The sequence below is a fragment of the Ischnura elegans genome, chromosome 9 (genome assembly GCF_921293095.1).
Source record: "Ischnura elegans chromosome 9, ioIscEleg1.1, whole genome shotgun sequence".
NCBI lineage: Eukaryota > Metazoa > Arthropoda > Insecta > Odonata > Coenagrionidae > Ischnura > Ischnura elegans.
The window spans coordinates 97,189,511-97,333,689 of record NC_060254.1 but is presented as its reverse complement, the minus strand read 5'-3'; the positions used below and the strand labels follow the sequence as shown (position 1 = coordinate 97,333,689).

The 144,179-nt window shown below is 39.9% G+C and overlaps 1 protein-coding gene and 1 long non-coding RNA gene across 2 annotated transcripts; one reads left to right on the top strand and one right to left on the bottom strand.

The window, feature by feature from the left end:
- Nucleotides 1-39,199: 39,199 nt before the first annotated feature.
- LOC124165002 (actin cytoskeleton-regulatory complex protein pan-1-like) lies at nucleotides 39,200-125,013 on the top strand. Its single transcript, XM_046542240.1, has 5 exons — nucleotides 39,200-39,379; nucleotides 57,100-57,153; nucleotides 112,894-114,087; nucleotides 121,092-121,556; nucleotides 122,547-125,013. The coding sequence occupies exons 1-5, from the start codon at nucleotides 39,200-39,202 to the stop codon at nucleotides 122,964-122,966; spliced, it is 2,313 nt and encodes a 770-aa protein (XP_046398196.1). The 3' UTR covers nucleotides 122,967-125,013.
- Nucleotides 125,014-126,266: 1,253 nt separating this feature from the next.
- LOC124165787 lies at nucleotides 126,267-130,182 on the bottom strand. The gene is made up of 3 exons (XR_006866320.1): nucleotides 130,095-130,182; nucleotides 128,088-128,341; nucleotides 126,267-127,253 (listed from the first exon to the last, which is right to left on the bottom strand). It is a non-coding gene; the product is annotated as an uncharacterized LOC124165787 (long non-coding RNA).
- Nucleotides 130,183-144,179: the final 13,997 nt, after the last annotated feature.

The window sequence follows — 144,179 nt, the reverse complement described above, 5'->3', positions numbered from 1 at the left end:
CGCTCGTATGATTAAACATGCAAATATTTGGAATATATAATTGGATGCAAAGGCGCGCAGCGAGCAACTTTTGAGCATGAGTAGCATCGAACTTTCTACCTCTTCCTCAGAGAATTCGTTGCATCAATTTAGATGCTCGTTGTGAAACTCGTGGTTAACATTGGTTCGTTTCGGTCCGTGTTATAATGACCTCCTCGCGGGTGGTAAGGAGGCACGCTGAGTTTTCCTCATTATGTGTATATCTTCCCTTCTTTGTACTAATGGGCTTCTATTGTACCAAATTAAAATCCCTTCTTTCTTCATCTCTTACAGCACATCCGGATAGACAAAAGGAGCCTTTTCTCTTGGATGGAGAGTCAGCTGGGAGTGTGAGGAAACATCGCTTAGCACAGAAGAGGGAATAGTGACGAAGCAGTGACATCTAGCCTTTCGAGGATATCGCTCTGAAAGTCCGGGATAAGGAACGGATTCTTCCTATCCCTTCCCTTTCATCTCATCTTTGCACCCTGGTAACGGCGCGAGTGAATTGTGCCGTGGTGGCGAGGTGTGGTTGTGGCACGGTGTGGTGGACTGGGCGTGCCAGAGAGGCGAACCAAGGTTCCGTGAGGAACCACGTGGCATATTGAGAGGAAGAGAATTCGCCCTCGACCCAGCTGTCACCTTGGAGGTGCCTGCCGGACGCGATATCGCTCAGTTACCTTGTCTTTCCGCGGCGGGGGAGAGAGAGCATATCCTTGATTTCCTCGTGCCCACATCTCCACAGAGGTTGCGAACTCTCGCCGGAACTGGTCGCGAGCACTCCGCTTTGATCGCGCTTGTATGCTTTCCACCAGACAACAGACTCACCACACCCAACCACTTTTCACCGGGAGTGAGAGTTTTTAAGTCGCTTCCAGATCTTCTTTTTTTTCTTCTTCCCGTCGCCTCTCTGCAGACGTTTGCAGAGGCGTGAGCAGCGCCGCTTCGTCGCCTGGCAACCGTCACCGCTCCCGCGGGAGTGGGTGGAGGCAGAGCAGAGGTGGAGGGGGTGAAAAAGTTTAAACCAAGAGTCGCGCCGGATTGGCATGAGGAGGCGATGAAGTTCTGTCCCGCGCGGAGGACGCTCACCATATTCACGGAGCCAAGGTTGTCGGGCGAGGACCAAGGGATGAAGGTGAGTGCAAATACAGGGTACCTATCCATGAAAGTGCTTGTCAAAATATGTTTAGCCTATTTCCGCCCACCTTAGTAATATGGCTGAATACTACCATTCTGATCTTAAAGAAAACCCGCCCTCCTTTATGGTGTCGAGTTGTCACAAATATGTTGTTGAAGCTTGCAATAACATAATTCACTTATTAGTCTATTTTTTAAGCCGGTCTAAATAAAACCACTGACGGAAAGAGACGGGTAAAAACGGAAATTCAATATGATCGCCTAATGTGTGTGTATTACATGCAAGTATCTTAAAAGTAAATGGGAAATGGCATTTTATAGACCACATTAACTTTCCATCATCCAAAAATGTCCCTGCCACGAGGATCCATCCTTTCTATCAAGATAACTCTTAGAAATTGTACTACTTTAGATTCTGGTCTCGTTACCACCCAGTGTGCCAATAATGCTATGGGCCATTCTGAAGAAAAAAGTTGATATATCACCAGAATATTTCATCGAATTACTTAAGAGGAACACAGGAGCAACGTACCTAAATATCTTCTCAATCGCAAGAAAAAATTACCAGGAAGAAAATGGGTTAAGGGGGCTCAACACCAGGGGTAAATTAAGGCGAAGGGGCAGTTATTGACGTAATTGTTACTATAGATCGTAGTTTGGGGTTCTTTAGGGCGTCATGCGAAATTGACTTAAAGGAAAGTAAATAAGATAATGTTTGCTATGACTGGTGAGAAGAATATACCGTTTGATGACTGGAGGTGCAGGTGCAATGTGCATACTCCTCGTGGGATGCTGATTCAGCGTTTAAGAGGGGAAGATGTTGCGGGACCATCCACGTAATTCCTGGCAAAATAAAAAAGTATCTATTATGTACGTGGCTCTCCAATGCAAGTTATGTCACAGCTTAACAAACAAAGCTTAAAGTTAATTGGAGACCATCTAATATACCTCGAGTTTTTTTAGCAGTTGCATTGACGTGTAGAGGGATCACATATCACGAAGGCAACGGGAAAAATAGTTAACTCCCCCCAAACGACGACCTTGATTGATTAAAACGGAGTTGGGGAGGGGGGGAACTAGGCCCCCAAGGCACCTCAGGGAAACAACGACTTAAATCTGCCCGTGCCCAATACCCGGGCAATAAGTGTCTCTGCCGACCATCACGATCCTAACTTTAGCTTTGGACATGGTATACTTGAAATTTTCTGTACATTCTAAGGTTGTACTTTTGGCAATGTGTACAAAATATTGTTGATGTATGCGTTGGCAAAGCGGAACTATAGAATTAAAACTTATGTTTTCCTTCACTTTTTCAACACAATTTCATGCGGGTTCAATTCGAAAAAGGAAGCTATCACAAATGACAGCTCTTATTTGCCTTTTATATTCGAATGTAAATACTATGTTTGTCCTGTTTTATGAATAAGTAGCTTCAATGTAGAAAATTCTATCAGTTTTCTTTCTTCTCAGTGTTTACGCGGCGTTAACGTAAAAACTCACAATATGCGTTTTTTATATCTGTCCCTTGTATTTTCTTTGTAAATGAATCATTGAATAAAAAGTTAACTTGCTAAAATGATGGATCAATTTCTATTACTTATGGAGCGTGAAGCCTTCCGTCGAGGTAGTGCGTCCCCCTGGGAAGTGATCTCACTTTTGGGAGTTTTTATTTTATTGGACGTTTGTAAATATTTCGACCTCATGTTTTGATCCTTCGTTTTACTTTTAAGCGTCACTATAGGTTTTTAGGGAATTTGAAGCCACGAATATTAATATACTCTAAGAATTAAATACTCCACGAAAAAAATCATTGAGCTTAGCTGGAATTCGAAACTAGCTCTCCCGATTGCCGGTTAGGTTTGCCTAATGCACCTTAGAAGATGGTTTTGGTGGAGTAACTGATAGCGCAACTGACCGTAAGTCGGGAGATCCGGGTTTGAATTTCGGCTTAGCGAAATGATTTCATCATATCGAATGATTTTATCAAGTCATTGCGTATTTCATCGTTGCTGTATATTATTAATATTCGTAGATTAAATCCCTTTATAAATATTCGCCCGTGCGCGTGACTGCGTACAAAGTTACTTGTTTCATTCAGTATTCTTAAGACTAAGAATTTTTCCTCCGCGGCTCTATCCATGCGATTCGCGCCCCTCATTTGTTTTCCTTTTGTTCCGCATAGCTCGGAAGGACCGAAGTCCCTCGTCCCTCTCAACTTTTCCCTCCCTGCAATCCTGCACGAACACTGTCGAGTACTTTTTTGGACTCGATGCCCACTCCACGCGCGTCTTTCTGGGTGTTCCCCCGGAGACGTTGACATTCCCTCCCGAGCTGCGAGGCTCCCCCTCTCCGGCTCTCAGCGGCGACCACTGAGCGCAGGGAAGAAGAGGTCCGTCCTTATCCCTCGAGGGGTTTGCTAACGGTAGTCTGCTTGCAGGAGGAGGCGCATGCATTGCGGGTCACTCGTCCCATTTTGGTCAGGGGCGGAACTCTTATCGTCACATCACTGCCCTTGTTGAACACACGTCTTGTTCCGCTAGCAACGGGGAAGCACCTGTTGTGATCCCCTAAATCTTTGAACGGTCGTTTTTTTCTCCACCCAATTCGAAACTGAATTTATGTCCCTTCAGTTTTTATTGGGCGAGCCGTTGAAGGCTTAAAAAAATAATTTATGCTAATTCCTTTTTCGTATTTTATGTAATTGAGTGGATGTGAAGTTACGCCGTCCAATCTACCCAATAAGGTTTCATGCCCTGCCGACCTGAATCATGGAAGCAATTATTTTCTGATCTTCATACATGGGTGAATTTATGAATCTTTCCTTGTTTTATGTGGAAGCAACTTGCAGTGCAAGAGTGAGTTACTTGTTTTACGCATCCAAATGAATCCAGTTTTATTTGGTCTCGAAAAATGGTGAAGAAATTGGTAGCCTTCACATTCTTAAAATTATCTTCTCTTCTGAGTCATGCTTATCGTGTGTTGAATGCTTCATTGTTTCAAACGGAGATGTTTTCAACTTCACTATCTTTTTTCTTATCCATTTTCAACTTTAATTTGATATAAAATCTTTATATTGGGATAATAAATAATTGCTACTCATAATTTATTTAAGTACTTTAACACCTACTTTGATTTTTAATAAAATTACATTTTAAAATTTAATATAAGTTAACTAATAATTTATGGATAAAATGATTCCTATTTTAGGAAAAAACACAATATTAATAGTCATAATATCTGATGGTGACTTCAGTGCTGGAAAAATATCCATGTTGTTTCAAGGATGGGCAACTTTTATATAAATCGCCGCATGATTGAGGTGATGGTGGAACTGAACTAACTTTTCCATGCCATACCACGTTGAATTCTTTTACATATGATATATGAAATTAATTCCATTTATTTCACTTCTTCTTGAATATGTGTAATGGAATATTAGCGTGTTAGAGTGTTTCCTTAAAAAATATCTATAGCTATAAGTAAGGTTTTAAACATTTGAATACTATTTCAGTATTTACTATTTGTTAGTTTTTAAATTAATTTGATAAATAGTTTCCCATTACAATGCATTTCATTCATACCATGGTTTCCATTTTTCACTGATATTTTTCGTGCCTATGGCGTTTTATGCGTATTTTAATTATTTTTATTTCAATCAGGTTTGTTAACCATTATAACAGAATTAATCGTATAATTATTTACCTGCTTGCTTCTACTCCTCGTATCGCGGTAGTTACGAAACGATCACTGTTTTTGCAGAAAATCAGCCACCATAAGGCAGTCGACCAAAAGTAAACTGTCGTATTGTGCCTTCTTAAATCCCTCTAAAAGTCTAAGACTTATAGCAATTTATATTTTTATAGACTTTATAGCAATATTATAGCAATTTTTACAGCTGTCGCTAATGGTCTTCGGAAAAACTAAATAGCCAATATTTTAAACCTTAATTCCCCTTCCATAATCCCTTGTCAACTTACAGAAGTCTATCATAACTTTCACGGAGGTTACCTTCCGTATGAAATACAATGTTAATAATGTTGTACCGTTTGTTATGTAACCCAGTTTTTTAATATATCTGGGTAGCCTTTGTGTAAATATTACGTTAGCCAAGTTGATTCAAATCAATAAAAGTACCTATTTTGTGTCTCCTCTTGGCGAGTTCTGCGTGCTCCTTCCTTTACGTGAATAGATATCCACTGACCTACCTGTTACGAAAATCGCACACTTGTGATTTTACAGTAGAAACGCACGGATGCGTAAAACTCGGTCGCGTTTGCTCTCTGCCCTCTGGCATAACGGGCGATGCCAAGTTAGGGCTCCCGGCGAGGGACCAGCCCGGAGTCCGGACATGCGCGCGTTGAAGTCTCCGTTAACGGCCAAACCGTTGCTGCTGTCCCGCCATTCGGGCGCATTTCCGTTTAAAGAATAAGAGGGTATTCTGCGGAATCCGGCGATGAATCTCAGTACTGACTCTATGTAACCTCTTGTTGGATTTTCCGTGTTTTATTGGTGCCGTTAATACTCTTTCCGGTGTCGAAGGTGGGAGGATGGAATACCTGGGAAGTCATATACGCAGTGGTTTTAAGCATCCTTATTCCCTTGATGATATTGTGGAATACCGGATAGCATGGAATATTCTAAAGCTCTTTGTGAAAAATCTAGGATAATACAGTATTTTCCAGTTCATTATCATTGAAGTTGAAGAAACCATCTTGATGGCACATTGTTTGAAACTGAAAAGTTCGGAAACTTGTTTTTTTCTTAAAATTCGAGAAAATGAAAGTGATCAGATTATTTTAGGAGCCCTCGATTCTTGACTGTAATGTTACAAATGTTCTAATTATCCTTTAATTTTAGTGTTCTGGGAGCGGTTAGAGCAGCCCATGCCTTTATTAATGCCCCAAAGCCGTATGTTGATGAAAATTCTCTAACTTTTCATGCAAGGATCAGACTAAATACCCTACAAAAATAAAAAACACTCAATTTTACTGTGGCGTTGATAGCCTGGATTTTTCACCTTTTCATATGTTGTGGACGTGTTTAGCGAGCTGTAATCGAATATCATATCCGTATGGCTTTTTTATCCTTCCACAAGCTGTTCTTTTTGCTGCTAGGACATTTCGATAATTATTTTTGTCGACGTTTTTACGAAGGACATGGGCCAGTAGTGTATCCCAGAACGCTAAATTTCTATACTTCTGTCGGAAAACATGTTTTCTTCTTTGGAAATCAGATATGCCCCTTGATTTTTAAAAGGAACCCATTGACGCCTCACTCGACTGGTTTTTCGTTCATCCGTGGGATGTGCCCGTGCGAAAACATTTGAAACAAGTGGGACATCGCCCGTTCGTGGATTCCCTGGTGAATGTGAGGCCCTCATCAAAAATTGGAAAATCTTGAAATCCTCCGAATTTTCGGGATTCCTCTCTTCTGATGCTGAGAGAGAAATAGATGTTCCGCTCCCAAAAGAAATTTTCCGCATGGATCTGGAGAGCTGTGGGACTGGAAGCCCTTTGAAAATTTAGGTTTGGAAGGTTCTAACCGTGGGCCTGGTTATAATTCAAGTTTAAATTTCGAGCCAAAATAATTATCATTCCAGTGAATACCTCCTTTCAAATCACCAAGTTAGCTGAAACTTGAAATAGTCCATTCTCTGGAGCTACATTTTTGTTTTCGAATTTCCACACTAGTTTTTTTTAGCTCATTTCCGCGGAACCTTGAGCACTAATACGCAAATGGTTTAAAATATGACGCTAAGACATAAGAGCGCATTGTAAAAAAAAACTCCTGAATGGGAAGTAGAAATCCATATTTTTATATTCCAAAAATTACTCTTACTTAATTCACAGATCTTCCTACGACGCACTTGACGAATCCTACCGGGCTTTGCCACAAATATTCATAATGTTCGATTTACCATACGTATCCGTTCGGCAAATATCTCTCTTAATTTATATTTTATATCGGACGTGGAAATATAGGTGGGATCTGACATGATGTTCTCTCTGTCGGTCAGAAAAATGTCACGTGTTCGGGGACCATCGGCGAAGAAGCAAGGAAATCGTAATCTTTGTTGTTTCCTATCCTTTCTGTTGAAACAAACAGTACCCTTTTTTGGGTGTGGCCTCGTGTGTCCAAGAGAGTAGACATGAGTGAAATCCTCGTCCCTCGCCTCCGATCCATCATTAAAGTTCAGAGACGAGAGCGTCCCCTTGATATGAGACGGTGATTGTGATAAGTGCCAGGGTATCTTCTCGGGAGAGGTTTGAATTGCAAATTGCCTCTCAATGGAACAAAGCCATGAATATCTTTTAGATTTTCTATGCTCGACGATTCGAGTGCTATTCTTGGACGTAACGGAAGCCTGCCACTCGCTCCGCCTTTCTTCTCGATCGCATCTCTTGCGTGATGCTCCCCATCCCATTTCTTTCGGCGCGAGGAAGATTTTTCCTTGAGGCCCATCGCAACCGGAGAGGGTATCGTTCTCAAGCCATGCATGTACTCAATTTTGTCGTATACAGTATTAACTTTTATGTGAGATGCAAATTGAGATTTGGAGCATAGTTTTTTCTTCTAAATTAAATCTCTGTTACTTTCGGAGAAGGCTGGTCGATGGATTTCCAGTCAAGAGTGCTAAGGAATGCTCAGAACTTATCAGTAGGAAAATTACTTAATTTCTAATTATAATTGTTATTTAATTATGTTCGTCCGATTCAAATGTCCTAATTTAATCGTTACGCGAGAGCTACCCAGAAAAAATCCAAAATCGTGCGCAACTGCAAATTTTAGCAGCATACATCATTACGCGTTTAATAAAGGTATGGGTAGCCTACTTTATTTTTGCCAATTTTATCTTTTAAAATTAATTTTGATAGGATTATCTCGATTTACCAAAGGATTTTCCCGAACGGAATAAGTGATACTTGTAAATATTAACTTAAATTTCGACTACTGAATGAATGAAATTTATGCAGGATTAGGAAATGGCAAATGATAAGCATAACGCTATTTAGATTTGCTTTTGGAACTTCAATATTTTATGAAGAAATTTCTTGAGTGATCCTTCATAACGTAGCCTCTTGATGGGTGATACTATACAGAAATGCAATGACAAAGTGACTCTTGAGAAACATTTAAATAACATCCATTTGAGATTACTGTGCTGCTCATTATCCACATGTCGGCATATAAATGCAATGACAACTATTTTCTTCAACGACGACTATTAGCTCTCGTAATACAAACTGAGATTGAAAGAAGCAGACTGAGACAGAAATACGACGCTGAGTTAACATTTGAATCCTAACGTAACTGGCCAGGATTTTTTAAAATTTAATTTTATTCTCAAATCACCGGATACAGCTCTTATTGGCCATTTTACACCGGGGTGTTTAACAATTGTAACAGGTAAACGTACACAAACGACCATGCCCTGGACCGGGGAAACCTACCCGGCCGGGGAAACCTACCTACCCTTCCCCTACCGGGGAAACCTACCTACCCTACTAGGCGGGACTCGAACCCGCGACCTCTTGTTTGGCAGGCGAGAACGTTACCCCGCCGCCACCGAGGCCGGCAAGCCGGAGATAGTTTTAACAGTGTATCTTTTACATCGACTCTTAAATGTAATACAAACGCACCTTAGCATTAAGTTCGCTTTAAAAAATATTTGACTTAGCCGAGATTCGTACCCGGATCTCCCGATTACCGGTCAGGAGTTGCACCCGTGCGCGTGACTGCGTACAAAGTTACTTGTTTCAGGCGGTGCTTTATTACAAGCACGTCAGGGAGAGGGATCATTGAAGTTGAAAATAATAATAATAATAATAATAATAAAACGTCTTTATTGGGCGAGATTGGGACTAGAAAGTCCAATCTTCCATCTAACCCCTCGTCAAACATGAAACATATGCAGTTAAATATATAATGAAGTTGCTCATGAAATTACATGCAGAGGAATTACATAAAGAGACATAGAAGTTCAGACATTTTCAATCAACAAATAAAATTATAAGTTAAAAAAGTTACCATTCAGCAAGTGTAAAAAGATGTTAGCAAACGTGGGAAAAACCTAAGTATATTGACTGTCGTCCATATTGGAAAAAAACCCACTGCAGGAAAACGCCCACACAAGAAGGGGGGGCGTAAAAAACCTGCGAAAACTGAGAGAGCTAATGTAAACCTATCTACAAAAACAATAAATTACCAGAAAATGTCACCCAGTACTTGTAAAGAAAAAGAAAATTAGATGATGCCGGAGGGGATAAGTGATGAATCTTTCCTACTGTTCTCTGTTTAAAATGGTGGATCTAAAAAAATATGAGGTACTTACTCGCAAAATATAGCAGCTTTTTATAATTATCTCATAATGATCTTCCTCAAGGTTACGTCGGAAAATATTGAAGTAATGAATTCATTATTCCGTTTATTTTTACCATGAACTCCATGCTCTACCAAGCAAACTCTGGAATAATGGAACATGTGCGCGTGCATACTTACGCACGGAAAATGACTGGCGGAATCATCTCTTATGGATCTCCTTTCAAGCGTATTCCGAGGATGACGTGATGGTGATGAGTGGGGAATATCATTCTTCCCCGCGCGACTTACTTTCCCTCCGTGTTTCAACACGCGCGTAATAATAATGGAGATCGGCCTACTTCACGGATCACGAAACTAATCTTCCCATTGATCGCCCTCCATCCGTGACGGGCGTTGTTGTGTTTTTCCAAGTCGCGGGGACCCCCTGCGGCCGGCTGCCGACCATCCATTAGGGCGCCTCCCGGTGGAAACAAATGGCGCAGGTTGTCTTTGAAGCTGCTCATCAACTACTCAGGATTTGGAGCTCATAACTGTGAGCTGGTATAATCGAGAGCGTTAGACTTGGCTGCTAAGTAACCGCTTGATGAATTTGCTAAAATTACGGTTCTATATTGGAAACTAGAGGAAATTTATCCGCAGTGAATAACACACTTTTTTGTTTCAGCAAAAAACCATCTTATCTATGTTTTTTTACTCCCTGTGGACAATCACAAGCACATGCCACAGAGTGTCAAAATGTTTTCGTCGTCATCATCTAGGTTTATTATGCAAAATCAAATGTTTTGTCGTAAATATTTAATGTTTTTACTCGTGTAAGCCGCACCCTCGTTTGTCCTTCGCACCCGCATTTTTTGGGATGGCTCGTGAGGGGAAAAAAACCCTTCCTAGCGCTTTTTTTGAGAGCGGTCTAATACAGGAACTCGTGATTCGTTACTAAATCAATAAATTTACGTTACCGTGATTAATAAGGTTAAATAATGTTAGAAATGTAATTCCTGTAAACGTTTCCTACGTAGTTTCAATGCTACACTCTGTAGAAATAAACGAAAAGAATTTGAGGGAAAATGGTACGTGGCTTGCATTAAAATTTGGAGGATTCATGTGAGCCGCGCGCCCCTTTATTTTCACCGGTATTTCTGGAAAAGGGTTGCGCGGCTTCTAAGGGTAAATACAGTAGTTTTCTCTTTATTATGGATACGCCTCCATCCAGTATGACATGATTCCGTTAATTTTATTGGTAAAGCGAGTCAATCCTTCAAAACTATCTTTCAACTTATAAAGTCTCATCCTTATTCTGAAATTCTGGCGAAGGTTTCCGCGGCGTTGCGCATGGTCAGTGCTGATTTTCGGATTCCTCAGCCGCGTTGGTTGTTTTTGGATGACAACAGTTTCGGGAGCCATCCTGCTCCCGTCTTCAGGTCGAAGGTGAGAAGTTCTCGTTTTTGGCCGCCTTTTATGGCTCTGTCCCGCTGCCTGCCGGACGCTGATTGGTCAGTACCCTCTTTCAAACGTTGCTGATTGGGTAGCCTTGGTCTCGGTTGAAATTATTGTTTTTGAAAGCTTACATAGGAGAGACATGCCGAGGAATGGCGACCAGGATAAAAGAACATGCAAGAGCCACAAAACAGAAGCAGCTCCACCTGTCGTCCATTGCAGAACACGCGTGGAGTGAGGCAGGTCACAGGACTTCGAAGGAACGAAGATGGTGGCCAAGGAGAATCGCTACTATCCAAGACTGATCAGGGAAGCCTTGGAAATACACAAAAACAATAATCTCAACCGAGACCTAGGCTACCCAATCAGCAACGTTTGGAAGAGGGTATTGACCAATCAGCGTCCGGCAGGCAGCGGGACAGAGCCATATAAGGCGGCCAAAAACGAGAACTTCTCACGGGTAGCTCCATTGCTTATTTACTGATTATTCTCCTCTGCTTGGTCACGGCTTGGGCTCTTGGACGCGGCACGCCGCCAACGAGGGAGCATCAGCGAGGGACAACGTCGAGGGAGCCGCGTCAACCGGCGCCGAGTCGCTCGGGCCGCCGAGACCGCGCCCGGCGGCTTCCAGTCATCGGCCGACACCATCTGCGCGTCGTCTTCCCATCGCCGGCGTCCGTCATCACCGTAGAAGGCGGCAAGAGGAAAGGCCGTAGGACCTAAAGAGGGCCATTTTCGCACTTCAATCAAAATCATCGGAGAACTCTTCAGTCCCTTCCCGTTGCCATAAGGGATCAACCGGGGGGCCGCGGCTGGCCGAGTTTGTACCTAATTTCGAGCTCGGCCACTGCGGTTCTCACCCTCGGGTGTCGCCCCCTCTGCACGGCAACCATCCCCGGTCGCTCTCGGCCGCTACCCCGGACACCCTTCTGAGCCGGTAGCATCGCTCATTGCACAGTCCGGGGGAAACGGCCGGGTCCCCACGTTAGGGAATTAGGCCCCTCCCCTGCCCTCCCCCGCCAAAGAGGCCGCAATGGCGGCCAAAACCGACGTCGCCGACTCCCCCACGGAATCGGCGGCGCCGGAAGACGATGATACAGCGGCAATCCTCGCCGAAATCACGCGCCTAACAGCCAGACTAGGGCAAAAGTCATCGAAAGCGGCCGCGGTCCTAAAGAGGACCATTCCTGAACTCCGCCTGGCAGTATCCTCCGCGGGACCAGAAGCCGCTCCACAGCGCGTCTCTTCCAAGACGCCAGCGCCATGCCCGGTTATAACAGAGAAAAACTCCAATAAGTTTAGCCCCAGAACTACACGGAATAAAACAAAAGTAAAATCTACTCTTCAGCCTGCTGCCTCACAACCCGGCCCCTCAGGCCTATCAAAAGCCATCAAGCAGTCTCCTGCTCTCGAGCAAACAGAAAGCCGTGCTACTCCTGCCAGCCAGTTCAGTCATGCGCACTCCCAATGTAAGAGCCTGGACGAAAATATCTCTACCAGACGTAAAGTCACTTCAGTTACTCCTATCATTGCTGTCAGCAATAAGTATTCCATTCTGGCAACGACTTGCGAAACGGAAACTGATCAGATAATCCAGCCTGCACTCAATAGTACCGAACCTAATGAAAATACTGTTATTCCATCTGCACCTTCAACCAATTCCATTCCCGCTGCCATCCCGTCAACCTCTACTCCATCTGTAAACATCCCCTCTCCTCCTACCAAAGCCAAAATTCCTCCAATCATTATCTCTGATACCACTAATTGGTCCGCCCTTCACGCAAAATTGCTTAAATTCTGTAAATCTCCACCAATATCTCATGCTACCTCAAAATCTGCTGCCGTCATTAAATGCAGCTCTGTCCCTGATTTTAATGAAGCCAAGAGGATTCTAAAAGAAATGAACATTCCATACAATACCTACTGCCTGCCAGAGAACAGACGCCGAGAATTCGCTCTGCGCGGTACCCTCACCTCCGTGGCGGACGAGCAAATCAAATCAGATCTTTTGAACCTAGGCTTCCCCATAATATCCTGCAAACGTATCTATTCAACCCGGCCCTCTGCCACACAGCGCGACAGGGGAGTGCCGTCAGTCCCGAAATACCCTACACAAGTAGTCCACGTAATCACAGACTCCTCCATCGACGCTGCCAAATTCATTCAAACCAGATATGTAGCCGGACTGAAAATCAGCATTGATAATTTTAAAAAGGCAATTGAACCTGTGCAATGCCATCGATGCCAGGCCCTCGGCCATACAAAAAACTTCTGCAATCAGCCGCCCAAATGCGTACGATGCGCCCAAGGACACTTCTCCTACGAATGTCCAAAGACAGACACACAAACTCCGGCTACTTGTGCTCTCTGTGGCAGTGATCACACCGCCAGCTACCGCGGCTGTGAAAAATTTCGTGCGGCAAAAGCAGCCATGGCTGCCCGCCGCAAAAACTTAGAAACTGCTCCGCAACCCGCTCCACTAACCCGCTCGTTCGCTGCTGTCACCAATCCAAATGAATTCCCTTCACTATCATCCACCGACCAACCCGAAACCAATGACCTATTCTCATGGTTCAACAGCATCAATTCCCACCTGTCTTCTCTCCAAACTATTGAGGAGAGAAAAACCTACATTCTCTCCCAAATGCTTCTCCTCCAGCCCTCGCCATGAACCAACACCATACCACCAAACACTCTTTACAGGTCATCTCTTGGAACTGCAACGGCGTACTGACTAGAAAACACGAACTCCTTCAGTACGCCGTAGACAACAACATAGATATCATACTCTTGCAGGAAACACACCTAAACCCGACTCGTTCTTTCTTCTCTCCACACTTTAACATATACAGACTGGACCGCAACACACGCCGAGGCGGAGGAGTTGCAATCCTAATCAGAAGTAACATTCCCCATTCCCTCCTGAACTCCCCCACTCCAGAAGTGTTCGAAGCTCTTGGTGTATCGGTACACACTCAAGCCGGTCCCTTAAACATTTACACAGTATACCACATGCCAAATAAACTTATCACCAAAGACCACCTTGATAACCTGTTCTCCGCTTCAAACGGAATATACTTCGGCGATTGGAATGCCAAACATCCGTACTGGAACAGCAATAGAATCGACAAAAATGGAAAAATCCTGTACTCTTACGTCAAAAACAGAAACCTCCTTCCTCTCTCTCCACTCCAACCCACACACTATGCTCCCCGTTCCAGCGATGTTATCGATTTCGGCTTCTCCTCCAATCTTCCCATCCAATTCACTCCCTCTCTAATCTATTCTTTCACTTCCGATCATCTACCTCTTTCATTTTCCATTCCCTTAACGAATACTACGCTACTGCCCTCCGAATTTACTGTCACAGACTGGGACAAATTTGTCACGTTTCTAAATGACTCTCTCTCTACTCTCCCCCCAATATCCAATCCCACGCCGGAATTGATAGAAAAACAAACAGAAGCCATCACCACTGCACTTCATTCGGCCAAAACTTCCGCCTCCCGTACATTTATTCCCCGCGCCAAAAGGCCAGACAGATTTCCACAGTACTTAGTCAACCTCATCAAACGCCGTAACACCGCTCGTCGTGTATGGCAGCAGTTCAGGATCCCTTCCGACAAAACCATCTATAATAACCTCGCAAACTCTGTGAAAAAAGAAATTAAAAAATATAGCATAAGACTCTGGGAGAACCACATCTCAACACTTACCCTAGAAAATCCGACTGATCCCCAAAAGAAACCAATCTGGAATACCATCCGCGCTCTCAAACGCACGGACAAACAGTTATTCCATCCAATCTCCTCCAACTCAACCTTGATATTCGATCCCGCCCAGAAGGTCGAAATCCAAGCTGATCATCTTCAACAAACAACATCCCTTGATTCCTCACTTTCTCCAATAGAACCCCAAATAAACTCATTCTACAATAACCTTCCCCCCTCCTCCACTTTCACTACCATCGCCAATCCCTCTCAAGTCCGCAATATTCTTAACACTCTTCCTGTCAAGAAAGCTCCCGGGCTGGATAACATTTCCAACTCCCAGTTGAAATATGCCAGCCGTTCCCCAAATTTTCTCTCTGCAATCACTGATCTTTTTAACCACTGTTACTCTGCCCCATATATTCCCGCTGCTTGGAAACAAGCCAAAGTCATCCTCATCCCAAAGCCAGGCAAAGATCCAAAAATCCCCGGAAACTCTCGTCCCATTTCCTTACTCTCTAATCTTTCAAAAATTCTCGAAATTCTTATTCTGTCCCGCCTCGAATCTTTCTCTTCCGCAAACAGCCTCATCCGACCTGATCAGCTTGGTTTTCGGCGCAAAATGTCTGCGCCCCACCAAATCCTCAGACTAGTGGAAAAAATCAGCCACGGTTTCAACCGCCGCTACACAACTGACGCGGTCTTCCTCGACGTTGCAAGAGCGTTTGACAGAGTTTGGCATAAAGGCCTCCTGTACAAACTTCACCTCCTGAAATTCCCTCCCTCAGATATTCTTTTCATCAATTCCTATCTGCACAACCGTCAATTCCGAGTCGCCGAAGCCAAAACGTTATCATCTCTGCGACCCATGGAAGCTGGAGTACCTCAAGGCTCCATCCTCAGCCCGTTCCTTTTTACAATTTATGTAAACGACATGCCCTCCACACGCAAAACATCGCTCCACATGTACGCCGATGATACAGCAATTGCCGCTACATCATGGAAGGGAGATACAAACATAGGCAAACTCAACACTCACCTTAGACTAATCCATAAATGGACGAATCTCTGGAAGATTCGCATCAACGCCTCCAAAAGCACACACATACACTTTTCACGCAGAAAAAAATTCGGCCCACAAACACAACCACACATCAACAAAATCCGTATACCAAGAGCCCGATCACACAAATTCCTCGGCGTCTATCTGGACAGCAAACTCACCTTCCTACCCCACTTAAAATACAGTACTGCTAAAGCCATCAAGGCACGGCAAGCGGTTTATTCCCTTTGCTCCTCATCCTCCCCGCTACCGCATTCTTCTAGAATCCGGCTTTATACTGCAATAGTCCGTCCTTCATTACTCTACGGCTGCGAGATTTTCGCTAACAATAAATCCATCAGAGATAAACTGGAATCCTTCCAAAATAAATCCCTCCGCCTTCTACTTAACCTCTCCCGACTCACAAGGACCAAAGATATTCGCTGCGCTCACGGTGTTCCGTCCATTGGAGAATTTATCAACAAACTAGTAAAAAACTTTAAGTCCAGGCTCAGGGAAACAAACAACACCCTCCTTACAGACATCTGGAATTACGATCCTACAATCCCAACAACATACAGACTGCCTCAACAAGCTACTCTTCTATGAGTCTATCCTATATCTTTCCTTCTTCTAGATATTAGTATTGCTAGGTTAGCATTGTTTTGTGTGTCCACAGTAAAAAAAGAAAGAAAAAAATATATATATAAAAAAGAACAAAAAGAAAAAAAATAAAATAAATAATAATAATTAACAAAGCAACAAAACCAATATGAAAAAAAAACTAACTAAAAAGAAAAAAAAAAGGGGCCAATAAAAAAAAAAAATATATATAAAAACTATTAAAAACAATGAAAAAATAAAACGTATTCAACAGAGGAGGAAAAAAAAATCAAAAGAGCCCATTACAAATGTGGACGTTCTTTCCAACTCCGTTTTAATTACCTTGTACTCATCATTCTTCTGTAAAAGAAATTGCAAGATGTATGTAGCTTAGTGTATTTTGATGTTTAATATGTAAGTTTCTGCTAACACAAACAACACACTACCCCGACAACATATACAACTGCGCCCAAAATTATTGTATTGTAAACTGGCTGGTAGGGGTAAACATCGCTTTACCGGAACGGCTTTAAACGCGCCTTCGGCGCGCAATCTAGTGAAAAGAGAGAACTTCTCACCTTCGACCTGAAGACGGGAGCAGAATGGCTCCCGAAACTGTTGTCATCCAAAAACAACCAACGCGGCTGAGGAACCCGAAAATCAGCACTGATCATCCTTATTCTGTTTCTTAATGTGTGCTAAATTAAATGATAATTAGGTATCAAACGAAATTTATTCACCGTTAGGATTCAACCCATTATTTCTTAGAATTATATTCTTCATTGTTCTCCATCGTAGAAAGTCTGATGCACTCCAACTGAAAACCAATGGCGGAGGTTGTCTTTGAAGCTCATCAGGATTTCGCGTTTATGACTGTGTCCAGTTATAATGGAGAGTATTCGAAGTAAATAACTCTTGAGGCCTACATCGAAGCCTGTTGAATTTTCAAAAATTTTGATGCTGTATTGGAAACTGATGGACACTTATGAAGGAGGATGGACAGGGGAGGGACGAGGAAGTGCTGGAATTGGTAGTGGTGATGAGAGGCAGATTCTAGTTGATACGGAGGAGACAATATTTGAATGGAGCGAGTGCTGAACGGGAAGGGGATGCGAAAACACTGTTAGAAGGTAGGACGTTAGGTAAACCAGGGAAAGGAAGGAAGAGAATAAGATTTTTAGGTTCGATGAAAGCAAGTAGGTCATGTTTTTAATGGAAGAGTGGAGTCCATGAAGGGTTTTGCCAGAATTATTCGTAAATACTCCCATATAAACCTACCCTAATCGGTAGAATACTTAAATAATAATTTTATTGGAGGTCCAATTGCTTGGGTAGTCTACGTGGTGTCGTGTTTTCGGTACCTTTTTGCCGCATCGAAAGAAGCCAAGCGTCGCATTTTCCTATCCTTACTTGAGGCCTATCAAATGCACCTCCATTTCTAGCGCGAGGGAAAACCAAAGGAGGGGGAGACTTTCGACACTTTGTTGAGGCCGTAATGGCTTGGGAACGAGAACGCTCTGTCGCAAGAAGCCAGCCGACTCCACTTAATTCATCCATAGAACGCTCCGAAATAGGCTAACAAAGGCAAACTAATATAACTTTTAGGCAGCACCCGTGCTCTGTTTGAAGTTTAGCTCATTATTCTTTCTCTCTAACATTCGTTTCTGTAACGCAAGGGTGTCATGCTAACCTTAAGCATGAGGATCGTGCATTGACGTTACGAAATTTTGAGCGTGATGCCGAGTTAATTGGTTTGAGTTTGTCTTGCGCTAATGTACGTCACAAGGAGAGTGCGAAAAATTACTCAAATGCCATAGTACCGTTGACGTCTTTATGAATGTGTATTTGTAGTCATATGGTGAGGGCTCTCTTAAACATACTACTTAAAACGGCGAAGGCTGGAACTAGTGATAATAATGAAGATAATTGTATCGCACATATAAACTCATTAACAAATTATTATATTGCTATAAAAAACTGTGAATTACCAGACTTTGCAACATTTACCTACTGCGGGTAAAGAATTAGAAAAAGCCAAATTTTCCGTTTATTAAGATAAGTCCAGAAGAGATAGTCCCTCAGGAGGGATGGTCTAGTTCGAGCGGGGATAGATTGATCACACTTTTTACTCTAAAAGTAAAAGCTGAAAATCTATATTTGCCTAATGAAAGGGTTGAATAAAAGTAAAACATAGTCAAACCAATAATTAAGGATATTCTTGTGATAAAGGTAGTGAGTGATTCTGAGTTTATTTAAGAAAGCATTAAAAAAACATACTGACTTATTACAACATTCATACGTTAACTCTTTTAAATTGAATTTAAAATTACTGCCACTTTGCAATATTACTGTGTGAAATATAAATCAGGGTGGGGGACTCAGCTAAATTTTCAGTCGCAAAAATTGGGATTTTAGTTTTTTTCCGTTGTACTATTCTCCTTTTTACATCATAGTACGAAATAGCCTAATGCATGATTTTGTTTCCCAAGAAATGGTGGCTAATGAGATCAGATCGGTCGTGAAATATTTTATTTAAATATGATATTCTCGATTCATTTAATCCGCTTGCTATTATAGGGTGGGAGTTTTTTTAGCGAATCCATGAATTAGGGTTGCACCCAAATTCATTGCCGTCCTTGGTAGTTGGTTTCCCGTTTCTTCTATTCATCTTTCGTGAGTAATTTTTTTTCTGTGAACGCACGCCTAGCCCTCTATTTCCTTGGTTCATTTCACTATAGGAAAGGAAATGAAGGGGTATCTTCGCATTCATTCGCGTGTTTTCCGTGAAGAAAATTTTCTTTCCCACGTTAAGTCGCCTACACCCTGGGAGCGAAGTTTGAAGGCATTGGAGATTTCAACGAGCGAAAGTCTATCGAGCTATATGCGTCATGAATAAATGAGCTCAAACCAACGGTAGCGTAGTGTAGTTCTGATGCATTTACTCCGAAATGGTTTTGGGCTACTACCTTGACTTCGAAAACGACAACACGTTGCCGTCAAAAATCTTGCGACACTTAGAAAATGATATTTCACTGTCTACGTTCCTCTGCAATGCTTTATTCCCGGTCGTGGTTTCGATTATATTATTGTCATTTTCTTGGTATTCAATTACAATTATTAGTATCTTTTCGTATATTTATTTCCAACTTTACAGTGAACTGCGTATAACAGCGGGAAATCTTATATTTACAATGCACAACATAAAAATTCATGCACTGGAGAGAGAGACCACCTACCAGACGGGACTCGAACTCATGTCCTTCGGTTTGGCAGGTGAGGACTTAAACCCCACCGCCTGCGAGGCCAGCGAATGCAATGTAGAATATGGAATATCCAATGCTATAATATGGAATTAATGATAATAATATGGAATATTCATGGTAAATTTTCATTTCCTCCTTCGTGTTTCCAAAAGAATAAGACGAATGATTTCTTTCGCTGCATCTCGGTTTCAATAGCTAAGTGCATGGGATGCGTGGGGCAAGAAGAGTGAGAAGAAATGAAAAGACGGAGAAACTGGAAAAAGGGCTGGCTGTCTTTCCCATGAGATCGACGTCCAGTGAGAGTGGGATGGAAAATTAGAGGTGCTTCTTTTTTTCCTCGCGAAAGGGGAAGCGATTGTTGGGATTATTCGCGTCACGCGTGGCACGGCTCTTCCTAACGGTCACGCTGTGTGTACTGTGGGAGAGTTGTGCTGAGGGACGAGGTCGAGGAATCACTCGGAAATCATCCGACGGGGGAGTGAAGCGATGAGAGCGAGGTGATGCAGTGGCCAGGGTTCAGTGGACTCGTCCCAAGAGTGTGGGCACTTAATCCCGACGGCGATACTCTTAGTAGTGATGGACATGGAGTCGAGTGAAGTGAAACCATATGGATCAGTACCATTTGTTGTTGGTTATGACAAAACTGTGGCTAGCCCTATTTTCATTCCCTTTTGTTAAAAATAAATTACGTCATGTCCTCGCAAATTGATTTTTAAAACAAATGTATGCTTTGTTTCGTCTTATTAACAATTTATATATTTAAAATTGTAGTAATTCATGTTCCTTAGGAAATAGTGATGTTTTTTGTGTGCAGATTTTCCCTTTATAACTGCGTCAACGTTCAAAAAATGCTTAAAGCAAGAATTTACAGAATATGGATGAAGATTGCATTGAATTGATCACATTCCGTTCTTATTTAACACTCTACAGGTTCACACGTTTTTCATTTATTTGCATGCTTTAAAATTTGAACACTTTAGCCGTATAGCACCAATGAATGAGCATTGGCATTTCAATAAATTGTACGCATTTCGTTTACTACTTCAGATTTCACAAGAGATATCGTATTTTTTTCATATAGAACACTGAAGCCAAAATCACCACATTGAAAACCACTTACTACTAGGTGATTTTTAAGGATATATAATATTTAGAGGGTCTTCTCATGCGCATATTTTATCCCAATTATTTCTAAGTAATTGAAATTATTTTTCCCGTCATAATGCATCAGTATGCTCTTCTATGTGCACCGTTCATTTTTCGTGGAATGATACTGACGTATGGTCAACTTTCCTTTTCTTTTAAGCCTGAATCACACGATCATTTTCGCTGTCCTTTGCAAGCGACAGCTCCAATGATGGCGGAAAAATGACCGCTTTACGCAATCATATCCCGCGACGGCTCCAGGGCTCTTGTTCCATCACTCGGCATCGCTCCTCTTTCCGTCGCTGAAACCATCGCTGGTACCATCTTTCAGCCAATCAGAGCGCGTGCCTGCTAACAGCGATGGTAACGCCACGCTTTTTATTGAAAAACAGTTGTAAATATGGAAGGTGATGGAATAAGCGATGGAAAAAGGGACGGTGGGAATGACCGTTTGATGTAGAAAATGATGGGTCGGGCGATCACTCTTTTGGTCCCTGAAAACCTATCGCTGAAAGCCAATCATGGCGTTACAATCGTTGTTTGTGGCCGTGCGTTCTGATTCGCTGAAAGAAGAAATGGTACCATCGCTGATTTTAGCTACGGAAAGAAAGGACTTGCCGCGTGATGGAAAAAAGGGATGGCATTTCCATCCCTGTAGCTATCGCGGAAAATGATTGTGTGACGCGGTCATATTTCCGCCGTCATTTGAGCGATCGCTGAAGCTATCGTTCGGAAGGGACGGAATGAGTGGTCGTGAGATTCAGACTTTACACTCCCAATATATTCCTCCCTTCTCATTAAAAGTCTGCCTAATCATCCTTAAATCCGTGATTGCCGTTGGTTATCGGTTGCCATCCCGAAACAATCAACCGCAGGGCACTTGGGGAAATGGATGAGAGCCCAGCTGGGATTGGGGTCGTTGAAAGATGTCCATTTCCGGTTATGCAAGTCACGTTCACGCTCAACCACTCTCCTGCCCTGATGTGCGATATTAAGATTGAGATAAATCTTGACCTTAAATCGTAGACCTCCATAATACATATAGCTGCGACATACCAGTGTTATATCCGTGGTTATTTTAATGAAACTTCTTTTTATGTTCGGTACCAAATCCACATGCGCATACTACCCGGAAAAGCGTTTAATAATAGGCGTTTGGCGGGGGTTGCGAGGACACCAGCCGTCAACAAATATAAAGATTGGTGTGACGAAGTTCCGCCTAGCATTTATTCAAGTCCATTATTGTTCGAGGGAAAACGAATTCCCATTCCTGCCCGTTCACCAAAAAATCTCTCTGTAAATATCGTCTCTGTCGGACCAGGAAATTAAGTGTTGTTATTATATGATGTTCTCGGCGCCGCTTTGAAAAATATCTGTTCTCAATTGCTCAAGTAATCTAAGCGTAGTGCGTAGCCTCCGAGTCTCAAGCGGCTCCCAGCCTAATTCGTTAAACATATGTGAAGGTAACTGTTTCTGTTCGCCGCAAGCTTTCTATACTTGGAGTAATTGGGCGCATTACTTCGATTGTCGTCTCTTCAGATCCTAAGTAGGAGTACAGTTTTGCATAAGTTCTTTATCTCTCAATTATGGAGAGTAACAGAAAGGGGATCAGTTTTATTATTTTTTCTAATATATCTCTTTTATAATTAAATATTTTGTTGTAAATGATTTTAATTTGGGGCATGCCTTTTGAAGACGTCAGATGGAGAATAAAATATTTTAGTCATCCATTGTTGAGAAGGCATAATTACTTGCAATGTAATGTACTTGTTTACCTTCGAACGATATATACTGAGTGAGATAACTTCTTTTGTAGGAAATATTTTTTTACAATTTGTTTAAATTTTTTGCGCTACTTTTGAAGTCGTCATTGCGTCTTTTTATTCAGAGTTGTGTACGCCCTGACTAATGGTGCAGTGCCTTCTCCCAGCTAACTTTATTGAAATCCTCAGAACGTAAATCGTCAGACCTGTCATTCATATTTATTACAATCCCCGCGTCTGTGTTTAGGCCCCTTCATGATTCACTCCTCTGGTTCCCGAGTGGATGTCATAATTTGAATTGATGGAGTAGAGAATGATAGTTGTTTTACGGGTCCAAAGTGAGAAAGAACTATTGAGAATTCCTTAAAAAATTGATGTCATATTCCGTCAATTCAATATTGATCGAGGGGTTGAAGTTATTATGGAGACTGGCTCTCTCTAGCCTGGAGTGATGGACAGCCTTATAGATCCTGAGATCGATTGAGTATTGTGGTGCAGAGCAAGTGAAAGTGAAGGAGGTTTCGTTATGAAGTGAGTGCTTCGATGGAATCAAGACTGTAACTCTCTCCCTCTTTTATGTGGGTGTCCAGTCCGAAAGGAGGCAATAAACAAGGAATTACCTTCTTTTTTCTTTACGTAAGGCTTGAGTCACGATTATTTTTTAAACGGATGGCAAAAGTGGAGATTTTGAAGTTTTAATGTACCCGTTGATTTTAGCGTGCAGTGTTTTATCTATCAATTTCCGGCGATATCTTTCATAGAATTTCACATGTATTAACAGTTTTTTTTTATAATTTGTACTTTTTTGTTTCGTTTTTCATAACCAAAATATTTTACTATGCTGCTCAATGAAGCGTAAAATCCGAAGCTCAGCAATTTGTAAGCAATAATCGAAAGATTTTGGGATAAGAAAAGAGTGAAACACTAAATAGGCTGAGTTGTATCAGTAAAATGTTATATACTTATTAACATTTTTTTTCCTTTTCTTGACCTTATTTAATATATAATATGGTATTTCCTGGAGTAAATGACCTATACTCCAGGAAATGCCATATTATATACTTATTAACTCTATTTAAAACATTCTTCAGGAGATATGCGTTGCCTTAGTTGAAAAAACTGTAGTTTGTGTAGTAATGTAAATCTTCATGTGTACAGCAATCGTTGACATTGTTTTATAATTATGCCAATAAGACAATCGTTAACTTTTCTGAATATTTCCTCTTTTATTTTATTCACGCTGTTTTTTTTATTTGTTTTTGTCTTCCATTCAATAATTATTTTTTTATTGTATAGATACCTTAATAATTGACGTAAGTCTCTGACTTCACATTTCATGCAACAGAATTTCTCGAGAGGTCTTCGCAATTTTTTCGTTCCGTTACCCTCTATGGGGGCCTTATCTTCAGGTGGTGTGTTCGCACATGCATTGTGTAAAGCGTGTATTATCATCATATCTAGGGAGCGTTGTGTTTATGGTTCAGCAGAGATAATAGGAGTTACAGGTGATGTCTGCTCCCTCCATGCATATTAAAAGCCTGTCATCAGGTCATATTTCCGCGTATTGTCTAACTGTTGCGCATTGTCTTATGCAACGGGAAATCTACTTTTTTGCATAATTTTTTTTCTTAGTTATCATAAAACATTTTTACTCGTAGCATGTTATTTTAATCTATTTCCAAGTTATTCATATTTTAGTCCATTTATAATTCTAATATTAGAACCGCACTATATTTGCAGGTCCGGCAGAAACGATAGATTAAGAGAGAGATTTTGCCGAGCGGTTAAATTTGGGAATTCGTTTTTTCCCCGAGAAATAATGGACTTTACTACAATTAATGCCAGGCGTTATTTCGTTAGAGCCTTTCCTTTTTATTTGTAAACGCCTGTTGTCCTAACACCCCTGCCATTCGCTTATTGAGGCTGCTTGCGGATGTAGTATGTAGATGTATTTAATTTTGACAAATATCGCCCGCAAGTCTCCCTCATTTCATCTCCATGGTTATCGAAAGTTTTACTACATATATTTTCCTGAATCGTACATTTTTGGATCCCTTCAGCCGCATTTCCCTCGCTGGTCTCCCTTTTAACGGCAGTTCCGAAACCCATGTTGGCGATTTTTTGTTCCGTTATAATCCCAGGAAGGGGGGGGGGGGCTCGCATAAGGACCTTGTTGGTGTGGATCTGTTGCGGAAAGCGGAAGACGTAGATCACGAGGAGCGCGGGGGAGTTACTTTGTGTGGGAGGGAAGAAATGGAGAAGGGAAGATTGAGAGGGGGGTGGGGATTTATGGCATTGCCTCCTTCAAGACCCCCATCCCCTCCTCGTGTTGATTACGTTCCCTTGACCCGGGTGACCTTTATTCCGAGGAGGTTTTTTTTCGATCGCAAGGGGGCCGCCGACTTCAATCCTCAGGTCGGTGAAAACCAAGGGCACCGCTGGGGTCAGAGGCCGATCGCAGTGGGAAAAAGGTGCCCGTCGTCGTCTCGACCTCTTTCTAGCGTGAGATGGCGAAAATTAGGATACGTTCAGCTATGCAGGATTCGTGACGCCCTCCCTTGAACAAAAATACTGAGCCTTACAAAAATCACGAACTAATTTGTTTTAATTATTTGTCATTTTATTTGAGAACTATTTGCTATGTTCAGATTTAAAAAAAAAAATTAAAGTCATGGAAGGATATGGTTGCCAAGCGATAGTTCATGGAATATATGGTGGAGGATAAATAGATTTTAAGTGAAGAGTAGGCTAGGAATTGAAGTGAAATAAAATGATGTATGAAAATATCTTTTATTAAAGAAATGCATGACGTTATCAGAAACTGGTTCATATACGATGCAATGTGCCATCGAGAGATGGAATACGAACTCTGCCCCGAATACGAAGGAGTTATAGCGGAACTTGTAATGTATAACTTTGAAGCGCTGATGAGCACGCTATTTGTTAAATCAAATTTTCTGAAGAATTTCGGTTATCAAAAGTGATTTTTACGGTACCAGATAGAGAAATTAATAATGATGGAGATTCATTAATATTATCTTTTTCGGCATCCAAAGATGCAGGAGCTAACTTTTCCTTTATTCCATGTGGTTAACTGTGTTTTCTAATATTGAATTTTGTTTCACTCGCGGATCGGATATTCGTATGTTGTTATGGGGCTGTGGTGGTCGAGTATCCTTTTGGATCGAGAGAAATTTTCAAATATGTTTTCCTCGAGAAACATTTCCAAGCTCTAGACTGCCATTCGTTTTATGGATGTCTTAATCTTTCCCATGTTTTCGCTGTGTTATCTCCGTTCGGGCTGGGAAGCTGCTGAGACCATCTATTCCGTAACGCCAGAGTGCACTTCATGATGCTGTTAAGAGTGAACTTGCCATCGGTATCCTTTGTACGTCATAATGAACGAAGGCTTCCGCCCGTTCGCTTGAGATGTTCTCCGTAACTTCGAACCGCCTCGCGCCGGATGCGGATTTGTAACCGTACCGAGTGATGCGAGGTGCATAGACGTGTTTTGCTGAGAAAGATATATCTCAGACGTGTTTGAGCTAAATTGGACAAGTTACTCCTTTTCGCCTTTTTATGAAAACTAATGCCGCTTGCAGTTATTGCTTTAGCTTCCAGGAAAATAATCTCTAAGTAAGGATTTACCCTATTAGTGAACTCGGTTGTGTGTGACGTTTATGCCCATGAATACCGTTGCAGTGCAAGAACCCAGTGCAGGCAGTTGTTCAAATGATTTCCTATAATCCTCGCGGTCCTATTTTATGAGTCCATTGTCGCTGCAATGTCCTTTATCTTTACACTCTTTTTGTGGCTTCAGTGTATTTTACAATTTGTGATAAGTGTCAGCGGAGTTTTGGATTTTTTAAAGATGTAATTTGCATTAACGGTTATTTCATTAATAACTCGAGTATTTAGGGTAGCTCAATTTATAAAATAATTAAGGGAAAATCACTCTCAATCAAATCGAAATACTGATAATGTAATAAACTATACTGCTAATATATCGGGGAGCGTGGTAGGCCAAGTGGATAGAGCGCTTGGCTTCTGACTAAGGGGTCCCGGATTCAAGTCTCGGGTAAGGGCCTCGGACATGCTTGAGCATAAATAGTCGAAGTGCACCGTGGTCAGCTGAAATGAACTGGTCAAAATGTGAGGTAATCATATGCCTGTATCTTAGTCTAGTGTGAGCTGTACCCTCACTTATTCAAACCAACCTTCGGGTTTTGAATCACTGTGAGAGAGTTTGATAATATATCTCGATCATTCCATAAAAATTTTAAAATATTTATAAAAAATATCGATTAAGCGTAATTTAATGGCTGTAGTGTTATTTGCTAATCACCAAAGCTTTTACCAAAGCTCTCTAGGGTTTTTAGCCTTAAAAAACTCTCCCTTCTCTGCAATTCTGTTAATTCTGTTTTCGCGGACTAGATGTAGTACTCTACTTGGATATTTACATGATCTAGTATCCTACGGATACCGGAAACATCTTTCACCGCAATCCCTCTTCTCCCTCCGAGGAAGACGTATGATTGATTGTAAATTTTTATTTGAAAATTATTTCATTGATTGTATAATTAGTAGCAAAATTGATACTTAAGCGGAGTTTTAAATATTCGCATGAATGTGAATTATTCCATTCGTCGATATTTTAAAATGTACCTTCGAATTTCATTTTTGTAAGTTGTTCTATGTTCATCATTGTGAGCTAAACAATGTCACGCTGACAGATTTACACAGGGCCGTTGCATTTCGGTACATGTTTGTTTCAGTTATGGAAATACATTTTTAGAAACTACTCAAAAGAGATTACTATCTTTTTACAGTTTACGAAATTTTCCCCTGACGGTATACGCCGTGTTCTCACGCGATGACAAAATTTTATGCTGCACGGCAGCGGCGCTTATATGAGTGACGGAAAATATGCTCTTTTATAAACCCCGCCATCAGATATACTTGCCGAGAAGACATTAGCATAATTTCCTTAACAAAAAGTCGCAACTTCGACGGTAATCTCAACTCTTACCTTCTGCCTCTGTGAATGATCTCGATGAGGAAATCTGGAGCGTCGGAGAAAGCGAAGTACGAACCTATTTATTTCTTACGCAATGTTGCCATTACGGGGATTGTAGACCTTGCCCATCCGTTGAGATTCGCAGTCGCGAATCTTCTTTCTTTCCGCGACCATCCCATTCAGTGAAGAAGAGGCTTTGTTGGACATGATGTCATCGAACTTGCTCGCGGGTGATGTCATGGATTACTGTAAAGTTATTTTGGTTTTGTTAACTAAAATTATGGAGGGACAAAGAAAACGGAGATATGTTTGCTTTTGGAATTGGCGTCAGTGGTATGAAGAGGTGGTTTTGATAATTTTTTATCGTCCTCTCTTCCACCTTCTGCTGTTGGACTTAATCCGTGAATTTAATAGAATACAAAGGGAAGCTGCGCTATTTGTGAAAAACTGCTACATGCGAACAGAAAGTGATACACAGGTGCTTTATGATTATGCTGGGAGCCGCTGGAAACTCAGAGGCTGCGCGCTAGGATTAGATTTCTTGAGCTATTGAGAATAGATACCTTTCAGAGCGACGCGCAGAGAAACGAGCGACGCGCAGCTATTGGAACCCTGATATATTTCCTGGTCAGGTAGAAACGATAAATTAAGAGAGGAATTTTACGGAACGGATGGTTTGGGAATTAGTTTCCTCGAGCAATAAATGACGTAAATAAATGGTAGGCGTGATTTATTTAGAGTATTTCCTTTTTATTCGTCAACGGCAGGCGTCATAACGCTCCCCCACCACAATCCTATTGAGGTGACTTGTAGATGAAGTAGGTAGATGAATAAATCGAGATTTTACGAAGTCTTTCTTCTCCACATTTTATATACAACGTGGTAAATTCCCAGTAAATACTGTATAGATGGCTAATATGCTATTTTATTTTTTACCTTTGCCATCTTTAATTTGCAAGTTCGATCCTATCCTCGATCAGGTCAAACCGCTGTACCTTTTGTCGAGGAACTCTTTAGAGGTGGCCAAAAGTGAGAAGGAAACTTAGAATAGGTGCTTGGAAAACAGGCAATTTCAGGTTTGAAAGATACTTCTCTGTTACAAAGCTAAAAAGTGGATTGCTTTTTAGTTAAATGTGAGGAACGCCGTTGCACCTTGTGAAGAAAAACATCTTAAATCCACGGCCTGTTTGAAGCTCGAGTTCATTTTTTACTGTAGATCTTACGAAGAGTATAATCCTTGTCAACTGGAGGTATTTTATATGATGTGAGGCACTATGTGGTGGAAATTCTTAATATTAGATATTAAAATTGGACATTGCAATATTTCCACTGAGTAAACAGGAGTTATGCCTTCACATGTTTGTTTTGAAAATGTGCGCGCAATCATTGACTGATCGCTATTTCACTGAATTAGTTTCGGAATCACATCAATCTTTGCATCCACGAGTGCATGGTGAATGATGAAGCGGAGACAGCTCTGTCGTGACTCTTTTGGCATTCACTGCCGCCGCAAGAACATCGATTGAACACGGAGAAAAGAAAGGCGATCGCATCGATTTGAGGCCAAGGACCAAAGAGCTCGGATTCTTTTGTCGTCGATTGCACGGAAGCATTCCATCTGTGGTTTGAGTCATTGAACAATCGAGAATTCTCCCCTTTTTCTCACCTTCCATGTGTCTTAAATGTTTTAGGTTTGATTGACTTATTATATCAGAAGCGACATAAAGGATTGCATCTCCAACGTTTGAGGTGCAAATAAAATAATGTATTTAGCTTCGGTGTCAATCGAAAACAGCTGTTCAAACTTGATCGTGCTCGATTTAAAAATAATTTCTCTAACGATCGGTCGTATTATTTTCTAATCATGGTACTCACGATTATAATACCGAAAATTGGGGTTAGGGTTGATAGTTCTCTTAAAGCTAATGCGATATTGAAGAAACACTCTATGGAGTGCAAAATAATCACAAAAAATTTATATTATAAGTATCATTTAAACCTCATAAAAACTATTTCAGTTTGAGATTTTAAGATTTTGAATTATTTCGCGGGATAAACTTCGATGAGAGGTTCCGATATTTACTGGTCCTTTTTATACTTCCAAGGTAAAGTGTACTTTTATTTTCCAATAATAGTCTTTGACCTAGGTAGGATATTTTTGGGAATTTTGAACTATGCAAAGTAATTAGTTAGCTTTCAAAATAAAAAAAATCACAAGTAATAAAAATTAATTTATGCTTTGAATCGCGCAAACAGGCACTCCTCTTAGAACTGGTCTCCTCTGAAAGAATGCGCTTTTGAAGATGGGCACGAACTCCATTAGATTCACCAGACGGAAAGTAGGTAATTCATCTGCTGACACATATTTACTTTTAATTCGAGTTTTTCTTTTTTGCTTCTCGCTCAGGAGTGAAAAAATCTTATGACAGCCGTCATTCAAATATTCATCAAGTCGAGAGGAAAGCAAGTTCCATTGAAGACATTTCATTGAGATGCCTCTGGAAAATAATGAGCTCATATTTTCATAACGGTGTTTACCAACCATGCTGCTAACCCTAAAAATATTCAGAAAATATTGAAGAAAAAGTGAGTCATCGTTGATCATGTTTTGGTGGACAATTGCCGTTGTGGTCACTTATTCCAGTGGAACACGGCCATCCATGGATCACAACCACATATTTCCATGTGTATTTTCTATGCTCTCAGCCTTATTTTAAAATTGGCTTTTCATTTTTAACCTAGATTACCTGACTAGAATGGCGTGCCTCAGAAAAGTGCTAATGATTTCTAGCGTTTGCTGTTTCCAAGTCCATGATTTACATCATCTGGAACGCGTCTTATGTTCCTGAGTTTGTCCAGCTATATGACAGATTTTTAAAATTCATGTGTTGGAGGTCTTTAAGATAATTGGCGAGGTATTCGCTTATTTCCGCTGGAATAGTAATAAAATAACTTATGGATATTGTTTCGTCTTTGTCCACGTTTACCCCTTTACATTTATGGTATCAGTTTTTCTATGTAATTGGGATATTTCTGTATCTGCATTTATTTGGGTATTTGTCCCCAACTTGAAGAGGATACGAGAAGAAAAAAAAATTATTTACTTTTAGTAGATATACTTGAGTTGACCAAAGACTAAAAATATACCAGGAAAATTTTTGTTTCAAATCTCAAAAGCATGCAGTATCCCCCTTTCAACTTTCCTCTTGTCCACAAGCGTTATGTCTTCGCAAATAAATCTTAAATCAAATTAAATTTACTGGCAAGGTAGCGACATCCTTTTTCATGAAATAGAAGTTTTTAGTCATTTTTAAAATTGGAGTGGTCACGTAGATTTGAAAAGGAGAAGTAAAGGTTATTTCAATGATCTGGCATTTACTCAGGAACTAAGTAGTATTACAGGCTTTAAAGAATACCAGAAATACCGTAACAATCCTGCGCAATGAGGTACTGCAATTTAAGAATGAGTAACAATTATGGGCTCCCTATTATATCTACAATGGAAAATTTTCCTTTTTAAGAGAAAGTATAATTTTATTATTGTTTAGCCATTTAATTTAACGATGAGCCTAAAAGTCCTGTCGTGTATTTGGAAAATGCTCAGGAAAAGGATCTAGAAATGAAAACAAGATTCATTGCAGTGGTGAAGATGACGCGCCTTAATACGTCCGTAAATTTCTGAATAAAAAAAACGATATTCGTTTTAATTTCCCTGCATCTATCTTTCTGCATTCTGACTTTCGTTCGCCGTCTCCCGAAGTCCGCCGCTCCTCATCCACCCAGCCTCTTCCATGTTTTGGTCCGAGGCCAATGTCTGCATTCGCCAGGTGACTCACAGCAACGTGATCCTCCTTTTCACATCCATGCCTATGCTTTCCTTCACGTTTTATGTCACATATACCTCTTACACCTTTTTTTCCTGTTCGATCCAGCATAATATACCACCAGTCTCACAAGTTTTTTACAATAATTCTTTCTTCTTTTAGTTAACCTTTTTTTTAAAACGTGGGATAACTATTTTTATTCGCAAAAAATGAATTAAATTGCCATGTATGTGTTTATATCACGATATTATCATCTTTTACTTAATACTTTTTCTATGGCTATGAGGTAGTTAACCATTCCGTGGATTTTTTTACAGGTGTAAGAAAACAGTGCATATTGTCATATTATTTGTGCTGTTGCGCGTTCCCAAAAATTATAGCTGTACGAAAATTTTACTGCATATTATTTTACGGTTTTGATATTTAGATTTGTCGTAAGTTTAAAAATTCTAATCTTTGAAATTTTAAATTTTGCTTGTTCAAATCTTAGAATTTTTCCAGTTAGGTATTCAATTTTTGAGCTATGTCCTTACCTATCAAAACCAACCATTTGGCTGAATCACAGAGTGACAGAAAGGGAAAAAGAGTGATTTAGCTTGCTGTAGAAATTCTGATACTTAAGTTGGTTAGCAGTCGTTTTAATTAATAACAAGCTTCCCATTGGACCCAATTCTCCCAAACTCCTTAAAGTTTCGTTTCCCTTCGTCTGCCACAGGTGCTCGCTCCAACTCGCCGACCACTCCTCTCCTTTGATCCGAGGCCATCGGCTGCTTTCTCGCTCTCTGACTCATGCGTGTATTTTTTTCTGCGTCTGTTACGCGATCGCGTGCTCTCCCACTTCGCCTATCTTCCTCCACAACGCTCGGTCCGCGGCGTGCTTATTTTTCCCCCCCCTTCTGCTACTCCAACCCTTTCGTGCGATCCGATTGGGTCCTTCACCCTGCGTGCAGTCAAATGGGCGGAAGGCGTTGCGCCACGCCTCAAAACGCACTGTTGTTTTCCATGCTCACTCAATCCTTCGGTTCACTGATCTCACACCAATTTTCTTCTCCATCCTTTGATCTGCATCCCCTCTCCGCGCCTTCCCATTGAAAGGCTAAAAAATCTGCGAGACCCTCACATTTTTGTGGACTGTTATTTATTTATTTCCATTACCCCATAAACAGCACATTTACGGCCTTTAAAATGAGGAATTAACAATTAACAATGAGGGACATTCACACACGCCATCCACTCTTATCCCACCCACTTTTATATCCACTCTTCCTTTCCTTATTTATCAAGTGATTGATACGTTAAACCGGTATGTAGAAAAAGTTTTATAAGGAGTAGATATTTATCTCTTTTTAATTTTTAAATGACGAGGATAAGTTGTTCAGATTTGGTCATTTAGATAATAATTCTTCCAACTTTTATTTTTATCGTCTATTAACTTTTAAATACGAACTCTTGAGTTAAAAAAACATATTTGCCCAGGTAAAGGAAATCCATTCAGTACATTGTCTTTATCTGCATCATTTCACGCTTGGTTGCTTGAGCCGACGGACTCCGTTTCGAGCAGCGTTTTGTAATGCCATTCATGCCTAAGCCCTCTCCTTAATTGTGGCTTCGTGAATGCCTTCGCCTAGTGACGCAAGGATTCCAAGTCGTTGTCGGAAGCCAGCTTATTTACTCTTCTGGATGCCGAGCCCACTTAGATCTTCATTTGTTTGCCTATCGTTCTCTCTGTTTACACCGTGCGACCTTCCGCGTATTCTCTAGGGAATAGGTGCACTTTTCAGACTCGCTGCATCGATAACTTGTTTCTATCGTAACGGATTGTGTCGGCGTTTTTCTGCAGTACTGACAATAAGTAGAACGTAAATGTTAGTCTTGAGTTGCATGGGGTAGGTTAATTAGATATGCGACCGATAGCGTATAACAATAGAAAATGTATTGACAGCTTTTAAGCAGTAGCGAGGTAGGAATAATGAACTGGGAGGAGTATTTGAAATAATAGATTTTGAACGAGCTTTTTCACGGAAAATTAATTGTAAGTTTCATTCTTTCTTTATGACCTGCAATGCAATGAGGTGCGTTTTTAGCGATAAATATTGGTCCCATCATCAAATCGTTCTAGTTAAAACTCGGCAGCAACCCGCGCTCAACCAATGGTTTCAAACGCTGCCTTATACGTTATCATGCAGACGAAGTATTGCCCTTGAAATCCTTATCCAACGTCATCCTTTTGCTGACTTTGATAGGTAATGTGGTAAAAAAAAAATTGTGTCTTATCGGAAGTTAAATTCATAAATGTACATTTAAATTATTTATGACCCTCGTTGGATTTCATGTATATTTGCGTTAAGGCTTACTGGTATTCGCTTACCTATCTGATTACCTTTTCTATATTAGATTTAAAACATTGAGGAAGGTAAACGTGTAAACCTATTTCTTTCTGTGACAACCAGAAGTTTAACTCTGTTTAAATTACAGCCTTGCTGAAACGTTGCGACACAAGTTAATTTTTTATTCATTGAAGGGATTTTTGTGATCATGCTTATCTAGGTGATATGAGCATGGCATTAGATTTGCCTTCGAGTCGATTAAAACACTGTTTTATCATTTAATTTGGATTGCATAATGTATTAATTCATCGAAAAAAAAGGTAAGGAATGCAATTTTCATATTGAAGGGGAAATAGAAATGACCTTCCAATTCCAACCAGCTCATAGAAAACAGTGGTTAAACTAACTGAGGGGAAAACAATAGAAAAAGGAAAACGCCAGGGAATATGGACCAATGAACGCCTGACTCCGGCGGATTTGTATAAAAAAACAGTTAATACCACCTATCTGCACTTCATCGATCTGAAGAAGCCGGCTTCAATGCCGACGAAAATGTCGTCTACGAAGATGGAGACACGCGGTACATATCCCTTAAACCTCTCTGCTAAATTTAATTCAGGTCATTTTTTGGAGCACCATGTCCGACCAAAAGAGTGCTGGCACTCAGTTCTGCTGGTGAAGGGCTGTGGTGGTCTCGCTCCTTCGCTGCCAGTTCCATTCGTTCCATTTAAGAGTCGAAAGAAGAGGAACGACTCGCTCCGCTTCTTTCTTCTCCGCTTAAAGACCAACCTTGCAGTTCACTCTGCCAGCGATATAATTTATCGCCGAGGACGCTTACATAAACATATCGCAGCGCCTCTCCTTTCCCGAAATAATTACTTTTTTTCCATTTCTCTCTTGTTTTCTCCGAGGCATTCATTAAGGAGATAAGTGTTTCACGAACCGGTATTGACCTGTTCTTCGAGGGATAAATGACTGATAGTGCTTAGCCTTCGAAACGAAGTTTTAGGCAGTAGCCCAGGACAAGCGTTTATTAACGCCACATTCTTGGTTTTTGGGAGGTATTTTCAGGTAAATGCGGTAGTGCAAGTCATAACTCCTTTTAGAGTACTTCGTTATGAAGTAAATATTTTGATAAATGAGCGACATAGAGGATTCTAATTATAAATATTGGGTACATGATTTTGCGATATTCTCAAGTTCTCAAGATCATAAACTATGTATATTTGACTCAAGGTTTCTATCTCTACATCTACGTACTACTCAGATGGCCAACTCAATAGGTGTGTGGAGGAGGCTACTAGGACAACGTCTGTTAACAAATAAAAAGTAAACGATTGATTTCACCGTCTATTGTCGTCTGCCGCAGAAGATGATGTTAACGATTTACCATTCCCGTATTGAGTACATACGTACCAATAATTTAATTGTGATTTTAGCGTTTTTCTCCGTATATTTTATATTGTTTAGAGAGTTAAACAAGTGAATATTCCTAAATTTGGTGAAAAATCCGACAAAAATCCAATAAAATCTCGACTGTCACCCGAAATATTTGATTCACAGCTCGCAGATATTTTTTCGCTTGAATAATGTCCAAATATCGTCACAACCTCTCTCCTCCGAACGACTTGTAAGTCTTGGAGATCGTTGCTCTTACGGCGCGTGATCAGACGGGGCTGAGTGGGTTTTCAACCTTTCCTGAACTCGCTGGAACCGAGCGACGGAAGAAAGAAAGGAGGAAAATAATAATTCCCTTCCCTTTGCGATATTTTTTCCATTCCCGATTATTTCCACCAGGGAGCAGGTGCGTCAGTCCGCTCCGCCGCCGTTCGCCTTGAAAAAAAATAAATAATTAACCTTTTGGGAGGTTTATTTCTCTCTCTGCCCGGTAATTCTGCTCGGACTCACTCGTTTATAAACGTACGCGGAGGGACGGAATTACGACGGGCACGCTTTAAATTGCCGAAACTGATTCTTCGATTACTGTCATCGCTCCCTCGATTCATGCCGTGCCTTCTCGCGAGTGTTTTTGTTTGCAACCACCTCTGTCTATGCGAATCAATTCATGTTCCCAAGCATTGGATCGAATGATTTTATATCTCAGTTTCCTTGGCGTATTAGGGACCAGGCCACAATTTACTCTTCGTGAATAACCTTCTGGTGGAAAATTAATTGCAAGTTTTTTTTATTTATTTTAAAAATTCGGTCATGCAAATAGGAGATGCGTTGCTAAGGATAAATATTAGGGGATAAATTTTGAAATGTGTTACTTTAAAAAATAAGGCATAGACTTAGATGATTGATGACAAATTGCGCGAGTGTAAACAAAATCGGCGAAATTAGAAATTTGATTCATTTTTGTTTGCCAGAAAGTATAGTTTGATGAATAATTTCGCATTAAATGCTAATGTTGCAAATAGTTACTCATAGTAATGTTTGGATGATCTTTCATCTCTATTGTACATTCTTTTCCTTAGAATCAAGCATTGCATCAACAATTAAGGATTTCAAATATAGAATTTCACTGGTGGATTATTTTTTTTGCCCTGATTGCTTCCGTCGCTTGGTAATCTCTTATTTGTGTAGTTATCTCTTTTTAATTCTCTGTCTACGTAAAATGTCTCCTCATTTTAGTCATAAGCGGATGGCGGTATATTTTATTAATCGGAATTTTTTCGGCATTATTTTAGCGTGGGTGGTGAAATTATGTTGGGGTTATAATTCTTTGCAATTTTTGAAAAGCATTTTTTGAAGGTTAAAGCCCAGCGCACACGGTGTGACTGTTTTACTGTAAACCAGTTGCGTCCTAAACCAGTTTGCAACTGAAACAAAACTTCTGTTCGCACACGGGTGTACTGGCAAAGGCCGTGTTGTAAATCAGTTGCGTCTATTGTGCAATCAGTGGAGTGTTATAATTTAGTGCAGTACGTGTTGTTTTTAAGGCCTTGGCTTAGCCGTGTGCGCTTACTATGTCAGACTCAGACGAAGAAGACGTTGTTAACTATTAGATATCAATACCGAAGACGGCGAAGGGTACAAAGACCTGCCTCACATCTTTCCTTGAATATCCTGGCAGTTAGTAGTTGTGCAGAAGTTAATGCTTCTCTATTGCTCCAACGAGCTTCATGTTGAGTTCTTGATCATTCATTTTGAGATCGACACTATACGGCCGTCAAAATACCACGTGGTCTCGTGCAACTGAAGTCTGCAATGCAACTGCAACCGCGGGCCCACGGTTGTATGTGACTGGTTTCAGACTGGTTTGAGATCGTCAAAACCAGTAGCGCCGTCTGCGCCTCCACACTCCATCTACAACCGAATGCAGTAAGAATAGAAACTGTTTAATCGGCAATCTTACACTTAAGTATCAGTAATAGAGATTGATGAACTTTATTTTTCCTCCGAGGATACAGTATCCGTTCCTAGGGTGTCTCTCTCTGTGCGTCATGATGTATCACCCACCGGCCGGTGGCGATCCGGAGATTATGCGATGGCGGTGCTTTTTGTGTGACGCACGAACCCATTGATAGGACCCGCTCCGATTGGGTTCACGCTAGTGCACACGGAAAGGGTTTGCCGCTTTAGGTCTTTAATGGCGATGGGGTGGAAGAAAGATTGTCATTATTATCAATTTTTTTATAGTGCCGTCGAGAGCGGCGGCAGCGCGGGTTTTGGAAAAGGAGAGAAGAGCCGTGAGTGGTGTACGTTTCGGTGGCGAGATAAGGCTGTGTGGGAAAGGGGAGGCCGAACAGGAAGGAGTTGCTAAGCCACGTGATTTGCGCTCTGGCTGGCAACTGAATCGGTGGCCCTTGTTCTCCCTCCCCACCTGCTTCCTCCCCCGCCTTCCTATCGGGGAACGAAGTCATCTCTTTTTTTTAAAGTGATCTACGGGCTTATTGAACCTATTTAAATGCATTTTGATTTTTAGCTGTGTTTTTTGATTGAAATTCTACATCGTTAACTAATGCGTACATTTGTTTTGGAAAAAAATCATTCTATTGGTTTTTTTCTATTCATTAAGTGGAACTTTGCTCTAAAATCGGCTCGATCAGCCGTTATTTTGTCGGGTGCCGATCTATTGTTTTAAACTATTGTTTTTTTTTATTCATTAGGTAGAACTTCGCTCGAAATTCGGCTCGATCAGCCGGTTTTTTTTGCCGGTTGCCGATCGATTTTTTGTCGGTCGAGATAGAACGTGAAAAATAAAGTGACCCCTTTTCTTCCGTTTTACGAACCTTCAATTACTTCTCGAGATATTCACGGCGAAAAATCGATCTACTTTACCCTGTTATTTGGAGGAGGGAACCGCCAGGTAAGGTCATTTGCGACGTGACGGAAGGGTGGAGAGAAACCCGGTGTCGTCATCAGTCTACTTTTAGCGAAAGACACCGAGGGGACAACAGCTTAACGTCCCATCCGACGGACGTAGTGCTGTACTAAAAGAGCCGTCCATAAAACATTCGTAGAGGAATCGGGCACTCCCTGAAAATCTCTGCCACCGCCGGGATTTGAACCCAGGCCCTAAGTCGACCTTCTTTAACCTTTCGCATATAAGTTGATGTGTAATATTTCGATCCTGCCGCGAGAACGGCGGTGAAATTCACGTAAATTGCCAAATCCCCTGAACCGGGAATCGAAGCACGGACCTTTGGCTTTCCGTGCCACAGCGCACTCGGGCTACTCCCGTGTTTCGTTGTTTCTCACACTCTTGTGAGCTATTTCTTCCCGCTATGAAAAGTTCTCCTCGAAAAAGTAAATGAGCAGCAATGGTTACTGTACTCCATAGTAATTACAAAGAAATCTATTGTTTTTTCTGCTTTAAATCATATATATCATCGAGGTTCGTATTGAAGATACCTATACTTATACTTAGTTTTTCGCAGAAAGACAGTGTGAACCGCTGTGATCTTTTGCATTCTGCGATAGTTGTTTATTGGTTACAGAGCGACAATTCCTCTAAACTGTACTGATGGCTCCATCAGGTTTGCCTGATTTATAATACAGGGTTATCATAAAAGAATTATGCGGTTTTGGACATGGTTTAAATGAGAACAGAATGGCTTACAGGTTATGTTTTTTTATTTTTCGAATTTGTCGTTTCAAACATTTTATTAACATAATTACATTGATAAATCGTTAATCGTTCTACAGGAGAGAAACGCTGCGTCGATATAAGACTGCTCTTAACGATAGGCGCCAAGGGGATCACGTCTTAACGTCCCATCCGACGGACGGAGTGTTGCACTTAAAAGTGTCCTCCTCAAGGGGCTCAAGCAGGAATCGGACAGCCTTTGAAAAGTATCTGACACCCTATCCCTTACATCTCCCTATGAATGAATGAAACCGCACTATTCTTTTATGATATCCCTGTATAATATTATAAATATATTATATATTTGCATCGATCTTGAAGTCTTTTCTTCCCTTGTATTTCACCCGCATCCCGAAAAAAATTCAAAGAAATATGCGACTCTCACGTTCTGGAAATTTTTTTCTCTCACATTTTCTGAGAAGCTTGACGTTTCTTGTGGACGCCGCCAGCTGTCGCCATGTGTGGTGTTGAGGAGGTGGGGTTTGAAAGGGGAAAAAGGAAATGACGGACGATGTTGATAAGGGGGACGAACACACACACTCAGTGGTGTTAAGAGCGGTTCGCGATGCGGGCGTGAATCTCCGTCACGTAGTTTCCCGCACGAATGCATTCCTATCGTCTCTGTTTTCCCACCCGTGCTCAGGTGAGCCGCTGGAAGTGATAGGCGCTACGCTCTGCTACGTGAGTCTATCCTCTTATTTTTATACATATCTGCTCTTTTTTATGCTTTCTGCCCCTTTCTCCTCGCTTCCTATCATCTTTCCGCGGCGCGTCCTGAACTCCCCCCCCGACTCATTTCAATTCTGTCCTTTCCCTTCATCGGTGTTACGGCGAACGGCATTTTTATTTCCTTTGTGATTTTCGGCATTTATTGGTTACAAAATGGACGCATCTGGTTGATAAAATAATGCCCTTTTTAGTCGTCCCTCCGGTGTCATGTGAATGGGGCCGTTCGCCGTTCGAATGTAGATCTACAACTAAACATACTATCCCGCAAGCCGCCTCCCTTCCTCCTATTTTGGTATTCATTCTTGGAAAATACGAGTGATGACAAATTATGTTATTGTTCTCTCCTGAGACCTCATTTGGAGCACGCCGCTAGTGTAATGAACCAGTGTGAAAAGGGAATGTTTTCGACATAGAGTACAGAGGAGAGCAGCAAGATTTGTTGAAAATTGTGACGATAAACATGGTAGTGTAACTGAATTAATGAGGAATTTAGATTGTAAGAGCTTATCCGACATAAGAGCAAAATTTATATTAATTTTCTACGGAAATTTCAAGCAGAAAACTTTTTACATGATGCCCAAGATATTTTTAGAGAGCCTATTTACCATGGTGGAACCGATCACGTGGATAAGATTAGAGAAATGATCTGCAGAACCGATATATTTCAGACGTCGTACAATAAGGGACCATAATATTTTCGACAGTTAAGCTATAGAATAACTTGACTCTAATTCGGTAAAATAGGCGCTACATAAGTAGTTATTAACTTATTATATTTGTAAATACTATTCTGCATGAATTTCTTGGTGCATGCCTGGTGTGGAATCACCCCGTGCCTTGCTCCCTGGATTTCAAGGATTTTGCGAGATGCGTTTTACTAACACAATACTCAAGCAGGGATTGGGCAATGTCTGAGAATTCTTTGTTACCACCTAGATTTGAACCCTGCCCCACAGGGTATGGAGCTAACTCTCAAGCCACCGTACCAGCGCGATTCCCGCCTGCTTGTGAACATCTTTAAAGTACCGCACTTCATGATGTAAAAAAAATATGGGCGATGGACATATTTGCTAATATACTTTCTCTGCAGTATGGGATTAAATATTATCTTTAGCAAATACCTAATTTTCGTACCATTTGGTGTGGTGCAAAGTTGGTCACTTCGATTTGTTCATAAATATGCCCCTTTGCGGCTGGTATTGCGTCGGCAGTCTGGACTACTCGCGTGGTTTTACCGTGAAACGCTGACACCCGCAATACGGATGTGGTATCGTGTTTCATATCCGATTCATGCTATTCTACAGTCGCGAGCACTTCAGCGGGAATGGAAATCTCCAGAGCTCATCGTAGAATTTTTATTTCCCGAGAGGATGGGAAAATACAAGTGATCTCAATTGCCCAACAAGGAAACAATCGTCATGTTAATGATGGAGTATATTAAAATATAAAAGAATCGTTGTAAATAAGTTGACAGTATCTATTTTGGACACCCATTCTCGTTATTCACTAAATGAAATGCTGTATGTTTTTCCTAAAATCAAACGCTCACATCTTATCAGCGCTGAAAAATCTTGATCTGAGATAAAATCCGTTGGCCATGCAGACATGGAGGCGATGATATGTCGACAGAGGCGATAAAGCTGAAATAATTAATTTTCTGATGGCCAATTTTGCACTGGCCAATCGATTAATATCCCATGCGAACCCAACCCAAAAAATTTTTAATTCTACATTTTAGTAGAGATTAAATCATTTTAACTATTCTTATAACGCACAAACATGGAGGTCATGAATCGAATTTTCGTGGGCTAAGATTTCATTAGCATTTTCATAGGAATACTGCCTACAAGACTTAAAGGAAGCGATCTGGAATAACTCCATCCCCCCCCCCCCCGTCATACGTCTCTTTAGGCGGCTTGCGGGGTTGTGAGTAAATGTCGATGATTTTTTTCTGTATTTTCTTCTCGTATTCCGTGGTTGAAAAAAAAAACTATTATTTTGGTTTATTCAGGGTGCATTAAAGTAATATTAGGAAGGTTAATGAGGGTGAGATGCAGATGAGAAATTATGTCATTGAGTTTTTTTCGGTTTTAAATCAAACGCTCATGTATTATTGCTGCGGTAAAATCTTTCTCAAAGATGAAATGCACAGATACATCAAACATGGAGGCGATGTTGCTGTAATAATTAATTATTTTATGTCCTATATTTACCTAAGCAACCGATCCATTTCTTAGTAGTTAGGCTCTGGAAACTCCTTTTATATTTTAACGTATAAACCGGTTAATAAATTCACTATATCATCCAAGCATGGATGCTATGGCTATAGAACAAAATTTTTAATGGGCTAAGAATTTATAAATTGCTTATTCAGAGAGGAATAAAACCAACATGAAACTAAATGTAGTTATGAGAGTTCCCGTCGAAAATGAAGTAGCAATACTACCGATCTGGTTAAAAAAATAATTCTGTTACTACTGCATCCATAATGGACCGAGGTTCTAATGCATAGTCACTCCCACATTCTGCAACCTAACCCTGTTCTCCAGAATACGAAGCTATTACTCCATTTGCTTCACCGACTTGATCCACTTACAGCAATATTATTACAGCTCTGCGGCATCGAGCGAATGGCTTCTTATTCTTTCAATGATTAAGTTGTTGCTCTTGGATGGCTTCTCACGAAAAAGGCGTATCGATTTTTGGGGATACTTTCTGATAGGATGTTGAGTTCTCTCTGGAATTCGGCGTATATTTGGCCTCTTGGGCGCTAGTGAGTCTCTGCATAATTAGGATAATAAGCATGTAAAGTTTCCAAGTAATTCGTTCGTGGATTAGCTCTTATATCATAGTCAAAAAGATATTTAAAAGCTTGAAAAAGTTCCAAGAAAGGCAGCAAGGTGTGCTCTAAGGTGGCACAAAGATGGGGGACTGTGTCTCAGCTATGCTACGGTATTCGGGATGGAAACCGTTGAAATTAAGGGGAACCTTAAATAGGTTATGGAGGGTCTACAAATCGTTTATGAAAGAGCAGTTTTGGAAGGAAATAGGTCGAAAGCTGGACTCACCGTGTTACCTCAAATGGAAAGATCACAAATTCAAAATTGAGTCCAAGAGGTTGAAAACGGGAATTTTGAAGGTATTCTCTCTACATGTAGGAATAAAGGTGGAGTGGACTGACCTACCTGAAGAAATTTTTAAGATCTTCCCAGTAAATATTTATTATTTATTTATTTATTATCAAATTCCCCGTAAACGGCACATGACGGCCTTTTACAACGAGGGTTTCCAATATTAACTAAGCACAACACAAACATCCATGCCCTGGATAGGGATTACCTACCCAGGCGGGATTCGAACCCACGACCTACGGTTTGGCAGGCGAGGAATTTACCCCACCGCCACCGAGGCCGGCGATATTAAAATTTTTAAGGTTAAATGTTCCTCGTTTCTGGTTTCATGTCATTATGATTCATTAAGGAGTTTTCGAAATTGGCCTATGTGGTAAAAATTTTATTTGTTCGTAAAATAGTATCCGTATTAGTGAATATTGTATATTTTTGTATCATATAAGTGTCTTCTCCGTTCCTTTACTTTGACCTTAGGAGGGTAGGTAGACTTTTCATTAATTTATTTTAATTCTTATGTTACCACCAGGCGATAGCCTTCTTGTAGAAATATTTATTAAATAAATAAGTAAAATATATTTATAATGATGGAAGACTATATGTGTATGATGATCTTATAATACTCGTTGCTCTTCATGCATAAATTTGGCATTGAAGAACTACCATATTCCTGCAGCTTGTCATCGATTTGACCAGAGCGGATATTGCGATATGATGGTTATATTCCTACGTAAACTAGCGGCTATTAACCTCCTAGTACATGCAAATTTAATGCGATTGCCATAAATCTCCATGTATGGCCGTTATAAGGTTTGTTACAGTGATGATTTCAACAAAAATGTAAAATCATTTTCATGGGAAATTAATCGATTGATACGTCCAAAATTGGTCATCATAAAATTAATCATTTGAGCACTATCGACTCGGTTAAATAAATCTTATCGACTCCGAGTCTGCATGGTCAATGGATTTTATCTCAGATCAAGATTATTCATCGTCGATAAGATGTGAGCGTTTGATTTTTCTCCCCCTCATATGAAAAAATGCAGAATTTTAATTGATTTATAAGGAGAATAGGTACCCATGATAGACAATACAATGTTTATTTATTAGATTCTTGAAATAAACAATAATATTTATTCTTTCAAGTATTCAGCACAAATCTTGTCAAAAATCTCCGCCGTATTTTAGCGAGAAACTATAATATTCTGACTTCAGCCCAAATGTGGAAAGTTAAGAATTCAATCGATACGGCTTTTGCATTTGACTTAAGAGATGAGATAGTACTTGAGAATGACGCCTCAGCGTCGAAACGCGTCGTACCAATGAATAATTTTCCAGTGAAAAGTTACCAGGGTTGTGTATTTTTTCATTTGTGGAAAGTTAATGTTGGTTTTTAATTTCGTCATGTCCTCTAAACCATGGGTTGGTTTCCAAATGCATGAAAACACCCTGGAACTTGGAATTGGTGGAAGTAAAATCTTGTGAGGCTCAGTTTTTTGTCACGATTGAACTCTCCGCTCCGTAGACTCCCTCATCCCCTCCTCTCTAAACTTGTGGCCGTCCTGTTTTGCTCGCAGATCTTCTTTCTCCCCCCTATTGTCTTTCTTCCAACTCCCGGAATGGCGCCTCTCTTTAAAGGAGTTTCATTGGCACCTAACAATGACGACGCGCCGTGTCCGTGGGCAGAGAGAGAGAGACACGTTGAAAGGATGGGAACCCGATTCGGCTCCGAGGAAGAAAGTCATAGCCGTCGTGGTGGACTCGGCCAACACAACACAATAGGCGAGCAAAGACGATCGTGGCGAGCTAGAGTGTGCAAGAGAGAGGGACCGTTGGAAAGAATTTACATGTCACTTTCCTCTCCGTCACGAATTGCTGGCGATAAAAAGGGTTTTGTCCCGAGTCGTGCAATAGGGATGTGATTTGTCGTGAGAAGTAGATTTACCACCTTCCCTCGCTCCGTCTCCTTGGTTTCGACACTCTGCCTCGCGCGGAATCCGTGGATGGAAATGGATTTCTAATCGCAGTTCGTGGGAAAGAAATCTATGGGTATCATCAAGCATCATTTCTCTGGAGTAACCGGGAAACGACCGGGGCTGGTAACATAAGCGAAATTTCTATGTTGAGGAATTCTTTTCGGAAGAGGAAATTTATAAGTAACATACGATATTAAATAATATTTTGCATAAATAGTTTTGAGTTTAGATTTTAAACCGGTAAACCATCTTCACCAGCCGGTTGAATATATAATAAATTTTATTCGCATTTTTCTGTGTTGTGTTAGTTGTGTGTTGTTTGTGTTAGCAGAAGCTGAAACAGTAAGGACATGAAGCGAAGCATTTTTATAACATTAGCATACAGGTTTTAATTACTAGATAAATATTTTTTAATTTCAATTATTTTATCTTCTTTTATTATTTCTTGCTATTTTTGCTTTTTTGTTGCATTTATCGATTTTTATCATTTTTAGTTCTTTTTTTAATGTTTCAAGCACAATAGGCATTCAGAATGTGGTATTATTAAAACTAGAAGAAGTGGAAGGGCAAAAGAAATGAACAATAGGATCACAATGCTTGAACTAAAGTCTGTGAGTAGTGTGTTATTGTTTGTCCCGAGCCTGTGCGTAAAGCCTGCGTTTCAAGTGTTTTCCCCCATCCATGCTGATGAGGTGACCTTCCGTTCCCTGGGGAATGGCTGCTCTCCTCTTTCGTCACTCAGAATTTGTCTCATGTCCGCGGAAAACCAGACAGTGCCATTGGCCGAAGGGCTTGGCTTCTATGCGCTGCCGATTTATTAGTATTCTCGAGGAATGCCTTAGTCCCCTCGGCCAAAGGTCAGTAACCGGTTCTATGACCGAAACATTTATTCCTTTCCTCGGCGAAAAATAAGGAGTGTAAGACCTAATCTTGGTCAATTTCCCAAGGACATTTTATATTTCTGTATTTCTGCTGAACTCCCTGTTTTTTTCTGCCAGCAGTTTAAATGGTTGTGCTAAGTCAAAAATCGTGTCGTAATATATCAATATCAATACTTTATTTCTCTCAATTTGGTATAATTTAAAGTGCTTGTGCAGAATTTATGTGTTTAGAAAATACTCTCAAGAATAAGTATTGAATTACCCCTAGTACTTCGATTACCCATGATACTGTAGTTCTTATTTTAAATAGTTCACTCAGTATTTTTATGGTGTAAATAATATTTGTCGAATTAATTTCAGGCATGCATTGCATAAAAATAAATGACAATCTCAGCGTTAGCATTTGTGTTGTGTGAGACCTACCACCGTGCCGGTCTAGCGTTAAAAATAACTGACTTCTTTCGTTATAATAATAACCTGTATCTGGTTCAAATCGTGCTTTAGGTAGTGGAAATAGACTTAATTTAAATAAATGTTGATAAACGGCCGTCAAACGATACTTTATTTAAGGAAATTGGTCGGTAAAATTTAGGCGATTACATGCCATTGATTTAATCAGACGAGATGGGTACAATTTTAGTAGTCTAAAGTTTTTTCACCCGAAAAAGCCGATGATTGCCAACGAAGGGATTTTGTTGCTTCTCTGAGTTTATTTTCCGTGTGTGTCATCAGCTTGCAAGAGAACCTATGAATATCGGATCGTCATTATATTAACACCATCCATCTTCCTACACTTAGAACCATGATAACGGCCGGGAAAGGTATAGAATTGATTTCAAAATGTTGAAAGTTTGTCGTGTCACTGGCGAATGCGATCGAGGCTTCCTGCGACGGGGGATATGTGCTTAGCGTGTTATCTACAGGCGGAACTTGGGGGAAAATCAATCACAGCTTAGCGTTGGATGGGAGACGATCGCCTTTTCCCCTTTGATGGAACCGGGTTTCCGTGGCTATGGCCATTGCCCGGTTGGGAATTTTCGATCACGCTCCGTCGTCCCTGCGAACCCGTGTGGAGCAAAAAATTAAAGCGAATGTTAGAATCAAGGTGTAAGGAGGTGGGAAAAAACTTGTGCAGGTAGAACAATTCAACTATTTGGGCTGCACATTAGAAGGAACCGGGTGGAACAGTAAGGACATCGGGAAGAGAATTGCGTCTGCAAAGGAGGCGTTCATGAAAAGGTAGGAGCTTATTTGAGGATAGATATGTAAGAGTTTAAAGAAACGTCTAGTGGAGAGTATGATCTGGAGTGTCGCAAATTACGGTGTGGAAACGTGGACACTGAGGTAGGAGGACGAGAGAAGATTAGAGGCATTCGAGATGTGGGTGTGTAGAAGAATTGAGAAATGTCGGATAGTAGAATTTTGGGTAAACGAAGGAGAATAGGATTTTTAGATAAAATGAAAAGGGGTTGGCCGAAAAGGAGTGGGGAATAGCATATTTTAGCAGCTTTAGGAAATGTCTATCCTCGAAGATATTAAAATCTGAAAGACTATGATTCGTACGATATGAAGATTAAATTCACTATTTATTGTGAAGGGGAGGGAAGTCCATGAAGGGAAGACAGACTGCCAGAATGCTTCTTAAACACTCCATTCTAACCTACCTAAATCGGCAAAATTCTTTATTACTATTATCGTCATTGCTATTGTATTAAATATTGTATAGTTCTGAATGTTTATCTGTCATCATCACTTAAGCGTTTAAGATAAGGATTGTAATTTTGATGGTTGGACGAGTTTAACCTCGAGGATATAAAAATCTTAAATAGTATGATTCGTACTATATGAGGATTAAATTTGCTATTTATTGTGGATTTTGCTGGAGAATGAAAGCTGTTTGATCGAAATCTCTCCACTTCCTGCAGTTTCCAGTTCCATACATGCATTTCAATGTGCGTAACCACTACCTTTGGCCATTTTATTCCCTTTCGCGTCTGGCTGGTAATTTAAAATTACGTTTAACGTCGGAGCTCATTGAAAATCAGATAAAGTATTCGCATAATGGTCATGAAATGAAAAAAATAGGATACCGATCTCACAGTTGCCTTGTTACTCTCTTCCGGATGCTAAATCCTCTGCTTAACACCTTTTAAACGATTTCCGTGTGTTACTACATTTCTTATAAACTTGTTCCTTCCCGAATAACGACCGCCTGGAAATGTTTTGATTTCGAAACGCGCTTAAAAGGGTTCGCTTTCTTTCGTGCCCGACGTAGTAATCACCCTTCAGACTTCATGGTCCCAGTCTCCGATGTTGCAGCACGCAGGAGGAGTCGGCGAAACAGTAAAACCACTCTGACCTTATGCCTCCCTCTGTCTCTCGAAAGTTTCTGAATCCTTCCCTTAATCTGTTCGCGTCTTTTCCTTCCGCGCTGAAGAAGGGATGACTTTCTAAAATGGTTTGCGAAACGCCGACCCATTCACCTTCCGCCTCTTCCCATTCTTTTGTTTTTTTTCTTTCTCTCCCATGATCTCGCGCGGGCAAAGTTCCCCGCTGAATATTCAATGAGGTCGTTTCTCGTAACTGAATTCTTTTTGGCGATTTTCGACTGTTAACCTAGAGTTCTTTTTGACTGTTTCAATAATTTCCCCAGCAGATAAGTTTCTCAGTTTGTCCAATTACCGATAGTCAGACGAGAAGTCCACAATGACTATGTAATTGGAGTAATTTAAAATTAAGATGTCCGTTTGAAAAATAATTCTCGATTATTTCTCGTCTTTGAAGGCACTAGCCAAGCCTTTTGTATTTAGATGTTGAGAAGTGGTCTCATGCTGAAAGGCAAGGTCCTCCTGTAAATTTAATGTTAGCATGTAAATCAATTAGAGTTACAATTACTGTAACCTTATGTTCTAAGTAAAATATCTCAAGTATCTTCTCAACCGGTATTGCCATCGCGAATGATCACATCAATTGTTGCCCTACTGTTAAATTTTAATGCATATTTTTTAGTTAATAAATGATAAAATAACTTGAAGAATATTTAATTAATTATTTGCAATGCATAAAATATCTCGTTTTTATCTTATCACCAATAGCTGATCACATTGGTTATCTATATTGGCTACATATCTTCCATAGTTATTTTAAAGCAAAGGTTTTCAACCCGCGGGCTAATTTCCCAGCTAATTTCTTGGGGCCCCTTGAGGATAAAGAAAATATTGCGCCACACAATATAAAATATATACCGACACACTCGTAAACAATAAACAATGTCAAAAAAGCAATTATTGATTGAACTTAATAACCAATAAAGATTATCGTCCTTTGAAATTATATTTATGTAATTTCTATTTTATTGATGTGGTGGTAAAGTGACGTGGAAGCTTTGTGGCCCTCAGGACGATGTGGAATCGAATTTTGGCTCTAGCATTAAAAAAGGTTAAAGAACCCTGTTGTTTTAAAGGGACGTTATATCTCGCTATAAGTCATGTGAGTGAATGAATTATCATGTGGCCCCATCACAAAATCAGTTTATTTTATCCTAGTATTTGGCTTTTTTTTTAGCGCGAAAACACCTTCGTTGCAGGGAATTTCAAAATTTCATCACGAGAAACCACAAGTTGAGCGGGTCTCGGCCGTAACATGTTTCGATCAAGTCTCTCGGTAGCATCGTTTTCCGCTGCGTTGAGATCGCGAAATATTTGGTAGTGAGCTCTCCTTGTTTGGAACCCAATTGATGCGGTAATGTCAGCGCAAGCAGCATTCTCCGCTTTTGGGAGATCAGGTGGACGGAGGGGGAAATCGGGACGAAGATAATGTTCCCGTGAAAGGCACGAAGATGATCGATAGGCGTACCCTCGAAATTGGAAGAAATCGATAATCCGTTGAGAAACTCGCGATTGGCTGGGATTTGGGTCGAAGGGGAAGAAGAAAATCTAGGCTCGGGAGATTGTTACGGAAGCGGTCTTGAAGCCCCGCGTGAATTTTGAAAGTTCATCCCGCGGAATAAGGGGCTCGAACCGGATTGATCAATCGTCTCGTTCACCACACTTTCTTCATAGCCACAGGATTGTCCAATCATGCCTTTGATTTTCAATAATGCCATGAGATAACATTCCCCTGTGTCGGGAATCGAACCTCGGACCTTTAGCTCTCCGACTTGGTTGCGAGCAGAGTCCTCTGGATGGCAGTTCTCTACACTACTCCCTCATAGGGTCACAACCTATTGTGCCGTATTTCTTCTACAAATAATGGAAAATCTTGCCGAGCAACTGCCAGCCACATTCACTTTCACAATTCAAACAACAAGTGCAGAGAACAAAGATGGTAGAATGCAACGACTCAACTATGTAGTGTATTAATTATCAACAATTCAGAGGACTCTGGTTGCGAAGACCATTGAGTTATCCAGATCCTTTAATGCCCATGGTAGTTTTACCGAGGTTCAACGGTGCTAAATGTTAGTCCCTTGCGGTCCATCAAGGATGAAAGGGTCTTTGGGCTTCCAAGGAGCCTCTGCCGAAAGGCGAACGCGATTCCAGGGTAAACTCCGAGATTGGGGGTAAATAGTGGATTGCGTCGTAGCCCGGAAAGCAAATGTCCGCGGTTCGATTTCCGGTCTCGGGGATTTGTTCACGTGGCAGTTATTGTGAAATTCACCGCCGTACACAGGGCAGGTTTGAAATAAACCTTGTTTATTTGATGCTTAATACATTTTTCATTTACCGATCATTTACCTGTGCCATTTATTAGTTGATGTTTTTGGTCCTGAGGCATCGTTATCAAAATTTAAGCCTCCCGTATTTTCTGCATGAATTGTGTTCAAACTTTTTATGCATCAAAACAATTCAAATTTTCCAATTTTTTGTCCAAATTGTATTTCCTTGAACACAGTCCTAGAATTTAGTCAGTCTTTGGAATTGAAATCGTCATGTTCGTTTTTTCCTCCCCATTCTTGTTACATTTTTGTGCCGTGGATATAATTCATTGTGACATTTGCTATCTCCATTTTTTGTTTCCTGTGGTGGCCTTAATCGCTTTCAATTAGTATTATCGAGACTATTTCAAGGGCACTAGCCCGCACTTCCGGTACCAGCATTCGGCATGTAAGATATATCGTGTCGGAAGAAAATATCTACGAGATAACCTGCAGGAACGGAGTTCAACAGACAACGGCTGGCACCAAGGATATTATACGGGCGCATTGCTAATCGAGTTCTTACGAATTTCATTGCCATAGGCCCTGCCTATGACTAATGTTTTTAATGCTTTGTATATCCCTATAACAGTAGAAAATCCGTCGGCCGATAACAATAGGTGAAGCTAACTTTTTGCATGTTTCGTATAAATGGAATTTATTACTGTGATGACATGAGGCATATATATTATTTATCGGGAAGGCATTTCGCAATACTCTGTTAAGAACCTTAGATTTGGTCACACGTTAGTAAATATAGGCGTGTTGATAACAATTAATATCTTAAACATGGAAAAAAACTAAAAAACTACTTTGTACTTAGCCCTCAGCTTTTTAATTACCCCGATTGATCCCAGCTTCGAAAATTATACATTTTTTTTCAATCGATTGGACTAATTGTTTATTATGTGTGTAAAATACAAGCCTACTTCTTTTAACATGCTAAACGTACCGAAATTTCACCAAGTGTAGCCATAATCCATTGATTTAATTGATGTCGTAGTACTGTTGAGTGTAAACTTTGAATCATAAGTTTTTAAAGTTATGGCGTGTGTTGGAAATCTGCCCATTAATTTATTCCAATTAACCAGACTTTATGTTTAGCAGGCAGTTTTATTTTTCCCCGTCATTCTGAAAGCAGCACTGAGAGGCCTTTCACGTCGGGAGTGGGAGGTAATGAAAACACAACAATAGGCGGCTAGTAACCCCCACGCCTTGAATAGAGGAGCCACCTACCCAGGCGGGACTCGAACCCGCGACCTTATATTTGACAATAACGCAATATTCCATAATATCCGTGGTCCGTGGTTTGATTCTCCGTCCAGGGTATTTTTTTCCCTGTGGCAATTGATGAGGATTCCCTAGGGACTTGACTCCAACGCCACTCAGGCCAGCGGTGTTCAAAAGATAAAATCATTTCCCCAAATGAGGACGTGATATTCAACTTGTGCTATTTATTACTATCTCTCGAGTGCGTTGAAGCTTTTTTTTTATCGTAATTAGTTCGTCGAATGCACTTGATTGGCCTTGAGGCATACAAACGTCAGATAAAGCGATATAGGATTCAGTTCTTTCCCGGCGAACTCACATCCGGTAACATTAGGTAAATTCTAAGAAATAAAGGTATTTTGCAGCTACACCTCAATGGTATGCAAACACCTACTTCCACCTTTTAATCTACATGCATCTTAATTTAAAGCAAGCATCGAGATTTTCTCTATAGTAAAATGGTTTTGCAGATTTTACATGATCCACTACATTTGCAAATGATCTCCAGATCAATAGTGCTGCCGTAAAGTGCCAACTCATTCTTTACTTTTTCTGAATACGAGAATCTCATTGTACCCTTCAAGTATTATACTATATTTAATGCGTAATGTATATGTTTTTTTAATTATTCCATCATCCTCATTATTTGTTTCTGACCGTATTTGATAGTTTTCCTCACGAAACTGTTTCATTAGTTCACGCTTATGTTTATTCAGCGTTTTTATCGACCAGAGTGGAATGAGAGAATCTTCCAGCCTCAAACTGGTACTAATAAAGAATGCAGTGATTATTATTTTCCTTAGAAATAGATAAAATGGGAATGTAAGGAATGAAGGAAGCCTAAGTGAAGAATTATGTAGGGAAACGAACGGTGAGGTGATAGGAGATTGTGAAAGTTCGAATTGATGACAGTTGATGGCTACTTATAGAAGATAACAAGGCATAAAGGATTATGAATAGGCATTAGAATGTTCAGACGAAGTGGTTGACATTTTGATGCAGTGGACTTCTGGGAAAGATGAGTTTTTTTTATCATAATATGTTAGAGTTCTTCAATTAAGTTGAATGCATTCTTAAACTCTCGATGCAGGGAGGAGCTGAGGTAATTCAACAAGTTTATGCTAGGTGTGTACAGAAAACAACGGAAATTTTAGTTTTTTGAAGAAATAATTACTTATTTGTCTAAATTAACGTTGTCACCTTCAAAATAGTTCCCATTTCGTAACCATTTCTTTCACTACTTCCATTTTTTCATCGATTGTTGATGTACTGGGGCGTCTTCTATTTCTTCGTGGCCATTTTGGAAGCCCTTATACCAATTGTCAATCCTTATTCCACTCACAGCAGATTCACCAATGGTTTTTTTTAACATCTCTCATACTTAGTTACACTTTCTTTATTTTTTACGCATTAATTGATAAAAGTTATTTGATCCATTTCATTAACCAACGAAAATCGCCGAATTCATAAGAACACATCTAACCCGAGCGGCTGCAACTGATAAAGGAAACTACGAATTCAGATGAAAATTTTATCAGATTTCAAGGGCATGTATACCAACATTATCAACTAAAATTTAACAATTTGACTCTCTAAGCCCGTGAAATTTAAAAATTCCCATTATTATCTGAACACTCCTCGTGAAGTCTTGAGGTCCAACCTATCACCCAGATGAGAAAAACTTATCGTAAGTTGCCCCCACTGTAACTTCACACCATGCCACGTCTCACAAAGAGGCAGAGTATTCGTACCATTTCTCCCCGTTATGAGCAGATTTTCATTGCCGTTTATTATTGGTCCCCATGGGCAGCTGTCATACAATGTTGTACTCAATGGTTATTTCTATTCCCTAGCTTCCCTAGGTTATTTTGTTCGGGACCGAAAAGGCTGTTTTTACTGAGAGATTATTTAATCATAGTCAATCAATTTATGAAAAACCTGATTGCAGATGGATCCAGATCTTACTCGTGAAATATTTGTCTCAATTTGTTGAAATTTAATACCTCGTATATTATAGAACCAGAGCCCAATCTTATTTCAGGAATTCAGTACACGAATTATGGCCTTAAACCGATTTAATTTATTTGTTCGCCAAAAAATTCTTTAATAAATATGGTATCGTGAAAATCGTATCGTAGGTTCAAAGATTTTCGTGGCGTTCATCGGATGGTGCCTACATTTTCTTCGGTTCTCACCGCGTCCGTTGGTTTTTTTTTGTTTTGCAATTGTTTCGCTGACTGCAATGGCCGAAGTAAATTCAGGAATCACCGTAAAAATGTATTTGAAATGAAAATGCTTCACATTTAGATGGGTACTTTGAAAGCTGAGATTGAAAAGGTGAGGCGCTTTGCGAATTACGTCTTACGTCCTTTGAATACATCCAGACGGCCTCTCCTTTTCTAATCAGAATGATTCCCATCAAAGCGATCTGAATGGATGGAAGCGTTGTCGCTTGTATAGAACAATTGAGGATCGAGAACTTGGCGTGATGGATGAGAGAATAATGGACGCTACATGCGCGCTCGCAAGCGCGTTGGTGCGATCAAGCGAATGATTGCGATGCGATTCGAAGCACTTCAAGCAAAAACAGCTATGATTACCCAACGCAGCCGACTTTAACAGCGTTAGGCTGCTGATCGAGGGGTCCGGAGTTCGAATCTTGGGTAAAGCCTTCGGACACCCTCTAGTTCAGGGTGAGCTCTACCTTAACCTAACCAAACGTTGCTTGGCGGCAAATTACTGAGTGAGTGAGTTTAAATAAAAACTTTTTATGCTATTTTTAAATCTATTGTAATGACTAAATTCGATTGACTTTATCAGCCGAATGGCCGGACACATTTATAAATAATCGCAAAACGTTGAAGTTATGCTTCGGCTGAGATAAATATTAATGCGAATGGTAATTGTCGAAAAGGATGGCTGATACTGGCTCTGAATAACTCGAAATATAGTAAGAATGCATTGTCAACTGATTTTGAAAATCTTCAGTCGATAGCCTATCTGGAAGTTGGTAAAATTTGAGTAGTGAGATTTTGACCGTAAGTGCGAAAAAACGGACAAGAAAGTGACTTAATTGAAGAGTGGTAAAAAAAAACTCGAAAAAATTTGCACCTAAATGTCAACGCCATCGCCTATTCTGCAGGCGCATCACTTGATTTTTTAAAAGGAATGTTTTCCCCGTAATCTCGTTTGCCCTGAATTTTCATCCCCACCCGTGTATTCTTAGCCATTTGCTGCGATCATGAGTATTAAAAATTAAAGGGTTGCAGACTCCACACTTCGCCGTGATACTTTTGCTGAAGCCAGCCTCGGCGCGTTGCCACCAGTCCATATGAAGCCACTAATATGAAATCTATGTAAACCAGTGGTGTCATGATGCCGGAACGCCGTTCCTTCACTAGTTAGCAAAAGATATAATGGTCAAATATCATTTTATAAATATTGTTGCCACAAAATTTCTAAGAAATACATTTGTAACCAAAACACGAAATTAACTAATAATAACTTTTAATTTAAAAAAAACACACAGAGTAATATTTCACTTCTAAAAAAAGTTCAGAAAAGACCGTTCCGGCACTGTCAATTTGCCATGACGACACTGATGTAAACTTCTTAATTGCAACTACTTACTTGCGTTATACTCACTTTAACTGTTTAAAATCAATATCTTCACATAAGATAGATAATTATAGTTAAACTATGCCTTAATAAATTAAATTTAAATATACTATCCAGCGAAGATAACTACCAGCGGTGTTACCTTGTGATAAGCGTCTAATACCACGAGTTACATATATCTTTAGGTCTTCATTCCGGGAAGTTTGCCCTTTTCCTTTGCTGCTTCATGCCTCGTAGAATATCCAGGGACAAACCAAGACCTATTGCACATTTTTTACCAAGATGTTACTAAATTCCTCCGCCAGCAACAAATAACAGCCATTAGCCGCCATGTAATACAACAATCTCAGTAGTCTCGGATTACTCCCTACTGGCTGGGGTGGCCATAAATGTTTTGGCACATCTTGGGGGAGGGTCCCCAGTAAAGTCCTTAAAAACTATATCCTTACTCAATGGGAATGGATTTGTAAAATCAAAACTAAGATTTATATTGTTTTATTTTTTAATTTTTTCCATATTTGACAAACTAAAGTCTAAAATATTATTGCCATATTATATTACGCTTTCTGTTATAAACTGTTATTTTAAAAAGCATCATTCTCATAATTTTTGCACGAAACCGGGACATTGTGGAGAATTTTCGGAAACCGACGGGACGTCCTCATAAGCGGTCTAAACCGGGACTGTCCCGGCTAAACCGGGTCGTGTGGCCACTTCATCCGCTCTGCCATCTGACGTCCAGCTTCCAGAAAACTGAAACTAAAGACAATGAAAGCGCAAGGAGCTTGGTGGAGATGGCTGCGACACTCACCATGACGTCGGCTGGCTGTGTGTCGCGTTTAGATTCGGATTGGTGACCGACCAATCGGCTCTGACGCGGTACGAATGAGGGATTTTTAGTCCACGTGTCAGTGGTGCATAATCTGTGACGGCCCAAGCGCCGAGGTGACGCGCGCGCGGTCTGCTCCATTGCATTGATATTCACAGTCCGATGCACTACGATCGCCTGGGCGGATCGCTCTCTTTAAAGGAGCGGTCGGAGGAACGTTGCGAAACTTGTGGCGAGAGAGCGCAGCTGTTCCGTCTGCTCAGACGACACACAGCCCCGAGGGTTCCGTGGTGATGCGGTTTCATCCCACCAGCGAATGTTTGCCCCATCACTTCCCAGCGTATCGGGTTCGATGCGGTAGTAGCGGTCTGCTATGCCAACTGTCACAGCACGTCATGTTTTCTAGGCTTTTAGTTGAGACTAACTCTCTATAACGAACATTTCATATGCAGTGTTGAGAGATGCTTACTTGTTCGCGGATCTTTCCATTTTCCGGGTTTTCGCCGCGTTTCGTTGTCAGAAGTGATCAGGAGTTATAAAAAATTCCACCAGGCGTCTTCAGGTCGAAGCGAATTCACTTCTGATAACGAAACGCGGCGAAAACCCGGAAAATGGAGAGATTCACGAATTCTGAACGCCACGAAAGACTCCTAGACAACGATGCTTACCTGTATTTAACTCTTCATCCGGCTACAGTTTACGTGACAACGTTACGATGCTTTGAAATAATTTTATTTTGGGATATAATTTGTCTAGTGGGTTGACCTGACCGCTTGACTTCTGATCGAGTGGTCCCTGGTTTATATCCCTAGGCAAGTATGCGGTCGCCATCAACTAAAATTTTCGAAGGTGAGGTGTGAGATGATCCAAGGAAAGAAATGGGCTCACCTTTCCTGAATGTGTGAAATCCATACTCTTGTCACTTATTTCGGAGTGAGCTTTACCCTCACGTATAAAAATAACATTCGGATTATTTATCAATGAGGTAGTGAATGTTTCGCTGAAATTTTTTATTTGCCGTCCTATTTTTACTCTTTACATTTCGTTATCAGGAGTTATAAAAAATGTATATATTTTTCCCTGAATAATTCTATGTGGAACTTGTATATATTTTTAACACATTTCAAATTATTCAAAATGTGTGTCTATAGTGTATGCATTGTATGTGCGCAACTTTATGCAGAGAATATTCATTATGCATATCAATACTATGCGTTCCATTTTTACATTCCGTGCACTTATGTAATTGATTATTTTTTTCTATATTTTCAGGTGGGTACCGTTGGAGATAAATTTACTTTGCCCAGCGAGGCTGCTTTGATATTTGTAAGTGGAACAATTATTTAAATTAATATTCGAAAAGGCTTGTATATGTGGCAAATTTTTCTCTGGTCACACGTTTGTTGAATGCAAACCTTTTTGTAGTAGTGAAATCTGCGTCTAATTATGATGTGCCATTTGCGAAGTTGTTGCTCATTTATCCTCACAGACACTAGACTTGTTCGCTATTGAATGCTTAGACACATAATTTTCCAAAAAGTTAAATAGAGTTTTTAATGTATTAGGTTATAAAAGAGAATATGCAGAGGCACGAACTTTATTCTTTATCAGTAAGCTGATTGGATGCGAAATTTCAGTGTTGGAATATTGAGCGAAATTCCTTTTGCGGAAGAGTAAATATTCTTTGCCATTTTAAGTATTTCTCCAAAAAATCTTTTGTAAAAGTTGCGAGTTAAACGGACTACTAGATCATTAATGAAAGGTTGTATTATTAGGAAATGTTTTTTTTCTTGTGGAAGATGATTTTGAATGTAATATTTATTATAAAATGAATAAATTATTTTTACGGGGAGCGTTGTAGCCTTGTGGGTATAGCACTTGGCTGCAGATCGAGGGGTCCCGGGTTCAGATCCCGGGTTAAGGTTTCATACATATCTTGCAATCAAGTGCGAGGTGGCCCAGGGAAAGGAACTGGCCCCTCTCTATCCCAAATGTATGATATTTTCACGCCAGGCGCTTAGTTATAGGTGAGCTCTACCCTCACATATATGCAAGCAACCGTCGGGTTGAATCACTGAGTGAGTCTTAATGCCGTACAACACCTTACGAAAATTATCTCAGGAAAAGTCGTTGCACTAATTATATATTATAGTTGCTGAAAACGGATAGTTTAGATTTCTTATTTTACTACGCTGGTTAAAAATTTTAAGTGTGTATACATCAGATGTTGTGACTACAAGCATTCTTATTGTAGGCAAAAATTAATCATATGAGTGTGTATAAATTCTCTTCGCTCTTGTCGTCAACATTGTATCGACTACGGATATTGCATACTCTCATTTTCGATGTATATATTCGGCATGTATATGTTTCCCTCTGCTTCATTCTGATAGGCGAAGCCTCTGCCATTAAGCTTCTTCATATATGCCACCTTCTCTTAGTTCCCCAAAGCCTTTTATCTAAGAACGCCAAGTTGGCTGCTGTCGCTCGTTGTGAATGCTATCATCGCTGACGAGGGTTTTTTGCTTAAAAAATAGCCCCAGGGATGTGAACTTAGAAACATGTACTCCCTTTTGTTCCGTGCCATTGAGAAATTGCGTATGATATTCCAGTCTTCCCCTTGACTCTGTAACTCTTCCCTTTTCCCATTGTTTTGACGCGAAACGCTTCATTAGCACTTCTGAGCGTCTATGGCCTAATGCCTCAAGACGTATCTCGAGTAATTTTTGTCTGTCGTCAAGCTTCGCGTGGATAAATTAGTCAGAACTACTGATTGTTTTGCTCAGAATAATAGCATGCCGGGCGGTATACAAGTATGGCCGTTTTTAGGAAGAGGAAGTACTGAAATAGACAAGTGATTTCCGACTCCTTTCTACCCTACGCATGATGATGCCAAAGCATTCAGCATCATAAGAAACTGATGCCTGTTGTTCACGGGAAATTTTTCGGTAAAAATATTCAAAAAGTCCATTAATATGATAGGCATTAGTTTGCTCTTGACGGATCCGATGTGTAAATCTTTGTCTTAAGTTACGATTTCATCCATAACTTGTTCAATTTTGCCTCATTAAAGGGTTTTGATCCGCGCGGCCGGGTAAGGTAAATCTATTATTTCCATACGAATCAGTAAGACCTGATGATTTTTTACATTGACTCCTAAAAAAGACTCAGTTTGATCCTTTCATAAAATAAAAGTTTCTAAAAATTAGGAAAAATATACTCTGAACCCAATTTGGCGAGTGAAACATTTGGAAATGGATTAAAACCGATTTTTAAGAATAAACAAGACTCTTAAAGCCGTAAGTAATGTAAAACTGTATTGTAAGGAGATTCTATCACGATGGAAACATTAAGAAAAGAGTTAAGGCCTCGAGTGCTTTAACATCTTATGTAAAACTGCAAGGACACCAGATTTCGGGAGGATTGAATTTTTTTTACTCCGGGTCGTTAATTTTTGTGGGGTCCTGGGCAGTTTATGTGGGAAACACTGTTGTTATCTAATCATGTATAGCTGGAGAATAGCGGCCATCAGAACACAATGAGCTGACGTTGAGAAAGAGGGGTTTCAAATCAGGTTGCCCTGCGTGATTGCGGGAACAAACACACAATGCAGACTTCGCAGTGCCTCTCTTTGCTTAGTAGCATCACGTCCACACACGAGACTAGCAACGCAATTTCAGTGCTATTGTGGTTTGCACAGTATCTGTTGCGCGACTGTTGTTGTCATCACACGTTTTGTCGCTTTCTCAGCATAAATATAATGTGCATTCTGTAATAATATACAGAAACTAAAACTCCTACCAAAAATATAGTATTTTAAGCATCATATTGTTCTACTTTTCTTATTATTATAGTTTTGTGCCCTTAAAACATTTTCTGCAGTGGGCCGACATTTGGCCGCAAACCGGCGCTACGTTTATGCCGATTAGATATAAGTTTTTAGTATTGGTCTAAATTGATGTTTTAAGGCAATATGCTTTTTATGGTATTTCATTTCTCTCATCATCATTCATAGTCTCCTCATATGGTCTTCCTTATGAAGTGTGCATTGCACGCGCCTTCACTTATATTTCTCCTTCACTTACACTGGTATCTTATACACTTGTTGCGTCATATCCCTTTGTTCAAGCCTAGGGCAAAATCAATATTAATGAAAATTGTTCACTACAAATGGTACTATTCGGTCGGGAGCAGGAGAGGAAATATCCGGGCTGAAAGACTTACTGAATGAGAGCGTGTCGTGTCAATGAATGTGAATTACTAACTAATGAGAAGTGATAAATCCACTTTTCTTGTACTATAATTTTTAAATATTATCAAATCTGCTCTCCTCCCTATAAATTTTCTCTTTTCAAAATGCCTGGGGTGCGCCTGTGTTCATTGGTTTCCTATTATTTTTTTTATTGCCTAAAACGAAAGATTAGGGGTAAGGTGGCCATAAATGCTTTGGCCTAGACCAGGACATCTTAGTAAAGAGGGGATGGGAGGAGAGGAGGTCCCCCCAGCAGTGACGCAGCAAGGGGGGGTTAAAACCTCCCCAGAGCTTAGAGCTCAGGAATTACTCCTGGAGTACATATTTCACGCTTTTAGGTTTGTAATGACGATAACTATTTTTCGCGATTAAATGAAAAGTAAAAATTTGCAAGCGCGCGAAAACGCGACGGCTAAGTTTGAATGCTGAGAAAAGCCTGCGTGACGTCATTCTGGTTCCCGCTTTCGCCGTGTGAGGTGGCCTTGGGGCGAGGATATGTGCGCCCATACGATGCCGGCTGCTAGCAAGTGGCAGAGTACCCTGCTAGTAGGCAGCGCTTGGCTTAAATAAGGATTATTAATACCTTATCAAACGAAGGAAACTTTCCGACCTTAGGCAGTTTTAATAGGTGATTATTAAGAGATGTTTCCCTGAGCTCTGTTTCTCACGCATGCATTGGTAATCTCAAACGATGTAAAACTGCTATCTACTCCTATAGAAACTAGGTCCCTGTGACATCACGTGGAGTGGCATCGCTTGGGCGTCAACCTGGTCTTTTTCAAATGAGGTTAAAATTGACCATTAACTTTCATCTAAACTGGGATATCTAAAACCAAATAATTTGTATATTATGAATACACTAATGGTGGGTAAGGAATCGCAATCAATGCCTTTCGTTTTCTTAGATGAAGGAAACTACCCTATTGTCTTCATCTTTGTACCGGATTGCGCAATGGATGTGGTTTGGGAAACAGAAAAGAGAGCTCTTGAGTCAAGTATGGAACTCAGGACCTCATTAAATGGCCGTTCCCTCGGATTTCGCGTGCTGAGTTAACTGCCAATTAGGAGTGAACATGGTCCCGTGGGGATGGTAATACGACCCATGGCACTCTCGTGGTGGACATTAAATATTTGACGGTGGAGCAGGAGAGCCTGAGAAATTTTCTTTTTTCTTGAAATGCGTAAAATATGGTATAAATACACTTAAATGATAAGATGTACGAATATTCGCTAGAAATTTCTCTTCTGCAATGGATAACCTTTACGACGTTCAAAAATGTACAGTTTACTATTATGGCGTCTTCGTTACGCGTTTGTGTATATTTCCTCCTCTCTTGCATATGAGAGGGTGAGAAGCCAAGGGGTAGTAGTGATTTCTTTTTTTAAACAGAGCTGGTTAAATAAATCAGGTAAAGAAAACAAACGAAATCAACTAGATATTTAGCAATGAATTTGTTTTTCCACTCAATGACATCGCAAAACAACGACTCTCTCGTACCTCTTGGCAGCCAAGTTTTAGTAAATTCTTCTAGCAATGTACCGTACCTTACTCTGTTTAGAAAAAGAATCACTTGTACTCCTTGGCGTCTCAACCCCTATTGATATGAATAGTATTCTTACACGAAAATATGGACATTATAGTCGGCGATGGCGTAGAAGAGCATACACTCATCTTAGTGACTACCCTTGACAACTTCAAACATGATTTACACGTTTTTGACTGAAAAACATCTTTATTTCGCGTCATTTATCGCATGCATAGACTAGAATGAGACTACGTGTTGCGGGTTGCCTATCCACAAAAACTGCTTTCGGGGACAGGATAAGAGGTCATTTTCTCGATAATTAAAAGGAATAGAGTTGACGTATTTGGTCTAAAATATCAAGGAAAGACCAATGTTGTTCATTATTGGAAAAAATTAGTGCTTGCTAAAGCCAAATTTAAATTATTTACGTTTTTTTACGTTTTTCGTTAAATATTTCGAAATTTCAAGACAAAATGGCGAACAGAAGATATTAACTGATTTGGAAAAAAAATCATATCTGTAATACCCTCCCGGGTACGCAGCTTTTGCCGGGTATTACGATTCGCTCCTAAAAAAAAGTGGCAAAACGAGGCACCCTAATGAATACACTTATAGGTTAAAATTATGTACATTCACAACAAATGATTTCTCTTCTGCAATCGGTAAGCGTTACTCCGTCATAAAATGTGCTGTTTACTATTGTTGCATCGTAGTTGGACGGGCGTGAATATTATTTCGTCTCTCTGCCACCTGCAGCGCTGGATCACTCGCACCTGCATCCCATGGCCTCCTGCCCCACTGCCGGTCCATATCTTCCCCTCCCGCTCATCTCGTACATCCCAACTCCTTTACTTTTCCCTCTCCATGGCAACACGGCAGCACGCGACCCGTGCAGGGCGGGGAGGAGGAGACGAAACCCTTCGCCACCTACTGGAGTCGTCGTGTGCCCTCAACAGTGCGCGCTGACCCAGTTCCCTGCAGAACGCACCGATCTCCTTCCAGCTCATAGACGCCGCGAGGAGGCTGCCGGCTGCACGGGGAAGGAAGAATAACGGTGTCGCGTCGCCTCCTCACTCCTTCCTCTCCCTGTCGTACTATTCGGCCTCCTCTTTCCAAAGCGAAAGGAATTATGGGGGAGGGAAGGATAGGGAAATTTTTGGGGGAGTAAAAGGAGGTAGCTCCCGTCACCTCATAACCAGAAGCTTTATCCTGGATGATGGGACTTAATCCTGAAGATGGAACATGGGAAGCTTTATCCTGAAGATGGGACTTTCTAGTCCCAATCTCGCCCAATGAAGACGAATTTTTTATTAAGTACATATCCTTTTCCCCTTTATTCAATATGAAAACGGCCACATTTAATCACCACCTCAAAATCGTCCTTAAAATTACGAGCCGTGTTCAGAGATTAAAAGGAACTACATTTTTAAATTTCACGGGAGTTTCGAGAGTCTGATTATGCAAATTTTTTCATTATATTGGTATGCATGTCCCTGAAGTAAGATATAATTTTCAGCTGTATTCTATCATACTTTATCTGTGGCAGCCGCTTAGAGTATACGTGCTTTTATGACCTCAGCGATTTTTCGGCTCACTTTTCATTGTTTGTTCGTGAAATTTTGACAAAAAACAATTCTTTGTAATTAAAAAAACAAAAGCGTATAAACGAGGGAGAGGAAGAAGAGGGGGAGACCAGAATATTTCTTTCATACTTCATGCTAACCTACCTTTACCGAAAAGATACTTTCAATGATAATAATAATGATAACAATAATAATAATAGTATTAATAATAATAGTATAAAATCCGTAAATTCCCTTATATCTAAGAAAGTTAGGCATAATGCATGCCTAGAAGAAATACATTCGATGATTTACTGTGCAGCTATTGCAGTGCTGCGTCTGCATTGCCAAAAAATTGACTCACCGGGAAGGAATAAAAAACATTGCGAGGAACGAATACCCCCGTGGCAGAAACGCTTACAATATAAGATTGCATGCTTAAGAGAAGAAATAGGAAGGTTAACAAAATATCATCAAGGAGTAAGAACAAGAAAACTCCTTAATAGATTGAATGGTGTATTCCAAAAATTGGACACAAAGGATAAAGAAAAAGATCATCAGGAAAAAATCGCCAAGTACTTAGATAAACAAAAACAGCAGCTCATGGTCACCAGCTCTAGACTAAAGAGATACTTACAGAGCTACAAAAGAAGATCAGATAATAGCTCATTTCATAACAATGAGAAAATTTTTTATCAGAAATTAATTAAAGCAAATGAAAAAATTTTGGAGCACCCAAACATTGCTGACCTAGAATCCCATTGGGCGAGTATATGGGCTGACGATGCTGATCTAAGGATAGAAGGGGCAAGTTGGATTAAAGAAGAGAGGAATAGGATGAAAGAAGTTGAAGAAATGGGTGCAATACAAATTACAGAAAATGATGTATCGGAGAGTGTAAGAAACACACAAAGTTGGAAAGCACCAGGGGCAGATAAAATCCAGAATTATTGGTATAAAAAATTCACATCCATCCACAAAAGTCTAGCGTTTGGTCTAAACGAGATCCTTAAAAACCCAGAATCCTCACCAAACTTCCTCACACAAGGAATAACATACCTAAAACCGAAATCCGATAATACAATGGACCCAAATAAATATAGACCAATTACATGTCTACCCACAATCTATAAAATACTATCATCAATTTTGGCAAAAAAGATTTACAAGCATATCGAGACACATGACATCTTGTCGGAGGAACAAAAGGGATGTAGAAAGAAATCACAAGGCTGTAAAGAGCAATTGATAATCGACAGTGTAATTATGAACACTGCGAAAAAGGCCAAGAGAAATCTATTGATAGCATACATAGACTACCAAAAGGCATACGATTCGGTTCCACATTATTGGCTAAAAGAAATCTTAAAAATTTACAAAATAGATATTTCAATTGTGGAGTTTCTAAACGCAGTAATGAGCAAGTGGCAAACTCAGTTGGTATTGAATACCTCTCAAGGTCAAATTCAAAGTAGTATTATCCGAATAAAAAAAGGAATATTTCAAGGGGATTCACTGAGCCCATTATGGTTCTGCCTAGCTGTCAACCCATTATCAAATATATTAAATTCAACAAAATATGGATTCAAATTAAAAATTGATAGAAATCAGACACATATGATTAATCATCTGTTCTACATGGATGATCTAAAGCTATATGCCCACAATCAGAAGGAGTTAAATTATATGTTGAAATTAACGGAGAGCTTTAGTAATGACATATGTATGAAGTTTGGAATAGATAAATGCAGAAAATTAGAAATTAATAAAGGGAGATACGTTAAAGGGCAAGATATTCTTTTAGATAGCGGAAAAATCGAAAACATGGAAGAACATGAAAAATATAAATATCTTGGCATACTGCAGAACACTCAAATCCCACAGAAAGAAATTAAGGAAAAAGTCACAAGAGAATATAAAAATAGGCTTCAACTTATACTTAAAACGCAGTTAAATAGCAGGAATACAACAAAAGCCATAAATACATGTGCTGTTCCAACTTTAACGTATACATTTGGTGTAATTCATTGGACTAATACGGATTTAGAAGACCTAGATAGATTGACAAGGAAAGCATTAACAAATTACAAATCACATCATCCAAATGCTGCTGTCGAAAGGTTATACATTAAAAGAAAAAATGGTGGTAGAGGTTTAATACGCATTAAGAGCCTACATTACAGAATTATAGATAAATTTCGAAATTACTTTTTCCAGAAAGGCGAGACGACTAACCTCTATAAGTCAGTCGTAAAAAATGATGATAAAGCAACACCACTCCAGCTTAATGTCAGAGACAATTCAATAGATGAAGAAAAAATAGAGGAGCTAGAAGACACATGGAGAAGCAAGCAAGTACATGGCATACATCACAAATTTCTTCATCAGGAATGCGTAGACACCTCACTATCAAATGCCTGGTTACAAAGAGGTGAGCTATATAAGGAAACGGAGGGGACAATGGTAGCCATTCAGGACTGAGTAATTGGTACGAAGAATTATAGGAAATATATAATCAAAGACGGAAGTGTATTAAATGACTTATGTCGCAAATGTAATGCAAAGAGTGAGACGATAGAACACATAATTAGCGAATGTACGAATCTAGTAGGTAATGAATACACCAAAAGACACAATAATGTATGCAAAATTATTTATTTAGAAATAGCGTATGTTACAGGATTAAAAGTGGATCATGAACCATATTACCTTTTCACCCCTGTTACAGTGCTAGAAAATGAAAATTACAAATTATACTGGGACAACACAATTTACACAGACAAACCTGTCCAGCATAACAGACCGGACATAATCTGGATTAAAAAAAAAGAAAAGCAGACCTTTATAATTGAAATAGCAGTTCCGGCTGACCACAACCTTAAGAAGAAATACGAGGAAAAGAAACAAAAATATCAAGACCTCGCAAGGCAAATAAAAACTATCTGGAAACAGGACGTGGTCACCATCATCCCCATAGTAATATCATCAACAGGAATAATACATTCATCACTCAATTTTGGAATTGAACAATTAAAAATTAAAAGAAACACAATATATAACATTCAAAAATCTGTAGTACTGGATACATGTAGAACAGTTAGATTGTTTTTAAATGAATTGTAACTTGAGGCAGCGTCTTGGCAAGGCCCGACGCTGGCAGACCTCCAAGTAAATCTTGTGGAATAAAGAATAATAGTATTAATAATAATAATTACATGCGTCTTTTATCGGCACTCTTGGAAAGGATTTTTGCGACAGTTAATTTTGGGGTTAATGTTTCACCCCATAAGAGTTAACCTTTTGTTCATATGAAATGCATTGATTTCAGTGCAAGGCTTTTATATTTTGCTTTTATAAGCTACCTACTCTCAAGAAAATTGTTGAAAACTTTGTATTATTGGGGTAACCACATAAAATCATTGAAAAACCGCCGATAGATACCCGAAACGTAGTCTCATGTTTTTTTATGAAAGGGCCTAAACCTTAAGATTTCATATTTATAAAAATTCAAAAACAATTTCCCAGAATACACACTGAAGGGTGAGAAATGTTTTGAGCTCGCCGCAAATTTTGATTTTAAGGCATTTGCATTTCAGTAGCGCTGTGCCATAGCCAGGAATTTCGTTCGGGGGCGGTCCAAAATCATGGGGGATAATGTTTGAAAAGCAGGGTACAAAGTAATGTTTTTAGACTTATTTTGACACTTTTAATAATCGAAAAAACTTCATTTGTTAAAGAATTTTTTTAAGTTAATAATTTTTCAATATTCCTTTTTCTATTATGAATGAAAATAATTGTATTTTTATATTTGTGGGGGGGGGGTCCGCCCCCCCGGACCCTTCCCCTTGCTACGCCACTGCAGTAGCACTTTCGATCATCTGCACTAAATTTTTCTTTACACCTCAAGATAATGTTTTAAAATAGTAGTTCATCGCGCAATTAAAAAAAACATAAAAAGACCACTCAAGAGGAATTGATGATCCCCCTCAATTGAAACTGTTTCAATTTTAATATTTCATCTCCTTGTATGCACATGCTCGTTTCATTCTTCTGGCAGTCCTCTATTGTCCTCCGCTATAGCAGTTTCGTCGCCGTAATCTTTGGAAAACGGTCCACACTCACCCCAGGGGGCTGCAGTACTGCGTAATTTCCTTCGTCTTTTTTTTACACCAGCTCTCAGGCGAGCGGTTGTTTACAAACGCGCTGTCAAAACGTGAGCGGCCGTGAACGGACGGACTTCATTATTTTTCCCGTCCGGGAAAGAAGGTCGACGATGCTTGGACCCTCTGGAGCGCGCATTGCTTTGAAAATGAAAATTCTCGTTAGAAGTCGAGAGGCATTTTTTTTTCTTTAGAATTTTGATGCGGAAGTAAACACGGCGGTGATTGGCATCGTTGAATTCATTATCTGAAGAATGCCGCGGGAAATATCAAGGCGTTCCTTCCTTTTGTAGTATGCCCCGTATTCGTCCCATGGTTTTGCTAAATTTAATTACTACCTTGCAAGCCGCCAGAATAGGCGTTTGGCAGGGGTTGTTAGGGGTTGTTGTTTGTAAATAAAGGAAATCCTTTAACGGAGTACTGCATATCATTAATAAAGGCTATTATTGTTCAGGGGGAAAAACGAATCCCCATACCTATCTTTTCGGCAAAATTTCTCTCATAAGTTATCGCTTCCTTCGGACCTGAAAATATAGTGGGGTTCTAATACGTATTGTGTTCTCTGTGTCGCTCTTAAAGATATCCATTCTCAATTGCTCAAGAAATCTAAGCGTAAATCTGAACCTCCGAACCTCCAGCGGCTCCCAGCTTTATTCGCTTAACATCTGTTTTAAAGCTTTATGTACGCCCGTAGCAGTTTTTCACGAATCGCTTAGCTTACATTACTTGTTATCAAATTGATGCATGCAACATGAAGGTAACTTTGCTGTCGGAGGCACTGGTGCGCTAGGTTATGTGCTCAGAAGGGAGAAATTTGCCGTTGAATAACTCTTGTAGGGTGATCAGGATTCGGATTCATACCTCTCCAATAGACGATCACGGCCAGTTTCGCCAGCACGCCTGGTCAACAATTGGGTGAGGTCCGATATTGTCCTCTTTGACTTGTTGATTTGAGGTCGTAGCAGCAATTTCAGGAGAATGAAAGTCGTTAGTTGTCCATTTCAAAAGTTTTAAGGGTGCTTCAATATTTATACGACTGTGGAATGAATCTGTTTTAGTAATTCCACAGGAATGTAATCCTAATGGAAACATTAATTTGCATATTTAGATAATCTATTATGGGCTAATAAAACGCCCTCCTCTCTGTGGCTTGCTTGAGCAATGGGAAACGTGATTAGGGAACAATGGGTGAAAAAGTATCCTCGTTAAATTATGAGTAGGAAAAGTAGAGTGAAAAGCCAAGTCGTATTAATTTTCTGTGTTCACAGGTTTTCAGCTTCTCTCCCATCCTCTTAAGAATTTCTTTAATGCTCAATCAGTCATTCATTAGGATCTTAATCATTTATCTGCATCACGTAAAATTTCAATCAATTAATTTTTCTAGAAAATCGGGTTTTATTAGCGTGTGAATAGAATATGATGATTGGATTAAAATATTCTAGTCTTTTTTTTTTTCTTAAATTAATTTGAAGTAAAACTCCTTAGTCATTATTCTGGGAGTATTATTTTATGTAAACAGGAGAAATGAAATTGTTAGTGATATTCCTTACTAGATTTTGTTCGTCACGGGTACTCACACGTTCTAGGGATGGAATTTAGGGTGAATATTATTATAAATACCCTACTGAGTGGGTATTTTCCTCGTTCATCTTGAAAATAGTGTCCATGAAAAAAGTACTGATTTTCTTGCTTGTTTTCTTAAAATATGATTTCATTATTGATGCACTCATAAATATGTATAAATGGTCTACATGGACCATTTGTACGTCAGCCTCGTCTAGTATGATTCCATTATCTCTTGGTAGATAAGTCATCCAATCGAATTTCATAGTTGTTTTGGCGCGGTTACCCTCTCGTGAAGTCCTCTTTCAACGATACCATATATGGTATTAGTAGTGCCTACGTTGGTCGGATGAGTTATTTATATCTTTCCGAGATTCCCCGCCTGGGGGCAGGCGGGTCGCCCCCCGCGCCATATTTAAACTGACCGCATGGACAACCTTGACGGCACCTCATCACTTATGTTTTGCCTCCTCACTCGCAAAATTCAATCCCTTACTCCTCCTCTGCCTATCGCTCCGAAACAGTTGGTGGGACGCAGCTGGTCGATGCACTTAGCTTTTGCAGCCGATTTATATTTGGATTCGATGCCAGACTTGAAAAAAGGGTAATGTGACTGAAAACACCCCTTTCAAAGTTCATTATTTATTTAAATAATTCTTCGCATACAGCCATGACGCAAGTTTAAAGTGGAAATTACAATAAAAACAGGAAATGAGTCAAAATACGATATTACTCGTAACATAAAAAATAACCAGACCAGAGGAGAGGAGAAAACATTTCTGGAGACGTGAACGCTACCATGTCAGCGGAGGAGAAAACTCAAGAGCTCCTAGTATTACGTTGATGTGGCCTCTATAACTTCTAAATTTATGGCGCTACCGGCAAAATCCTTTGCTTGACTTGGTAACTACTGAAACTGTCAATTAAAAGTTTTAAAAATATTCCTATATTTTTTTACTGATAAATTAGGGGTTAATGATGACACTTTGATGTCTATCAACGAAATATTTGATTGATTTATTAAATTGATTTTTCACGTACAGCCGTGACGCCAATTTTAGCTAAAAATATGAACTAAAACATGAAATGAGAAGAAATACACCAAGAAAGCTAACGAAGAATAAACCAGAGGAGAGAGGAAATTACCTGACGGATGGGAAAAACCTTGTACGGAGAAATTGTTGCATGCTAAGGAAAAAGGAGCGATAGAGGGAGGGTGTGAGTATAGAAGGGAGGAGAAGCGATGTAAAGGTGAGCGCTCGGTTATGGAAGTACTGGTTATAATAGGCAGATGATAGAGTAGGGAAAGCCAGCGGATAGAGTTGGTAGTCTATAATTAAACAAAGAAAGGAATTGAGGCCAGATAGAAGTCAAGTTTAGGGTATTACGAAGTAATTTTAAATCCATTTTAAGTCTAAAAGTATGTAGTTTTGAGAGTTTAGAGAGAATAAATGACAGTGTTAGAGGACCTATTGCGTGAATATGGGACTTTATGTCCGACTTTTTTTCCTCCATTTAATACTCCCCTTTGTCGATGTCATTCAGTGAGAGGGCGCACCGTGAGAGTGTTTTGTTTCGCCATCGCTCTCTTCCATCAAGGGTGAATGGGGCGCGTGGGCGGTTGCCGTGGTGACGGGGAGAGGTAGGGAGGCTGGCTGGCTGCTGTCAGAGATGGACGGAGAAAAAGACGGACGGCGAGGCGCAGTGAGAGAAGTCGCGACGTGTAATGTGGGAGGCTCGGTACGTCGGAAGTTCCACGGTACTCCACGTATCGTATGTATTCGTGGCCATTTATGTCCACTGACTCGGGAGAGAAAGGCAGAGGGGTTTCACGTCTCTCGTCTTGTCCCGTGTAATATCATTGACATGAGGCGATCACTTCAAGAGGTCTATTTATCCGATGCCTCCCAACGTGTGCTGTCGCGTCTTTTTTTTTACTTTCGTATTTTGTTTTTTGTTCTCGAATACTTCTCACACACGAATACCTCTCTCTCTTAAAAATTAAGATGGACTGGCATGGAGGCAGGAATAGAGAAATATAACTATTTTTAGTTTTTTTTTGTGCATAATTTGAAATCAGTAAACAGCTGTTTTCAGCGTTGAAATCTCCAACTTATCATCATTATTATTTTCTATTATTCTTTAGGTCGATCTCCTTTTGTGTAAAGAAATATATGCCTACGTAACATAAATATATTTTCCATTTTTAAAGCTTATTATTTGAAAAGATAAGAGGTGAAATATTATGCAAAAGCTGGTCAAGTATTAAAAATTAATTTAACGATGCAAAAAATATCTAATAAAACAGTTGAACTATTGCATTTAAAATTTAAAAAGCCAACTTTGAAAATTTATATGGCATAGGTACCTTTTATTTAGTTGTTTAGAATTAAGTTTCCGAAACGTCAACGCACATGTTTTTAATATAAAAGGGCCAAGGCTTCAAGAAGTCTTATTTAAAAAAATTAAAACAAGAGGTGAAGGACAAGAGAAGTTCTGAGGAATTGTTTTTGAGGATCATTAATGAAATGTTTTAAGGTTATTACTGAAATTTCTTCATATAGATGTTGGAGTAAAATGTTTATACAGAGATTTAGAAATGTCACCGTTTCCCTCCCAGGGATTTCAGTTTTTTCGTATTTTAAAGACTTTAATTTCCCCGAAAAATAATGAGAACTCAGTAAACATAAAATGAAAATATTCAATTAAACCGCAATACTTAATCAAGATGGACTGACATAGAGGCAGGAATAGAGAAATATAACTATTTATAGTGTTTTTGTATAATTTGAATACAATAAACAGCTGTTTTCAGAAAAGATTAAAATATATAAGGAAAATGGAATACTCAGGGAGTGTCTTTCAAGATTATCTGTGAGAGAATGTATTTGACGCCAAGTTTTGATCGTTTGGTTTCGGAGTTTGAAGTTTTGAGAGCACATCATCCCATTTTTTCGTGGTGTCTCTTAAATTACAAGGAATATTAAAATCAACCTGCAAATTGTTCTTACTGCATCTTATTCTCACACCAGGTTACGGTAGCTTTTTGTTTGCAGGCTACACATAATTAAAATGTATACCTATGGTTTCGTGGAACGCAAGTTGTATTGACGAATATTGCATGGAGTAAGATATCATTACGTGGGGAAAATTTGAAGTGATATATTTGATAGCCTTGAAAATACACAAAGAAAGTTTTCTGTCTCAAAACTTTGCTGATTGGACGTGTTTCCTTTTGGACTTTTACGGCTTCAATTCATAGGTAATAGTTTTTCCAAGCAATGGAGTGAAATTATTTCGAGTTGCGGGGTTGTTGACCTCCGGATTAAACATTAGAGGAATGTACACGATTTCATGTAGGCGTTCTTTGAGCTTATATATTGAAGGGGATCTGTTTTTACATTAATCCTAAGCGAATCATCATCTGCCGTTCTACAGCTCGCTGCGGGCCTTGGCTTCCATTATTTCACGCCTCTATTCAATTCTTATTTTTGCTTTCTCTTGTAACTTCCATTGCCTTCAAATCATCTTCTAGCCATCTCTTACGTGGTCCATCTCCTCTTCAGACCCCTTCCATCTTGCTATAAAGTATTAACTTGGGCATTCTGTCCTTTTCCATTCTGTCTACGTGGCCCAACCATGCCAGCCAAATGACTTGGCAAACCTAACTATATCCTTCCCCTCAAGTATTTAATTTATAACCATGTAAATTTTAATTCACCACCTCTCTTCTTCTCTAATTGGGCCGTAGACTCTCCTTATAATATTTCTTCCAAACTTTCTAAGGGTAATGTCTTCATCCTGACTTCATAATCTCCATGTCTCTGCTGCATAAGTTACATCTGGTCTAATAAGAGCTTCTATAGATCTTCAGCTTTGCATTCTTTTATGGAGGAATTGATTTGTAAAATTGCTATGTAATGTAACCGTCTATACCTTCTATGTAATATGATATGATGCTATGCAGTTGTGCCGAGTTGGGCCTAAACCAGGGATCTTGCCCACCGAAACTTTATAAGTAGTGAGTTTTAAGTTTTTAAAAATCATTTTAAGCATTTTAGAAGAGTCATATGACCAAAATTAGAACCTTGATAACTCGAATCTCGATATCTGTGCACTCCGGGGAAAATCGACAAGCCTGACACATTTTTTCCGCACACCAATAACGAATTTTTGAGGGGTCTCGGGCCCCTCAGGCCCCATGGAGTCGGCTTCACTGATGCTATGTAACCTTCCATTACCCTGTGGTTGATTTCAGTGGATATCTTATTTTCACTATCAAGTATGACACCTAGATGGATCCACCGCTGAACACCCTAAAACTCACAATTCTCAATATTAGGCGAATACTACTCCACGAAAAATGCAGGCTGTCTTCCTAATCCAATTCTTTCTTCCATTCTCGTTCGCATTTTTTTTTGGGGGGGTGTTGAATGCGAGATTCAGTTTCCACTTCCGTCCACGAAGTCATTTTGCATACAGAGCATCCCAGGCATCCGTGAGTGAAAACTGATAGGCGGTGGTTTGGCTGGGTGCAGAGCAAACAATCTTCCCTCCTTTACGACACATCGTGCCATTCCTTTTGTTGGGCCAGTCCGAAGTTGTTAGCTTTAGCGTTTCATTGTTCCCTTCGCAGGCGAGAATGGGAGAGAGACTGATAAGGCGTTGGCCTGGAAGAGCGATGAAAACATTCCTTTTAGACGATGGAGTCGGTGGACCCACGAAGGGTAGGGCTTCTATCGGTGAAGCATATTTATTCAACTTATAATCACGGGCGCCGGTGAAAAAAATGGCTTGAGTGTGCATTCACTTTCGTCCTTGTAGAGTTATGTTGCCAGTTGTGGCGATGAAGATTTTGCTCGCACATTTAAATAGCAATAACATTGGTTAATTGTTTGTTATTATTATTACATTATTCAAATATTTACACTATAATGTATCAATATTTCAAATATTTATATATCGATTGTTACAAATGTTTATTGTAGCAGCTCACATTTTCCTATGCGTTTTGAGTCCTTTTAAGCCATTTATGTTGCTCATCAGAAGGTTCTCGGAACTTTCCTCATTTTTCTATCAAAATATACATGTAACAAGTGATAATATGTATAGCGCATTAAAAAAAATATTGCATTATTGTTTTTTGGCTCATCATCAAAACAAAATTTCATCAATAGTTTTTAAATTAACACTCAAACAACTACAATAGACGAACAAAGTAAAAACTTAAAGTTCGCTCCATCCAATGGCAGCGAAGGGAGCGCTATAATAAGGTAACTATTGTCAATAGCTTAATGGTAATGCGTATATCAATCGTTGATATCGTTGGGTGTTGCACTTAATATATTACATAATGACCTGTCAGAATTCAATGTGAAAGTTGTTTTCCTGGAAACGCCTCCTTTCAGATAAAATTCTTTTCATTGTCATCGGAGCCCAAATAAGGGAGGAATCAATGAGGAAATAAGATAAAAGGAATGCCATTGTTTCAACATCTCTTGCCATATTGGTTTTAGAAAAAATATTCGAAACTTCCTTTAAGAGTACCGGTGAATGAGATTGAAGGCCCTCGATGTTTGTATTTGAGCCGTTATATTTGGGAAGGTGAAATCTTCTCCTTGGTTTTGAGGCAAAGGGAAAAAATAAAAAGATACATCATTTTGAATTCGTGTTATTATTGTGAATTTCCTTTATAAGCCTCAGGTTCATCATTCCGAGACCAGACTGTAATGATTTTATCGATTTATAAGTATTTTCTGTCTGTAAGGAAGAAAATCAATGCGGTTTTATTACTCAAACCGTCATTTAGGGAGTCTAGAAAAATACACCTTGAATAAAGCGTGAATGAATGAAAGATTTTCGTTGTCTAAAGCGTGGAGTATGGTGATATAGTTGGTAGAGATTTTGGTTACTTTACCAAAGGGTATCGATTCAATTCTCGGTTGAAGCTTTCGGACAATCCAGACAAAAATCCTCTTATTGCAGGGTGGCCTAAGGGAAGTGAAATGTCACACCATCCTCTACCGTGAGCATTTGACATCACTCGCTATTGTGTTTGTTCGGGGTGGACTTTACTCTCGTCTACCCAAACCAATCATTCGGATTCAAGTTCTGAGTAAATATTGCATGCCGGATAAAATTAATATTTTTTCGGCAAATTTAAAATAATTTATCCTTTACCGAAGAGAATCGTGAGAGAAATGGAATGCCTGTATTTAGCTCCTCATACCCCTCCTCTGCCTAAAAAGTTTTGAATGGGGTAATTAGTGGGGGTATGCAGTTATAAATAATAGTGATACCCATAATGTTGGTAGGCATGAAATTGTAAGATTCCATCGCGTGATACGAATTAAGTGTGGTGATTTCCAACGAGCTGCAATATTTCAGGTGTAGGTTTTGACTCAGATTTTTATTCTCTAAAATGACATATGAGTTAACCAGTCGTGGGTGTTGTTCAATAACTTTGGCTATTGGGATTCGCTATTGGAATCGTATTTGGATTCGAATTTCTCTTCATTTCCGAAGCACACGCAATGTGCCTTCAAATCGGATCGATGCAAAATTGTAAAAAAGACAGCATATTGATCGGAATGTCGTTTCCTTTGCAAGTTTCCATCTTTCGGAATGTTTTTCGATTTAGGATCCAAAGCTAAAGAAAACAATTAATCCACCTGGATTGGAGAGATTTTTATTTTGTGATACTTACTAATTTGAATTTATCTTACGCTTTTATCCATACCTCATGTATATTTCGTGTTGTGGTTACCTTTACTCTTTCCTGCTATTCTGCGGCCATCTCAATCTCCCTTAGAAACCAGATATTTATCTTGCTCCTTTCCGTGCTCGGGGGCACGAAGTCAATATCCCATGAAGCTCTCATATTCCTTATCGGTTTAAATTCCATCTCCTATCCTTCGTTAAGCGTTCAATCTCTGTCAAAGCAAATCGAGCGATGGTAATATGGCCTTGAATGCGAAGCAAAAAATAATTGGTTTCGGAATTCAATGTGAAAAACTGTTCGCGAGGTAATATTTTCAGAAATCGTTCCACGAAGCCGTTTCCACTCACGTCAGTAACTCACTCAATCCTTCAACCCAAAGATTTGTTTGAATAGGAAAGGCTAAAGCTCATCTCAGACTGAGCCAGAGACCTACAAATATGTGTCAGTGCGAATATCATTACGTATCAAAATATTCTTTCATTCGGGTTCATTTCCGTGGGCAGCCCCGCACTGCGTAGATTTTTGCTGGGATTCAATTACTACTCCCATATTTGGACCTGGGGCCCGAAGCCGTTTCTTACATGGTGACAATGATTGAAATTAAAAGTTTCTTTTGAAAACATTGAGCTGATAGAAATGAACGGTAATCAGTTCTAGTTGGTGGTTACTTCGCCTCAGGCTCACCTCCGAAGAAAACTTAGTTGTATATTAAATTTGAGTCATTGCCTAGTCTCATCCATAACGAAGAAAGATCTGAGGTTTTCCCGGCGTATGATGTTGTTAAAGTTTATTCGGGATTGCCACCGGATAAGGTTCTCCATCTCTGCCGACGTTTCGATGGCAATCCCGAATAAACTTTAACATCATCCATAACGGTTGCGAAGTGCCTATGCATTTGGAATGTCTATCTTAATATGAATTCCTACAATTTTGTCAGCGCTATTACCAGCCTTCAAAGATTTTATCCGAAGCGTCATTATGGCATGATTAATGATACGCTCTCATGTGGTCCTAATAGCGCCTAATGTTCTTCGTATGATAGAGAGGAAGGAACTAACTTTGATGAATATTTCGGCTTCTAATGTTATATACTCTTTGAATTATTTGATACATTTTTGGTAGTTTAATGTGTACTCTTACAACTCAACAATGTGTACTCTTAATGTGTACCCCTACAACATTTAATGCCAAAAATAAATATTTTGACCCCACTCCATTTCTTAGTTTCATAGTTTTTTCACGGGCCCCGGTCTTTTTCTCTTCAGCATGTCTTGGCTGAATGAATCTCTGCTGCTAATGTCGGGTTCATCAGTCATTCTCCTTCTTTTTGCAATTCACTTTTCCTCGCCTCCCTCCGTTTCGTGGAACATGAATCCCATTGAATTTCAATAGCGAGGGAGGTTCATTTTTCAACTCTCCATTGCGCAGTGTTACTGGTGATTTCATTTTCAATTTCATAACGCTCGCTTCTGGGCACAAAAAAATTTATCAATTCACTCCATTATCTTCCGGACAACGAGTTCATAGAGTGGGTACATAGGTAAAAGCAAGGTATATTCACACCCGTGCATTATTTTCGTCGCTTCTCCGTTTATACATATAGTATATTATTTTCCTTTCTCATCATCATCTTGCATTCTTTTCAGTAGAGAGGTTGGGCACCCGGTCACAGTTACAGCGGAGCGAACGGTTGCATCCGAAAAAAACTCGTTATGCTAATTCCTTCTCTTCGTTTCGTCTGCTTGGTTCATTCACTCCCCTAGCAACCCCCACCATAGCAACCCCCACCCCGGCCCCAAAGTCTCCCTTCCTCCTCATCTCTCATCGCGCGTGCTACTTTCTTAAAGAAGTTCTCCAGCCGCGATTGTCCGTGGAAATTAGGGAAAAAGACAAACCGGAACGAAGACATTCGTTTTATTTTTCAATTTTTCCGTGAATGAAAAAAACAAACAGTAAATATCACGTCGATTTAAATCCCGATGAGCTTCGATCAAAGGCTTTGATTTCTCAAGCGTCTGACTTAAAATATCACAACATTATGGGGCATCCATTTATTACGTGAGGCGTTTGGGTGGGCAGGGGCTCAAGCCGATTCTCACCCGATATCACCTAAGGGAGAGAGGGGGTCCTGGTCCTGGCAAGTATTACGTAATTTTTTTTCCGCAAGAAATTTTGTGAAATGCGATTCTACACTTCGATTTGAGGAATATTAAATACTAATATAAAATGAAAATAGCTAAATAAATTGTTTTTTTTAATAAATCCAATGCAGTGAAGCATGTATTAATGTATTTACGCTGAGAATACGCATTTTGAACAATATCACGAGAGATTAGTGAGAGGGGAAGGTCCAAAAAATCACCACGCGTAGTTAATGGACGTACTGAAACCATTTCGTTGGGGGTGTTTCTGTACTTTCGAATTCGGGCTCAAATTTGGATGACGTCACAGATTTATCCAATCAAGGGTATGTTTTTTAAAGCTCGCTAAATGACCGTGTAGGGCGCGCGAGTAATGGCTCACTCAGTGCCCTCTACACAACACTACTCCGTCACCAAGGCGGTTGGTCGCATTTACTTCCATTATACATAAGAAAAATGATCGTTTGTATTTTTACCTTCTCCTTTTAATGATTCAGTGTTAGTGAGTCTGTAACTTACGTGCTTAAGATTATTGCGAGAAGTAGTATAAACGGTAAGGATTAGAATTAAGACCTTTAAAATGTGTATGATGATTTACATTCGGAGAGAGGAAAACGTACGCCAGGATTTAGCTGAAGGAAAGAGCTACTTATTTTCGGAATTCTATGTTGAAAGAGATTAAATTTCAGACGCCACTCACCGTTTCAGCTATTTTCATCATTACACCATCATCATTATATATTCATAATACTGATATCTTGCTACCCACGAACATTATCTAATATCCTCTGTAACGTGTTCCTCATTGTCACCCATTTCATTTTCCTTCTTTTTATTGCCTATCTTCGCTTTTTTTGTCTCAGCTTTTTGCTTTCTTTGTTCTCATTCTCTTCCTTCTCTGCCCCCCCTTTTTGTTGATTCGTGGTTGGCCCAATTTTGATTTTTTATGTGAAGCGTAAAAAAAAAATCGGTAGTGGGACGAGTTCGTTTCTTCCAGTCTTTGTTTTCCTAATTCTTTCGGTGCGTTTCAGATCTCGCCGCTCTCATTCGCAAGTCCTCTTGCGCTCGCTTCCTCTCTTTTGTTTAATGTTTCTCGATCCGCGTGCCAACTGCCGAGGCGAGGAGGGAACTATTTTTTTTAACGCGGCTTCAGCTAGCGCGCGCCCGCATTAATCCGTTTGTCTTCGCTTCAGCGCGGCGTGCTTGTCTTTCTGCGTAACAATGCGTGTTTCTTGTGGCCATGACGCACGCCTGACGGATTCGCTTTTATTATTACGTGTTATTTTCTCCTCGCTCTACCAACCTTCCTCGATTCCCTTTTGTCATCCGTTCCATGCCTCTTTTCTCTCATTTTATTTTCTCCCTCTCGTTTCTATGCCTCGTCCTTCAATAGTGTCCCTGCGGTTGGACTTTTCAAGTTATCCTGTGGGCATAATGCTGTTGACGCAAACCTCCATTCACTTATATTTTCGGTTTGCTAAAAGGGGGCAAAGAAGTATTATTGTAGTATATTTTATTCCTTTGTGTGTATGGGTTGGAAACTGTATGTGTCGCACGCTAATGAGATCCTTAGCTCATTCCGTTATTCTTGCTAATGCAAATATGAGTAAGAGTAAAGGAAATCTTCTACTCTGTTTTAACTCTTGTTAAACTGTGAAATTGCTGCATTTAGCACGAATTTCTTGTGCGCAATCTTGCTTTAGTTGTGTCTTTGCCAAATGATTGTCAATTAAGTAGTCACATTTGGATTGAGTGCGGGAAAATTTTCTTCACCGCTTGCGTCGTATACATTTCTTTGCCTCTTATTTATTTTAAATAGGGACTTTAATCTCCTTAATAAATAATAGTTATGTTAGAGTTGCAAAAAATTGCAATGTTGACATCAGGATAGTGACCAATAAAATAAATATTTGAAAAATTTTCTATGCTAAGACGTGACCTTGGTTAAAAATTTGCACCGTGTGTAATCCATAGAAGTTAATACCTCCCGCGATGGCTTATCTAGCATATCGTGTAATGAATAACTGTAACTTTCTACTTTACTTATTGGTTTATATAACCATTATCTAGTATAGGCCGTCAGTTTGAGTGATTAAAAAATCATCATTCATTAATTTTGTGTGGTTCCTGGAGACAGTATGCGTAAATGTTTTAAGGCCATCGTTGTATTTATTCTACTTGTATTGGAGGATCCATCCTAATAGGAAGTAAATGTGCTATGTAAAATATTCTAAGGCCTAATTATATCTCTTAAAATTGTCTCTATTTTGTTGAGTTGGCTGTGAGATGCATGTATTGTGCCCTCATGTGATTCTCTCTATGCAGACCTGAAGATGGAATTCGTTAAATTCCAAAGCAATGGCAAAAATGATTTTTTAATCATCCGTACTACCCATCCACCCAATCACTCAATCTCCCACAACCTACACTCAATGTTTTATTGGATAAATAACACAGGCCAACAACAGGAAAATTTTGTTTGAAAACTTTTTTTATTTTAATAGCTGATCTCTATAGATTTTGATGTGCCGAATCCAAACCTGGCCTTAGTTTTTTTTAATGTATTTAATATTTAGTCTAATACCTCTATACGGTATACAGGGAAATCAATGAAACACTGTGTTACATCATAAAATTGTTTGTATTTACTACAGCGTGATAATACAGGGTTCACTTGTCAACTATATTGGTCTACATTTTCTTTCCCTTTTATCCTTGAAGCTTCTTGTGTAGTTTTTTCTGCGATGAATCGCTTTCTGAACTTCTCGGTGAAGTACCAACAGTAATCCCCATGATCTTTGTTCATTAGACCTACTTTTTCAATTTTATTTTAACTATAAAAAAGCTGTTAAATTATAAAAATATTGCATGATTTCATAAATTTAACTGTAAAATGTGAATAAATGGAGGGTGATACAACTTTAAAACCATCATATTTGGATTCAGCAGCTTTAAAAACATAAGAATAAGGTATTTTCAGTAAAAATGTTTTTTCATTGTGGGCCTGTGTAATTAATAGTAGACTTATTTTATGCTCTATATCGAACTAGATTAGAGACTAGCAAATCCGCGGGGAAAGCAACTTTTGAAAGGGCCATTTACTCATTTTTTCCCCAAACCTCTGCGTTAGAAGGTCACAGCTACCAGGCCTATGTTGATTTTCCCGTCCATTCCATGCGCCTGACGTGCTTTGCGAGGTTTACGGCGAGGGAGAAGCGACTCGAAATCATAGATAGCCCCGAGGTCCCGTAGTGTGAGAAACAGACCGGACGTTCAGAAATTTTTTTTGGATGACGTTTTAATTGCTTCCTACTTAGTTGTGGTCATGGTTTTATCGACGGAAAGCTTTAACACGCATCAGCACGGTGATACCAGCTAATCTCAGTATTTCCGGCGTGTATCGGGCGATGTATTCAGGATGTTTTCATCGTGGTGAAGAGGATTTAATGGCTTCCCATGGCGGGCACAAGACAAAAACCGACGTCTGCATTATTTAGGCCTACTGTCAGTACCAAAAGTATAGAAATCCAAGTTTGAGAGCTTATAAAAAACCATACCATTTAAGCTATTTTAATGGCATTGGTGTCATTACTTTCCTTGTTACATTGCACGTTGTTTAGTGAGGTTGAAACATTTTAATCTTACTGGGTAATTATAGATGTTAGAGCTTAAAATTAAAAAGCACCGGTTTTTTAAAGCCTTTCTTTGTGAGCCTCAACATTGAACATTGGCCAACGTTAAACGCGCATTACTAACCTCACCAATTCATACATACATATCTCCGGATAGTCGAATAGGTATGCTATAATAGAAATTAGATCGGTGGTGTACCTGTCAGTATACCTTACTGGCATCCGGGAGATACGGATTAGAATCCCGGGTAAGCCAAATATTTTTTTCGTGGCGAAATCCATCCTTCTTGTATACAAGGTGGAGAAAAATTATGTCACGAAATTTTAACCTCTGAATAAACCCAAATTACTGACGATGTTTAGATCGTAAACGCACAATTTTAAACTACAGTGACGGCCAATCGGAGCGCTTGGCTACGATTAGCCGCAGGTTTGCAAAGTTGCCGGATGCTCTGGATAACTTGTGACTTCGAATGCTTTGGCTGCCGGAGATCGCCATGTATCCTAGGTATTTGGCATCAGGGCCAACTCGAGGCCAATCGAAGCGCTTAGTTTCTGTGGTTTAAAAATTGTGTTTTTCGATCTAAACGTAATAGGGTGGTTTCCTTTTATATTTTTATTGCCCAAATCTAAATATTATTACTCCTGGAATACGCATTTAACGCTTTTAGATTTGTAAATGACGATATCTATTTTTCGCGATTAAATGAAAAGTGAAAATTTCCAAGCGCGCGAAAACGCGACGGCTAAGTATGAATGATGGGAAAAGCCCGTGTGACGTCATTCTGGTTCCCGCTGCCGCAAAGTGAAATGAGCTTGGGGCGAGGCTCTGAGCGCTGATACGATGCAGGTTGCTAGCAGGTAGCAGAGTACCCTGCTATCAGGTAGCGCTTGTCTTAAATAAGGATCATTAATAACTTATCAAACGAAGGAAACTTTCCGACCGTAGGCAATTTTAATAGGTGATTATTAAGAGATGTTTCCCTGAGCTCTGTGCCTCATGCATGCATAGGTAATCTAAGACGATGTAAAACTCCTATATACTCGTATAGAAACTAAGTCCCTGTGACGTCACGTGCAGTGGCATCGCATGGGCGCCAATCTGGCCTTTTTTCAAATGTGGTGAAAATTGACCATTGCCATTCGTCTAAACTGGGATTTCTAAAACCAAATAATTTATACATTATGAATAACTATATAATTTGTTGGTTAACGAAACGCAATCAATGCCTTTCGTTTTCTTTGGTGAAGGAAAGTACCCTATTGGTAATTTTTTTTCCGATTGGCATTAGCTACCCAGTGTTAAAATTTCGTGACATAATTTTTCTCCAGCCAGTACAACTTCGCACCTTTGCGCGTGACTGTGCACAACTTCACTTTTTTCATGCAATGTTTTCCTTCTCTCCTTTGTGGTGATGCTCTCGCCTCGAAAAAGGAATTTCATGAATTTTCAATCCACCAGTGTAGCACGAACCATGTGTCGATCCAAATCTCTTGACCAGTGGCGGCTCGCCCCTAAGGACTCTCGGACGCCGCCCCTCCCAAAGATTTCAAAAAGGAAAAAATTAAATACCCATTCAATTGTAATTATACATCTATTAAGCAAGGTGTTTTTTCAATCGCATACATCGAAAATGTAGGAAAAACTCGCAAAAAATAGCGCGAGAAGTTCGAATTTGTATCCGCAGGGCGCTGGCCAGAACGTCCCAATCCATCACCACACAGTTATATGAAGAGTGGTAGTGGTGGGGCTGCTGGTGCTATGACGCGTCTAAGCTTGTGCCTTATGGAAGTCTTGGTACGCCGCCCGAGCATGCGCAGAACGACTTATCTAGTGAGTTGACATCACCGCGCCGCCCGGCGGCCGTATAATCTTGGTGTTGCAGTGTTGCAGAATACCTTGTTTTGATGACTAGTTGACTTATTATGCGTAAATTGTTTTAATGTAAATAAGCCTAGTCGTAGTAGAGTTAATCGAGTTAGCAATTGTTAGTGTTTTAGTGTTAGTGATTGTTTTGTGTATTAGTTGTCTCTAGATTCCCTGAAAAACGAACTAAAATACACAAAATATTCGAAACTTTTGAGCCCCCGGTGGAGTGTCCCCCTCCCAGCATTTGACTCACGAGCCGCCACTGCTCTGGACACGCTTCCATTATCGAGGCTCGATCGACACTTTGATGTTTCAATGAAGGAAAAAAAACAATACACGCTCAACATCCGTCAGAACGTGCCGTCTATTACTCACTTCTGGGCGCCATTCAGTTAGCTCCCCATCGGCCGTGCGGAAGCGATGAGAAGTAACGGCCGAAGATTTGATTGCGGTCAAGCGAGCAGCGATGCGTATTAGTGCGAGCAGTGCCGGGAATATTACGGCTTTTGTGTGGGTGATGAATGATCGATCGTCAGGAAAAACCGAATCCATTGGCCTCCCAGGTCCCGCAACTGTTGTGCCATCGCCGCGATGGTAACCGAAGTGTGACGGATTATCCCTGTGCTCGGGCACGAAAAAAAATCTATACGATGATAATATGTGTTGGACCGAGTTCCATTGCCCTATTATCACCGTTCCCACGTCCGTAATTGTAACACATCCTTCTCCTCTCTGTTCTTCCTACGTTGGAAAAAAAACTTTGCCATTTCCAGGCTCATGAACTACTGTTACCCCAGATTCTGATTTAGTTTCCTCTCCGCACCAATTTGCCCGCATTCCTTCCGTCGGTTAAACTAATGGTGGAATCTCCCGAAGTATAAGTCCGATGACTTGTCGAAATTATGAGAAATTTATCGTATTATCCGAGCTTCAGGGAGAAAATGTAACAATTTCGTTTAGCAGTCAGTACTTACGCTGGAGATTCCCACTATTCAGACATTATTGAGACAGGACGCAATTCTAATTATTGCTTCATATTTTCTGAAGTTCACGTCTCAGAAAAATTTCAATGGAGTCTCTCTGTTTCGTTTAAGGGGGCGCCCTAGCGTTTGAATTTCCCAATTTAACGGCTCACGAAGGCCTCTAGCCGCAGCGCCGGGATATGCAGACGGAAGCCGAAGCGCCTCGAGGGAGAGAAAGGGGGGGGGGGGGGGAAGGCAACTCCCCTCCCAACTTCACCCGCGACGACTCCGAGGAGAAATTTGATACTCAGGATAAACTTGATACGGGTCATTTGAACAGGGTTCGCAGTCGGAGTTGATATGTGACACCTAAGTGGCGGCGAGCCAATTAAAAATATTAGAAGCCAACTTCTGGTTCCTATCTCATGCGCTGAAAAAATAGGCCTGTGAATGCGAAGGTCCTTTTGAGCTAACACCTTTTTCGAAATTGTTGGCGATGATATCTTCATTACGTAAACAGGCATGTCGTCAACATAACACCGCCGACCTCGGTGTCGGCTGGGTAATGTCCTCGCCTGCCAAACAAGAAGTCGCGGGTTCGAGTCCCGCCTGGGTAGGTTTCCCCTATCCAGGGCTTGGTTGTTCGTGTAAATAATTGTTAAACTTTTTGAATACTCGATACAAAATGGCTCAATTTGAGCTGTATTCGGTGGTTTAGGAATAAAAATTTAAAAAATTAAATTTCAGCATTGAATTGTGGTTTATAATGTTATTTTAACGGAATGTAGAGTCATTTTACGTAATGAAGACATCATCGCACGCAGTTTTCGAAACGGAAGGGAAAAACGGGTGGCAAACGAAAAGTGGAGAGGTTTCTCATTTGATATATACTTACGTGAAATATATTCAACTAACATAATTAATTATTAATAAAATGTAACAATATATGTCAGCTAGCTTGCTTGAAAATCACACTTGGATGCGAAAAGCAATGGTTACTTAAGTTAGAGCTAGAAATATTTTTTTACTAACACCGATGAAAAGAAGCAATAAAACAGAACATGATGAAAAAAACTCCGTGGGAGAGCCGAAACCTGCATTTCAAGACAAAAGTAGTACTTAATTAATAGTTGAACTTTGAGTCATCATTTTTTCTGATATAGCACTCATCTGAAATCACCTCGCAAACTTTTTATATTTTGAAAATGCAAAATATAAAAAGTTTGCATATATTTGGAAAACATGAAATTACATATGAGCCATTGTAAATTAACAAAAGTATTTAAATCATAAGAAAACATCAAGAATAAGTTCACCAGCTCCACAATTAGTTTTCATTTGCATTCAAGGGAAAAGTTGACCCCGTGATCATCACTGAATTTTGGCATTGATGCTATGATGCGCGAGGCTGTGTGGTTCAGAAGCCCTTGAAGGTCCACATTAAATTTTTTTCTTCCACTGATGTCCCCCTCTGGGTATGAAGATTTTTTTCGTCTAGCCCTTTCATAACCACGATAAGATTAACTGGGAGCAGGAAGTAAAGACGAAGGAAGTAATGCAGAATGCCATGAACAAATACTTTTTCAATATGTATTTCCAGAAATGGGACGAAAGCAAGAGAACCAGCGACAGGTTTGAAATAAAACGTCGATGTTGGTTAGAGAAGGGTATACCCACCTGACATGCATAAAGCTGATACCCACGGATCTTGGCAGTCTTACGAATAATTTTAGATAAAAATTTTGTTAAATTGCCATCAGCAATCAGCGAAATAGCTTCTTCTGGCGTCAGTTCATTTTGAATTGTAGGTATTTTCCTCCATTTCTGTAATATCCGTTTCCCTCGGGTGGTGGTGGTCGTGGTCATTTCCGTGATTATCTTCGCTGCCGCATCATTCCCTTGCGAACGCAGTGTCACAGATGTGGCTAGCGATAGCTCAGCTGCTGTTGCTTTCTCAAACCAGTCACTTTTCTGCTCTTATTGTTAGACCTATCACTAGACCTCTTCAAGTCTTTCTTAGGCCTTTCTTTGCAGCTTTACCCAGAAAAAACAGGAATTAGATAGCAATAGTGACATAAAATCGCCTAAGAAGAAAGTAAAGCCAATACGAATACGTTAAAGAATAATAGGTTACAAACTGTGCAAGGAGTTTCAAGGAGATTATTATGCATGTCAGGTGGGTATACCCTTCTCTAACCAACATCGACGTTTTATTTCAAACCTGTCGCTGGTTCTCTTGCTTTCGTCCCATTTCTGGAAATACATATTGAAAAAGTATTTGTTCATGGCATTCTGCATTACTTCCTTCGTCTTTACTTCCTGCTCCCAGTTAAACTTATTGAGAAGATATTGAACGGCAAATTTACGTTTTGAGGACAACGAATTTTCACTTCCATTAACAATAACGTCATGTACCTATTTCTTTTCGTGTTACTTTCATTCGCTCAATTTTTGTTATCCGAAATATCAACAATCTGAATCATCAAAGATGAAAATCAATATTAGAATATAATACCCTGATTAATACAACACACGAAATCGGTGAGATATTTATCTTGGAAAACATAGGAACCTTTTTATCGTTGCGAGATATCCTCCAGTAGTGGTAGTTCGTCCTCAATGCTGAAATCTCACGCTCTAGGGAAAATAGACCGTGGTTCCTCGCTTCCGTAGCACAAGCACTGACACTTACTAGTAAAAGTTGACTGATTTGCTCGGTAAAATCGTGAAAGGAATGTTTTTCAATCAATTGGAAAGAAGCATTTGTGGAAAACTCCGTGCTAGCCACCTCGTAGAAATCACCTGTATCGAAGATAAGCGATCCTAAAAATGGCAAAAACCCTTCATATAACGAGGCAATAAAGCAGTTAGCGGCATTTCTACAAACGGACAGCTATTCTTTTAGTAGAAAACTTTTTAAACGCTAGATAAAAATCGTAAGACTGAGGTAGGGTTTACGGTCACAATAGGGGTTACCGCGGTGGGCCCGCCGCCACTCTTGAGCCCTTTCCAATGTTTGAGCTGATGGGAGCCATGAAAGACCTAGGAGAATGTAGTTAGCAAAATGCGGGTGCATTGCGGTAAGATATGGGTTCTCCAAGAATAAGAAACTATTTCCTTGCCGCCGCGCGCTTTCCGAGACTAGCATCTGACTTGCCAGCGCAATCGTCGAGTCCGTAACATATATCTCATGAATAAAACGTAATTTGTACATTAAAAAATCAAAAAATAACACATATGGAATTTATAATGTATGCAAGTGTAGAAAACTGTAATGTCGCCTCATCTTTAGCGAAATATCCTCGACTATTACTGATGCTGAACTAATTTCGCATTTAATCATCGCGTCGGGTGGTTGGACACTCAGACACATAACTTGATAGGAGAGGTGGGGTGGCAGGTTGGTGCAGGATTTCTCTTTTGAGATTCAAAGTTGATAATTTTTTTGTTATGCGGTGTAAGATCTTATGCGTAGCAATGTGAATAAACATGAAGTTTTTCTCTCACCATGTTATCAAGACGTGAAAAATAAAACATCTTCATCGTTTCATAAAAATAATAGAAACTATCGATAGAAAAGAAATTTTCACTACTACGGAATGTAACCATATTCATTCTTGCTATGGCATCCTTAAAAATTACTCATTTTAAAACAAAATGCAACTGTAGACATATACTTCTGACAATTTTATCAAAAGATAAGAAAACCCTATTGAGATCATTTAATGTTAATTTGACAGAAGTCTATGTTTGTTGCACGTCTTCCTTCTCCAAGGCTTCCATTCTTTTCGACGGCGTCGTTTCCCTTGGGGCTTGGTAGACACTTCAATCGCACAACAAAAAGAAATACGCAAAACGAAAGAACGACGATGCGACCCCAAAATCAAGCAGCTAAGAAAACGTATCACCGGCCGGCCGGTGTTGCTGTTGAGGGGAGGGCCTGCGCGCCTCCGAAGGGAGGGCCAAGAGGGGAGGCAAAGAAGTGAAGGATGTCTCGCGGAAGGAGGAAAGGTGTTTAGGATGACTCGAAACGACTGCGCGTTATCGAAAAACTGGCTGCAAGGTCTCACAATTTCCCAAATTGTAGCTTTGATTTACGACGTGTGGGATACGTGCAGCCTTTGCTTGTAGTTGAAGGATTATATTATGCTTTGGGTGGTTGGATTTTCTTTACGTGATTTTGCGCCGTGGTGATAGTCATTGAAAAAAATCGAAATTCATGAAATTAAGCGTCAAGTATCTCCTGTAGGAAACGTGGTAAAAGACCCTTCTTTGTCTCAAGGCACAGATTTAAGCTTTAAAACATTCTGAGTCAAGAAACCGCTATGTACCTATAATGAGCGAAGCACAAACTGGTTAATAGAAAGGGTCTGCATCGTCTTCCGCGACCGTGCTAGGGCGCCCCCTTAATATAATTTGTATAAACTTCTAGCATAGAAGTGGCGACAGTGCCAAGTACCAACCACAGGTCAAGAAGGATATAGAGAGAAAGAGCCTCAGGAAGGTAAAAAAACTAGTTAGGAATTGGGAGAAATGGAGGGAGAAGCAGACGGTCAGAAGAAGACAAACGGTAATTTCCATAATTTTTTTAAATTCCAAAATTCAACAACCGACCCAGGTTTCAACTCATAGTTACCTTTAAAATGACACACTGTTCTGAAACCATGGTCGCTTTTTGTTTTGGAATTAAAAAATGTGGAAATTACCATTTGTGCTCTTTCATCGTGAAATAGTCTGAAGTTTCAGTACACAACCAAATATCATTAAAATGGACTATTTGATAATGAACACAGACCATACTCACCGTTGGCGTAGTTCAAGCTTATAGAGATGGCGATACAATGTGTTAAGGCCGTTTTACGCGGTACACGGAATTGCGCAATCTGACGTACGTGCGAAGGCGCAATCAAAATTGCGTCGTGTAAAGCCGGTTTTACACGGGGAACGGAATTGCGCAGGTTAGAGCTGCATTAATTTCTAAAATGGCGTGGAATTGCGCGAATGCATGAACGAAATAAGAACAGGGGCTATTTTGCCGTCTCGCATCCACGCATTCTCGCATTTGTTCTAGCAATTCACCGCTTTACACGACGCAATGTTGATTGCGCCTTCGCACGTACGTCAGATTGCGCAATTCCGTGTACCGTGTAAAACGGCCTTTAAGCGGTGAATTGCTAGAACACATGCGAGAATGCGTGGATGCGAGACGGCAAAATAGCCCATGTTCTAATCTCGTTCATGTATTCGCGCAATTCCACGCCATTTTAGAAATTAATGCAGCTCTAACCTGCGTAATTCCGTGTCCCGGGTAAAACGGCCTTTATAGTGACGTGAGTTCCATTTCCCAATAATCATCGTTCCCATTTCGCGCTCCAAAGTTTCACGCTGATTTTTCCCGTTCATTCAAATGGTCAATCTTTTCGATGACCGGCTCAATCATTTCGTGTGATTATGTAAATAATGTCAAGACATCGATTTTATGGAGGTTTGTCACCTTTGAGTCTTTGCAATCTCTGACCTATTTCCTTTTAAAAGCGGTGCTCGAGTGTCCTCGTTTTCCTGGTATAAAGTTGCAAAAGGAAAAAAAGGACCTAAATGCGGTCTCCGCTTTTGTCGTTTGTGTTGTTGACTATCAGCTCCATATTCAACCTAGACGTTGCTGAAGTTTGCATGATCTTACTACGCGGCACGAGTCACCAGCTTAGTCTTGCTATATCACCGGAATTTATTGATTCATCTGCATAAGCTGTTTTCAGATTTGGCCTGTCATGGAATTGGTGAGAAAACATTTTGCCGAACAATCCCTTCTTTTTAGCGTGGAAGAAACATTTACCGGGTGGATATTTAATTTTTCCGAATGACCAGCAATTCTCATATCCAGGACAAGAGCTGTTTAGCTGTGCCAGGCCAGCAATCCGGCGAGTTATAACACCAAGGTCTCGCTTCCCACGCGAGAGGTCACGGTTGTCATTTGTCTCTCGTATGAGATCTTTTGTTTTCGGTTTCTGAAGGATTGCCATTAATTTTTTTCGCCAGGAGCAAATTCACTTCGTTTCGGTGGTGGTTTTCCCGCCCTTCGTATCCAATGTTTATGGGGACATCGCCCATGGAGACGAGCTGGGAAAAGTGCTCGCGTCAAAAATGCCTGTGAGCATTAAAATTTGATCTCTAACAACCGAAAGAAATTATTATATATATCGGGCTTGGAGCTCGTAACTAGTGATGGGAAAATCGATCTCGAATGAAATCAGAATAGGGTAGTTTCCTTCATCAAAGAATACGAAATGCATTGATTGCGATTCCTTACCCACCATTAGTGTATTCATAATATACAAATTATTTGGTTTTAGAAATACCGGTTTAGACGAATGGCAAGGGTCAATTTTATCTTCATTTGAAAAAGGCCAGATTGGCGCCCATGCGATGCCACTCCACGTGACGTCACAGGGACATAGTTTCTATACGAGTAGATAGGAGTTTTACATCGTCTGAGATTACCAATACATGCATGGTGCACAGAGCTCAGGGAAACATGTCTTAATAATCACCTATTAAAACTGGCTAAGATCGGAAAGTTTTATTTGTTTGACAAGGTATTAATAATCCTTATTTAAGCCAAGCGCTACCTGCTAGCAGGGTACTCTACTACCTGCTAGCAGCCTTCATCGTATCAGCGCTCAAAGCATCGCCCCAAGGTCACCTCAGTTGCGGCAGCGGGAACCAGACTGACGTCACACGGGCTTTTCTCGGCATTCATACTTAGCCGTCACGTTTTCGCGTGCTTGAAAATTTTCACTTTTCATTTGATCGCGAAAAATAGATATCGTCATTTAAAAATCTAAAAACGTGTAATGCGTACTCCAGGAGTAATAATATTTCGATTTAGGCAATAAAAAATAATAGGAAACCACTCTATTCAAGTTTTAATAGCCAAAGGTCAAGTAAATCGTGATCGTGCCGTGATCTTCGAGTTTCGATCCAAAATCGATTTTTCTACTTCGATCTTGACCATATCGTTTAATCCGTGCAGCGTCACTACCGCTTTGTGATATCGTCATCCGTCCCATGTGGAAGACATTTCTCTTAAGGCCGTTAAAATTGGAAAGATTGGAGTTAAAATTGGTTCCATCATAAAGAAAACATTGTAATCAGTTGATCTTTTTTAAAATGTTTAGTGTGGCCGAATTGTTCCCATCCGTGATCCCAAAAGTTTAATCTGCGTGCGCTTGTAAATTTAACTGCTAACGATTCAAGCAAGTATTCTACGCAGATTTTTTCTTCTACTCAAATGTGTATTTTGAGTGTTTTTCGAATTAATAATAAGCTTTTTTTAAGTCGATTTTGCAATTAATTTTTTCCATAATTCGATTATTTTTTTCTACTTTTTCCTTAAATTAGCCATAAGTCTGGCGTGAGCTCTACCCTCGCTTATAAAATCACCTTCTTCGGGTTGAGGCATTGAGTAGGTGAGAGTGATAGATATCAGTTTTGCATTAATGCCTATTTACTTTAAAATAATTAACTTTTAGAAACAAGATGAAAAAAAGGCATAAACAGAAGGTATATATCTTATAGCTAAGCTCTTATGAATTTTCACGATTGCTAATTTTCGTGATCTCATTATTGCTTGCAGTTTTCTTACGGATTGGTGATGTCTTACCACCATTCTATAACGTGGAGAAAATAGTGTGGCTGTAAATACCAATAAGCGTCTAAAAAATGCAAAAAATACGAATCCGCAAAAATGAAGAATCCATGCTAATTACAAGTATTTGAAAAAATGAGGCAGTTGCAAATATATGTTCAGTTACCTTGCTAAATATTTACAAATTTCCCAGTCGGACTTCACTTAAGTGATGCATGCCGCTCAAGGTGTAAGGCCCAATGTATCAAACCGTCAATAGGCAACCTTACATATATTCACAACCACACATTACCTATTAATGTCAAATTTGATGAGCAGATGTGGACATTGCCGTGAAAATGAATCCAAAATAATTACCGGGAGTCAAACCGCGGCTTTTCACGCAAGAATCCTAACAATAGCCGTGCCCTCATCAATACGTAATTCGTGACTTGAGCATATTTTTATTATTTGGGCGCAGCAGCTCCATTATCTTGTTAAATTAGTCCCATTATTTTTTGGAATCGAGGTTATTAGCCAGCAGAATAGGGCATCACTTGAGAGAAATGCCGGCCGAATGAAAAGTTGCGCGAATCAAAATGCCAATGATGGAACGTTGAACTGTGGCGGTTGCGATAAGATGTTCCTTCTCGATTGTCTTATTTCCGAAAAGGATTTTTTCCTCACCAGGCATCCGTCCCGACTCCTCCACGCTAATTTCATCCACTTAAGGATGTTTTTTCCTGCGCGGGGGAACATAATCGGTGGGAACGCCTCAAAGAAAAAAAAGCCTGATGCCCGATTAAGTCGAAATGAGGCTTCGCATCTTTTATTTATCCCTTCTATAGCCAAGATCCTTCTCGCCTCCACACGAAACTTTTTTTCATCGCGTTTCCGTCCGTATTTTCCTTCTTATCTTGCAGGCATTTCTTCCCAGCTTCCACCGGCGGATGAAATTTTGCGTGATTTGACTGTATTTAAAACCCTTACCGTAAACCAGCTTATCTGCTTGTAGAGGGAGGTTCAGGAAGGCGTTTGCCCTATAGAACGGGCCCCGTAAACCCCGGCTTAGGCCCGTGTCCTATATTAATTTGTATTTTTTTAAGCATTCTATCGATTAAGGCAGGTTTCCATCGGTCATTTAAGAGGTATTCTGGCTGTCACCCCTTCCTTCATGGGCTTTCCTCTTATTTAGTTAATATTATACCACCGAGAACAGCACCGTTGGACTTTTACATCGGGGTTTGAAACATAACAAGCAAACAAACACGAACATCCATGTATTTAAACCCTTGCATTAAGACTTAGTTCTAAAGAGGCTCTGAAGTTTCTGAATTTAACTATAGGGCCTACTCCGTTTCATTCTATCAAAAAATCCTCTTCCTTCCTCTCCTTCGTTTACCCAACATTCTACCCTCTATCACTGTTTCCAACATCCCCTCCCCGCTCAGTACTCGCTCCATCCATACCTTCTGTCTCCTCCGTCTCTCATCTAAAAGCTGCCTCTTCTCACCCACCATGTCCAGCGCTTCCTCTTCCCTCCTCCTCTCCGTCCATTTCAACTTCTGCATCCTTCTCCAGACCCACATCTTGAACATCTCAAGTCTTCTCTCGTTCTTCATATGTGTCCATGTTTCCGCACTATAAAGCGCTACACTCCAGATCAGACTCTTCATAACCTTTTCTTCAGATTCTTATATAACGATCCTCGCATAAGCTCCGTCCTATTAATGAACGCCTCCTTTGCTAAAGATATTATCTCCCTTATTTCCCTACTGCTGTATCCGTTTTCCTCTAATGTGCTGCGCAAATAGTTGAATTGCTCGAATTGCTGAAGTTTTTGCCCACGCACTTATATTCCGAGTCTTACATTCCCACTAGTAGTTCGCGATGCTTTGAAAAACTGCATACGTCATACGATCGGAAACGCGATGAAAAACATTTCGTGTGAAGGCGAGAAGAATCTTGGCAAGAGAAGGATAAACAAAAATAAAAATAGACAGTTACGTAAAATGTGCGGGCATTTTGACACCATGTAAAAACCCCAGGGTTAACCTGTTTTATAGGTACCCAGAATTGGAACAACCATGTATTTATTGTTGTATCATAGCCCGTAAAAAATAACCTCTCAATAACTTTACGGCGATTGGTAATGAAATTTCGGTTTGATATTGGTGTTTTCAAGGGATAGACTTACTGGTTACCGAATGGTGTGTTTTAGAGAGGCATTTTTACTCAGAGTTTGATTATTACTTAAAAAATAAAACTTATAATAAATTATGGAGCAGATATTTTTTATGAACTATCATTTCAATCTTCACGAAGTATGCATTTAAAATTTATAAAATCTACGGTAGCTATTTCAATCCATAGTAGTTTTTTAACCAATTTTTAACATTTTTTATCAATGCCGCAAATCAAAGATGCATCAAGAAGTTACCTCAGGGAGCCCCAATTATTATTGTTATTTATGTTATCTTATTTCATGTAACAGTTTGAAAATGTACTATGAACAATGCCCTAACCTTAACATTATTCTCATCGCGCTAAGCTTGTGCTTGTAATCAATGCCTCGCCCTACAGTGGCACTGCAAACATCATTGTGAGTATACTTGCAGGAACCAAATGCCTGTCATCTCGGTTGTGGGTATCTGAGGAAATGGAATGTGAGGCACGTACTAGTATGAACACTTTGAACGGCGAAATCGTCGGACGTATCTCAATCTTCAAGGGCTACTTTGGCACACCGACTAATGAAGCTCACTGTTCCCAGCGTCCACTATTTTGAAAGTTCTTGTGACGAAACACTTCCGCCGTTGCTGTACAACGTAATGACGAGAGCGTGTGTTATCCTCTCCCACATCTGTAGTGTTCTCTTAGTACTGTACATGATGTCATATTTGTGTTGAAACGCTTGAACATTCAATTTAATCATCTGGCTATTGATCCGCGCCAATCTGAGAATCATATTTCTTCCAATGAGTTGTGAAATTTTGAAAAAAATACGCTTTTATTCTGTGTAAAAATACTTGTGTAAGGAAATTTGTCCTTCTTTACGAAGCGAAATGTTTTTGACAGGGTGTAAATGTGAAAAATTTCCACCTAAGGGAGAAAAGATTTAAGGCAGGCTTTTATGAAATAGTAATTTAATGCAAGGCTAGGTTCTCATTAAGAAATGTCTACATTAAAAATGTATTGGCCTGAAACTAATTAATAGTCCCAAGAATGTCTACCTACTTGTGGCATTTTTACCATTTAAATTGACATATTTCTGAAAATTCTAAATTGTATAACTGGAGAAAAATTAGCGGATCTATAAAAATTAATTACTCTGGAAATATAAAGTGAAGACGCATTTTGTGAAGGGTGAAGTTGTGATAGTTAAGTTCAACTACGCCTTGTTGTCTTTAATTAAAAAAATAGCTTTTTCCATGAAAGGCAAGGCTACAGAAAAAACGTATACGTTGGGGATTGAATATGTACTATCATTTATTACTGCCTATCTATTGCTTCACTGGCTCGCTCTAGATTCATGGAACAATTAAGTATGTCTTAATTAACTTGCATTATTGAAAATTGACAGTATTATAATATACATTCTTCATTCACACAAAAAATACTGCATGTTCATGTAAACAAAATATGTAAAATTAATCGGTAGTTCACCACTATGTAATTAAGGACTTGTCAGCAGGTGATATCATTTAAATATAAAAGTCCTTAGCATCATTTTTCGGTTGTTTTATGTACAGTACCCTATTCCAATTCCAAATTTACAATGATATATACAATACCAATAAATCATAAAACTCAGTAAAACTTTCTTTTATTTTTAATGATACAATTCATCAATATTTTAATGTTTACATTAATTTAGTTAATTTTCGTAAATTTACTTAAATTCCGCGATATCTGAGTACCTTTATATTATCACTGCTACCACTTTGAATGTGTTATTTCCATATATTGTGTATTGCGAAGGTACAGTATATTTTTAGCTGTACCATTACCATTCTGATCATTAAATTGAGCTCCAATCATATCATACTTCCTATCATTTCGGTGTCTTGTTTTGGAGTTGAATGCGATTACGATTTGGTATTAATTGTTAGTACTTTTCCATAAATAGATTCCCTTTTGTTGGTGAGATTGATAATTCCCAAACACTCTCCCGTATCAGAAGATAGGGCATGGTAGGAAAACCGGATAGGAGGGTCATTAACGTTTGGTCAGCGACTCGTTCCACTGCGTCTGTGGGCTAGGATGGCGTCTGGGGTCTTCTACCTTCGCGTTTAGGCCCTCCATTATTCCTGATCCTCGAGCGATTGGGTAATTACTTGGGAGCGACCGGCGCGCCTCGCCAGGGCGACGGGAGTGGTAGGAACCTTTCCATCGGTCCATCAGAAAATCCTCCCTATCTAGCTCGGTTCAGCGTCTCCTTTCGCTGCGGCTACTTGGAGCCGAATCAACAATTGGCGTTGCTACGATGAAGAGTTCTATCTGGATATATATGCTCTCAGTCAATCGTGGAGGCCCATCCTTTGGAAAATTAAGGAAGCAAGGAGGGGCCAGCCAATCAGGAGCCACCTGAATCGGAACTCACGGTTCGGAATCACGTATAAAGGCGAGAAAAATCCTACCAACAACAAAAACATCGTTACATGGTGGTCTACGTGGGGTTTAACCGGTTTCCCTCACGTCTGAGACGAATGTCGGACCAATAGTCATCCTGAAGAAAAGAGTTCCAGATTTTTTTATTTTTACCATATCTGCTACAAGCTCGCAAGCAATGTATGCATATTAATAAATTAACTGTGACACAATGCCACCTTGAAAATGGCATTATGTGCCGAAACCTGGGTCGGTCGAAACAAAGAAGTGTGGAAATAGAGAAGTACTTTTGTTTTGTTAAAATTCATCTCCCAGCCTGGAAATTTTTTTCTAACACAATTTAAAAAAATTTAAATGCTGATTTCTAGTTCTTATTTATCAATTTACCGTCATTCATGCGCTAGGACTGAAATAAACCACATGGAGTGCTACGTCTACGTCGCATCTCTTTTTCTGGGGTGCCTTCCTTCCCGGGGTTCTGTCGGTGACAATGAATGGGAGCCCACGAGGGTGTGCGTGTCATTTACCCCTCCTTTAGAGTCACCCCGATGCCATTCGCCCATACACTCGCACCCTTTTTCCCTTTCACCCCGTATCACACAGTACCTGACACTCTTCTCTCTCTGACTCTTTATCTCTCTCTCTCTCCACCCAAAACAGCCCTTACCACTCCCATCCTATGCAGTTAAATATTTCGGGCGGCGGCGGCGTCCTTGGCTGCTCCCTTGACGTTAATGAGTTCTTTCATTCCTCCGAAACACCTTCACTTCCTACCGGCCACACCTCATGCGCGACCCTCGTTAACCTTCGCTCCACCTACTGTATAGCTGCGGACGACTTCCTTGATTACAATCGGTCATGGAGGTTTCTCAAGGAAAATATTTACTTAAATTGTGGTTCCTTAAGAATAACCATCTGCAATCGGATATAACCCACCAACCGCCTCAAAGGGTGTGTGGCAGGAGGTGTTAGGAAGCATCTACATACGAACCCCCGATTTGCAAGGAGAACAGCAATTTTAAGGATCGCTCCATCCACGATTAAAGCAGAAATGGTAATATCCACACTATTTTATTTATCACTTAACCGTCCCTGGTTTCGACACTTGGTGTCATTTTCAAGGTTGAAATTTTCACCTTGAAAATTACACCTAGTGTCGAAACCATGGCCGGTTAAGTGATAGATAAAATAATGTGGATATTACCATTTGTGCGATAGTCATGGATATATCATTATTCCACAAAATTAAGCCGGAAACGATTTTATATGTTAAGGATCGCTGTCCTATTTTTCCAATGTTTCTAATTATAAAATCAGAAGAAATAGGGCGATAAAGAGGAAGTTTTCCATTTTTTACCTTAAAGTTGATATAGTTATATCGAAACCTAGGTCGTAATGAAAGTTTATAATCGTGGAAAATTGCGAGTACTTATTTCGGTATTTCTAATGATCCATTTTCCATCCCTGAACAAATAATTGAAATTCCCTATATCGATTAGAGCACAGCAGCAAGCATTATTCGTGCTCCCAGTAAAATGGTCGAAACTTTCAATGAAAATTCCGTATATAATATACGCATTTGATGCAAAGATGACCACGTGTTATTTTGAAAGATGGCTTACGATGGATACTTCTCCTAAATGATTAAAAATCATTGCACAAGTGATTCATGAAAGGAAGTGTACCGTAAAAAGAGAAATGTACATTTTTTTAAGTTAAATTAATCGCTGAATTGTCTCTATTGTTGCAAATCGACTTGGTAACATCATTGCTGCCGACGTATTCAAAACATTCAAATGGAGAGAAGAACGTAACCGATGCCGTAGTTAAATAGTTTCAGCGATATCGAGCGCATTCGTGACCCATCACGGAATTCCATTATCTCTTCTAATGTATTCATGTAGCTACTTCAGAGCCTCACGATTCAAATCCCAGTGGCGTCGTCGAGTGGAAGCTATTACTGCCGTGACGGGCGGCTGCGGGAAAGTAAGTCATTCAACTTTTGGGCATCTTGTGCGCTCGACGCCTTGAATGCACAAGTTGCCTTCGGTCAATCTCAGCGTCTGCCCCACTCCACAGGGAAGTGGAATGTGTCACCGAGTCTTAAACGCCTCCCGGAAAGGGAATCTTTTCATTTGGCCTCTCAATTCTGTGTTTCCTTTCAGATGTTTCCCTCCTTACTAGGAGAACTCTTCAATGCTTTTCTCTAGCCGCATTTCTACATCCTTAAACTGCCCATTAAAATTCCCTATTTATAGTCATTAGGGTAGTTGAGGGAATTCTCTGGCTACAGTATCTTCATCCACTCCTACATACTACCTCGCAAGCCGCCTATATTGGTTTAATGGCATCGGCCATTGGCAAATAAAAAGTAAATGCTCTAAAGAAATCACGCCTAGAAATTATTAGTCTTTTACCTTTCGGGGAACAACGAATTTCCATACCTGTCCGGTCGGAAAAATATCTCTCTTAATTTATCTGTGTGATGTGAAAATATAGTGGGGTAATGAATTGGTCCTCTTTCTCTGCATGAAAGCATGGTCCAATATTGAATTTACAGTACATTTGCTAAGTATGGAATATGCAGTCAAAAGTATTAAGACAAAGTTTTTGGCGCCACTTCTGATTCTCAAGAAAATTTGGTTTCCCTTGCTCCTGTCCATGGTTACGCACCGCAAATATTTCCTTTTTGCGCTAACATATATATGCTCCCTAAGGGGGAAGTGACTTTATTGTTGCAAATATATCATTATGTTTCGATTTATGTTGGATTTAATGATTATTCCGTGTACATTTACGGCGTACTTTCCCCGGTTTTCATTTTTGGCTTGTATTTTACGCTTTTTAAGACACCCAAAGTGAACACCCATAGTAGCCTTATGGGCGACATGTGCTCCTGAGGCGGGGATGTATCGGGTCGCCATCACGGGATTTGATAATGCAAACATTTTTTCAGCTCGTTCAATGGTTTTTATTTATTTACAGTTTTTTACTCATCGTTAAATTCGCTGCAATTGAATTATTTTTTAAAGTGGTGATGTGTCATATACAAGTTAGGAATTGGGTAAGGCCTGACTCATTCTTCTAATGAATGGCTACATTTAAACGCAGCACAAATAATGAGATAAAAATTTATGAGACACTTGGAAATCTTGTCAAGGATCTTACTTTTGATACCCTGAAACTTTCAATGTACCTAAGAGCATGCGTCATGAAAAAAAGAAGGATGGAAGCGGGAGCCTTAAGCTCCAAAGGGAGTGTGGGATGGGTGGAGGGTTAATAATCGCCCCGTCCTCCGTGACCGCTCTCTTCTCTAGTCGACCCGTCGGGTGAGAAATCGCCATTCCCCCTCCCCCATCCAAATCCTCTGGCGCCAACCTTATCGTCTGAGGGACCTCTCCGAAAAGTTTAAGGGGCTGACCGCTGAGGGGGGAAAGTGGGCTCGCATAAAGAAACCGGATCATCGGCGGACACTATAGGATTAACCTGAAACTACGATATACGAAATACATTCGTAAATATATTCACAATTCAAACTCAAGCTGTTAATGCAGAGGAGACTTTATCTACGATATAATGCCTCTTTCGGTCTCTACCAGCGTATAATTCAATTATTATTAGAGTATTATACCGATTACGTTAGGATTGCGTGGAGTATCTATGAAGTCTTCCATGCCTTCATGGACTTCCCTCTTAAATTCATCATAAGGCCTACTACCTTTCATTGTATCTAAAAATCCTATTCTCTTCTTTCCTCTCCCTCGTTTACCCTACATTCTACCCTCCAACACTGTTTAACTACCTGCTATAGTAACAGCACCCATCCCCGCTCAATACTCGCTCCATCTATATCTTATACCATATATCTATATAGGGATATATTTATCGATTATGGAATACAGAAAAAATATCCTGATAAAGGTAGTGGAATACAGAAATCAAAGGATGAGTTGTGAATAAAACATTGAAATTTCATCGAATTTCACTCTGATTAAATTCCTTTAAACCTTCACCGGGATGAAATAGGAAAGAAATCAGTGGAATCTTACTTTTTACTTCCTCTTATATGAATTGAATATAGAGTACATCATATTATAACCTCTCTTTATTTCCATGTTATACAGAGACGATTAATTAAGAGAGATATTTTGCCGAACGTATAGGTATGGGAATTCGTTTTTCTCCCGAATAATGAATGACTTCATGAAAGACTGGGCGGAATTTCGTGGGAGCATTTCCTTTTTATTTTTAAACGGCTGGTATCCTTACACCCTCCACCACACACCTCTGGAGACGGCTTGCTGTGTTTCCGACGCCTTGAGACCAATACATCCAAATTCCTGAACTCCCATGGCAGTTTCAAAGCAGCAGTTTCGGTAGATAGCGTACTGGTCTGCGCAGCAGCCAAAGGTCCGTGGTTCAATATGGTGGTTTCCTATTATTTTTTTATTGCCTTAATCGAGAGATTATAACTCCTGGAGTACGTATTTCACGCTTTTTGATTTTTATACGACGATATCTATTTTTCTCGATTAAATGAAAAGTGAAAATTTTCAAGCGCGCGAAAACGCGACGGGTAAGTATGAATGCCGGGAAAAACTCCGCGTGACGTCGTTCTGCTTCCCGCTGCCGCAAGTGAGGTGACTTTGGGGCGAGGCTTTGAGCGCTGATACGTCGTAGGATGCTAGCAGGTAGCCGAGTACCCTGCTAGCTGGTAGCGCTTGAAGAATCTGAGCTTGGCGTAAATAAGGATTATTAATACCTTATCAAACGAAGAAAACTTTCCGACCTTAGCCAGTTTTAATAGGTGATTATTAAGACATGTTTCCCTGAGGTCTGTGCCTCATGCATGCATTGGTAATCTCAGACGATGTAAAACTCCTATCTACTCGTATAGAAACTAGGTCCCTGTGACGTCACGTGGAGTGGCATCGCATGGGCGCCAATCTGACCTTTTTTCAAATGAGGTTAAAATTGACCATTGCCATTCGTCTGAACTGGGATTTCTAAAACCAAATAATTTGTATATTATGAAAACATTAATTGTGGGTAAGGAATTGCAATCAATGCATTTCGTTTTCTTTGATGAAGGAAACTACCCTATTCCAGATTCGGGGGAATTTTTTCCCATGGCTATCCTTCTAAATTTCACCGCCGTTGACACGGCAGGTTCGTAATGTTACATAAAATACTACTGGCGGAGCGGTAGTGATGCATCTTCTTGAGGCGCAGGTCGGCGCTACCGTTTTAAGTTGCACAAGGTGAATCTGAGTTGGAGACAGTCGGGGAAATGGTGGGACGGTGTGGGTGCGAGGGAAAAGAAGTTCCGGGTCCACTCCTTCGCCCGCCCACGTTTCGAAGACGTTCTACAGCCTCTCCTTCCTTTTATTCCTCCAGCATATTCCCCCGTTCGTATTCTTTCCCCTCTCTAAGTGTGGCCGACCCTTGTTGAGCCTCGTTCGAGGTGGTTGGGGGCGAGCCTTTGGGTGTTTAATGAAACGTCTTTTTCTCTCCTCCAAATTCTTCCTCTATCTGCCTCTCTCGTTTTCTGCGCTGGGCGTGGTCCCTCGCAACTGTTCGCTTCCCAAACGACCACACACTCTCACGCTTCGCGAAATGGTTTCATTCTATTTAGCCGTTGGTGTTGCCGGACCAATTTTTACCGCAATAGGGTGGTTTCCTATTACTTTTTTATTGCCTAAATATTACTGGAGTACGCTTTTATCGCTCTTAGATTTTTGAATGACGATATCTATTTTTCAAAATTAAACGAAAAGTGAAAAATTTCAATCGAGCGAAAACGCGACGGCTAAGTAGGAATGCTGGGAAAATTCCGTGTGATGTCATTCTAGTTCCAGCTGTCGCCATGTGAGGTTATCTAGGGGCAAGGCTTTGAGCGCTGATACGACGCAGGATGCTAGCAGAGTACCCTGCTAGCAGGTAGCGCTTGGCTTAAATAAGGATTATTATTACCCTATCAAACGAAGGAAACTTTCCGAGCATAAGTAATTTTAATGGGTCATTATTAGGAGATGTTTCGCTGTGCTCTGTGCCTCATGCATGCATTGGAAATCTCAGGCGATATAAAACTCCTATATACTCGTATAGAAACTAAGTCCCTGTGACGTCACGTGCAGTGGCATCGCATGGGCGCCAATCTGGCCTTTTTTCAAATGCGGTTAAAATTGACCATTGCCATTCGTCTAAACTGGGATTTCTAAAACCAAATAATTTGTATATTATGAATACACTAATGGTGGGTAAGGAATCGCAATCAATGCATTTCGTTTTCTTTGATGAAGGAAACTACCCTATTTTGAGCGAGTTGGTTCCAAGTGAATTCAACCGATTTAGGCGCGTAGGTATAAGAGGAATTTCGGCATGTCAAAATAAAATGTAATTTCGCTTTTCCACTATTATTTGGATGCGTTCGACGCGTTTCGGCTCTCAGATCCATCATCTGGTGCAAGACATCACAGTACACGAGGACAGTTCATTAATACTTTTGAGGAAAAGGTGGGCGAGGATTGTAAAAGTTTGAGGAAGGGGTGAGAAAACAGACAACTAAGAAAAACCTGCATTTGAAGGAGGATTCCTTGTAGCATTGGCTGTGGAAGAACGACACCGGTAAACTTCAAGAGGGATCGTGGATTAAAAATCAACCACACGTGGGATCCTTCTCTGAAGTTGTATAAAAATAAAATGACAACTCCTTGACCCCCTCTCCTATCAACCTTCTTCTATGAACCCTTATAAGTATTCTCCACGGAATTACCGTTCCCTAAGAAGTGACCAGCAAAGGCCACGAGACGTCGCGAAACAAACCCAATAAGTACGTGGGGTACACCCGAAAAAAAATCATCAACAGCGACCGAGAGTATTTTAGAAGAAGGTTTTACGGAGTTCCACCTAGGTTTTAAGCCGAGACTGTAGCCCAGAGCTCTATCCCTCGATTTTCCTGCTTCGATTTTTGCAGTTTCCAACGACAACTGGCCTTGATCTGTCTCATAATGATATGTATTTATTAATTTATCAAGTTGTCCACGTACAGCATGCCAGTTTACAGTGGCACAATATACCAAACATAAAAAGTACAAGCACTATTAAACGTAATAAATTTAAATAAATAGCAATGTCTTGAATGTAATCTTATTGACCTTATGAGTTTCTATTTACATAGGAAAGCGCGGTTTGCAAAATTGTGGTTAGAAAAAGAGAACGGGTTCATGTGGTCTAGAATAGAATTTACGAGGGAAGAGGGATAGAAAAATCTTTGCACATAACAGCACTGGAGACACCCTCATCGATTGTAAAATACAGAAAAACTATCATGATACAGAATGTGAATCACATTATTCAATAGGACGGGTAGTGAATGCAAAAATGACGTGTCTTTAAATAAGGCTATAATCAATTCCATGAATTCCTCACCCTCTTCATTTAGATATGATAGTCCGAGCATATTTAACATCATGCTCTAAAACAAAGTCCTATGAGAGCACCGAATTCATATGCCGTTCCAACAACTTCCGGGACAGGCTTTCTGAGAAGGAAATTGATATCAGGCTTAGTCAAAGTAATTTTAATCGAGACACGGGTATAAACTTAGCAATGAGGGAATCCGATTTTAAAGAAAATAAAAAAATGAAAGAAATCCTCCTTTTTATCCAAATTAACTAAATATTTTAGGCCGATCAGGAGTGACATGATTGCAGTAGCTGTTTATAATTACATCTCGACGTTTTTTTGTTCTGTCAAACTTATTCATTCATCCTGATGACGATGGACGAGTCGTCCGTTTAAATCTTGGCGATATGCAACGAATTAAATTGGTGGAAATTCCAAGAAGACTTCTTGCTAAGTTTCTCTCATATCTCCTGCCTCAAAATATGAACTTTTAATTGGTTTTTAAGTTGAGATTTGGCTCCCTCCGAGTCTGATTATTGAGTTATTAGTAATTTAGAAGTGGTGACGCCACTGAAATTTTCTCCAGCCCCTCGTCTCACATTCCAAATTTTCATGGCTGTCTCATCGGATGTTCTGCTCGGCTTTGTCCTCGATTGCCCAAATTCTCCGCTCCCTATATTATCATGAGATTTGGCGTGCGCTGTTGTTATTATTGTGATCTTCATCCCTGTCCGAGAACTTGATTCGATACGAGGAGCGGGTACCTATGTCCTGCCTTGCTTATCCGGAACTGCTCACTAAAAAAGGCGCGCGCCCCACTTTCGCTGTGGTGAGCGTGTAAAAATGAGTATCGGGCCATCAATGGAAGAAGCGGTTGAGAGAAAGGAAAGACCAGCGTTAGGAGGGTAAGGAGGAAGTGGGTGGTGACGGGGTGAAGGAATCTATGTATGCGCGAGTACTTGTGAATAAAAGTCGTGAGGAATCAATGTCAACGACTTTTTCCTGCATGCAGTGGTACTTACTGCCTTTTTTGACGCGGTAGGATCGTGCCGTATTATTATTGAGTGAAGTCATTTATGCCGAAACTGTAGTTTAATAAATAATTCTATGAAATTCTAGGCATATCACCTAGCGAAGCCCAGGGGTACACGGTGTACAATTGGTAATGTATTTCGCTATTCAGTTTTTAGCTGTGTATGAGATGCATGATGATTTAATGCGAATCATCATATATCACGTGTAAATTTTAATTAAAAATTCTCTAATAATAATGAAATTATTTTTTAATATAATTTTCTACTATTTGTGGTAGTAATTATCTCTTGACCTTTCCAATACTTTTGATATCATTGTTTATCGAAACTGTTTCAGTGTTCCAATTTGTAACTTTTCATCCAGCTTCATGGAATGAACTGGCCAGTTTTCAAATATATTGTCTATACATGCGCTGCGTATTTATGTTGTGAAACATTTATGTTAAATTATTAAACTTAGCCATAATCCCGAAAGCTCTTAGCTGTTGAAAGACATTCGGGAAGAAAATAATTTTATATTCATGATTTAATTTTACGGTATGCGTTATATGTCAAGCGCTAATAGCTGCTCGTCATTAAAAGCCTTGCTCCTGTTTTTGGCATCTTTCAGTGTCATTCCTTGTAACCTTCCATAAAATCTCTTGAGACAAAAAATCTGTCATGATTCTCTGTTGAGTTCGGAAAAACCACACGTACCCGGAGGTGATTTTTCGGCGGAGCGTTGAAGTCTCCCTCGTCGCTAACGCAAGCGAGCTTACATTCCGCGCTTATTAGTCACTCAACACGCTCTACACCTTCGATCACCCTAAACGTTCATGAAATATAGTCTTTAAATAGGAATAAATAATAAATTTCGTTGCTAATCTTAATTCGCATCATACTTTGTAGTGCAGGGTTAAAAAATATCCGTTAGTTTTAATGGAAAAGTTCGTATGGTGTCAATTATATGCCACTCAATTCAATACATGATTGGCTCTTACATCTCGGGTTCAAAGTTCCTTTGATAAAAATTCCTCTATCGGTTTATTTTTGCCTCAAAGTAAATAAATCCCCAGGTCATTTTGTGGAAAAAATAGTGCAGATTTCAATTGTGTCATATGTTCCTGTGGTTCGTTCCTTGAATCAAAATATCTTTGCTCCCAACTGTTATAGCATGATTTTTGGTTCATTTGAAATCTTATTGAGAATTTACACGAGCCAAAAAGTTGTTCTAATGGCTTAATTAGAATAAAAAATCAGTAGGTCAGTATTGCCCGAAAAACTTGAATTTCACCACCATTTCAAAGTTTATATAGAGTATACTCAACATTATACCTTAAAAATTTGATGTTGATAGCGTAACTTTAAAAATTATGTGTTGTTAAAAAAATGCCTAATGCGAGCAGTCGATCGGAAGTGCCGTGTGCCCTCTTAATGGAAAGCATGGGTCCTACTCCACCAGAATGTTGGCAGGTATTATTTGCGATTAACGTATTATATCATTTTGTAATTTCCAGAGTAAGTAGTTTACACTATTGTCAGCATTTATCTGAGTACCAAATTTGATGACCATTTATTTTTTAATAATTTCATCTGATTTCATCTTCGTTATCATCCAAAATCCTAAGATTGGTTTAATATTCCGATCTCCCATACGCTAGCCTTTTCATAGTGAAGTATTTCTTCTCTTTTACATCCTTTATAACCTACCCTATGTAACTCAACCGGTACCATACCTTGCCCTTCTTCCCTTCCACCTGCCCTTCTACGATTGTTTTCATCAGACCATCAAGCCTTATAACATGGCCAAAGTCTATGACATACTGTTTCGAAACCGTGGCTAGTAAAAATAAATTGCGGTATGTAATATAATTTTACGCGAGTAATTCAATAACATTCAAATAGCAGTCGTGCGGGAGGTATTTGCCCTCTTTTAAATTGCTTATTCCCTCTTGAGTGCGTGGTGCAGGGACTTAATGACCGCATTACAAGTGCACACACACACACGCGATGCCGCCGGCATTGGCGGCTCGAGTAAGGGGCGAAATCTCTCGTGGATGGCGTGGGAAATTTGGCAACGGGGCACGCATTCCTTCGCCCCCACCCACTCACTCGCATTTCCTCAAGGTGGAAGATGAAGTAGGTAGGTGGTGGCGGATTGAAGAGGGGGGGGGGGAGGGGTTTAAGTCGCTCGGAAGGATAGGTGGTGGAATGGGAGTAGGGTGGGAGCGTGGGAGGCGACGATCCGGGCTGCTGCTGGCCGTCGCTTGGCGACCACCGAAGAAATGATTTCAGAATCTGCCGGTCCAAATTAATTTGAGGGGACGCATTATTCCCGCTCAACTATTCTTGTTCTTGACGAATCACCAACATAATCCACAGTAATTGCCGTGGCGAAATGGTTCCCTGGATTGGTCATCGAACCACGAACCGTCTATCCGAGCCACTGCGCAGTCCTCGACGCTATCCAAGTTCCTTGATATCAATGCCTTTTTTTTCGTGGTTCATGGCGTTAGAAGTGATGAACGTCTGTAAATTGCCTTTGGAATTAAGGTACTTGAATAGCGTAGTAGTTTGCTCAGTGACTCCGAAGCCAAAGGCGTCGGCCGTCACTCAGGCTCATCCTTCTGAGTCAGGATGAGAAGACGCCTGACACCGATGGAGATGTATAAGTGACGATGGAAACCACCTCTCTGCACTTCATCGGCCTTAAATATCGAGCTGCAATGGCGGCGAAACTGTTGTCTACAATGATAGACACGTTGCATATTCCGTAAGCCTCTCCGCTTACAGGGGTGCCGACTTATAAAAAATATTGGGGGGCTCATACTGATATCTCTCCGCGTATCTGAGTCTTGCCGCGGGAAATTTTATAAATAGTGAGTTTTAAAGTTTTTTTTTAGCATTTTAGAAGAGTCATAAGATCAACCCTGAAAACACGAATCTTGATAACTCGACACTGCGGGAAAAATCGACAAGCCTGACACATTTATTCCTCCCCCCCCTAACGAATTTTTGAGGGGGCTCAGGCCCCCGCAGGCCCCATGGAGTCGGCGCCGATGACCGCTTATTATTCAGCATACCGCGAAAGGCTACAATGGGATGATAATAGTCAATTTATACTGTTGAGGTCCTTCGTTTTCGCTAACTAATCATAACCTGCTCGTGTACATTAAGTGACATTTTTCTCATTATGTGGTGTATACTAACGAACGGTATTGATTGGCACGGCGCGGCGGTGAGATTTTCGGGCCCACGTTTGATAGCGTAACTCACACGTGAGATGGAAAAGCGTTCCTCGGAAGCTACGCGCAGTGGAACAAAATCACCTCCGGATGCTGCGGCGACCGTCATCTGTCGTCATCAATCGACTTCAAGAAGACGTAATTTAATTTCGTTGCGGAGTAATTTCACGGCTCGTTTCACCTCTGTTTAGATCGGAGGGTTTTGTGATTCGAACGTGCGTGAAAAACGCGATGTGCTTATTAAAATACATTCACCGATTCCTCGAAAGAAATTTCTTGACCGTAGTCAGTGGATGCTCCACTTTTCGTTGACTTGCCGAGGGTGGTAATTGGGGCGCTGAACCTGTCATTGACTAATGCCAAACGTGGAAATAGATTACCGCAGTATTTTACGCGTTTCCGTTTATTATCGACCTGTTTCGGAGATCTGGAGCTGAAGCATCGGGAATCTGTTCTTAATGGATACCGATGTCCTCTGCCACCGAGGGGTGGCAGTTTCTGCCTTTATTGGACTCATTGTCAGTATAAGGATTGTTGAGCTTGCTATGTAATATTTGAACATGACTTAGTTACAATTAATGACATCCCATTGCAATTATTACAGTAGTAACACAATTTTGCGCCAAATATTTTATTTAACATCATGACATCCCATCCATATCTACAGAATAAACGGAGCGGTATAATTTGATGTAACATCTGTAGAGCTTTCCTATTTTTTGTTTGCATTTATAAATTCGTTAGTAATATGTTGTTTTCCTACAAAAATTAAACGGGGCATTTGAAGGTTGAAGAAATGATTGCATTCTGTTTTAATGCAGTGTTTTATTCATTCGGAACAGATTTCAACGTTTAGAATCTCTCTATCATAGGTGAGTTTCAGTATATAGCTAAATTAGCTAAGGTTTAAACCTTGGCGTTGCTTATTTTTCACGTATTTTCTATGTTAGTCCTCTGTGCTTGTTTCTAGACAGGTAACGGAGGAGTTAGATTGCTGTAGTATTCCTCTATACAACGAATCATTCGGATTACTCTGACTTCGTATTATATGCTAAGAATTCTCTTGGATTTCGTCGTCGTCACGGGCCTCCATGTTAGCAGTTTTACGAGGACACTCACATGAACTTTACCCCATCATTCGAAGCGAAATCTCAATTACCCGAAGTGAAACTCGTGCATCACTCGATTTGGGGGATATTCATCTCATTCTATCTGTTCGATGTGAAGACTAGCTGGGAATTCAGTTCACACTCTGGAAAGACAATCGAATTACCCTCTTGATCGCTGGACCGTGTCTTAAGGCCTGTTTACACGATACATTAACACGTACGAGTTAATGTCTGTTTGCATGAATGATTTTTGTGGACCGGAACGGAACATGTACGAATGCATGAGCCAAATTAGAACAGGTTCTTCTGTGCATGCATTTGCACAGGTTTGGTGGTTACACGGTGCATTTTGGCGTTCATTCTCGCATTCATACATTTAAACATTAACCCGTACGTTTTAATGTACCGTGTAAACAGGCCTTTACTCTGCGACTTGGGAGATCTAAAGTCCCCTTAAGGGCACCCGTTGAACCAAATACCTATTCATTAATGTGCGTGGGGACCCCGTTAAATGGTTGAATTGACGTGCCTATCAGCTCATCTATTCCCCTTAATGATCCACTTCCTTCTATTCCCTGTCCCGCTTAACAGTGCCATCTTTTTTTCTCTAAATTTCGTAAGTATTCCCAATCGTTGGCAACCGGAATATTTTATCTTTTTTTTGTGAAGAGCCAGAGCTTTCGATAATGGATTACTTTTTTTCAAAATGTCCGTTATCTCCCTCTCTTGAGGATTCGAGATTGAGATATGCTTTGATTGAATTCAAAACAGTACTCGTGTTCGAACGGTTATCTTTTTTCGGCTTTTTTTTGGCGCAAGATCGCTAGCTTATTATGGATACAACTTCATGATTTATTTTAGTCACAATGGATTTAAAAAAAACTCCATTCCCATTTGCTTCAATGTTTGATGCATAAATTGCTTAAATATTCAATTTTGGAATTTTATATTCTATGTATTAAAATTTAATGGTTTATTTGGGTAAATCATTTTTTAAACTGTGAACATTCTGTGAGATGTTGGAATACGAGTTGGTTGAACATGAGATTTTTTTTATATTAGACCATTGCGTGAAACGTAAATTAATTTCTAAAGCCTCGGCCATTTTTCATCGGATTCTTAATTCACAAATTTTCTTGTTTTATCCGGATACGTTCATTTTTGTTCACTGTCTCTGGGCTTCCTTCAAATTATTTCAGGTCTTCAACGGAATATCAATTGATGGTTCCAACTTCAGATGTATTTTTCCTTTAAGAGATGTGAAATTACGTAAATGCATATTTCAATGGATAGCATGCATAACCCACTGTGCAGACTGGGAATGAGATGAATGGTGGGCTATAACAATCGTTGGGTAGTATCCTTGGGGACGAGATCTATGTTTTCAGTGGAAACGAATGAATGAACACCGCTTTTAAACAGTTACGGTGGTAATCCTACCACTAAGAGGATTGAGAATTTCATCCCCAAGTTTACATAGTATCCGTTGAGATTCCAGATTGAGCTCCCTAATTCCTCTTTCGCTGTCTCCTCTTGAATCAAGGTATCAGATGAGGACTTCAGCTCACCCAGATACGTAACTCCGTCACGTTCGCCCGTGATCTTTGGCCCACTTATGGGAGAGACGTATGTTAATTTCCTACGTGGGCCAGTCTGTGGAAATACTTTTGTCTCAGCTTTCATTTTTATGTTCTGTAATTGCCTTCAAACGTATTCACTAACTTTAAAATTAACAATATCGGGTAATTTGCGTAAAATAGTTTTTTATCAGAAAATAATTAGCATTTGTAGATGCGTTTCGATAAGATATTCCTGAATTATTTGGCTGATATTTATTTCCTACTTTAATGTATTTAAGTGCTGCCCAGAAATTCACGAAATACTCTTAGCTTGTGGATTGTGAATGATAGCAAGCAGTCTGTTCATACCTGCTTGATTATTTCTGGCCGCGTTAAGCGACTGAATTGTAATGATGCTAGTTAACTAATTTCATGGAATATTGAATTGTTTAGGATCATGAAACTTAGTTTAAAAAGAATACAGAATATGCGTAGTTTTCCGCGGCGTTGTCTAGATGATGTCTCCATGTTCCTGGGCTTCACCGCGTGGATTTTTCTTTATGACGACAGTTTCTCCGGTATTCCAACCGGCGTCTTCAGGTCGATGGTTCGACCTGAAGACGCCGGTTGGAATACCGGAGAAACTGTCGTCATAAAGAAAAATCCACGCGGTGAAGCCCAGGAACATGGAGACATCAGAATACAGAATAATTTCGAATAATTCTTCATACTTTATAATCCACGGTCGAATGGATGAAAAGAGAATCAGTGCATACATATTTTAATTCGTGGTACATAATTGCAAAAAAATCGCCATAGTTATTTTTGTGCAGCATAGAAAGACTTGTCATCAAAATTTTATTCATTTACAATCAACTGGAGAGTTGTGCATGAGGAATTTGGGAACAGCGGAGGATAATTGACTTTCTTGGTAGAAGTAATTGCCAGACTTATGTCACGTACTGATGTTAATTGCATCCTGCGTTCCGTTCTCCAGAACAATGACTGCGGAAGTTCCGCTTCTCGGGCCGCGGTCGGAAATACCATGCTCTTCGGCTATTTCCTCCGAAATAGTAGCGACGTCGGACTTTCGTGTGAATTTCCATTGTATTACTTTTTAACTGTGTCTCAGCCTCGCAGAGTTATCTAATAAGGCTATCTTCTCCCTTCCCTCTTTTCTCTCCTGTAATTCCTTCTCATTTTTCTGTGTTAAATATTCTCTGTTTTTATCTATTGCGTAAATTTTATAATGCAGTGAAGCGTTTAACATTGTCCCTATATTTTCTTTATTGTGGTCATATCTATTCTACTCTATCTGCAATTCAATAATATGAACCATCGTTCGAAATAAAGGACTTGAAAGCAGTTATATATTCCATATTATTTTTCATATTTCTTTATTCCATTTGGTATGATATCTTCGGGCTTATTGCAAAAATTATTATTATTCAATTAAGCTATGTTTTTGTTCGTGTTACTGAATATATAAATCGTCTATGAAATCATCAAGCAGTGTATATTCTAATTTTAAATGTTATTATATGAATAGGCTACCGCCTTTTTAAATTTCACAGGATACACTGCTGCCAGAGTGACATTGGCTCAGAATTCCACCAGCTACTTCGTTAATGCGCCTCCTGGATACCACGTTAGCATTATAAAATTCATAAAATATCGATGGTGTGTATTGCGTGATAAATAAGCATCTTAACTGTAAATATAAACATGTATAATTCAAGTATTAATAAATGGTTAAAATAGGATTGAAAATACATGTATATCCTTCAAAAATAATGAGTGACTAGTTAGTCTGTTTAATGATGAATATGTCTTGGTTTCACGATACATTAACTCATACAAATTAATGTGTAGAAGCATGAGCAGAGACTGGAACTTGTTAAATTTGGTCAATGCATTATTACAGTTTCCGTTCCATCAAAACCGTTTACCCAAATGTATACATATTTTCATGTCAACGCGGCCGACATAATGTAGCCTTATATCTCTGGTTATCACTTAGGAAATAAACTGTTCGCTCCCCTGATTCCTCATTGTTTTTTGAATGTGCAAAGCTTAAATCTAAATTTATCCTTTGTTCTCTTTCTGCAGGTCCTCCCGGTTCAACCTTGGGGAGCAACCCCAGCTCCGCCCGTGGCCCCTAGGAAGCCGCCGGTCAGCCGGAAGCCCGAAGGCCCCTGGCCCAGAGCCAGGGTCACTCCGATGCCCCCGCCGCCACCCTGCAAGGGGGTCGTCAACCAGGGATTCCAGTTGGGGAGCCCCAACGGGCACCAGGCTCCCCCCAGCAGGCGGGACCCTGAGGAAAGCGAAGAGAAGAGGCGGAGAACAGAGGAAGACGCCGTCAGGAAGGGAATGGAGGAGGAAGAGAGAAGGAAGATGGAAGAGGAGGACAGGAAAAGGAGAAGGGTCGAAGAGGAGGATAAAGCAGGAGGAAACGCAGCGGAGGACGGCGGGCGGCGGAGGAAGGTGGACAGCGAGGAGAGGAGTGGCCAAAACGGTTGGGCCACCAGTCCAGGCGGCGCTGGAGACGTGGGCCCGCCCCCGTGCAAGTGCGGCAAGGAGGCCGCGGAAGAGGAGGCCAAGCTCCTGAAGCTCCACAACGTGCGCCTGAGGCAAGTGGCCTCCGCCCTGGCCTCCAAGCTGCGAGCCTCCGAGGCCGCCTTGGGAGCCTCCCGCGCAGACGCCGATGCCCGCCTGGCAGCCCTCGTACGCGCCCTCTTAGCCTTCGAGGCCGGACTCAGGAGGGAGCAATCCAGGATCAAGAGCACGATGGAGAAGCTGGAGGCACTGGTGAGGGCCCAGAAGGCCGAGATAGCCGTCCTGAGGGCTGCGGGGGCCGCGGCAGGGCTCGGATGGGAGGAGACCGGACTGGTGACGCACGGACCGTCGACGTTGGAAGTGGAGCTGTTGGGGTCGAGGAGCGCGGAGGACTCGGACGGGGTGCAGAAGCCGGAGGGGAGCAGTTGGGGGCGCGGCATACGTCCCGCCAGCATCCTCAGGGATGTGTTGAGGAGCCAGCTGGGTGCGGCGTGGACGCGGCGGGAAGAGGAGGCGGCGAATAAGGCGAAGGGTGGCGACTCCAGGGAGGTCTCTGTGCCGGCGGAGTCCAGGGTCCCCGCCGAGGGCGAAGAGAAGGCGGAGGAGGGAAAGGTCGCGGGGAGGGTGGGCGGCCCCGCGGGGACGGAAGCGGGCAAGTCGACGGTCAAGCCGCCGCTGCCCCCCAGACCTCGTCCCAGACTGACCGCAGCCGCTTCGGAGGATGGACTCTCGTCGCCCTGTCGAGAGGTGAGCAGATTGTCTTACTGCGGACATGCCGTCTTTTCTTTCTTTCTCATTCGTGGCAAGTTCTTCTCGGCGTTTTAAGTTGTCGATTTCTTCGTGATCGGCGATATTTCATCTTAAAAATCCCATTTAATAGCGTGAATAAAGTGAATAATATTTTCTTGGGTTTGAATCCGGATTAGAGTGTCCATTTTCTCCTATTTTTCGCGGTCCAACACATTCCTCCACTATTGGTATCTTTCCCTCATGTCGATGAACGTGTCGGACCTCGAAACGTTGGAGAAAATGGACACTTTCACCCGGATGGAAACCCGAGAAAACCTTATTCAGTCTATTCGCTGGAGAAATGCCAGATCTTTCTTAATAGCGTGATTAAAAATCAGATTAGCCGATTTCAACCTTCACTTTTATTAATATACCATGGTGGTACTAATTCATTGTCTTTTTTTGTGATAACTTTGTCATTTTCGCTGGAGAGGGGAGGAGGTAGTCATACTTAGGATTAATCATCCCTGTCTTTCGTAGCCAGTTCCTCGGGTATTTATTTGTGTTATTGCCCCCAAATAGTCATTCAAAAACGTACTTTTATGGTATACTTTACTTGTGTTACCTTATCAATAACAATACTGCAATACCCTACTTACGAGCTCTATAGTATCTTGTGGTAGAATAATTATTTTGACCTATCTCAATAAAAAAGCAAATTAAATAAAAAACATGTAAGTTGTATGCTTGTTTAAAATATATTTGCCCCGATTTAAAAGTGAACAGTTTTAAATCGTGGTATTCATTTTGTTTTCTCTCAGCTTAGTTGCTCCTCTAATTGTGCAATGCTTATCCTTTGGGACGTGAGAAAGAATAACTACCCTCTTTTCTTCACCGCAAAAAGGATGTCCTCATTCACTTGTTTCCTCCTTCCTTGTGCGGTAAAACTAGAGATAAAAATCTCGAAACCGAACCCGTCAACTTCAAATCTGAATGAAAGCGATACCAAGAATCTCTTTGTGGTTTTTCGTCCTAATCCCCTCATCGAGTCCTTTTTCAAATTCCCCTTCGCTATACCCTACAGTTGCTTGTCATCTGGTCTTGCACTTTTCACCCAAATCGTCACCACATTCCTCAAGTCACTGTACCATTAGGAAATTTGAACCCAGTTCTTTAGTTCAGCAATATCTTCAGCAAAAAAACTATGCTGAGTGTAGGCAAAACTTTGGAAGTAAAAAATAAATGATGCGATAGCAGGTGAGGGGATGCCGATCCAGATCTTTGCCTCCGTTGTTTGTAGGGACTGCACATGGCAGAAGGCCATAGCCGAAACTTTCCATCGGGTTTTTGGTGGGTTTTCCTGTCATTCGGTAGGGATCATTTGGAGTGAGCGGGATTTTAAAAAAACGAGACTGAACCCCTAACAAACCTCGGTCTGTGTAGGTTACATAATCCCACCTTATTGAGATGCCGTAAAGTTTTCTTCTCACCAATCCAAACTAGAAATTGAACCAATTTTTCTATCCAATATGCTATCCGAACCCAAATTTTTCTCACTATAAAATTTCATGAAACCGACTGAAGTAAAGGATCAATCAGTATACTATTTTGTTACCAGCATTCTACTAATCCTTACTTTGGTGGTGGAAGCCTGAAAAACAATATCGCGTAACTGTGGTTTCACTGAGAGGATGGGCTGAGAGGACTGAGGATGAATCGCCGTGGTAGTCTTTTATATCTACAAAAGTACTACAAGGTACCGTGCAAGCCACCACCTGGGTGTGCGGCACGGGGTGATTCTACACCAGGCCTGTAGCACTCATTTAAGCCTCAATGCGATACGCGTTATGACCTGAAACAAGGAGAGTGCTAAGGACACGGACACACAAAAATGAAAATAAAACTACTAGTTAAGAATAGAGAAACGAAAAGTTGGCGTAATAAGTGCTTCATGCATGAGTTATGTTATGACATGCCAAAAAAACCCACGCTGTAGTCAGTGTTTACAATTTATTTATTTAAGTTATATTTTGTTAATTTTTATAAGTTATAAACTACTCATGCTGAGCCTATTTAACCTATCCCGAGTCAAGCTATCCTAGAGTTAAAAAATCGCAAGTATTATGGTTCCTCATTGTACGCGTAAAAAAACTTCATCTTACATCTATCGGTTTTGCAGTCTATATCCCAAATCTTATCTATGTGAGCGTGGAACGTATTGCAAGATTCCCACTCAACCGTGAAAACCTTAAAACCGTGAATAAGTCGTCAATTTCGTCCACCGTGAAAAAACCGGGAAATAGCCGTGAATTTCGTCAATGAACCTTAAAAATCCCTCAAATTTGATTGTAGGACTACAATTGATAGATCAAAAGAATAATCAATGTTTCGATGATGATTCAAGGCCGAGTCACGTGCGGACGCTGTCCGCCCATTTATCTGCACACGTGATTTCGAAGCGCAGTAATTCCTGTGTTTGCCACGACGATACATTGACCTTAAGCGTGTAACTGGAAGACCGGTAACCAAAGTAATTACCAAAGTAAACATTAACCCGGGTGAAAAATCAGACACTTCTCCACTCCCCTGCCTCCCTCCATTTTCCCACTCACAACCTTTAGCCGGCCCTGAATTTTGCCAACGATGGGTGACGTCATTGGAAGTAACACTTTCAGTCCTGCGATTGCATTCACGGCGTCTGTCGCGTATTTTTTTTTTTTTAACTTTTAGTTAACGTGCGGCCTGTGATTGTTATGTGATCAATATTTATAAAAACGGCTTTTCAACAGACCGTGAATTTGACGACATTTAAACCGTGAAAACCTGGAAAAAACTTTGAATTTTATAATTTAGTAAGAGTGGGAACCCTGGTATTGTTAAACTTACGGGTGTAGCTTGATTCTTTGATCTCCCTACAGTGGGTGGTCGGTCGTGGAGATACTGTGGGAATGTTTTGGTCGTTGGGGAGGTGACTCGGAGCAAGTGGATTAGCTAGACGGACGGACAGGTGGGCTTCGTTCGCGGGTGTGGACATCGGAAAGGGCGGGGGGATGCCAGCAGTCTCGATTTCGGTCGGATGTTGGTCAGTCGCTTCGGTCGGTGGTGGACGGAAGAAACGGGTCACGTCCCAAATATCTCCTCGCGAGGGCGTCGTCTCTCGCCGGGCGTATTCGATCCACGATCAGCCGGTGTGGAGTTTCCGAGCGATGATTTTCATCAACTTGTTATCCCTCTTCAACGCGTGCCGATTGCTATCCAATCTGGTTTTTTTATCGTCGTCATCCTCATCTTCGGTTTCTCCCGACTTCGGTCGGTCCTGTTTTCAAGTCTCGATTCGCGCGTTCTCGATTTTCATCCGCGTTTTTCTTTCGCGTATCTGATTCACGTCCCCGCCAAGATTATGCTGCGATTTTCAATCTCCGCGAAAACCGATCGGATGAAATAGAGGGACCTGTTGTGCTCATAGCCTAAATCCGAGGGAATTTTTATAGCTTACCAATTGCTTTCCTTGATATTTATTATTGTTTCAGAATCGGAATTTTGAGTTCAAACTCGTTTTTTTTTCAGTGGCATAGATCTCCATAAGGAGTGAAAACTGTCCACTGATTACTGAAACTCGCAGTTTTTGTCTAATTATCCCAAGGAAACCCAAAAAGATTTTAACAAGAGTTTTTAGATGGGCACATTTCTAATAAAATAAGAATTCGTTTTTGCATAAATTATTCTTTGTATAGCTTAAGCGAAGACAGGATGAAGGTATCTTCATCGAATATTACTCCGTAAAGCAAATCTTGTCCTTCATTTCCATTGTGTGAATTTTTCAAGGGTAAACGTGCTGTGCATAAAAATATTTATAAGTTCCGTAATTCACGCTCCTGATTGACGCATGGTTACAATTTAAGTTAAAAGTGACGAATTCATGCGACAAAGATATAATTCTGTTTTGAAACTGTGTTTAGTTACTCATTTATTTAGTTTTTTTTGACGCCAGATTTACTGTTGAGCAATTTTAACTTCGAAAAATAATATTTATTTTATTTTCACTTATTCGTGTTCTACGTGTGTCGTTGGACTTTCAATACGGATTAAAGGCGATCCATATTTTATTATTCATAATTCATTTCAGCCGTTTTTATTTTTAATTCATGCCGTTACATGAATGATTAAAATATACTTGTCCCTCTCCAGTAAGGGTGAAAAATAGGTATTGCAGGATGTTGTACACCCCATCAGGCCTTCACTACTGCATGGAATCAGTTTTTTCTCGTTTTATTTTTCGAAGGCCTATTTTTAAATATTTTCCCTCTTTATTGTGATATGAGGTAGTCATTTTTTTAATTTCTTCTTTATCTTCGTACCTCAAGTTTTATGCTGCACAATGATGTCTGTATTATATTTAAATCTGAACCTAATGCTATTGGGTAGTGCATTTCCTCAATGATTTCTCGTAAAAAAATTACTTTTTTTACGAGGATTATGAATCATTTTATGAAACACTTCCCTTTAATTGAGCTCACTGCATTATGTGTACCTATCTCAAGTAAAAAGGAGGAATCAACTTGGTGAAGAATAATAAAGTTTTTTGTTCTTTTTTCCAACTCTTCGAACCTTAAATTGTGATAATTCACACGGTCTTAAATACACTGATGTTTTACTGCTTTTGAATTTTTTTTGTTATGGCACTCACTTTTCCCCATTAAAGATACATCTTGTTACTTCATTCCATTTTCAAATCGTTTAAGGAATCAACTAGGAAGTAATTTGATCTCCATCCGAAACATTTGTGCCTTATAATTGACTTTTTAGACGAGGGTGTGAATTTAATGTGGTGAGCTTTTTTGTCTAGTTTTCTTTTAATGGTTTGTGTGGTTGGAGAAATGGAATTAAGGAACGGAAATGACCATCCACCATGTAACCATATCGAGGAAGTGGCTGCTTATCGAATTATCTTCGCTTTTGAGGAAATCTCAGGTCATTTAATTTACATCTCCATTCAGTTGGATAACAAGTACCTACCCCAGATTTCTCATTCGATCCGTTCCAGATTCCCCCTTTTTTTCACGTGGGGGGTGAGAAAAAACTATTTTTACGTAACTTTCTCCTATAAATTCACCAAATTCCGTAACAGTCCGACCCGAAATTGGGAGATGATGGACCACTTAAAAATTCCACTTAATGGTTTCCGGAACTCCCTCCCGTCTGTCTCGGAATAAATAAATAAAAAAAACGAGAAGAAATTTTTATCCACACACGCACACATTTATATATCTCGACCATGACCTTGATGCTTTCCTGAACACCCCTCCCTCCTCCAACTCCATCCGCCCGCCGTGACTCGACACAGAAAATGTTAATAAATGGGATGGATAATCATGCCGCCTCCTCTCGAGGTTTTTGACTTTCTCCTCCTTTGTGTGTAACCGTTGGCGCCACTGTCGGGAATGAGGCGCGACGCCTAGTGGCAGTCGTAACTGATGGTTGCTTCGAAAAAAATAAACGCTCATTTTTTTGTGTACCCGCTTGATTGATGTCATGAAATGCATACTTTACGTGAAAACGATGAAAATCCATCTCTTTTTTTCGTGCCTGAACGTGAAAAATGTATCGACCAATAGGGTGGTTTCCTATTATTTTTTTACTGCCTAAATCGAAAGATCATTACTCATGGAGTACGTATTTCACGCTTTTAGTTTTTTTTAATGACGATATATATTTTTCGCGATTAAATTAAAAGTGAAAAATTTCAAGCGCGCGAAAACGCGATGGCTAAGTAGGAATGCTGGTAAAAGCCCGTGTGACGTACTTTTGGTTCCAGCTGTCACCGTGTGAGGTGACCTTGGGGCAAGGCTTTGAGCGCTGATATGATGCAGGCTGCTAGCAGGTAGCAGAGTACCCTGCTAGCAGGTAGCGCTTGGCTTATATAAGGATTATTATTACCCTATCAAACGAAGGAAACTCTCCGACCTTAGGCAATTTTAATGGGTGATTATTACGAGATGTTTCCCTGAGCTCTGTGCCTCATGCGTGCATTGGTAATCTCAGACGATGTAAAACTCCTATCTACTCGTATAGAAACTAGGTCCCTGTGACGACACGTGGAGTGGAATCGCATGGGCGCCAATCCGGCTTTTTCAAATGGGGTTAAAATTGACCATTAACATTCGTCTAAACTGGGATTTCTACAACCAAATCATTTGTATATTATGAATACACTAATGGTGGGTAAGGAATCGCAATCAATGCCTTTCGTTTTCTTTGATGAAGGAAACTACCCTATTGTGACATAAAAAACAGTCTATCTTTTAGCAAATAGCTCGCACACTCGCTTCAAGAAAAACTCAGCACGATGGTTGATGCTTGTTTTATTAACCCGCAAGAAACAGTCTAAAATGTGATTAAATGCAAACTAGTCTTAACTAATATTAAATCGTCTCCTTCTTCTTCCTTCCAGGATTAGGCTACTGAGCCTGTTCCGACTCCATATTACCTTCTTTTTCTTTGTCATCCTATACTTCTCTTGCCAATTGATTCATATTCCATTGCTTGTTTTGGAATTACATATTTCATCTGGCATTCGAAGTATATGTTCCTTCCATCCGTGTTTGTATTCTTTTAATTTATCAGGAACTGCCTGGACACCCAGTTCATCTCTTATTTTAGTATTTCTTAATTTATCCAATCTCGTGCAGCCTTTCACTGATCTTAAAAATTTCATTCCCGACGATTCCATCTGCCTTCATTCATTCTTTTTATTGGTACCCAACATTTTGATCTCCTCCGGTTCCTTTCTTCACGGAACCCTTTCGTTTACATGTGACGTGAACGTTTCCCTTTCTAACCTGGCAACCTTGCCACCCACCCCCGAATAGATCCTTCTGCCTGTCATTGGACAACTCTCGGCGGCTGGATTGTACATCTGAGCTGAAGTAACTTTAATCTTGCCCAATTATTTTTTTTTCGGTGATCACTATGCCAGCCAAACATAGCTTACGTTTTGTTCTTAATTTTCCTTCCGCCACCAGGAGATCCGGCATTTCCGCGGCCGCTCGAGTCCCGGCGGAGCTTCGTCAACCGGAGACGGTGGTGACTCCTCCGGCGGCTCCGGCAACTGGGGCCTCAACGCGCACTTCGAGGAGTTCGTGCTGAGCGAGGACTCCGTGTCGGACACCTCTGCCGGCCCCGGTGACGAACCGCCGTCCACCACGCCCCCACCGCCACCATCATCCCTTTGCAGCCCATCCCCTGGCGGCCCCACCCAGGGGACTTCAACGCCTGGATCTTCCCCGCAGCCGACGGCCAAGCCGCGCACGGCGCTGCTGAAGCCGCCGAGGAAGAACCCGCCCCCCAACAAGCACCAGGCCACCACCGTTTCCCCGCCTCCGATGCAGTTCCTCCTGCCGGACCTGCTGTGCCCCACTCCCAGGGGACCAGAAGGAGTTGGGGAGCACATGAGGAACGGCCCCGATTCGAATGGAATGGCATATCTGGTGAGTTTACTCATTGACTCATCATTTGTGAAGTTTAACTGTAATCGCACTATCAATGAAATGAATTCTTGCCCAAGTTTAGGTGTAATGGGAATAGTAATGGGAATTTTTAATTCTTCTACACCATTAACTTAGTTCCAAAAATCAGTAATTTTCTAGTATTTAGACAGTCATTAAAATGAGGCAAAAAGTGATCAAATTTAGGACTAACAAATGGAAAATACTTTGCAAAAAAGTCGGGGACCAATTTGCAAATTCTTGTACAGTAGGTTAGTTTGTGATAAAAAAGAGCTCACCTTTTTTGACTCCTTAGTGTGAAATGCAAATGTAGTCCCAGCTGTACTTTGTTGCACGTCATGAAAATTGAGGTTGAAACATGGAGCTCTATTCATATTCATTTTTTTTAATTGCTTTGAATGTAACTATGTGGCTGTGTTTTACTTGGTTTACTGTGGTTTTACGTAATTCACATTTTTAAATTTAGCACTTGGGTGAACATTCAATGCAATGTCGAATTTCATGGCAAAAAAATTCAAGCATATATTTGTGCAGATTGGGTTTTTGTGGTGGCTAAAGTTATGGAATCCCACTCAGTGGGTCAGGGCTCAAACACCAGGGATTTTTCAGAGACTGCCTGATCCTTGCTTGAGTGCTTTATGAATGGCAATTCAAATGCATAAAGAATTCAAGTACTTTGTCCATCAGATATGGACATGAAACTCTGGTTCCTTTGACACCTTTTGTGAACAACAGGCTAATGCTGATATTGGCTTTCTCTCCACCCATTCTGCCGTAGCTTTCCCTCTCGGTGCAGATGATCTAGAAAACTGTCGATCACCTCCTCCAGAAACCATGCTATGCATTATTTGTTGAAACTTTGAACTACTCCAGTGTTATATTTATAGCACTTATATGTATAAATGTATTTTTTTTCATTAACGTTTTTTACAACATAATGGACTCATATTTCAAACTACTCTCTTTTTATAGAAGGAAAATGCCATGAACGGGGATCATTATCAAGGAAGTCGGAATGTGAATGGAGTCACTAAAGGAAGGCCTCTTGGACCATCTGCTCTCCAGAATGCCATCACGACAAAATGCAAACAGGACGCAGTGCTGGAGGCAGCCAAGGGACATTGCAGCTACGAGAGGTTCCTGGAAGTCACAGGTCTGAGCCAAAAGTCGATCTTAACCTTCCACCACCGTCCCATCCCTCCTCCGCCTGCGAACGCATCTAGACCCCTGCCGCCACCGCCACCAAAACACCGTTCTGTCCTCAAGCCCAGGGACGTGAAGCTGAGGAGCAAATCGACGAGGACGGTGGGCTGGGAGGATGGCTTTGTGGCCGGAGTCAATGAAGCGGTGGTCGGGCCAACCAGGAAGTATTGGAGTGGGCCATATCTCTGAAGGATGACTATTTAGGGTTCAATGAGGAAGGGAAACACCCAACTTTTGCACAGCTTGAGTATTAACACACTCGCTTCGGGCCGTGTCATTTGATGCATACGTCTCTTCTGGCTAATCAGAGCTCTCTTTGTTCCATACTTCCCAGGTAGGGATTTTCATTAGCCCTTAAACGATACATTACCTTGTCCAAGTTTTTGTACATTTGCGTGAATGTTATTGACAGAATGGAGAGAAAATTCTACAAATATATGAACCAAATTATAACACGTTCTCTTTTAAGTTCATGTATTCATCCATGTTGGGTTTTGATTGCGCTTGAGTCTAAACACCACACCATGGCAATAAAAAAAATGAGTATATTTTATTTGTGTCTCATATTTCATATTAGACTCATATTGCAAGCAATTAATTTCCTTTCAAAAAGAAGAAATTGCATTTGACAAAAATAATTGTATTAGATGAATTTTTTCTTTCATTCTCTCCTTCATGAATTTACACATTAACTCAAATGAGTCAATTTACTGTAAAATTGTAGTCATGCAAACCAGAGTTGTGCTTTCACAGATTGAAGGGTCGCATGAGAAGTTGGGAGCAAGGGTGTCATGTCAGATTGGGAAATGCACTCTGCCAAAGAGAATTAAAAAGCTCCTTGTCAATGGTAAGATGAGATGTGTGTGCTATAATTGGTGGACAGTTATTGTACAAGTGACATGTGCAGTTTCCACAAGTCTCCACCCTTAAAGTTGCACCCTTATTTTGAGAAGTTATGAAACTGTATCATGCATTGAATGGGTTAAAGCTTTGTGTGTTAAATGAATCCCCTCTTTCAATGAGAAATGTTTTGAGGGAACGTTTATAAAACCACTTTTTACGACAGTGATTTTTCTGTAGAAGGTAAAAATGAAAATAGTCATTATAATTTAAGAAAAACATAGCTACATATTTCTGAAATTCTTTTGTACATATAATTTTCTGAGGCAGTTAGAAAACATTGATGACCTTGATGCAGTTCCACATGAAGTATGCATTACAATCAGCCAAAAGTAATGGTGGAATTTCATGTTTTTCATCAGAGGAAATAGACTCTTAAAAACAAGAAAATGGAAATTCTCCAAATACTTTCAAGGCAACAGTAGACGTTGCACAAAAACAATTTTGTGGAGTATGAAATGCCATAAACATACATAAAAAGTGCCTTCATTAGCTACACACTGGTAATTATTTAATAATGTGTGATGTTTTCAAACGATTTTTACTCTGACCAACTGTGAAAATTGATTTATTGTGAAATGCTGTGAAGTTCCTTATTGATGTGGTATAACTTGATTCGTTGCTTCCTCAGTAGAAGTGATATAGTATTTCTGGTGAGTGTAATATGAAATTTGGAAAGAAGACTTTGAATGTTATTTTTTGAAAATGTTTGCCAATAAAAATCAAATTGAGGCAATGGAAAAAGCACATGAATGCGTGTACATGTAAAGACAAAATTTTCAATGTTGAACTCCGGTCACAACTATATTACTGATTTGGAAAACTGAAGCTCTCAGATAAATTACTTCAAAAATTATTTTGGTTATATGCATTTTAAGTTATTCATATGTTATATTATTGTTATTTTTGTTGTGATACTAATATTGGAGAAGCAAAACAAACTTCTGTTCCCTATGCCTTTGTTATCCATCATCTTTTGAGTGTAAAGTAGAAAAATTTATTTTGTGATTAATTCAATAATCATCATATTCTGTAAATATGTCATATCTCTACATGAGAACTTATGTCTTGAGAATGATGCTTTGGGGGTTGGCCAATGTAGAAGCCTCATTTCAGTATTGCTGGTGATTTCAAAACTGATTTGAGACTTTCCTTCTCTCTCTTCTCAGCAGATGTTAAGTTGCATCCATTCTTAGCATCTGTTTGTATCAACTTTCAATAATTTATACTATTTTCCATTAAAAATGTATCAGTTTGAATTGTACATAAGAACTTGAGTACCTACTTCCAATGATACCGACTAGATGTACAATAAAGTATTTTTGAACATTTTAAATGACCTTTTTTCATTAATTCTTTGGTTAGTAATGCCAGAAATATACGACTTTACGTTTCTTGACCAGGGAGACAAATGATGGTATTATCTATCAGAGATTTTTCTATGCCAACAAATGAATGCCATAAATGTATATCTGGCACCTTGCTCCTTGGGAGCCGGTACATACCTCCTCCCCTCCTCATACATTACGTCTCTTTGTGGTAATGGAATGCAAACCAATGCCCCCAGGAGGGTTTTAAACCAGGAAAGCAGGGAGCCCAAATAACCTTGGAATCCTAGATGTGGAGTCCCTGCTGAGAGGGTCTCTTGGGACTCAGTCCAGCAGTCATGCTCAGGAGAGAACTCAGCCCTCCCGAAAAGGTTAAATTCTCCCAATAAATCAGGCTTATTTCATCATAAAAGTTTATTTGTTACTCATTTATATTTACTTCATTTGTGGAATTTTACATAGCCAATATTAATGGAAGCTAGATTTTATAATTTAATTGTTGGTTTCTTTGAATATATGGAACAAATTGGAATAGTGATGAAGTAACTATGAGTTGAATAATTTTAAAAGTGATTTATATTATTTCATCTTAATTTGAAGCGATTCCATCATGCCTAGCTGTCATGTCTTGTAAATTTTACTCTATTTATGCTAATACGATTTATCATGTTATGTATATGTATCATCATTCTTTACCATTATGATATCGGTACACATTTATATTTGCCCACCTCTCTCCTCCACCTCTCACCTTTCTTCACTCTCTCCCATTGCTCAGCCAAGCGTGCGGAGATGCAGCAGTGAGCTCATTCAGCTGACGGAGAACCTTCAGATATGCTCAATGAAAGTTTTTCAAGCTGTCTCTCTCTCATGCAATCACTCTTTTTCTACTGAATGTGAAAAGTGGCCGTGAAGTGTAGACACGCAGGCAGTAATTTGCTTGGGATAGTTGGTGCTTTTGTGGTAAGGGGGTAGCCTATACTGATAGTTGTCAATGTTAATTATGTACTTTCAAATCAATGAATGAAATGCAAGTTTGATAAAACTTCTTACATCATTCCCAACCCCCTGTCAGCCTGAGAGCAATAGATCAAAGCTCTTTGAGCTGTACTTGGGTGTTATAGGGGTCCTTCTTTCGCACAGAAAAGAAGAATAAAACAATCTCCCTTCAATGCAGTGGGGGGCCAGATAGGGACATCTTTTTTTATTACATAGCTATACCATACAACCAATGGAATTGATAAAGAAAATGTGACTGATATTGATTAACATGTAAATGCTGGTCCATCAATGCATTCACATCATTTTCTACTCTGGCAAAACAACAGATGACTAATCTGAAAAATATTCCTACTCATAAATTAATGTTGATATAAGCACAACATATTTTACCAGTAATACATATGTGCTTTGATTTATAATTTTCTCCAGGATTAAGAGCAAACACGCATCAATCCTAGAGATATTTGTCAATAAATTCAATGCCTAGTTTAGGGTCTCTAAGGGTTATTTCGTACAAAATAACTATGCCCTATGTAAAAATGAACAATGTATCAATTTATTGCGTCACGAATACAAATGAGTCGCACTCAGAGAATCGGCGAATCGCCATGGCCACAGTTTCAGTCACGATTCTGCGCTACAGCTGGCAGGTCTCACTCGCGTGGCCTCAGGGACGCTACTCCTGGAGAAGGGCGCCAAATCCCTAGGGTACCGTTACCCTGCCGGCACCAAGGGTCCTCTGCCTGTCTCCCTCCAGGCGGTGCTGTCTTTTGTGGTAGCGTGCAATGATTTGAACGCTACACCTAGCACATGGAAACCACAATTAGGGCACAAAGTGACATTAGATTACCCGAGAACAAGATATGTATCTCTTTGGATATAGAATACATTTTTATATTTAAAAATAGTTAAAAGTTCACAATAAATCACAGAGCAAACAAGAGTATGAGAAAATTCTCAAATCAAGGTTATAATATTGAGAAGACAACCAATGAAAGTATTGGTTTGTCTGATGCCAATATATTTGGAGACAGTAGGGTTGCACCAATAGCAGCCTTTCATGTTGAATCCTAGAATGCCAGCAAAGGATCCAGGCCACCGGTTCTATTACTTCCATTCAGATTGTGTTGAGAGAAGCAATGACAGAAAGAAAATGATAGGGCTGCTACGGGAGGAGAGACAGCTTCAACATCTCTGGCAGGAGGAAGTACCTTCGGCAGTGGGAAGGATAGGTTTCTGCGCACACCTGGAGAGTGCATAGGACAATATGAAAGAAAAACAAAAATTTTAGTACTATGACTGAATATTTATAAACCTTATAGAGCAATGAAATTCTAAAATTTTTGAACCTTTTTTTGACCAGAAAACTATTTTACCATTCAATCACGGATACTTTCAAATAATTTTTAGCAATAATACTTCACACCTGCTTCTCCATCTTTCACATTTTAGACCTATGTATTCAATTTATTCAGAAAGGAATGATGTACCACTATAAATTGAATCATATTCTCAGGAGTCATGTGCCAGTAAAAGTGCCGTGTAAGTAATACTTAGGTGTAGGTAGTATGTTGCTATAGGTACTATGTCATGTTCCTTTTTAAATGAGAAAATGATTTTGAATTCAACTCTTTCAGCACAGTTAGCAAGAAATTAAATGTCTCATTGCAGGAAATATGCACATGTAGTCTGATGTACTACAAAGAAATGAAAAGGCATTAGTTATGAACAGCATTAAAATGATTATGATAACCATGTGAAAAAGAAGTAAAAGGCTTGATATTTTTTATCTCTGGGTACCGTACAGAATGTATTACATGGGTCAATTAATAAAGATTAGGTATCTGTTTTTTAATAATATTAAGTTCAGAGAACTGACTCTTAATGGACAGTAACCATTTCTTAATTAATGTTTGGCAAAGAAATCATCTGACATTAAGAGATGACAATGTTTTGGTTGAATATAGTAAAGTGTACCCCTGAATGAAAATAAAAGATGATGTGCTTGAATTATGAATAAAATAACTAGTTTGCAAAAAATAACATAGTGCAACTTGTACTGGATGAAAATTATAAGTACCACTCATATCCAGGGCTGATAAACCACCACAAACAATCTTTTCCTGTGCCAGACTGGAGCCTGGGAAGAAGACTTCTTGCAACTCATCACCTTCTCCTTTATCTTCATTGGGAAAAAGTGACAATGCCATTCACAGAAGACATTCTTGCTGGATGCACAGTTGTAAGCACAGACAATCATACATTGATTCAGGCATAAATACTTCCAACTGATTCACAGGCGTAAATGGATCATTCGTCTGAGTTTCCGTCATTCTACGAGAAAATGAAATGGAGAAATAAGATTCTCTCACTTGCGATGACTAATACAATTTGAACAAGGGCGTACCCAGTAAAGGGCAGGACGGGGGGCAGCTGTCCCCCCCCCCCCTCACTTAGAAACAAAAATCGCAAAAGTCTTTAAGCAAAATCAGTACTGAATTGAAATGAAAGCATTCAACAAATTTTCTTTAAACCCACAAAAAATGATATATATTAGTATAAGATGTGCAACTAAAATAAAGCTATTTTTTCAAGGAAATAATCTCATAAATCCCATTGCTGCCACCCCCCTCAGACCATGGCTTGCCCCCCCCCCCCTTGACAACGGCTTGCCCCCCCTAGTTATGATCCTGGGTACTCCCTTGAATTTGAATGAACCTAAACAAATGAAAAAAAATAATGGATGTTTTACAATAATACTTCTATTAAACAGATTATTTGGAACAAAAAATTGTGTGTAATGGTAATTAACAAAAAAGAATTAACAAATACATATGAAAAAGCAAAAGATAGCCAAAAAGATCTCGCCATGAGCTTAGGGTAAAGAGAAGGGAGATCCCTGAAAGTGAGCAAAGATTATATCATGCGTAATACTCGATACAAATTATTTTCATTTTATAAAATGAAGTTTCACCTTGGAATTTGATTCTGAAATTTGTCCATTTTATTTGATTTTCCCACTAACCCCTTTGCTTATCCTCATTTCCCAAAAGAATTCTTTGTTTCAACACCGAATTAAACATTCTTAAACCTAATTTGCAGCATAACCAGTCCTCCTTTAATACCAGATAATGACACAGACTGGCTTATGATTCCCCTACCTCTTCTTCCCTCTCCAAGCTTCCCTTTTCATCAAATTGCCTCTTCCCCTAAGTATACTTCAGCCTCCTTTTTTTCTGTGCCATGTATCATTAATCTACCCAAACCTTCTCCTGTCTTTTCTCATCTACCCATCCATCCTTTGCTCTTAAATTATCTTAATGATTTCTTCAGCAATCCGCAGTTTCCTTATCCTATGCCTTTCCATGTACTCAATTAATTTCTCAGATGCATTTATTATTCCTTTTACCATTTTGCTACTGATGCCATAAATATCCGACAGTATGTTTCTTGACTCAGGAGATGAAAGCCAGAAATATTCAATGGAGAATTTCCTACACAGGCGAATGAATGGCGTAAGTATCAAGCTCCTTGATCTCTCCCTTTAGTTAAAGAAAGCACCAATAAGAATTCCACCAATGGTTTCATACCCCAATTCAGGAAACCTTGGTAAGCTCAACGTAAATAATAGAGACTTTGAAATGGATAGCTTGAGGCATCACTTGGTGAAATAGCTTCAAGTAGAATCAAAAAACCTTGTACATTTCAAATAAATGATTTCAATATCAACCAGTTTCATTGCTGTGCATCAGTGTCTGTTACAAATACAGGACACAGTAAGATTAAGGCCTTATGTGTATGTACAATGAGTCAGTAGAGGCAGAAGGATGGTTAAGGCGGGTAAAGCTAGAAGGAGTGTATGGTGGTCCTTAAGTTATTCAGAGTTACAAAAACCTCTTACTAGAAACTCTTTCCGGTAAACAAGAGCTATCATAGCACAAATCAGTTTCTGGAGGAATTTGTCTGCAACATAAGTGTATGATTTTAATTGTGTATGTAGGTATTCATTTGTGGTTGTTATGAGTCTAATACATATATTAAAAAAATGCTTATAAAGAAAAAAAGGAAACAGAAACAGATCTCATACCATTTTGATGATTTGTTGAAGGCCAGGGGCAGGTGTCATTCCCCAAATTTCGCAGTGGTTTGCATAGTCAGGTGTTATGGCTGAAAAACAATTTACATGATATTCATTAGGAGCCAGCTTAAAATGTATTTTGAATGATAAACCCATATTATTACATAAGTTATTGCTCCTGGTATTTTTTATTAATAGTATGATAAATTGCATGTGTCATTGACCTTAAACCCGTATCCGGGCAAGATTGGCCCCATAGCCTTTAATTCAGGTGATAACACAAAAAAAATATTCCTCTGATGTGAGCTTCCATAGCTTCGTTCGAAAAAAATGGCATATGATAAATGTTTTTATTTTTATATTGCTTCCTTGTTTATGGTAAATTTAAACTTTTCCTAGCCTAACCAGGTAAGCTGAGTCCGATGGATGCTTAACGTACGTGGTCAGTTACACATCATTGGAAGGTAAATATTAATTCTAAAACGTTGTCATTTAGCAAGTATTTTTTGGAAAATTTAAATATAAATCTACATAATCCCTTGGGAGTTAACGAAATTGCGTACAGCGAGGGGTGAGTGTTCACTATAGTCATGCAACAGGTTGCACTTGGATGCTTTCATGCACATTAGGGTGGTCCTTATTTTTAAAGTTTTGGAATTTATTTTGGGACGCCCCCCAGTTTTATCACATTTGGTAAGAAAAGAAATATTGAAAATTATTTTTTCAATCGGATACCGGGAATGCGTGCCGCATCGCAATCAAAGTTTTGAAATTTTGGAATTTTTCAACTTCGTAAAACCACTTGTCTGTTTCCACACACTTTTATTTAAACCGACCATGGTTTCGGCAACTCGTGCCATTATCAAGGTACATAGCCTTGGGTGACAGCCATTTACAGTGGTATAGTTTTTCAGGAGGTTATTGGGGTGCGTTCATTCCAAGGTTAATGATGACGTCAATGGGCGATTGGTGGGAGGTAGGGTAATGTTCAGGAGGGGTGAGTGGAATGGGAACATATGGTTGTTACATAATTTAAAATTAGCGGCAATTAACAATTTCAAACTGTTCCAAAAAATGCAGTTTCTGCCCCTTGTCATGCACATGTAAAATTTTTGCATTAAAATTGCACCAGTGGTGTTCATCACTCAAATGTCTTGCAATTCCTGATGAGTCGTTGTTATTTAAAAAACATCGTCTACGTTCTCTCACTCTCATTTTAAAACTCCTGCCAGTGTGGCCAATACATTTGGTTTCACAATCATTACAAATCAATTAATACACTACACCTTTATCATCATTACAATATGCGTCTTTAGAGTTATACAATAATTTACCTAGTGCCAAAGTAGTGTACCTAGTTGGTATTTTTGGGAGTTTTTCGGACATAACTGAAGATGATGTCACTCTCGGATTGTTCTATCACTTTTTTGTCTTCTACAACGACTCATTAGACACTCACAGAGTATCACCTCAAATTTCTTTCATTTCTGCCCTTTGGTTCCCGAGATATCGCACCGAAAGTGTGCGCGAGCCACCCCAGTCAGACAATTTGGGTGGCACTCGTGTTGCATACTCTCAATATTTTTTGATCATTCTCACTTATCGTGAAAGCATAAAATTCTTTAGATAAACTTTAAACTTGGTCAATATAACTTTGAATGCTATATTTATCTCTGTTTATTGACTAAACGGGCTTAGTAGCAGTGGTTTCTTCTCTATATCTAGAATGTGATATACATATGTATATGTAGAAAAATGATATCAAAAACAGATCCCATAGTATTTTGATGATCTGCTGGAGGCCAGGGGCAGGTGTCATTCCCCAAATTTCGCAGTGGGATGCATAGTCAGCTGTTATGGGTGAAAAAAATTTAAATGATATTCATTAGGTTAATTCCACCTTGAAATATATAATTTGGATGATCTATCCTATCATTATGTCTGTTATTGTACTTGTATTATTTATTATTAGTGCGATAAATTTCATGCGCAAATGACCTTATTTGAAATTAATACGTACTCTTGGAAATTAACGCATGCCTTGAGGGAATGCTTTGTGCATGAAATCATGTAAGTAGGTGTTTTCATCTCATCGTTTATTATTTCAACTTTGCGCTAAATAAAAATAACATAAATGTGATCATGACATTCCCAGCCAAAACTACGAGTATGATTATAAAGTATGCCAAAAAAACTATGCATTGTTATTAACTAATTTTCGGTTATTTTTACTGTGTTCAATTCAGCTGTTACTCCAAATAAAACAGCAAGTATTTCCCTGTTAGTATTTCTCATATTAGTATTTACACCAGTGAGGGAATAGATACCCCAATAAGACTCAGCAGCGGAATAACTAGGAATATGCCTTTAGTGGAATTAGGGGGCTTAGAGAGGGGGGATGAGGGTGGGTAGTGGGGGCTACCCCCCAGAAAATGAGGAATTAAGGAAAATTAAAAAATAAAATAAAATGCCTGAACATGAATTTTACATCATTTTTACGCTTTAAATTTAACTTTGGGCGGATGAAGTTATTGTATGTCCAAACTAGACAATGGTTTTAAATAATGTTTTGATTTCCCTGACGCTTTGGGAGGGATACATTCGCACATCCTCCTGCCCGTAATAACACCACTAGGACTCACAGCAATTAAAAAAGCAAAAAAAAATATTTAAAACTATTGCCCAGTATTGACATGGATTAACTGCAACCACTTAAAGTTAAATATTTAGTGCCTAAATGATGTAAAATGTATTTCTAGGCATGTACTATTTTGAAAATTTTCCTGGTTGCCAGGGAGGGGGGTTGCCACCCCTGGCCATCTCATTCCTCCTCCCCCCTTCCCCCCCCCCCAAAGCATATTCCTAGTAATGCCACTGATTAACACTATTATCCAGCTATAATGATTATATGCACAATAATTATTGGAAGGTATACAAAGTATGTAGAAATTTATATATGAGTATCTTTTTTTATTCAGATTTCAACATTCATTTTCATCTCAAAATTAAAAATTATTCCTTTCTGAAGTAGTCCATCTACAGTTTCAAGCTCCAATATCAGAAAAATCTAGTAAGCTCAATGTAAATAATAGAGACATTGAATTGAATAGTTTCTGGTGTCACTTGGACAAATTTTTACATGTTGAATCAAAAAACCTTGAAGATTAAAAAAAATTATTTTTATATTGACCAGTTTCACTGCTGTGCATAAGTGTCTGCTACAAATACAGGATGTAGGAAGAGTTTGACCTCATATGTTGTACAATGAGTCAGTATGGGTAGAAGGCTGGCCAAGGCGGGTTAGCTAAGAAGGAGGGTATGGTGGCCATTAAGTAATTAGATGTTACAATAACCTCTTAAAAGAAACTCTTTCTAGTAAACAAAAGCTATCATAGCACAAATCAGTATCTGTAGGATTTTTTGCATGAAATGAGACTAATATATAAAAAATGTATACCTAGAAAAGTGATTATAAAAACAGATCCCATACCATTTTGATTATCTGCTGGAGGCTAGGGGCAGGTGTCATTACCCAAATTTTGCTGTTAGACGCATAGTCAGCAGTTATGGCTGAAAAACAATTTAAATTAAATTCATTAGCAGCCAGCTTATATTGAACTATGGCTGATCTACCATTATTATCACGTATGCTAATGCTCCTGGTATGTATAATAGAATGACAAATTGCTAATGCCATTGGCCCTTAACCTGTGCTCGGCTGCCAGGACACCGGGGCATATCCTGCTATACCCTCCTGTTCTGAAATTGACGAATTCGGTCATAATACCAAAATTGACAAGTCCCTTGATGTGAATCATGTCTCATTCCGTAGCATAATTAACACTGTATTGAGTAAAAAAATAATAATTTAATTTAATATGATTCAAACTGGTAAGATTCAATTCAATCTCAAGAGGGTGAGGACATAAATTTCAAAATTAATTATTGTATTCCACACCCCCACACTCCCCTGCAGTCCTCCCCCTGAATACTCCTGGCACCCTCTGCCCATGGCCGTCCACTGTCGTAAGATGGGACCCAGCACAGGCCTGCATTTAACCCTTTCGCACGGGACGTCGGGTGTGGCCGACGGGCATTCTCATATGTAGAAGACCTGACGTCAGGTATAGCTATCACAGATTTTTCAGTGCAAACAACCGGATATATTGGCTCTGACCTACACGAAGGATGGGAAGTAACTACTGAGGTAGCAATTGTCAGATGCATTCAGGCCCGGCCTCAGACCCAGCTTAGCGAGTCTGTATAGGGCCACTCCTTAGAAATTAAGCCCAACTCTTTCACTAGTTTATGATCAACCTCACTGTAGGAATCCGTTGCAAGGTGGTTATATTGTCAATAGTTTTTTCAATGGTATATTTTGTGCATACCACAATTTTTTTAATACTTTGAAATGAATTCTTGGTTTTGTTCTGCGTGTGAGTAATTTGTAAAGGAAATTTTAGTGTTAAAAATAACAGACATACGGACTGATGCATGTGTCTTTATGACCAAAATCACTTTTGCATATGTTTAATTTATTTTCTGTTTTAAAGTTCATTTGTTATTTGTTTTGTTTATTTGTGAGCATGTTTGTTTTTATTTTGATTTCTTTTATTTTTTGTTTGAGACGATGCTATGGTGATAAAAGATAAATAATGAATTGTTAAAGAGAGAGCCATCTTGAAGTGGATGTAAAATAGGATTGAGAATAAAACAGAGTGTCAAGTGATATTTACGTTGAATTAAATCGCTGTGAAACGTTAATTGGCGACCGTGACAGGACCAAAGTATTAGAAGATGGCTGAAATTAAGAAGATGAAAGTATTTTTCAAGGATTTAACCATAGTTCAGCTGAAGGAACAGCTTGATGGCTTTGGTCTTTCTACAAGGGGAACAAAGACAGATTTGTCTCGGAGGCTGGAAGACCATGTGAGGAAAGAAAATAGAGATACTGACAGCTTCTACGTAGAAGTGGAGCAGCAACTATCATCGGACAATGAGGAAGTAGGTGTCAGAGAGGTGCTTGCCAGTGTAATGAGTTTGGTACAAAACTTAGGCATCCAGATGTCTGAAGTTCACCATGACTTGGAGAATAAGATCTTGATGATTACATCTCAGTTGTCAGTCCAAATGACTACTATTACTGGAAACATGGAATCTATTAAAAAAATTGAAGGTAGGGTCATCCAAATAGAACAGGGTGTGGAAACGTCAGAAATCCGGATGGTAACAGTAGAAAATGAATTGGACAGGTTAAATAACATGGAGATGGTTAAGCAAGAAGTTGACTCCAGATTTTTACAGTTACAAGAACAAGTAAGTGATCAAGTGAGGAATATAGTACCACCATCAGTCGCTCTACCTTATACAAATGGACATTTAGACCCAAAAGTGATGAAAGACTGCCCTCCAGAATTTCATGGAAGACTGGAAGAAAATCCAACGAGTATTATTTAAGGATTACTCAGTTTGTTAGGTAGAACTAACCTACCCACTGACATTTATACGCAAATAGTGAATCAACAGCTGAAGGGGCAAGCGGCTACTTGGTGGCAAAATTTAAAAGGGTTACATCTGAATTGGGAGGACTTCAAGTGAGAATTCATTGCACGGTTTGATTCCGAAGGGGTGAAGAGTACAGTGAAGAAGAAGCTATTCACAGACACACAACCTACAGGCATGCAGACGAGTGCTTTCATTATTCAAAAATATCAACTCTTCAGGAGACTGAACCCAGAAGATCATGAAGATAAGGCAATGCACGATATAATCGAATTACTGCATGGAAAGATTAGGGCTTTAGTTAAAGTTTCACAGCCCAAAATATTCGATGATCCTCAGAAAGTTGTCAGCCAACTTGAAGAGGAACACAAAGTCAAACCTTCAGGAGATTCTAGTACAGTTAGGAAATGTTTCCAGTGTGGGAATTTTGGACACTTGAAAAATAAGTGCCCTACATTGTCATTGCAGGAAAACTAGGTGCGGTCCATTCTGGGATGAGGGGGAATGGAAACCGAGTAGTGCTTAACCCTCGAAGAAAAACAACTTCTAGTAAGTCATCGAATCATGATACACGTATTGGACAGATGATTAGTGATGGAAGCTATCCTCGTCCTGCTATTAACTTAAAAATTGGGAACAAAAATTTTAAGGCTATATTAGACAGTCAGGCTAATAATTCTTTTGTCAATTATAATGTAGCGGAGTTACTAATTCCTATGGTTCCACATCATCTGTGACTGGCAAGAGGGGCTGTCAGTAAGGTGACCTATGCTGTAGAGGGGCAAACACTACTAGCAGCCAAGTGCATGGATGAGGAAATTGAAATAACCATTGGCGTGAGTAAGGATTTGATTCCTGAGATAATACTGGGCCACGATTTCTTAGTTGCCTATGATGTTATCTTAGACTATGCATCCCAAGAAATATTCTTAGGTAAAAATAATCGTCTAAGAGTTGCATGGTGTGATGGTAGTAGTATGACTCAGGCCAAGGGTAAGGACCATGGAGTACACCTAGATGAGCTAGATTTTGGATCTTTAACGATAAACGAAGAAAATCACCTGAAAAGCGTATTGAAAGAGTTTCCTGAGGTCATTACTAACAAGATTGGTTTTACCACAACAGTTATGCACAGTATTAAATGCAGCAACTACAGTCCAATCAAGCAACATCCATACCAAATAAACCCTGATAAGCGTAACTTCGTAAGAAGTAAAGTTCAGGAGATGGAAAGACAAGAGCTTATTGAACCATCTACTTCCGGTTGGGCCTCACCAATAGTCCTACCGAAATAGAAAAATGGGGAGTACAGACTATGTGTTGACTATCGACGACCGAACGAAAGAACAGTTAGTGATGCTTACCCCATGCCTGACCTAAAGGATCTGTTGAGGCAAGTTGATGGAGCCAGAATTTTCAGCACTTAAGACCTAAATTCTGGATGTTGGCAGGTGGAGGTAGAAGAGAAATCCAGGCACTTGACTGCATTTCCTACACCAAAGGGTTTATTTCAATTCAAAGTCATGCCTTTCGGTTTAAAGAATGCTGCAGCGACATTTGCAAGGTTGATGGATAAGGTGCTGTCAGGGTACATTGCAGATTTCTGCCAGGTATATTTAGATGATATTCTAATTTACTCTAAGAATCTCCAAGACCATTTTATACATCTGGCGAAGGTATTAGAGAGGCTAAAATTGCATGGGCTGACTTGTCAACTTAAGAAGTGCCACTTCGCAGCAGAAAGAGTAGAGTATCTTGGCCATGTCCTGACTTCCAAGGGATTGGAAAGACAACCAGAGAAGAATCGTGCCATAGAAGAAGCAGAGCGCCCTAAAATGAAACGACATGTACGCCTGTTCCTGGGGTAATGTGGATGGTACAGCAGCTTTATGCCACATTTTGAGGAAAAGGCGACGCCACTTACAGACTTACTACACAAGGGCCAGCCATTTAAGTGGACAAATAATGAAGAGATTGCATTCCAAGATCTTAAGAAGGGAATAGGAAGTGCTCCTAAGCTAGCTCATCCTGATTGCCAGAGGCAAATGTGTCTACAAACCGATGCTAGCAACTTAGGTTTAGGGGCTGTGTTATTCCAAGAGAGAGTTGAAGGCGGACGGGATATTGTAGAATATGCAAGTAGGAAATTATCTTCCGCCGAGAAAAACTATTGTACAGCTGAAAAGGAAGCCTTGGCAGTGGTATGGGCTGTAGGAAAATTTAGAGGGTTTTTGGAAGGGAGGAAATTTAAGTTACACACTGATAATGCATCATTGAGGCGGTTGAATGCTGTATCAGGAACAAAATCTAAATTGATGCGATGGGCATTAATATTGGCAGAATTTGACTTTGATGTGCAACACGTTCCTGGGGTCAGTAACCAAGGAGCTGATAGTTTGTCATGGCATCCAGTAGCAGAGCCATCAACAAACAATGTCATTCCAGAGAGAGAAGTTCCTCAGAGCCAAGACTCCATAATCAGTGAGCTTGTCCTCATGGTTTTCCAAGAAGAATTCAATTTAGAAATCTTAAGGAAATGGCAAGAAGAAGATAAAGCATGTAAGGCCATGATACTATGCATCGGTAGTCGGGAATCTCATAGCTACCCAGTTCCAAAAGAATTTAAGATGTGCTACAAAAACTTCCGATTGGAGAAGGGTCTCTTGATGTATTCGTCGCATATTTCTAACATGCCTTCTGTGGTAGTGATTCCAAGGTCGCATTCTATAGTTATCCTGGAGAAGTTTCATGACAGCTCTGAAGCTGGTCATCCAGGGGTTGAGGAGACATTCCAGTCCATACGCAGAAGATTTTTCTGGATTAATATGCGCAAGGACATTACCACCTATGTTCAGGGATGCTACATCTGCGCTTGCACCAAGGCGAGCAACAAGAAGGCAGATACAAGCAGACGTGGACGAAGACCACATCAGCCTTGGGAAGTCATAGCCATTGATCTTATGGGTCCTTATCCTAGGACATCGAAGGGTAAAACAGGGCTTATGGTAGTCACCGATCTCTTCACCAGATGGGTGGAAGCCTTTGCCATTCCGCAGGCTACAACAGAACGAGTGGATAGCCTACTGCAAGATGAAGTCTTCAGTCGCTATGGTTATCCCCGATGTATTCTCTCTGACAATGGAAGTCAGTTCACATCAAAAAGGTGGCAGAGGGTAACAACAGACTGGGGGATAGAGCACTGGACAACCCCAGTATACAACCCAAGGGCCAATCCTACTGAGCGACGGAACCAAGAGTTAAAACAGATGCTGCGGATCCATTTGTTCAATAAAGACAATTAAATGTGGGACCGTCAAATGCCGCAGTCACTCTTCTCATTACGACAACGGATTAACCGTGTCACTGGTTACTCACCTGCAGAGCTCTTTTTAGGAAGACAACTACACCGTTCTGGCGATTGGATTATAAAACCTGGACAGGATGGCAGTGCAGTCTCTCTTCCCACTTGGAAAAATAACCAGCAGGCTGAGTTACAAAGAAGGCGTGAGGTGGTTGCGAAAAGAATTTCTGACCAGGCTAAAGCACAAGACATTGGTGAAGATCAGGTGTTTCAACAACTACATTAAGTGCTGCGATGCAATCATCCTGTCAGCAGTAAGGTCCAGGGATTCCATGCGGGTCTAGCACCAAAGTGGGTTGGACCTTTTGAAGTGGATAAGAGACTGGGGCATGGGGTGTACATGTTGAAAACCACTCCTCCGGTTAAAATACATGCAGCAGAGTTGAGGTTGGTGAAACATCCTCTTCGTGGACATGGTTAGCTAGGTGCTATACACAATGGCGTGGAGCCAATGAAAAATGAAATGGTCTAATCCGAACATGCTAAGGGAGCATTAGAGCAGACTGTGGAAGAAACGATGGATGGGGTCCAAAGGATAGAACGCGAAGACTCACAATATTATCTAAGGCCTGAGAGAATTAAAAAGTGATTTAGGTCATCGGGAGGATACTTGATGCATGTGTCTTTATGACCAATATCACTTTTGTATATGTTTACTTTATTTTCTGTTTTTAAGTTCATTTATTAATGGTTTTGTTTATTTGTGAGCATGTTTGTTTTTATTTTGATTTCTTTTATTTCTTTGTTTGAGACGATGATATGGTGATAAAAAAATAAATAATGGATTGTTAAGGAGAGAGCCATCTTGAAGTGGATGTAAAATAGGATTGAGAATAAAAGTGTCAAGTGATATTTACATTGACTTTAATCGCTGTGATACGTTATGTTGAATCAAAAAACCTTGAAGATTAAAAAAAAAGATTTTTATACATATTGACCAGTTTCATTGCTGTGCATCAGTGTCTCTTACAAATACAGGATACAGTAAGATTAAGGCCTTATACGTACAGTCAGTATTATGAGTCAGTATGGGTAGCAGGCTGGCCAAGACGGGTTAGCTAAGAAGGAGGGTATGGTGGCCATTAAGTAATTCGATGTTACAACCTCTTAATAGAAACTCTTTCTAGTAAACAAAAGCTATCATAGCACAAATCAATATCTGTAGGAATTTTTTGCATGAAATGAGACAAATATATAAAAAATGTATCCCTTGAAAAATGATTACAAAAACAGATCCCATACCATTTTGATTATCTAGTGGAGGCTAGGGGCAGGTGTCATTCCCCAAATGTTGCCGTTAGACGCATAGTCAGCAGTTATGGCTGAAAAACAATTTAAATGAAATTCATTAGCAGCCAGCTTATATTGAACTATGGCTGATCTACCCTAATTATTATGTATGCTAATGCTCCTGGTATGTATAATAGTATGACAAATTGTAACATGCCATTGGCCCTTAACCTGTGCTCGGCCGCCAGGACACCGAGACGTATCCCGCTGCACCCTCCTGTTCCGAAATTGACGAATTTTACGGTCAGAATACCAGCATTGACCATTGCCTATTTTTTAATGTAATTTAATAAGATTCAATCTGGTAAGATTCAATTCAATCTGAAGAGGGTGAGGATATAAATTTCAAAATTAATTATTGTATTCCACACCCCCAGACTCCCCTGCAGTCCTCCCCCTGAATACTCCTGGCACCCTCTGGCCATGGCCGTCCACTGCCATAAGATGGCGCCCAGCACAGGCCTGCCTTTAACCCTTCGCATGGGACGTCGGGTGTGGCTGACGGGCATTCTCATACATAGAAGACCTGACATCAGGTATAGCTGTTGCACATTTCATCGCAAGCTGCGAGATGTCGGCTCTGGCCAATGCGAGGGAAGGGAAGTAACCACTGAGGTAGCAATTGTGAGATGCATTGAGGCGTGGCCTGATACCTAGCGTGGCGAGTCGTTAGAGCCACTCCTCGGCAATAAAGCCGGACCCTTCAACTCATTTATGATCATCCTCACTGTAGGAATCCGATCCAAGGTTATATTGTCAAAAGTTTTTTCAATGGTATATTTTGTGTATACCACAATTTTTTTAATGCTTTGAAATAAATTCTTCATTTTGTTCTGCATGTAAGTAATTTGTAAAGGAAATTTTAGAGTTAAAAATAACAGACACACGGACTTATAGCCTTATTACCTTATACATATTTACTAACTTTGTTGTTATTAACATTAGAAACCCATTAAAAATTCCACAATAGTTTAAATTTACTAGTTATTCTTTTAGAAGAGTAAATTATTGAAAATCAAGTACAATGTTTGGTTGAAAAAACACTGGTAACGCAGTAAGTTGACCATGGATTGGTGCTATGATAAGTTTAGAGGGTGTAGTCCAGTGGTAGGGGTAAGGGATGGACGCTGATCGCTGGGCGTTGAGATGGGTCCCAAATCAGAGGGACAAGAATACCCAGGCTACTCACCCCCAAAACAGAGCTCCGTAAGGAGAGCTTTGAAATATTCTAATGCAATTTGTAGCACGAAAACGTTTTCCTATTCTAGCTGCCAGTGGGAAAGGGTTAAATGAAGATAATAGATATTCTTGGAAATCACCACGTCATTGAGGAAATATTTTTTGAATGAAATGTGACTAATAAATAAAAAATTTACATTTAGAAAAATGATAACAAAAATAGATCTCATACCATTTTGAAGATCATCTGGAGGCTAGGGGCAGCTGTCATTCCCCAAATTTCACATAAAGTCAGGTGTTATGGCTGAAAAACAATTTACATGTTATTCATTAGGAGCCAGCTTAAAATGCATTATGAATGATCCACCCTTATCATTATGTATGTTGTTGCTCCTGGAATTTGTTTTAAGTAGTATGATAAATTGCAAGTTCCAATTGTAGCAGAAAGTACATAACCTTGTGTTGGAATCTAAGGACTTTCGGTCCACAGGCATTGGTGAAAGACCCAAGGTTGGTACTGGTGGTTACTTCCGGTATTCCCCATTACGGGAAAGTGATATGTAATGTCACATTAATGTCTCGTATGGTATGAACTATCAAATAAATGCATAGCCATCCAGTGCCAGCTTGCTCATTTAATGCTCAGCAGCTTCACCCTCCTTGGCTGAAAATACAACACCAATAACTTTTAAATAAAGACAATTGGTACCTACTCTTGGAAATTAATGTGTGCCTTGAGGAAACATTTTTTTTGTGAAAACATTTGTGTAGTTATTCTTCATTTCAATTCATTTTATTTCATCATTTTTTATTTCAAATTTACGTAAATTTAAATCAATGGAGATGCAATCAAGGATTTCCCAGCAGATATTATCAGTGTTATTTTAAAGCACAAAAAAATATACTTTGTTAATAATAATATTTGGGGTTATTTTGGTGCGAAGGCTTTTGGGGTTATTTTTACTGCATTCAAATCAAATGTTCCTCCAAACAAAACAGCATGTATTTCCCTGTTAGTGTTTCTGATATTAGCATAGGTATATCTAGGGGAGGGGGGCACAGGGGCATGTGCACCATTAGACGCATAGTCAGCTGTTATGGCTGAAAAACAATTTAAATGATATTCATTAGGAGTCAGCTAAACCATTTCAAGATGGTGGAGTTCTCTCCTTAGAATGAGTGCTGGACTGAGCCTCAAGAAATTCTTCCGTAAACTCTGTACGGAGCATGAATGCAGGACATTAATTAAGAAGGGTCTCCCATATAATCACACACACTCAGCACCAACCTTTTTCGAACCTTCCTAGTGGGTACTCTGCATTATCTCAGCGTGCATAGTTGATCTCCCTCTTTTTGGGGTTCATAACCCTACCAGCGACATTGGTTTGTGGTCAACTCATGCTTTGTTTATATGAATTAGCTACATGGATAATTGCTGCATGCTTGTACATTGTAGACTCTGAATCGAATTCCTCATTTTATTCTGAGATTTTTCTAATTTAAAACGGAGCTCTACTGTCAATGTTAACGGATTTAATGCATCAAAAATTTCCATGTCGATGTTTATACTGAAATATAGATATAAGTTAATATTTATGGTAGACTTTTGTTTAAAAGTTGTAAATGCTGCTCAAAAGACAAACAATTCAATTCTTAGTTTATACTTTTTAAGAAAGGAACAAATATTTATTTCGCAAAAGGACGGAAGGAACAATTGCATCACCAAAGTCCCTTACCACAAAGAGGGGTAATACAAGACGAGGACTTGCTCCAGGATTTCGAGGGTATGGCCTAAGTCTTGCTGTATTGGGTCCTGAAACTAAGACTTTGCAAACCTTTTACTGCCATAAAAGGTGGAGAATAAGGAAACGTATAATTTCGGCATTCGGCCTCTTTAGGAAAACCTCTGATGAAAATTTTTGGCTTTCATCTCCCAGGTCAAGAAACGTCCTCCTGCATATTTTTGTCATAAGTAGCGAAAGAGTTAAAATGTATTTTGAATGATCAACCCTTATTATTATATATGATATTGCTCCTGGCATTTTTTATATATAGTATGATAAAGTTCATGTACCATTGACCTTTAAATAAAAATAATAGGTATTCCTGGAAATTAATGGGTGCATTGAGGAAGTTACAAAAGCCTCTTTCTAGAAACTCTTTCTGGTAAAAAAAAAAAGGTATCATAGCATAAATCAGTTTTTGGAGGAATTTGTCTACCATAAAGGTGTATGAGTTTGAAAGTGTATGTATTTGTTTTTTTTTTGCATGAAATAAGACCAATTTACAAAAAATGTGTACCTAGAAAAATCATAACACAAACATATCTCATACCATTTTGACGATCTGCCAGAGGCTAGGGGCAGGTGTCCTTCCCCAAATTTTTCATTGGACTCGTCCCAGTCACGTGTTATGGCTGGAAAATCAATTTACATGATATTATTCAGAAATCAGCTAAAATTGAACAATGGATGATCTACCCTTTTTATTACTTATATTATTGCTCCTAGTATTTATAAATAGTGTGATAAAAATCCGACCGCTAATAAGGAGAACCCCTCTCCTCCTGTCCTTAATTCTGTTCCTTCCTTCCCTTCCCCATATGCTAACGCTTCGTGCCTTCAAATAACTATACATGTGTATGGATGTTTTTTAACGAATCGCATCGCACAGTTGACGGTCGCCGTGGTCACCACGACACCCATTTCAATCTGGCCCAGCAGTGCGCCGTCCACGGCGTGAAATACAGGCAGTGCTACGTA

Excerpts from the sequence above, each read along its gene's own strand:
- LOC124165002 (XM_046542240.1), top strand. The coding sequence starts at position 39,200 with ATGACGGACGATGTTGATAAGGGGGACGAACACACACACTCAGTGGTG. Across the intron at positions 57,154-112,893 it reads GCGAGGCTGCTTTGATATTT|GTCCTCCCGGTTCAACCTTG; the intron begins GTAAGTGGAACA and ends CTCTTTCTGCAG. Across the intron at positions 114,088-121,091 it reads TCTCGTCGCCCTGTCGAGAG|GAGATCCGGCATTTCCGCGG; the intron begins GTGAGCAGATTG and ends TTCCGCCACCAG.